The 143,783-nt window shown below is 43.3% G+C and overlaps 6 protein-coding genes and 1 long non-coding RNA gene across 18 annotated transcripts in view; 4 read left to right on the plus strand and 3 right to left on the minus strand.

Moving 5' to 3' along the window:
• Positions 1-6,229: 6,229 nt before the first annotated feature.
• On the minus strand, positions 6,230-32,368 carry LOC127000417 (integrin alpha-PS3-like). Its single transcript, XM_050864126.1, has 23 exons — positions 32,210-32,368; positions 24,163-24,356; positions 23,215-23,342; positions 21,165-21,286; positions 20,853-20,979; positions 19,662-19,793; positions 19,241-19,476; positions 18,818-19,030; positions 17,158-17,269; positions 16,233-16,412; positions 15,931-16,107; positions 15,353-15,498; positions 14,974-15,055; positions 13,852-13,972; positions 12,876-13,095; positions 11,270-11,433; positions 10,690-10,780; positions 10,443-10,547; positions 9,922-10,061; positions 9,426-9,589; positions 8,741-8,837; positions 8,318-8,453; positions 6,230-8,200 (listed from the first exon to the last, which is right to left on the minus strand). The coding sequence occupies exons 2-23, from the start codon at positions 24,354-24,356 to the stop codon at positions 8,096-8,098; spliced, it is 3,192 nt and encodes a 1,063-aa protein (XP_050720083.1). The 5' UTR covers positions 32,210-32,368; the 3' UTR covers positions 6,230-8,095.
• A 5,713-nt stretch (positions 32,369-38,081) lies between these two features.
• LOC127000418 (UBX domain-containing protein 4-like) lies at positions 38,082-51,209 on the minus strand. Of its 2 annotated transcripts, none has more exons than XM_050864127.1 (11): positions 51,120-51,209; positions 46,866-46,963; positions 46,497-46,631; positions 46,067-46,200; positions 45,486-45,729; positions 45,136-45,248; positions 44,828-44,976; positions 44,282-44,413; positions 43,732-43,966; positions 42,682-42,893; positions 38,082-41,270 (listed from the first exon to the last, which is right to left on the minus strand). In XM_050864127.1, the coding sequence occupies exons 2-11, from the start codon at positions 46,945-46,947 to the stop codon at positions 41,147-41,149; spliced, it is 1,560 nt and encodes a 519-aa protein (XP_050720084.1). In that variant the 5' UTR covers positions 46,948-46,963; positions 51,120-51,209; the 3' UTR covers positions 38,082-41,146. The 2 variants fall into 2 exon arrangements, with proteins under 2 accessions (XP_050720084.1, XP_050720085.1); XM_050864128.1 differs by having other exon boundaries at positions 51,040-51,198.
• Positions 51,210-52,855: 1,646 nt separating this feature from the next.
• LOC127000421 (uncharacterized) lies at positions 52,856-56,700 on the plus strand. The gene is made up of 2 exons (XR_007754029.1): positions 52,856-56,538; positions 56,570-56,700. It is a non-coding gene; the product is annotated as an uncharacterized LOC127000421 (long non-coding RNA).
• LOC127000420 (adenosine deaminase-like) lies at positions 54,647-75,126 on the minus strand. 2 transcript variants are annotated; one of them, XM_050864130.1, is made up of 10 exons: positions 74,990-75,126; positions 66,564-66,625; positions 60,703-60,828; positions 60,150-60,310; positions 59,656-59,766; positions 59,139-59,231; positions 58,743-58,858; positions 58,019-58,197; positions 57,423-57,549; positions 54,647-56,970 (listed from the first exon to the last, which is right to left on the minus strand). In XM_050864130.1, exons 1-10 carry the CDS (start codon positions 75,029-75,031, stop codon positions 56,770-56,772), a joined length of 1,218 nt encoding a protein of 405 aa, XP_050720087.1. In that variant the 5' UTR covers positions 75,032-75,126; the 3' UTR covers positions 54,647-56,769. The 2 variants fall into 2 exon arrangements, with proteins under 2 accessions (XP_050720087.1, XP_050720086.1); XM_050864129.1 differs by having other exon boundaries at positions 58,743-58,861; positions 74,990-75,125.
• A 7,241-nt stretch (positions 75,127-82,367) lies between these two features.
• Positions 82,368-103,547, plus strand: LOC127000422 (uncharacterized). 2 transcript variants are annotated; one of them, XM_050864132.1, is made up of 4 exons: positions 82,368-82,501; positions 96,348-97,009; positions 97,642-97,786; positions 98,690-103,547. In XM_050864132.1, exons 2-4 carry the CDS (start codon positions 96,354-96,356, stop codon positions 100,739-100,741), a joined length of 2,853 nt encoding a protein of 950 aa, XP_050720089.1. In that variant the 5' UTR covers positions 82,368-82,501; positions 96,348-96,353; the 3' UTR covers positions 100,742-103,547. The 2 variants fall into 2 exon arrangements, with proteins under 2 accessions (XP_050720089.1, XP_050720088.1); XM_050864131.1 differs by having other exon boundaries at positions 82,384-83,082.
• A 2,388-nt stretch (positions 103,548-105,935) lies between these two features.
• On the plus strand, positions 105,936-112,431 carry LOC127000423 (dolichyl-diphosphooligosaccharide--protein glycosyltransferase subunit 1-like). Its single transcript, XM_050864133.1, has 10 exons — positions 105,936-106,219; positions 106,957-107,067; positions 107,463-107,711; positions 108,037-108,233; positions 108,706-108,908; positions 109,049-109,163; positions 109,386-109,590; positions 110,243-110,425; positions 110,611-110,738; positions 111,357-112,431. The coding sequence occupies exons 1-10, from the start codon at positions 105,983-105,985 to the stop codon at positions 111,511-111,513; spliced, it is 1,785 nt and encodes a 594-aa protein (XP_050720090.1). The 5' UTR covers positions 105,936-105,982; the 3' UTR covers positions 111,514-112,431.
• A 1,305-nt stretch (positions 112,432-113,736) lies between these two features.
• The window catches only part of LOC127000424 (zinc finger protein 12-like), a 33,541-nt gene continuing 3,494 nt past the window's right edge, over positions 113,737-143,783 (plus strand). The window contains exons 1-9 of one of the 9 annotated variants that reach the window (XM_050864139.1): positions 113,737-113,853; positions 115,395-115,941; positions 116,347-116,535; positions 116,842-117,007; positions 117,163-117,224; positions 124,932-125,058; positions 125,185-125,513; positions 126,115-126,241; positions 126,731-128,112. In XM_050864139.1, the coding sequence (XP_050720096.1) occupies positions 115,414-115,941; positions 116,347-116,535; positions 116,842-117,007; positions 117,163-117,224; positions 124,932-125,058; positions 125,185-125,513; positions 126,115-126,241; positions 126,731-128,022 (2,820 nt within the window). In that variant the 5' untranslated portion in view covers positions 113,737-113,853; positions 115,395-115,413 and the 3' untranslated portion in view covers positions 128,023-128,112. The other 8 variants (XM_050864140.1, XM_050864135.1, XM_050864136.1 and 5 more) reach the window with 8 other exon arrangements.

The following is a 143,783-nucleotide window of genomic DNA, read 5'->3' on the forward strand; positions in this document are numbered from 1 at the left end:
TCGTGGTGGATTTATGCTGCCTTTGCCTCCTCCTCCCCCTCCTCCTTCATGACGTGATTGAAACAATGCACAGCTGATTGAAAAGTGAGAAGTGTTTGCCAGATACACAAAACCCTAAGAGAGAGTGAGGACAAGAGGTAAGCTGGTGGCGCGGCAGGTACCACGCCCGCACACCGCACCGTACACACGCCCTCCGGTCCACACACCACCGGACTGACACTGCCAGGTAACAATGTGCTCGAGACAGTCACCGTGCATATTTGTCACGGCCACCAGCAGCCACGGCCCGGGGCTCGAGGGGCGACACATAGCTGACGGACATATTCAAGTAAAACAATGTTCTTCGTTTTCTTTGGCAGCGCGACTCCAAAGTTGTTATGAAGTGATGTTGGGTGGAGTGCGAGCGGCTGACTTACCCGTCTGGCCCTTGCCCAGGGTCTTCTCCAGGCGGTAGGGCCCGACGTACTGGTGATTGTCGGGGGTGTGGCTGTTCTCCTTCTGCATGGTGGAGGAGTCAGGTAGGTAATCCGGGAACACATCAAAATGCTTAACTAACACTAGCGAGAGCCCGCGAGCGCTCCCCCGCACACTCCATCGCCATGTTGGAACTAGGGGTGGGCGGGCAGCCTGGCGCGGCCGCAGTGCGCACAGATAGCACGGGAGTCGTGCGCGATCAATAGACCTCTCCAGGCACGGCTCTCTTCCTTCCACCACTACACTCACTCCGGCCCCAGCCCTCCTGCAGCCACTACCCCGGCCAGCACCGCCCACCGCCCACCGCTCACGCCGCCCACCCACACCCACCACCACCTGCAGCCCCACCCACCTGGCGGCGCCCTCTTCACCTCCGACAAGGGAGGGCATTGGCCACACCCCCGCAATCGCATTGTGACGATAAATGAACACGACCTCTTCTTACTACGTACGGGGAATGACCCCCTCCGACCCCCTCGCTGTGTGAGTTCGCCGATGTAAGAACTTACGGCCCACGAGAGAGAGAGAGAGAGAGAGAGAGAGAGAGAGAGAGAGAGAGAGTCAACACGGGCGCAGACTTATGCAAAATTCATCTCCTTGGGATTCTAGCCAACTCGGGTTTTCAGAGTACATCGCCCCCCTCAAGAAACATTTCATAAAGCCCCATATCGCCCGGCAGGACCCATATTGCTCCAGGGATGTGCCACCACCCCCACCAGACCCCGCTACTGCCGCCGCCGCCGCCACAGCCACGATGACTCAACCCAGCGTCCCCACCACTCCCGTCCCCACTACACACACACACACACACACACACACACACACCACTGCGCCAAATATAAAATTTACAACTTCCAGAGTGTGCTTTACACAGGGAAACCTTGATGCTATCATTGCTGTGGTAACATTTGTTTTTAGTGTTTATTTTCGAATGGTGATCGGTACTTTCCGTGAGTCTCTCTCTCTCTCTCTCTCTCTCTCTCTCTCTCTCTCTCTCTCTCTCTCTCTCTCTCTCTCTCTCTCTCTCTCTCTCTCTCTCACACACACACACACACACACACACACACGCACACACACACATATTCTCTCTCTCTCTCTCTCTCTCTCTCTCTCTCCGGAAGACGGGGGGCCCAGAGAGCACCTTCACTCCTCCTCACCACTCCATCCTCTCTTTGGTGAGGATGAACAGTTGATTTCCTTCACGTTTCTAGTGGGAACAATTTCCCGTGAGTCACGCGCGCTACCAGACGGACCACAACCACAAGAAGCGAATCTAGGCGAGTCTCTGCGGGGATTAACACAGTGGTCTTTGTGGTGTGTATACAGAGTTCTGCCATGAAGAATGTATAGCCTCTTAGTATACCAGTTTTTTAGTTCAATACAGCAAGTTTGTAAGCTCCCCAACCAAACACAAAACACGACGAAAATTCCTTCTATCTCTAGTGTTTGGCGTTGATATAAAAAGGCGGAAATTTTAAGATACCACACAGGAAGTCGCTTTAGTATCTGGTATTGAGTAGATATAGCGGATCATTGTGGAGAGTATAGTTTGGTTTGGGGGCTGTCGAACTGCTGCCCTCCTCTAGTCTTGCCGGAGTGACGAACAGTTAGCGTTATCGATCATATTCCATGCTCTCCCTTGCTAAGCTATGTCAATATTACTAACTCAACAATCATCCTCAGCTGCTTAACTGTTTTTCGCCTTTGTTAAATTCCTGATACTTCTCTTCCCACATTTTTGTTTGGCCTACGAAAAATAAAAACATACCAAACGTAACGATTAAGAAATATACCAAAGAAACTAAATAGATAACTAAGTCAACAATCATCGGCAGCTGCTTAATTGTTTTTCGCCTTTGTTAAATTCCTGATTCTTCTCTTCCCACATTTTTGTTTGGCCTACGAAAAAATAAAAACATACCAAACATAACGATTAAGAAATACACCAACTAAACCAAATAGATAAATCATGGACTCAACAACAAAGCAAACCATTTTTTTTTGTGTGTGCCCTTGAGCTGTCTCCTTTGCTGTAAAAAAAAATAAAAAATAAAAAATGAAACGCTACTGTAAAAAACTAAGAGGAACGCACAAGCAACACTCACCCACGGAGACCCACGAGGACAAGGGAGGGAGGTGAAGCCAAGTCGAGGAGGATGAGAATGAGCCTGTCCTTCCTCATCGTCGGAGTAACAGGAGCGCCGCCCTCAACCTGGCAGCTCCTGGGAGTCTGGAAACGAAACATAATATTAGACGATAAACTTTGTGTCCCAGTAAAACAGAGAATAAGAAGAACTGCCAAATAAAGTAAGAACTGATTGAAGTAGCCACATGTCACACGGTGAGACAGTATATCATATCCCTGAAGGAAGAATTAATTTGAAACAGGTAAATGTCGCACAGTGGAACAAAGAATAAGAAGAAATACCACAAGAAAACAAGAAAATAATAAGGTCGGCATTACAAGAGGGTTCCATCCCTCACATCAACTAATTTCAAAGGCCGAAAAGGAGGTGAGTTGGGTTATAATGAGTGTTTTTAGGTTCATGGTACAGAAGAAGGATCAAACTACCACCAGGGTTATTAAACTACCCCTGGAAAGGCCCAAAACTCCTACGAAAACCTTATCATAAGTGTGTGCTTGGGCGCCGATCTGTTTTAGTATAATATGGCCCTCACAACACCTTATAGCCTACTCAGTTTTTTTCATTATGCTGTCCATGTCAAGAGTACACCCACATTTTCACATTTTTTATCCTTTTCATTGGTAAATTGGAAGTAGCCTAGTCTTTCGTCCACTAGCTTTCCACCTCTATGCAGACTAAAATCTTAAACAAAAGGCAATATTGAGATTTCTGGCTGTATGTTTTTTTTTTCAGCCTCTATGTGTATCTACATGTATGTCTGTAAGGTCTCTCTCTCTCTCTCTCTCTCTCTCTCTCTCTCTCTCTCTCTCTCTCTCTCTCTCTCTCTCTCTCGTTTAATGTCAACAGATTCCTCTAGTTAAGGAGAGAGAGAGAGAGAGAGAGAGAGAGAGAGAGAGAGAGAGAGACGGCAACAATGACACACGGCCAGGCGGGAGGACTTCGAGGAGGCAGTGCGAGAAGAAGAGCTAAGGTGCTGTAGTTTGGCCGCCTCTTCACGCCCGGATTACGTCCTGATCATCTCGCTATTGATCAGCTCGGACCCAATCCCCGTCTAATGAATCTCTATTCAAGGCTTAAGGACACCCTGTATCCCAGACTCACCCGCCGCCGTCCCTACACACACACACACACACACAGCCACATATAACATCTTTTTTCATACGCACGTACTCTTCTACGTACTTGTTTTACTTACTTTATTATGCCTAAAATAAATCTTAAAAAATGCGTGGAAAGTGCGTAAATAATCCTGTTCTTTTCCATACTCTTTGATGCATTTCTGACGTACTTTTCCATAATATGTACCTAATAAAGTATATAATTTTGACGTACTTTTTCAGACAATTTTACGTGCATCTATCCATTCATTTTTAGGTCTAGTTTTGCTAATAAAAAGTACGCAAAAACTATGAGAAAAGGATTCAATGGACCGTATTGGCTATACAGGCAGCGCCACATGTGGCCACTCAACTCTAAGCTGTATTTTCCATAGAGTTCAAGTTATAGACTAGAGTGCGTCTGAGGCTGTCTCAGGGATACACGGCCATGATGCCGCCGTCGCACCAAACCGATGATTGCACACATTTCACTCCTACCCGATTTCAGTTTTTCTCCATGTCAAATAGTAGAGTCAGGAAATCGGGTAAGAGTAAAGTGTGTGCAGTCGTTGGCTTGGAGCGGTGGCGGCACCAAGGCCTTGTATCCTGGAGGCAGCCTCAGACGCACTCTAGTACATTACTTGAGTTCTATGGAAAGTAGTACTGCTTTGACAGTTCACTGAGTGGTCACGTGTCGCGCTGCATGTATAGCCAATACGGTCCATTCAATTCAATTCAAAGGAGCATTAAAATCGCGTTAAAAAAAGTAAATAATTGTTACATACTTTTCACGGCGGTTTTTATTTCCCTACATTAAATCCTCGTGCCACTTAATAATAAATATCAAGAATATCCAGTTCATTGTTGCATTTAACAACAGAGAAGGGAGGAACATGCCATCGCAACCCCCAGGCATTACATAGTGTGATTATATAATACACGAAAATAATCGTTCCTTACCTTCTTCGATATCTCGCAAAGAGATAATCATTTCCCGCAGTGTTGCTGCCACTCTCTCAAAAGTTGTTTTGCGTAGACTCAGCTTCTCATACAGCTTATCTTGTGGGTCCCACAAGTAACTATGCTGCCTCACTTCTTCTAGTAATGCCACCTCGGCCTCTCGGCTCCAAATCTTGTTATCTGCATCTGTCATTATTTTCTTGTTTTATTGGCGCCGACAGGTTGTACCCAGCCGCCAGTCAGCAATACAAGACGGACACGCTCAGCTGCAGAGAACTTGCCGCGAGAAGGGCTCCCAGACCCAGACCCAGACCAAAAATGGATGCGGCAGGACCAAGAATGTAAAGATAAGTATGGCAAATCAGTGGGTAGGCCGTTTAGGGAGTGCAGCGAGGATGAGAGCGAGCAAGTATGATGTCATCCGTGAGGTTTGGAAGAGTGTGCTGTCCCGAGCATTATGTATGGAATGGATGTGATGACATGGAATGACAGTGAGATAGAAAAATTGAAGTGGGGCAAAATAGGGTAGCAAGAATGGCACTGAATGCACCAAGGTTTGCAGCAGTAGAGGCTCTTAGGGGTGACATGGGATGGAGCACGTTTAGGGAAAGACTAGTAAAGGCAACCTTGAGATATAAAGTGAGACTGGAATAAATGGAGGATGCAAGATTAGCAAGGAAAGTATACAAAGTCTTGTGGAGTATAAGAGATGGCAAATGGGCGAATAAATGTGGGCGAATGATAGACAGGAATGTTATGCTAAGTAGGTGGGTGTACCGACCCTTTGAAGATAGACAGAATGTGTTTGAATGGAGAATAACAAACAGAAACAGAGAGGGGTTTGAGTGGGATGTAAGAAAGTGGAAGAATGTGATAGATATGGCAGTTAAAGATGAGGGATTGAGCAAGTGGAAGAATGAGATGGAAAGAAAGGAAACTCTCGACTGGTATAGGGAGAAAGAGGCCCCAAAGTGTGAGGTGTGGTATGAGGGAAGCCTGGGAGGTGATCTTTTCCGTGCTAGAGCGCAGTGTCTGGATGTGAATGCAAGGAACTATAGATGGTCTGAGTCCCGCAGCAAAGTGTGCCAGATGTGTGATAGGGGTGTGGACGAGACTGTGCAGCATGTAGTGCTGGAATGCAAGAAGTATGACAGGGAGAGAACGAAGATGATGCATGTGTTTTTGAGCGAGATGGGACGTGGAGTAAACGGGAGGACTGGAAGGGAGTGGATGGTGCTGCTGCTGGGGCTCAGTGGAGAGACGAGTGGACGAGTGATTGAGGCAGTGAAAGAGTTCTTGGAAGGCATGTGGCGTGCAAGATGTAGGGAATGATATCTTGCCCCGAGAACATTGACTTCCCGCATGTTTTTTGTTTTCTTTTCACAGGAGCTGCCGCTACAAAGGCCTGGCTGGGGAGAAATCCCGAGCCACCTGTGACATCAAGATCAAGATCAGCTGCCGGCAGCACGTCGCGGCTGTATTACCGACCAATTGGCAGGTGTAAAGCCGCCTTTACTCTGAACATTATACATGCAGGGATAATAATACATATTAGTGTTATATACTTTTAATATAAAATCCTCAATAACTCCATGATGAAAATGCCCTAGTTCGTATTACTTAAATATTTAAGTCTTGTTGCAATCACTGTTGTTCTGTTCTAAACTGTATCAATTAACTTTTAGGTCTTTTGTGTCCGTGTAATGACATTTCAAAATAGTAGCTACCGAAGTAGCCATAATTTCTTCTGTAATCATTGTTGAGTTTCCATTACACGCCATAATATTTTTACTTTGATAAAATCATACACATTATGTGTATAATTGTGTATAAGTCACATTAAGAAGATTATCAGAGACTTGCCAACAGTTGACAAATCTAAGAGTGGCATTTCACTACATGGACAGAGATGATAAGGCAGTTGATAGTGGCACTGATCATAAACAGAGACATAAATAACATCAAGAGAATACAAAGGTCAGCAACCACGACCCACAATCATAGGTCATTGACTGTATATCACAATGAGCCAAGTAAATACAATGTTCCCTTCTTGATTGGATATAAGACCATTTCTGAAGTCTAAATAACAGTCTCCTCATTAAATAAACTAATTATCCCTCGTTTCATGCTGGGACTAGATGGAGGCAGCTCTGCTTTGAAGTAACACTGGTGTCACAAGCATTGGACTGATATTATTAGTGTATTGGCCTTGCTACTGCCTAATCTCCAACAGTTGTTCACTAGCCTTGACAATCCTCAATGACAGCTCTGACTATCATGTTCACACCTAACTTCTTTGCGGTCTATTGCTTTTTCACATATCATTCACCTGCTCCAATTACTGTAAACCCTTAAAAATAATGATGATATACTTATGCTATAATGATGACAATGATGATAACAATGACATGTGAACTGTGAACCAAAGCTCAGCACAGAGAAAGTCACTATAACTTATTCTAGTAGGAATTTCACACAAAAAAACTACACAAATGATTATGCAACACAATACTTGTGAATCTTTGGTATTAGTGGTGTGCAAAATTTGTAAGGTATCTAAATCTTATAAAAAAAAGTTTGCAAACATTTTTTCCAGAACTATAAATATTTCAGACACATACACATGGCAGTGAATAATTTGAAAGTCAGGAAGGACAGAATTTTAAGTATTTAAAAAGTGTCACCTACATTTCATATAAATATCACTTCAGAAATAAGCTGTGTACATGTAAAACCTAAAACACATCCACCCACTCCCTAGTGCTTGTGAGCAGACTGTGTATAACTAGAGAAGCAAGACCAAGAGTGATCTTGCTTGATAATCTGGCACAAGTCACCATTCCATGGAACTAACAAATTTGGAAAGACTATTCAATAAAAAACAAAATAATGACTAGACTGCTACACACTAGTTTCAATAAATGTGCTGCTTAGTTTGTAACACAGGATATATGCCATTTCGCCCCTGATTATAAGTCATGTGCATAATTAGCTTATATCTGCACTTAAAAATGGACAAAAATCATGTGAAAGGGAGAGAGATTTCTATGCACTCAAGGCACAAGTATAAAATATCCTAATTATATTCATTTCAAATAGAGTTTCTTATATGTTCCAAGTTAACAAGTAAGGTAATATTATCAATATTCAAGCATGCCACATATAATAAATGAATCTCCGTACATGAGCTAATCATCTTCACTATATGAGATCACAACATTAATGAACCTGAAGTCACTTTATCCACACACCTAAATAACACTTACACCCTTGATTCCCACCAAAGTATGTTTACTGGTCAAACAATAATTCCTCCCACCACTTTGCTGACATCTTAGGGAGCCTCCACACTAACCTACCAATTGGTTGACTGAAGAAATTCTTTGGCACAAACACAGCAGTGACCAGACTCCTCTATTCTCCAACAAGACCTTGATTAGATGATCCATAATCTGCTTTATTAATCTGTGCTTGCTGGGCCTTCATTTCCTCCATTTTCTCGCGCTTGAAAAATCCAGCCTGGCGAAAAAGAGATGTGAATGCATTAACTTAATTGTCAGCTTTTGAGGGTACAAAGTATGTTGTGTACTTATCATCTGAGAGATTTGTTGGAAAATCTTGGTCAGTGGGTCTCACCTTGTACATTCCGTAAGCCAGGAGTCCCAAGAGCAAGAGGCCTCCAAGCACAGCCAGCAGGATAACCCACCAGGGGATCCCCTTGGCCAGAAGAGACTCAGGCTGGATTTGAGTCACCACCTCCTCATATGCCACCCTTGGGTATATGGAACAGACAACTCTTAGTACATTTAACATTAACTGTGGAATAACTTTTATGTCTTTATACAACCCATGTATATACATTAGGAAATGTGGATGATTTCAATAAGGAAATAAAAACTCTTTCAAAGATGTAGAAGCTCTCTTTAACTATCAATTCAGGCACACTTTTATCTGAGTCTAATTGCTCTCATCCACTAGCCCATAATATGTCTTATCCTCTCACCTTTCACTTTGATCAATTTATATGTCACAGAGATGATACGAAACCACTGCACTTACCTTGAACCACTAAATTCCATTAGAGCTGAGAGGGACTGGATCCTGGCACTTCCTGAGGTCATCAGGACTGCTCCTCCCATAACAGATACGTGCTTGGCTGTGGGCGGGGGAAAATTTCAGTCAGTGAAACATAGTGAAAAGTAGTCTGTTTACATACATTTATTAATGCATTTGCATGTTTTAAAGATTTCTATTGATTACTATTACTTTTTTATTAGTGCCAGTTAAAATCAATATTTACTTTCATCATTGCTGAAATGAAGAAATGTAGGGCCACGTAATTTGGATAAGAGGAAGGTTATGATAGAGAACATAAATAAAACATGAAATATTCCAGTAAATGGTAAAGTTCCTCAAGTACAAAAGGAGTTTAAATAACTAGAGGAACAACATGGATGTTGTTGGAATGCCTTTTTGTCAAGTTAGTGATTATTCTACGAGACTGAATTTAGACCTATTATCTGCATAGTCTGTAAGCACCAACTCCAGCCATATGGCAATGTAACAGTACCCAGAAGCCAACCCTGCTCACCGGGTTGTTGTGTACAGCATAGAGACTTGCTCAGAGAGACCCCTGGGGTCAGCATCATGGGGTGGTTGAGGTGATGTGACCCCTGGCCCATGCATGCCCCCATTAATTACTAACTGATTGATTGAACACTGCTCAAAAACATTTTGTTCTTACCCATGACACTAAGATCAACCTCCATCTCCATAATAACTTTAGCTGACTCTACGTCCACTGGCCAGTTGTATATGTGGCAGGAGAGCTGTGCACATCGTATTAGGCTTGAGGAACAGTTGAAGTACTGGATCCCATCACCTACGTCCTTATTGGCACTCACAATTCTGTGGACATGAAGTTTAACCCTTTGGTCTTTAGTGCTCTACTTTACATTTATCTTCTCATTTATCAAAATACATGACTGATTTGTTGTAAGAAAAGTGAATATAAATATAATACCATAAAGCTATTTAATGCAGATTTCATCATAATATAGTTTAAGCAAAGGGGGGATACAGATATCAGAATGCAAGTTAAAAGACTGGATGTGAGAAAAGAATGTTATAAACTCAATAGTGTTTGAGCAGAACATTGCAGACATATCTGAGAAATGTAAATTCTTGTTCACTTCAAATAATAGCAATGTGGTACCAAAGTACAGACAAAATACACTTACATGGGCTTCAAGGAAGGTTTTGTATTACTTCCAGTTTTATCGCTGTCATCAATGGATATGCCACTTGCTTGATTCACTTCACCTTTCTCAAAACTCCCACTGCTCAGCTTGCACTGGATTGGCTGATTCAAGAAATTTGTCTGCAAATAATTGGAAAAGTTGGAAAGTTTTGTTTAGTCGGCACAACATCCATGGTCATATGCCAGAGAGAGACAGGAGGGGAAGGAATTACAGGAAAAGGTAACAGATCCCAGGAGACGGGACACAACCCCTGATTAATACCTGGTACCCATTCACTGCTGGGTGGACAGGGGCGTATGGTATCGGACAAGCCGCCAAAATTTTTCCGCTCCGCCCGGGAATTGAACCTGGGCTCTCTCGGTTGTGAGCCGAGTGTGCTAACCACTGCACCACGAAGACCCCAGCAAATAATTGGAATAATTCATCCAGCAAATACAGGATACTTTTTCAATTGTAAAGAAATATTTTCTTATGAAACCACAAAAAAGTATTATCCTTACCTTTGGAGGGTAAAGCTTGACTAGTTTTTGACCATCTGTGATATTGACAGGAATATCAATGGTCAGATCCACCTGCCCAAGAGGTGTCGGTCCCCTCTTCACTAACTGCAAGGTAGAGAAAAGGGAGACAAATGAACCTCAAAATGCATTATCTCATGGATGGTGATGTTGGTATTCTAGTAGTGCAAAATATGACAATGCAATGTCTATTTATATGTACAATTCAAACGGGGAAGGTTGGACATACTGTGAACGTGTGAATAAATCTTGGGTTGATTGTTGCATTGATGTTGTCTTCACCCACATGCTTGTAAAATACTTGTTCTTCCTTGGAATCTCTGAAAAATGATGATGAATCATAGTATAATAAATTACAGCATGTTTCAAGAAGAATATAAACAACCTATTCTTAAGTTTCTTGATATGTTTTCTGCATTGGAAACTGAAAACTGAATTCTCAAGGAACTGTAATGGATATAAACTAAAAATTATAGCCTGATATGTATACCAGAGGGTATTTGCTGCTCCTTGTTACACACAAGAAACTGATCTGGCTGAGAGAAATCATGAAGGGTTGAAACAACTTTATGACTCTTGCAAGAACATTCACCAAGGAGGATTACAGCCCAACTCTAGAAGTTGGGAGAGAGAGCCAAAGAGTTTCCCTTGGCCCGGAGGATTTGGGGGCCTTGTTCTCATGTTTGTAGTCAATACAAATGCTAGGCTGATGGAAAGGAACACCTTAGTAATATTTTGCTATGAACACTACCACAGGAAATGAAGCTTATGAGGTGTGATGGCAGATGGAGAGTAAAATTATTTCTTACCCATATAGTTCCAGGCTGGCCTGAGCTTTCAGAGGGAGGCTCATGAACAAACGATTATCCTGAGGCTGCAACTCATTTCCTTCTCCACTAACAATGACCTGTATCCACGGGTTACCTGAGCCATCTGTCAACAAGCTGGTATCCACATTCACCTCCACAACGTCCTGAAAAGAAAATGCCAGAATTATGCAACAGGCCGCTTTGGTTTAGTTCCTAATAAATGGAGACAGACCAAAACAAACATGGATTATAAAGTACAAAAGTGGACTAGTGGCAATGTTCAGTGGAAAATTGTAAATGCTACTTTTTAAAGGCAGTGGATAAAATATTTGTAAGGAATTAAAAAAAATGCTCAAAGAGTGGAGTCAAGAGAAAGAAAATATTTTTCAAATGTTAGGAAGAAAGTTATGCAGGAATAGTAATCTTCTAAAAATATACAAGCACAGGACTTTGTTCAATGGAAGAACAGTTATGATTTGTATAATCAGACAAAGGATGCCACAGTACCATGTACTGCGTACTATTTAAATTCCAGCACCGACATGTGGAAGCTTTTATTTTTCAAGAGACCTAAGGTTTATGGAAGACAAAGGAAATGTGATAACTAAGGGAAATAAGAGGGAGGAGATAAGCTGACTGAGAAAGTGTAAAGAATAAAGTATAAATGAGGATATTCTAGAAAACATCATCAAGAACCTTATGACCACAAGGTCAAGCCACGATGGATCATTCAAGATTCTTGAAGTGAATGAAAACAATGAAACAAGAGTTTTTAGAGAAAGCAAACCACCACAAAGGCAAAGCATTCCCTCTCCCCCAAAGACCTTTATTTTCTTGGCCTTGTGTGTGTGTGTGTTCCCTCTCATTTAAGCACAGCATATATCTGTAGCCTGTGGGGTCTCCCCGCAGGCTACAGATATATATCCATATGGGATCAATAAACCTCCTATGGTACCCACTGGAGACACTCCTGGTCTGAGTCCAACTCCTCCGATACCGATGAGAAGCACTCATAGTCTATTCTTGAAGCACGGGAGTGCTTTTCCACAGTACAGGGTCACCATAAGTAACTGCTCATCTCTGCCAGTGGTAAGGTTATGTTTGTCTTTTATTTGTTCCCAGAAAGAAGGAAATATTTTCATAGACATCTGATTTAAAAAAAAAATAGGATACCGTGCCCCCAGTTCCACATAAAACTCACACCTTTGTTGCTTGTGATTCTACAGAAATCTAATCTAGCCCCTGAAATGATGAATGTCTAGCAAAGTCCCTGATGACATGTGAAGTGTGCCAACACTCTCCATCAAGACAGAGGTGCCAGCTTCCCCTTGCCCACAAGCACAACACCAACAGGAGATAAGAAAAGGAAAAGTTACTTATGACCATCACAATTTTCTGCATTATGAGGGATCAGAAAGTAATGGGTAATGACAAATATAGAGGGGCTACATTACAGCAAATATAGATAAGAGTTACATTCATCCATAGCTTTGAATATCATGAACCTTTAAGAGATAGAAAACTTCAAACTACTGGAATAAAATTGATTTAAAAATATGTAACTATTAAAAACAGTAGAGGTTGCAGATACTACTGTCTGCCTTACCGTGATACTATTCTTGATTGGGTTGGAAAGTCTGCACTCAAGCGAGGTCCTCACATCAGCACTGAAGAACTTACAGTCATGGGACTGGGGCAGCATGAGAGTGAGAGGCGGCCCCACAGTCACATTTATGGTGGGGAGGTATGCAGGCTCACCACTGTTAGACACAACTGTGCGCAGAACCAGGTTGTTTTTTTGCCCCACCACCAGCTTCTGGTCTTGTCTTAAAAAAAACACTCTATTAGATCACAAAATGGGTTTTGACCAGAGCTGTACTATGAACGTGTAGCACTATTCTGAGAAAACACAGTTATTACACAAAACAGCTCTATTACATTAAAAATTGTACAGGGATCCCAACCAATTCATCATTAGTGATCTCTCCTAACTGGAAAGTTGGATACAAATGAAAAAACAATCTAAGTGCCAGCACAAAGGGGGTCTGAGGGTCTTTGCCCGGTAGCTGAGGGGATCATGTTTCTTTTGAAGGCCCCTCTAAGCAACTTTATGAGAAAAAATCATCACTCATGCAAACCATTATATTATATGTAACAATGCATTTGTGATCAGTTTATGTATCCTCTATTTTGGGGGTTCATGTCAAGGCAAAACTTTGGTCCGTCACTGGTATGCAGTGAAGCCACAAATTTGGCCCATCGCTGCTACCGGGTCAGGCCTCCCCTAAAAATAATCTCAGCTCCCTCCCTCAGAAATTTTAAACAAAATATTGTTCCTTTCTCTTACCACAACCTCAGCTCTTCTGCATCAAAGAACATTCCCCCAAAGAATCCCCTGAAATATCCTTGAGCCACCTCTGTGTAAGCCAATAGAAGAGTGAGAGTCAATGCTGATGCATCAAAGTTAGAATAAAGGAGAGGAGCCAGTGGGAATTCTGCCATGGCCACCCTGTTGTGAAATGTGCAAAAGCAGTAATCAGAATATGTGATAGCCAAGGAAGGTTCCTATAAATAATACATACCCAAGACCAAGATCTGCATCAAACATCATATCCACTCTGCAGGTCTTCTCCTGACATCCCTTTGAAATGCTCACTTGAGATGTGCTGCTGTGTTTCTCAGTAGGGTTTGTCATGGGTCGCTCTGGGCAGAATGGAAAAAAACAGATGATCATCAAACATTATACAGTATGTATTGTATGTATTTCTACTGAGGCATTCAAATTTTTGAATTAAGAGAAAAAGTACATATCATGTAGGAGTAGAGACAGCTATTTGCTGGAAACTGAAGTGTTTCTTTATTTTATTTTGTTGGTAACATATCTATCAACATGGGTGTGGTGGTAGGGGGGGTAAAGGTGGTCTATCTCTCCAACACTGATGCTCCCACACGTGAGCCTCTCCTAAGCTGGTTGTCATGGTAGAATTATCTCCAACTTGCCCCAGTCCAGCACACTCTTTCAGCACACTCACTCCCTCTCCCACCAACTCTCTCCAATACCTGTCCACTCTTATAATTTGTTTCACAGGTGGAGTCCCCCTAATACCCTCTTCATCAATCCTACCCTCATATACCTTTCATAAAGTCCTCATTCATTCTCTTCAAATGCCCAAATCATCTCCAAGCACCACACTTCACCCATTCAACTACTCCATAATCGATTACCATTGCTGCTTCACCCACACAACACCTCCCATACCCATACATTCATTACTTTCTCCATCCCACCCTGCCACACAGCATGCACTGGCTTATATCCACTGCATGTATTCGTTGCTGTGCTACTTTCTACGTTCATGTCTCCAGTGCATTTGACAGAGTTGACACGATAACGTTGCTTCTTACACCTTCATTGCCCTCCTGCTCACACTTCCTCCTGTCATAACTCTTCAGCGCACCTAACACCTGTCTTCCCTGTGCTGGTCTTTCCCTCACCTCTCCCTCCATGCTCCCATGCTTACATCAATCTGACTTTGTGTAGTGGCAGTATTATAACCAGTGAGGTTGAATAATACCAAGGCGACAATATTTTACGGGGTATTTGGAGGAGTGTTAAGGAGCAAAAAAAGGGGACAGGAGGGAGTAATATTGGTGGAAAAAAATATTATATATTTAAACAGACCTTACACAGATCAAGAACTTACTCATAAACTCGGTTTCAGGAGCGACAATAAGATCATACTCCAGTTTCATTTCCAGAGGTTGGTCAGGGTCAAGTTTATTTTCCTGTGAAAAAATGTCAGAGATTCCAGTAAATGTTTATGTAATTGCATTTTTTCTCAATATCATGCAGCAAAAAAACAAGAAATCAGTGATGCTATATACATGCAGGCTACAACTTTCCATGTGTTCTTTGCACTCAGGCCAACCATCAAAGACCTCCATCCCAGCCTGTACATTATTCTGACTATTCATTTCATTGTGTCTGAGAACCTTGGGCAATCATGCAGGTGCTCACAGTACTTGTGTGTAGATGATCTCTAGTTTGAACTTTCCACATGAAACTGCATAAACTTGACTCACCTTGACAGTCACCTGGTGAGTCTGACAAACTGGGTCTCTACTGTTGGCAACCAGGCTCTCAGTGAAGTTGTGGATGAATGAGTTGTCCCTGAAGGAGGCACGAGGGGAAGGGCTTCCATGGTCCAGGGTGAGGGACACTTGAAGAGCTGAGAAATTAAATCATTCACTCTTGTTACTTATATTTCATCCATTTAATAGTCTTTCATCAATATCATCAATAATTTTTTTTTTCATATTAAATACACTAAACAGATGATTCAGATGTTATCAATAAAAGCTGAAAATATATCTTTTTAAAACCTCACTCAAACAGGAAGGATAATATTAACAATCATTAGAAAAAATACCAAAAAAAAGAAAAAATTGGAGAGAGAGAGAGAGAGAGAGAGAGAGAGAGAGAGAGAGAGAGAGAGAGAGAGAGAGAGAGAGAGAGAGAGAGAGAGAGAGAGAGAGAGAGAGAGAGAGAGAGAGAGAGAGAGAGAGAAAAATCAGACCACACAGACCCCATGGTCCAGACTAGAGAGAGAGAGAGTTTTTACTTTTTACCTGTTTATTTAATAGTACTTATTTAAACTCACAAGAGACCCTTGGAACCCTGTATCCCTTGTAGTGGAGGCAGGTTGTGAGGTTGAGGTTTACCCTTCCTTCCCAGGGCACATTAGATGGGTTGGCAATGACCCAGCCAGACAATAATGCCACTGGTCTAGTCTTGACTACTGCCACATGACCCGACGAAATGCTTCCAATGGCCACATCTGGAGGTTGAAATTGTTAATTATCTACTCTGGATTAGTCAGTTGTGTACCAGCTGAACACATAATTGACATGATTGAAATGATTAAAAAATACTTGAGAAGAAAGTGAGAAACCATTCACATACCTGGGTAGCCATTGTTATCTATGTCAATGCCTCGTGACATTGACATGCCAAACCCTCTGAGGCCAGGAGTAAAGTCTTCTGGAGAGAGGCGTTGTGAGTACTGTTGCCGGAGGCCATTCCTTGACCCCAAAAAGACATACACTGCTCCTTTGTCTTCCCAAGGTGCTCCCACCAAAATATCTGGGGGAATATGTTCTTATTCTTAGTGCTCTTACAGGTTAGTTTGGCTGTTGTTTTATGAAATGTAGAAAAATAATTACTTCCAAAGTTTGGTCTTATAATACAAGTTGCTAGGAACTAAAATTTGGACACTCAACAATCAAATGCAGGAATAACATGTAGTACATGTATAGAACAAACAAAGTACAAAGTCACAAAAAAAGAAATTAGAAACAGAATAAGAATGTGATGGAGTGCTCTTGGTAAACTCAATCATGTCATGAATAGCAAACTGCCACTCCCTGAAGAGAAGTGTAATAGACATGTATCCTGACATAACTTGGCACATCACAAAATATTTAGAGAAAACTAAGAAGTGCACAAAGTGAAATGGAGTGAAAAATGCTGTGGATAACATGTGAGAGACAGGAAGCAAGTATCAAGAAATGGAAAACGGTCAAAGGTTAAAGATTCTTCAGTGACCAAGTATAAGAACTGGACTTTGGAAGATAATATCATGACCAAAACAGATAGCGAGAGTAACAGAGAGGTAACCCAGAAATTGCATGTAGAGGCAGCCAGAGGACCAGGTGGTTATATGAAATCAGAGCATTTGCCAAGAGCAAGATGAAGTACACTGACATCAGAACCAGTGGTAAAAAATATAGGGAAAGGCCTTTGTCCTGCTGAAGAAAATGAAAATACAGTACTACTCTTGATGGAGACACACAGTAACACATTTATTGCTTTTCTTTGCATCACTCACCTTCAAAAGTATCAGCATTAAGGTCTCCAGGAGATGCTAGCGATGTGCCAAACCTTGCAAGGCTCACTTTTTTGCCATAGTGAGGCTCTGGACGATCAAGAAGCCCTTTTCCCTGAAAGAACAAGTGCAGTATAGATACACACACACACACACACACACACACACACACACACACACACACCACTAAATTATACACCAGTTTCTTTGACAAGTGTAATGTGCAAGATATATGAAAGTATAGTAAAAAACAATGGGTTAAACTTTTAGAAGAGAAAAACATGATATATGAAGAACAGTTTGGATTTATAACTCACTGTGTTTCTACTCAAGAGCAATAGATGTGGTGCAAGAGAGAGAAGGGTGGGCTGATTGTGATGATGGGTAGCCATTGTTATCTACTATGTCAATGCCTTGTGACACTGACATGCCAAACCCTCTGATTTGAAAAAAGCTTTTGACAAGGTTCTGCACAAAAGGTTTATCTGGAAACCACAGCAGTGGGGAGGAATGGGCGGAAAGGTTGTCGCGTGGATGAAGGATTACTTAACGGGAAGAGAAATGAGGACAGTGATTAGAGAGGAGAAATCAAATTGGAGGAGAGTAGAGAGTGGAGTTCCCCAAGGCTCAGTTCTGGCACCAATAATGTTCATAATATATATAAATATGCCAAAGGGTATAAAGAATTATATGAGCCTTTTTGCAGATAATACAAAGTTAATAAGAAAAGTGAGGACAGAGGAAGATTGTGAGGTGCTACAAAAAGACCTGGACAGAGTGTATAGATGGAGTAAATTATGGGAGATGGAATTTAATGCAAACAAGTGCAATGTTATGGAAATGGGGAAAAGTAAAAACAGACAGGAAAACATACAGGATGGGAGAAGAAAACTTAAAAGTGGTACATGAAGAAAAAAATTGGGAGTAACGATGCAAGACACACTATCCCCAGAAGAGCACAAACAAGCTGTTTAGAGAAACCTACAGGATGATGCAAAATATAAGGGTATCATTCCATTTTATGGACAAAGAAATGATGAAGAAAATAATAACAACAATGATAAGACCAAAGCTTGAATATGCTGCAGTTGTGTGGTCGCCTCACAAAAAGAAGGATATCAGAAAGTTGGAAAGGATACAGAGCTAGAATTGCAACTAAAATGGTCCCAGAACTCTCGAATATGACATATAAAGACAGATTGAAGGAGATGGATTTGACGACAATGGAACAACGCAGGGAGAGAGATCAGATCACGCTGTACAAGTTGGTAAATAAGTTTGATGAGGTGGATAGAGATGATCTCTTCTTAACTGCGAGAACACAGGGGGCTGAGAGGACATGGAAAGAAACTTTATAAAGGAACTTGTTTGAGTGACTTGAAAAAGTATAGTTTTCCACATCGAAGTGTCAACACATGGAACAGCTTGCGGGAAGAGGTGGTGGAGGCGAGCAGTGTCCAAGAAATGAAGGAAAGGCTGGATGAATGTAGATATGGAGACGGGACTATTAGAGCTTAGTTCGGGCCCGGTAGATATACAAATAGGTAAATAGGTGTACACACGCACACACACACACACACACACACACACACACACACACACTACAATGCTTTAGTAAGAATTCATCTTCAACTGTACATTTGGAAAATATCTTAAGACCCACCTTTTCACTGACAAAGGTATGAATCCTGCCCACATCAGGATGATTGGGGAGAGAATACATGGGTGAGCCAACAACCAGGTCAGTCAGCCCATCGCCATTGATGTCTGCTGCTGTCAGTGCTGCTCCGAAGTACTCACCCAGCTGCTCACCCTCCAACACCCTCACTGTACCCAAGTCTACATACTCGCTCACAGGAAAACTAAAAACAATAACCTGAAATAAAATGCATACTTAATTAATGTTCTTGGTAATTAGGGAAACAAAATATAAAATGTCAAAACTTCCCAGATGCAAGCACAAGCATACGGATGTGGAGACCGAGTACTGACAACCCAAAAATAGTCACATATCTTGATCCCATAAATACAAGCTGTATGGAAACATATGAAGAGATCACAGTGAAAAGAAAAAACGAATACTTGCCTTGCCATAAAAGCCAGCACCTCGAGGAGCACCACCTGCATAAAGTATCTTATTCTTTGACATAAATCTTCCTGAAGTGACGGCGTACCCAAACATTTCAAAGTCATTGAGAGTGGTGACGTACAAGGGGTCAGGCACCAGCTCAGTTTGAAACATTTGGTGCCTTGCCTGCCGTCTTCTCCTTGATACACCCCCGGGATTGTCCCACTGATAGTCCTTAAAAAGTATTACTGATCCTGTGTGGAAATGGTAATAAATTTTTTTAGATAAAATAATACCACGTATCAGACTTCTAAGTGGACTCATTTATACTACACTGATTTTAAATATTAAGAAGATAGAGATATGTCCAAGTGTCACCCATGCAGGGAGACTTTTAGCAGCTACTGTTAAGTGTGACAGCTAATACAACAGCCCTTACCATGCCAGTTGAAGACACCTGGAGCTCCAACTATGAACTGGGTTTGGTCATCTGGGAAGTGGATGGACATGCCAGCTTGTCCATGGGCGTAGTGGTAAAAATTGTAGCCCGAATAAAATTTTGTTTGCTTTGCTGTTAAGAAAAATGAGTTCTGTGAATACAAAGATTCATTCGAGTCATAAAGAGAAATGTTGATTCCAACCATACTAAATATACTATCAGAAATAACCCTTCATTTTGATGCTAACTTAAGTTTGAACACATCGAGATGTATTACAATATGGTATGAAATGTGGTGTGATAGAACATTACAATAAAGTGAAATGTTAAGTTAACTATTGAGCTGGCACTGCTCAACATGTAGGTAGACTGTGTCTGAGCTGTTGCTGAGGTGATAAGACACACTGGAGTGAAGGTTGTGAGCGAAGTATTAAAGCATTAGAGATGTTCATATTCACTGATCATAATGAACACTTATCAGATGCACAGTAATATCAGTATGCTTTGTGGATAAAGTATGTATATTTTAAGTTTTTTAGATGTTTCACATATAAAATATTTTAATTTCTCAAGGTAATTTCTTTCAATTACTTTACCAAAACCATGTAGCTTTCATGAAATCTAAGGTAATCTTCTTTAAGGCTACAAGTTTATCACAAAAACTTTTTTTCAGGTGCCTTACATTAATTTATTTTCTTGGCAACACTGCCATGAGTGATATCCCAGCACCAAATGCTAACACCAGTCATGAAGTCATTCCACCACTGCATAACTTTAGTTATGTACCATGTTGAGTTATAGCTAAAAGCTAAATTTTTTCATGAAAATTATTTAAGTATGAAAATATGTACTTTCATGAAGATTTGCATCCAAATTCATAATATTTTTTTTGTATTTGTATTCGTTTTCCAGTTCTTAGATATTCAACACTTAATGCTTGTATCTACCTCGTCCCTGAAATGCAACAGCTAGACTTAAAGGTTTCAGGTGTCAGGCATGCAGGTGTCATAATTTCATTTTCACTCTTAGGGTGTGATTTCTACAGCCCGCCATACATCTTGTTTACCACACTTGTTTGTTGTCAGGGCTTGCTGCAACTTATACATGAGTTACACTTAAACAACATATTGTTGATGTTGAAGACCTCAAGCAGATAAACACCTCCCCAAGGGCAAGAGGCATCAGACTCACTTTCAGCAACTAAAGGCAACTCCTTGTTGATCATCAAAGGAGAAGCGGAGTTATCCATCCAGTAGCACACGCCGTTCATGTAATGCTGAGTGTGATGCCGCTGGTTGCTCCATCGTGGTGCACACACCTGTCAAGACATGAAATAAAAAAAAAAAGACTAAAGAAATGGCAGGTCATTCATAAAAAGGTGCAAAGTTGATTCATTATTCAAGTATAGGCACTACTTTTCTTGAATTGAAAGAAATAATATCAGCACAAGGTTAAGCAGGTTTGGGATCATTATGTGAACAAGAAAACTCAGGGATGCCTCACCCCAGTAACTTGTCTGTCTTCCTCAAAGTGTGGCTGGATGTCCAAACTTCCTCCAAGCCAGCCATAATTTTTAAGGTCTTGGTAACTGTACTCAAATATATCGTTGATGACCTCTGTATTACCTGAGGAAGAGATTTACATAGTTTTACACAGAAGTTCAGACCACACAGACCTGGTCCAGAGCAGATGATCTGTCCTTAAAACTAAGTGGAATGACATCACACGGCCATCACAGTTTAGGCGCAGGGACGTGCACAGGTAGGTTGCCCAGGTTGTCTGAGCAACTGCCGTTTTGCCCTTCTCGGCTGATGTTGCCCTTCTGAAAAATAGTGTTACGAATGTGTGTATTTTTTCCTAATATTATTTCCTCCAGGGACGTTATTATAGTCCCCGTTTTCTATTTTTACCCTCCCTCCCCTAGTGCTGTTGCAAAAGTAACCAATGATATTTCCGCTTCCAACAAAACATTATTACACTGAAATTACCTATTTAAATATAAGTATTCATCAATCTAAAATTATTTTAACTATTTTCTCACATTTGAAAACTTATAATATTAGCTATCTAGCTAGTTAATTCATTCCCGCCAAAACGTACTTGAAGCGTCCCTCGCGGCGTCACAGTCACTTCCCCCGCGACCGTCGCGACGCCTTCACACACGTCCCCTCGCAGGTAAAACTCCCCCATATTCACCGTATTTTGTATAGTTAATAACCTTCGATAACATGTGCTGCTATAACAACTAGTGAGTTAAGGATCCCTAGAAGGCTGTGATAACTATGAATCCCATATTATACAGTTGACCGGGTGAAGTGAGGCATGTTGGGTATGATAGGCTGGACTGCTTGCATCACCCGCAGCCCAACAGTTTGTGTGTGTGTGGGGGGGGGTTGCCCTTTTTTCAGGTTTGAGCAACTGCCCTCTAAAATTCCTGTGCACGTCCCTGGTTTAGGGTCATTGTTTTTCATTCTCGGTCATATCAACAATAAACAATTTGGGTTCATTCATATTTCTAAAGCCAATAAATATTTTAAAATACTCTCTCCGTTTCCTTTGGAAGCAATGTTTCTCGAGAGAACATATCATGACATAATTGCCTTTCCTCATAAGGTACAATGCAAAACGTGAGCATCATTGTCACCTGACTTGTTCATTCATCCTTGTCATTAGTATGGTGAGGAAATTCTTACTGCACTGCATATTCTAGGTGAGATCGAAGTATTGCCGTTTTACATCTTTATTCTTGAACGAAAAGTTTTGTCAATGAAGCTCAACATTTTTGTTTGAGAGAGAGAGAGAGAGAGAGAGAGAGAGAGAGAGAGAGAGAGAGAGAGAGAGAGAGAGAGAGAGAGAAAGGATGGGGGGGGGGCGTGAGGACTTCCTATAAATCAATAGGAGGCATCATGTAAAAAAGTTTGGGAGCCACTGCTTTAGGGCTTTTCATCACCCATTATAATCGATCTTTCTATTTTTAGTTTTCCCTTGAGTCCAACATCTAATTATAATTACACTGAAGAGCATCTCCCAGTCATTATTTATTAACAATTTTCATGTCATCAGCAATTTTAATATGGAATTATCGAGTTCAGCATCGACGCACATTACAAACTACTGGTTCGAGAACAGAGCCCTGCCGGTGAGCGGCAACCAGTCTGAAATGGCTGCATCAATGACCAGCGTTTACTGTTTGATGCTCATCTAGTTCCCAGTCCATTTGTGCACATTGCCATCGCTTCTTAATCGTTTGATTTTATGAAGCAATTACTTATGGTGTGCAACGTAATCGACCGCCTTTTGAAACATCTGAGAAACCATCTCCTGTGATTCAAAAAGTTATGTGGCATTAATTATCTCCCAGTCAGCAATGACCATGCCATTCCGAAAGAATATCTATATTAGAAGGGATATAAGATGATTGAGTGTCTTGCCGTCTGTTTCATTATAAGAGACATATAGTAATTAAGAAGCATATAACTTATAAGAGCGTTATATGTACGTATATGGATTTTTTTTTACAAAAAGAAGTAATAATAATATACTAACTGCTTACCATTTTTGTCTACGATCACCTCCTCGCAAGTACGTCCCTCGAGATTGCACTTGAACATGGCTCCGGGTTCAGTGATCTGGGTTGGGTTGTAGAAACTTGAGTTGGCGCGGGGAGCACCCACCAGAACCCTGTATGTTCAAAGTTATTGGTTAGCACAAGGCACATTAGCACACTGTGAACATGTTGCCTTTCCCTTAGCTCTGCCCCCCCCCCCCCCTAAAAAATAATGTCTACTAATGCAATAAGGTTTCGTCTTATGCAAGCACTTTCTGATAACATTAAACCGATACCTTTTCGGGACTCCTCAACCATTCTCAAACAACTTGAAGGTTGTGGAGCTCAAATTGACTGGGGAAAGTTAATAGGTTATGGGTGAAAGCAAAAGTTAAATCAAAGTTGGTATAATAATCATACAGCTGCTTTTGTTAAAAAAAATAATATGAACCAATTGAGTACGTGAAGCTTTCCTTAAGATGTACTGGTAAACAACTAGAGATGCGGCACTGTGATGGACTGGTGCTAGGGGCGCTAAGATAAGCGGTAAGGCCATGGGATGCCTTGGATATGCAGAGATTATAGTACTAGTATAAAAGCAAAATATAAGAAAAGAAAGGTGGATATACATTGTGCATGAGGTCCTATCTGTATAGGCTAAATCAGTACTTGGATGAGAACAGATATAGATCCAATAGATCCTGTTTGACATAACCATTTCAAGTTTTGCAATTTAGTTTGAGACAAATTAATGAGACATTTAAAAAGCTGTACTACTTATCGATGCAGTCTTAAAGGAGAGGTTGACAGTTTATCAGCAGGGTGGTCTGTCAGCTAATAATGTAAATATTTCCCATGGTCCACATCATGGCGAGTTGCCGCATCTCTCTCAATCTTTCATAACATATTACTGTAGAAAATCAAGCGTGGGCATCAGGGATCATTACCACCCACCAATTTGTGTTGTTCCTGCTGTTATGCAGAAGACCAACAGAGAAACCGAAGTAAGACTCCCGTCCTTGGGTCCCAAAGTAAGGGTAGTGGTACACTTGTGCTTCGAGAGGCTCCAGATTGAAGCAGGAGCTGAGAGAAGCCATACACAACATCCCCACCAGGAAGCTGGGCACCCCCATGCCCTCTACAGCCATCTGGAAGACAAACTGAGGTAAAGTCTTCATGTAAGTAAAATGGTTGATGGTTAAATGCTCCGTCGACTCTGTCAATCACCACCAAACTGTTGACCACGCGCCTTTACACACCCTTGAATTTGGCAGTAGGCCTACGCGGTACACGACAAACTCAAAAGATATTCAAATGCTTTCAACCTACAGACACATTCTAATATGCACCATGCAGTGTATTACATATTGCGTAACGTATATATTTCTATAATTATAGGATTCATTTCCGCTTTTAGATTTTTCGTTCATCTTACGAAAAATGCAAAAGTCCTGATTAAAATGCATGAAATCAAACAGGGAGAGAAAGAGAGTGAGAGTGAGATGGAGGCGGGGGGAATCGGGCTGGGAACTACTATAAAAAAATAGAGCGGCTCACCCTGATAACAAAACTACAGGCTCGTGACACTTTTACACCGCCTCACTGCTCTGTAGACACTACCTCCGCAGTACTCTGTGTAATATATAGACAGATATCGAGCTTATGTAATACTTCTTGTCTACACTACCACTTTTTTAAGGGTCTGCGTCGGTGTAGCAAAGGAGGATCTGTCTGTATATTTGTTGCAACACTCGTCCACCTCACACCAATGTTATATACCGTATTGTCCATGCAAACGTCATTTTCTGTTTGTAGCCAAAGTGCACTTAGTGAATTACTCTTTTAATTTCCACTAAATGCAAGAGGTAAGAGTTATATTGGTCTATAAAACTAAACTCTCTCTCTCTCTCTCTCTCTCTCTCTCTCTCTCTCTCTCTCTCTCTCTCTCTCTCTCTCTCTCTCTCTCTCTCTCTCTTCTTTAAAACAAATGTGACAGCTGCGTGACTTTTTTATATCCGGTTGTCTATTTCGTTGACCATAAGAAATTCTGGAAACCCCGCAGGATACATGAGTCCCCCTTCCCCCCTTTCCCTTATGAGGTAGGTCACTGGGCGTGGGATATTCGACAACTTAATATGACGTCATCTGAAACAATCCTTCATGCTTGTATTTGAAACCTACTTATTGTATGACCCCCATCTATGTAAGAACAGCATACCCAGAGGAGGGGACGGGGCGTAAATATAACTGGGTACGAGGGTTGGGCGCGAGGTTGAGGGCTTGTAACGAGTGACACATAACAGTTATTAATAAAAGAGATACAGGAAGCGAGTTATTTAAAGGGTGCCGCGGGGAACCAACAGAATCCGTCGTGTGGCGTCGAGGAGACCATATGTGCGACTGACAGGATGTGAACCAATCAGACACCGGGCTTATCAGACACCTGTGTATCTCTTCTGTCTCTTAACGTGTTCCCCAGTTGGCTCGTATACATCTGTTGCAAACGTGCGTTGCTTCTTGATGCTGATATTTGTCCCTCAGCACTTATTTTTATCCCTTGACCTTCTTCCAAGTTTTGTTTTACACACACACACACACACACACACACACACACACACACACACTTGCTTGATATGTTGATGGGAAGCACACTTTTGCCCTTAGCACGTACAGGAGGAGAAGGAGGAGGAAGCAGGCGGCCACTATGTCAATATATTTGGCTGGGAGGCAGGAATGTAGCGCCGGCCCAGAGCAAGAAAAGTAATTTATAACGCCCTCCTATTCTTGGCGGCAACGCGATACCTGTCTTGTCGCCGACCTCCCTGCTACCTACTTATACCCTCCCTTCCCTCCTCTCCCCAACCCTCCGGCAGAAGTGGCAACAAGCAAAGGGTAGCATCTTCACCCTCTCCTCTTCCTCCTCGACCGAGCCTGAGGACGAGGGTGAGGAGGGGGCGGGAGGGAACCTAATGCAAAGTGATACACTGCAGATAGGGACCGGCGTGACAGGGATTGGGTCTCTCTAACCACGCCATGTTTCATTAATCTATGACGAAAAACAAATAAGCATATGGGAGTGTGAGCACGGGAGGATGTGTAGGTACCAGGCAATAAAGCTCCATTAACACCTGTTTGCGCTCGAGAGAGAGAGAGAGAGAGAGAGAGAGAGAGAGAGAGAGAGAGAGAGAGAGAGAAAATACTCAGGGGCTATGTCGTAAACTAGGTTGTCTGCCCATAAACCTAAACCAAAGCAAACAACCACCAGGGCGCTCCACCAGTACCGGACGTTGTGGGCTACCTGGCTGGAGGCGGAGGTCCTGTTTGTTTTCAGTTAATTTGTTTATTTTCACTTCATTTAACGTGTTGCGCTGCGCTGTACAAGTTCACATCACTCCTCCTCCGTCACTGATATGGGAGAATTAAGCACAGCGCAGCTCTACTTCTTTACATCATGGTTGCGGTTCATTATTTACCCTCGGAATGTGCTCTATGATAAACAATTTACTTGAATCGATATATTTAGACCAGACTAGACAGGCAGCACCTAAAAAAAACCCATGTACAGTACCTACTCTACTCAGGTTTTCTTCACAGACTTCGCTTCTCGAGGGTCGGTAGTTGACGTCATTCCACCCTCGCTGATGGCTCTACTCACACAGCTCTTGGAAATGGCGAAGAGTAATGGTCTGTCACCTCATCAGCTCCTCTAGCCGACTGTTTTCAACCTCTCAAAATCCGCCGCAGTGTTGCTTACTTTGCTGTTTTCCATTGGTATTTTCAGGTCAAGTATTCTGAATGTGCTAAATGAATGCCTCCACCCCTCCCGCTACACAAGACTGCCTGCACAAGCTCTTCCCTATGTTGTCTAACTTATTGATACCAGGTTTCTACAGGCTCTCAATTTTTTCATCCCTTTCACTGGTAAACTCCTTTATTTGTATTTCCTCCTTCCTACGACTTAAACTCTTCCTTATGGCATCAAGTCATCTCTGAAACTATATCTGATAATAGTTTGCTTACACTTTTTTTTTTATAGGAGCAGCGTGTTGCGAGCCTCACTATTATTTTTGTTTTGACACTGGCCTGGCTCCTTTACTTGAAAATAAAGGCGCAATGGAAGCGCTTATCATCGTGTGTCTGCGTGGCCGTAAAAAAGTCACTCCGTTTTAACACCTCACCCCCCCCACACCCACTCACCCAAGAACGAGGCAGCTTGGTCTTGTCACACCCAACACTCTTTAGAAGTGACACGTGAAGAAAACGATACAGGAAACCTCAACGAAGTGCAGTGTGTTTGATTCAACTTCATTTGGTGACTTCGGCTTCAAATACGCTATTATATAACATTAAAACATGCTTTTCTGTTTATCTTCAACATTGTTGTTGTAAATATCGAGCTCTCGCATTTGTTAGTCTGCTGAGTCACGCGGACGTACAGACAGACATGCAATAGCAGCGTTGTTGTTCGTGGACGCGAGGGAGACTCAGGGAAAGATAACAAGGCTGCTTTGTTTCGTATTGGGTTTCATGTAAACACGCTGCGTCATCACTCACGAGCCATTGCTTACTTTTATAGTCTGCACTTTTTCTCGGTGTTTTCACACGACCATGAGTTGTATGTCTAAAGTATTTTGCACCATTTTCTTTAACACTTTTAAACTTGTTTCTTGATTATTATTTTGTAATAGAGTTAAATCAGAAAGCAAACATTGGAACATAAGTGATTCAGAGCACGATTGTTATCAGTGTGAGGCTACATGTCATGATTTCGTGAAAGGATGGAGTAGGCGAAGGGTGGAGGAACGTGCGCCCGCAAGAAAATCGTCAACTGTGGGAATGTGGGTTGGTTACACGTCGACGGCTGCGACTGTAGGTGAGTATCGCACAGCAGTTCTCAAACGGTGAAAGACATTTCCAAACACCAAAAGCAACAATGAATAAAGTTACTATTTTTCTCAATATATCCTCACCTTCTTTAATAACTTGTTTGAAATATTTGAATTCAGTATATAGTAGCAATATATATATATATATATATATATATATATATATATATATATATATATATATATATATATATATATATATATATATATATATATATATATATTATAACACACACACACACACACACACGCACACACACACACACACACACACTCAAATAAGTATCGTTGCACATTCAGCACGATACAAACTGACACCAAGGACGAAGCCATTGATAAAAGGCTACTCATGTTGGTAGCCCTGCGTGCGCTGGGTGTAGCTTCACTTGCCTGAATCAAGTGAGCGGAACTCGTATACGAAGCAGTAGAATTTGAGCTGGCACAGTAACGCTTCAGGAAACACACAGGTGAAATCTTGATCGAAGTGACATGATCTGTGTTGTCCGTAGCACTATAATATTGTCGTGTTTGGGTGATGAAATTGTGTTTTAACACTTCAAACACAAAAGAATAGTTAAAATTGCATCCATTAAGGAGACTGATGAACACCTTGCGTTATTGTTAGACATTTGCTATAGGAGCATCGTATATTTTACACATGGTTAGAAAACAGCACATGCATGGTTGCTTTTATTGTATTAGAATGCTTTTAGCAATGCTTTTAGCGTTGCAATTTGAAGTTGTGTTTTTTTTCAGGTGCCCACAGCTTGTTCATAAGAGAAAAGACACATTCAGTGGAAGCATTAGTAATCCAGGATGGCACATTATGAACTGAACTACGTAGATCTGACATGCGTTGATGGTTGATGTTTTTGTCTTTGACATGGGGGAATACTTCAACCCACCGCTATTACGTATATCATATGAGCATTATTGTTTTATAATTTGTGAATGTAAAGCTTAAACAAGTGGCACTCAAATCACTCCGTTAATATCATTGTGATATCTCAGTGTTTTCCTGCCTCTCTATCCTTACGGGGGTGCTGTCCTGTTCCCCCCAGCAGAGCTGAAGTGGTGGGGATGATCGCACTTTTACCAACCCTGCCGAGATTACCGGGTTGCTCAGTGTGAAACTCATCGGACCCACTGTAACGATACTTTTTTTAGCATAAGAACATAGGGAGACTGCAAGAGGCCAAATGGCCTACACAGGGGAGCTCCAGAATCCCTCCCACTACCACCTGTCATCCTCGTCCATGTAGCAATCAAGTCTACTCTTAAAACAAGCTATCGTCCCTGCACTCACTGTGTGATTGCTGAGTCTATTCCATTCCCCCACCACCCTATTACTAAACCAATGCCTGCCTATTTTTCTCCTAAATATATACTTTTCTAGTTTAAATCCATTATATACTGCGTGTCTTATCCTGCTGGGTAATTCTCAGTATAAACTTTACTTATATCGCCTTTGTTGTAACCCTTGACCCATTTGAATACTTTTATCAGATCTCCCCGCACTCTTCGTCTTTCTAGTGAATGTAAGTCGAAATGTTTCAGCCTATCTTGATATGGGAGGTTCCTCAGCCCCTGATTAACAATTTTTTACCATATCAAGTAAAATATTGTCAAGTAACATTTCCTTCTACCCAACCCTTTCACCTCAAGCCCACACTTGTCGTCACTCACACACGCTAAACAACTCAACAGCTTCATCTCTTGCGCTCCCTGCCTGATCCTGGAAGCACCTATTACCTTGGAGCAGAAACACAGCACCCTCCCAGTGCTTGTCCTGCTTCCTATGTTGCCATCACTTAAATCCTAATTAGACTAGCAAACAATCTTCATTTCAGTAAATTCTTGTGTGTGCTGAGCCCAAAAAACAAAAAATTGTAACAACTAGACCCGGTCTCCCCTACACACACACACATATATATATATATATATATATATATATATATATATATATATGTATGTATATATATATATATATATATATATATATATATATATATATATATATATATATATATATATATATATATATATATATATATATATATATATCTACACACACACACACACACACACACACACACACACACACACGCACACACACACACACGCACGCACGCACACAAAAAAAAACAAAAAAAAAACATATATATGCACATACATATGTGAATCGGCATCCCAGCTGACGGCGTCCCTGAAGGTCCACTAAGAAGGGGAGCCGTTGAGGGTTCGTCCACCCTGACTCACGCCCGCACAAGCCCCTCCTTGTTGAGCGGGATAAAGAAAAACTTTGCTTATCCCTATGCGCGCCGGGGAGCGCTACCCGCCACTACCGCACGGCCATCAGAGGGGCGTTTACCGAGTGGCGTCTGGAGACCTCGACCCCACCCTCCGGAACCGGGTCATCCCCTCAAGCTGTGGATATGTCCATCACCGCATTCTCTTTTAAAGTTGAAGCATTATTCCAGTTTATTTGACCCAATTTGTATCACCAAGGCCGTTATGCTTTCTCATATTCTTGAGTGTTAGCGAAAACTGTGTACTCCACATACAATGTTTAGTCTCTCTCTCTCTCTCTCTCTCTCTCTCTCTCTCTCTCTCTCTCTCTCTCTCTCTCTCTCTCTCTCTCTCTCTCTCTCTCTCTCTTCTATAAGATTTATTTTTAACTAGTTTTCAGTAGTAAGTGACAGCTCATCTCATCCCAAAGAGGGACCTTCATAGCCAGAATATACATTTTAGACCAGCGGATGTCATCATTACTATTTACAACGATATTTTGCATTGTGTTAGGTGTTGGGTGCAATATGGCGACTATATTCTGGAGGATGTGTTGATAGGTGGTATCGATAGAAGTGCCTGGGGTGTGAAATGGGGGATGGGGCTGGTGGTGAAGATGGGTGGTGACGTCACTCAATGTGGGGATGGAGTGATGTAGATGGATTGGTGTCAGTGGATATAGTGGTGGTGGTGGTGGTGGTGGTATAGTGTTTGTTGCTCCTCTTGGTGATATGGTGCTTTCATTTACTCTTGTTTTGCTATTGTTATTCGTGGTGGTGGTGGTTATGGTGGTGATAAGCATAATAGTAGCTACAGTATAGGTGTGGTAGTGAAGAAGTGGTGATGCCGGTGGTGGAACGGGTGGTGATGATGGTGTCGGTGGCGGTGGTGGTTGTTCTCGGGGCCGCAACTTTTTTTTTTTTTTTTTTTACAACAAAGGAGACAGCTCAAGGGCACAAAAAAGGAAACAATAATAAAATAAAATAAAAAAGCCCGCTACTCGCTGCTCCTATAAAAAGAATCAAAAGAGGTGGCCGAAAGAGAGGTCAAAAACTGCAGGGTCATATGGCGCCGAACGTTAACTAAATAAACTATAATATAAAACTCTAATAAAGTAACGGTGAATAATTAAAAAACATGATAAAAGGACTCCATAAAAGATAAATAAAACTCCCATATCCACCCCGGACACGCAGGGGACCCAAACAGTCATCACAGTAATAATAGTAGCTACAATATACGTGGTGATGAAGACGTGATGATGCCGGTAGTGAAACGGGTGGTAGGAGCGATGATGATGGTGGTGGTGGTGGTGGTAATGGTGGTGATATAATAATAGTAGCTACAATATACGTGGTGATGAAGACGTGGTGATGCCGGTGGTGAAACGGGTGGTCAGAGCGGTGGTGATGACGGTGGTGGTGGTAATGGTGGTGATAGCAATAATAGTAGCTACAATATACGTGGTGGTGGAGCGGGTGGAAAGAGCGGCGGTGATGATGGTGGTGGCGGCGGCGGTGACGGTGGTGGTGGTGGTAAAGCTGATTGAGTGCCCGCAGAGGCCCTGTTTAGTCAATTAGATCGACTTAAAAAGATGTCGTTTATCGTAGACACTCTTATCGAAGCACCAGAGGACCTCCCAGCCTCCTCACACCACGTCTCGCCTCACAGATTTGCCAAACAACCTCCATTCACTGACGAAATTCGAGTTAATCCATTTCCTCTCTCTCGTATGTTTCTTAGGTGGTTCTTACCCTTCACTGAGGCACGGGAAGAAGCAGCACATAAACATTAGCAAATCCACACAGACACACAAACACACGAACCCTTGAGAATGCCTCGCGGATTTTCACACAGCAAGGCAAGAGAGGATGCCGTCTAGCCAGCGTCTCGCGGGTGAGGCCCACACTACACCACGTCCAGCCGCAACTGTGCCTGATCTGTCGAGGCGCGCCGGAGACTGGGCACAGAGCTAGAGTGGGCACCTTCCCTTCTCCTCCCCCTTCCTCTCCGTCAACCCCTCCCTTCCCCTTCCCCTCCGCTCACCCCTCCCTCTCTGTCAACTCCTCCCTTCCATTTCCCCTCCACCCACCCCTCCTTTCTCCCCATTCGCCAACCTCTCCCTTCCATTCCCCCCCCCCCCCCGCCCACCTCTTCCTTCCCCTCCCTCTCCGTCAATCCCTCCCTTCCCTTCCCTCTCCGCCATTCCCTCCCTTCCCCTCCATCCACCCCTCCCTTTCCCTTCCCCTTCGTCAGCCCCTCCCTTCCCTCTTCCATGCAGTTCCCAGTCCTCATTTTTTGTATTCCCAGAGTACTTTACCCAGAGAGGATCCTGATGGGAACTCCACTAAAGGGTTTCCTGCCTCCTTTGCTTCCTTTGAACTGTTTTAAAACGATTATGACGGATGTTTTAAGGTTGGTTTGACTGTTGCGCCTCTTTTAGTACATTGAGACGAGTGATGTTGCAGAAAGGAAGAGATTTGTGGTAAGTGAAGTATTAGTAGTAGTAGTAGTAGTAGTAGTAGTAGTAGTAGTAGTAGTAGTAGTAGTAGTTGTAGTAATAATAATAATAATAATAATAATAATAATAATAATAATAATAATAATAATAGTAATAATAAGTGAGTACGCAGATATATGATCATCCATTTGGTCTTTTGCAGTATCGCCTTCCGGGGCTCAACGCGACACAAGCAAAGGTCAAAGCGATATACGAAACAGGAGCTCAGTTTCCACGGTCTTCAACAACATCTGTGCATAGTAATAATCATGACGACGACTTAACGAGCTCTACTGGTTACTGAGAAGGGATCGCTACGTGCTGCTTTGTATTTCCATTTCCTCTCCTGCAGCGATCGAGTCAATTTGAAACGAGAATATTCAGCATTACAGGTCAGAGAATTTACATGAGTTATAGTTATACCTCACTGTTTGTATATTTTCTTCCTTTGCGTAAAGTCCTTGGTGTTTATAATCAGATCGAAGAGCAATAAGGAACCCAACTCTGGTTTCCTTTTTTCCTTTGCCACCGTGAGGAACTTACCTGGGGCCATACTCTTAATATTTCGGCGCCCAAGCTCACTCATTTGACAAGGCTTTCGTAGGAGTTGTGAGCATTTCCAGGGGTAGTTATATGATCCTGGTGGTAGTTTGACTCTTCTTCTGTACCATGAACCTAAAGAAACACTCATTAGAACCCGATTGATCTCCTTCTTGACCTTTGGAAATAGTTCTTATGAGTGGGGGAAGCGTCCACTATATTACCCTGGGGATATTGCACTTAGCACGTAGGGTTCTCAGTCACCAGAGGGCCAATATAACGAAGATGAACACCGAGGCCACGGGCAGCTATGGCTAAGCGAGTTTTGAGGCTTGTTTCTGAGGGGCTTTCCACGTCGGTCGGCCGGAGGGGTCATTGCATAATACGTCCCCAACTTTATCTTTTAACGGTGGCGGGAAAGTACGATGTCTGCGGCTGGTTGGGACGTGTGAGCTGTGTGGGATGAAGAACTGAGTCAGGTGTCACTTAATGCCACTTTACCGACGTGGTGGGACAGAGGGGTTCCCGGGTTCCCTCCCTCACCATTTACCTCATAACCTACGCCATTGTGACCATGGGGGCCGACCTCCATTCACCCGTCTGCCCGCCATTCACCCATTACGACCAGACAGATTATCATGCCTCTCTATTTATGGGCCACGATGCTATTTGCGTTCCCGCTTGATATGTTGTCTATGGCTAACACACACACACACACACAGTACATAGATGCGCACATAGCCATACATGCATACAGAGAGAGAGAGAGAGAGAGAGAGAGAGAGAGAGAGAGAGAGAGAGAGAGTGTCCCGTACCGAAAGCAAACAGAGATAAACCTTTACGAAACGTTTAAATATGAACGCGGATAAAACTTCCGCACTGAGTACTGGTGATATCCTTATATGGAGAGAGATAGAGAGAGAGAGAGAGAGAGAGAGAGAGAGAGAGAGAGAGAGAGAGAGAGAGAGAGAGAGACACACACACAAACACACACACACATACGAGTTACTCATGACACCGACGTCACTTCCTTTCTTTGCATACTAGGCGTTGACTGTTGACAGGAACGCGACGTACGATACGCCTACATAGATGCCTCTGAAACTTATACAATGTTAGCCACAACGAAAATATGACGGCATGCACTGCTTGTAACCTCTGGTGGTGAATAGGCTGAACGGAACATAACAATCAAGAGTCATCACTACAACAAGCATTGAACCACGCCACGACACCCCACGTACCCTCATCACTACCTCCAATCAACACCACGATAGGACCATATGAGTCACACAACACACCAAGGACGGTATTCCCAGACGCTCCCTTCTCCTGCAGCAACTAGTACCAAAGGGCGAAGAGAAGATTAGTCGGGTGTTCATGAGTGTTTCTTTAGTGGTCATGTTACAGAAGAAGGGTCAAACTACCACCAGGGTCATTAAACTACCCCTGGAAATGCTCTCCTACGAAAGCCTTGTCAAATATGTGTGTGCTTAGGCGCTGAAAGGTTTAATAATACGGATCTTTAGTAAGCACCTTCACAGAGGGTAATGCAGCAAGAAGAGGGACTGAAATTCTCCAGATTGCCACAACTAGCCTATCATCATGGGACTTCCCCCCCCACACCCCACACCCCCAACGTCCACCCAAGCTCTGTTCCTTGCTTGACCACCCTACCAGGCACGTATTTCCTCACCTACCACTGTTTATTATCCCTCGCCCCTACCCACTTTACCTCCCTACTACTACTACTACTACTACTACTCCCACGCCCGTCCACACCACCTTCAACTCTTCAAAATGCATCCGTTGTCGAATTCATGCCCGGAATGTTGATGAGTGTGCCTGCGGATATCCTGGCTGTAATGATTTCAGCGTCATATCTCGGAAGTGCGTATGTGTATTGGTAGTCCTTGTTATGTCTACCCGTTTCGGTATCAGCAAGCGAGGTAGCTATACACAGTGAACAGTTTACTGGCACGCGGATCTCGGCTCACGGCTCTGCGTCTGGTCCATGATCGTGGCCTCTGAGCTGCAGGAGGAGGAGGAGCAGGAGTATGAAGGGAAGGAGAAGCAGGAGTAGGACAGATGGGGGGGAGGAGGAGGAGGAGGAGAGAATATAATGAGGTGGCTGTTGGGTACATATATAGCTCTTTCATACCCACTAATAATAACTGTGATAATGATGGTAATAATAATAATGATAATAACAAGAAAATCGAAAAAGAAATCGAAGCAGAAGAAGAAGAAAGAAGAACTCCGTTTACTCTCACGAAATGGTAGAAAAACACGATCATAACTCGATCTAGGATGTAAAAATAAACTACTAAATTGAAACGGGAGACTGAGCAAGTAGGTATTAATTAAACTCTCTCTCTCTCTCTCTCTCTCTCTCTCTCTCTCCATATAACAGGATCCACTTCTATGACGCGGTTTGTATCTGAGAGGGCAAGTGCGGACGACAGCCTGACTCCACACCACTCACCACCTACGTAACGCGCTTTTTTATACCATGCCCCCGCCCCCCCCCCCTCCCATCCGCCACAAGGGAGACCTCTGTAAGTACACACACACGTACATAAACACATACGCACTCTATATACCCATCCCTCCCACACTTATTACACCTATACACCTTTCGACGTATTGTACCACTAAAGCATCGACTATCTCCCATATGACACCTCTTAATACACATACGCACTCTATTCATCTATCCCTCCCATACATTACACCAATACACCATTCTACGTATTGTATCACTGAAGCACTGACCGTCTTCTATATGACCCATGCCGTCCTGTTCACTAAATTCCCCACATTGACATTATTAAAGACAGATTTTGATACCTTCTCACACCGCCTTTGCTTCATTTCACCCCACGAACTGTCTATAATCTGGACTAATAACTTATTTTTTTCCATAGTGGCTCCAACACGTATATTCGCCCACTCCTTCCTCCACCAGGCTCTTCTCACATTTACCAGGACCCACAGAACCCTTCCCATGCACGCCTCATTCATATCCACCTCTCAGCTCTCATGCAGGTTTTCATTTGATTATTTACATATAGTGAACTACCGTAAGATAAACGTGAGTAACCCAAGTTCAGTGTCATGGGATATTTCTTCTGCTCCTGGTGTGTAATATGCAGCGAAACGTGCTAACAAACAAACTGTATTCCCTCCCAACAAATCCTTTTCAAAACGTCTATTCATTGAAAGATTGTCGCTGCATTGACCTGCGAACCATGGAGGTGCTGTGAACCATGGGGGGAGTGGAGGATGGAGAGGGAGGGCGGCGAGGACGGGGAAGGTGGGGTAGAGAGGCAGAGGGCGAGACGGGACGGCATTGAGATATGCGACGTGGGATGACGAAGGAGTGCGCTGTTATTGGGTTTGGGGACGGCGAAGTGCTGTCGTATTCCTTTATAAAATATCTGAGAGTGTATTCACCATTTCTTCGGTTCAGTCTGTGCGTTCTCGAGGATGTAAATCTATGAATGTCTTACATCAAAAACGCTGCGTCGAAATAAATAAAAAATCATCTGGCCCTTGTTGGACACTAGAGGTGCTATATTAGGACATCCTTCCCCTCCAACGTTTGCATCACCGAGTGGTCTTACTCACCCTCTTCACAAGTGTGTGGTGGCTGGTTTCCGATTCACTCACGTCAGGGTTAAATTATCACAATGATTTAGATTCAGGGTAATGCCTCGCTTTCGGTTGTGAAACAAGTAGTAAACATTGAGGGAGAGTCGAAACCTTGTGGGCCTGTATTCAAGCCTCTGCCATTTTTAAAACAATCGGAGCGCCTCACACAGCAAGTTTTAAGTCTTGAACCGCTATGAGTCACTGAAAGAAGCAAAGAAGGCTTCATGAATAGCGTTGTGTCTTGAGGCAATATTCTTAGAAGGTACCGACTCAGACACCAAGTATTTCCAAAGGCTAAAAGGGATATTAATCACATTCTAGTTAGTGTTGTTTTAAGTTCATGGAAATGCCAATGGAAATGCCGACAACTACCAAAGTCTTGAAATGTGTGCTTGGGCAGGTAAATGTTATAGATGACCCTTGTTTGCCTTATTGACAACTCAAAGCAGCTGACAAGGCTTAGGAGTCACTAAAATTAAAGGCCTTGTGCTCCACTGTGAATTGGTAAAGGTAGCGAAGAGATTCTGGGCATATTTATTAAAGTGCAACAATAAAAAAGAATCGAAATCTAGTTTGTAGTCGAGACTGGCGCTTGGGTTTATGAATAAGCAATCTGACACATGGGTATCGTCTGGCTCCCTGATTAAGCCAGAACCTAAACGATGCGGTAAGCGTTCCTTGGCGTAAACAGGCGAGGGGCAGTGCTTGTGTATAGCACTAAACAGTTTACTTCTAAAAATGTCTGGGGGGGGCATCTCCCTGCCTATACCGCTCACCTCTCCCTGGCCGGGTGAATGCTAATCCTTGCCCTCTACACCGACATCACGGGAGGAATAATTGTCTAACCTACTCAAGTGTAGTTACTTTGGTGCTCTCCAGTTCTATGAAAAAAAATGCCGACTTTGATATTATTGCAACGCCACCAATAATCAACAACAAAGCCACTATCAACTAATTCAAAATATTTTTGAGTATTTCTATCAGAGGTTTAGAAAAGAAAGGAGTTCCCATTATTATCTTTATACATACATAGTATATCATACAGCAACATCGATTTAATTTATCTCCGTTCTAGGCTCCCAGGCTCGTCTAAGCCGTGGTAACCTTGGTCTAAGTTGTGGCTCCTTTCGGGATGGTTCCCGCATTCTACTTGATGAAGTTTTTTGTGGTGTACAAAAAGTGTTCAAGAAGGGTCTCAAATATTATTGTGAAGCATGAGAGAGTGCATGCAGTAAAAAATATTACAACATATAAATGTACATCATCATCATTTTTATGCACTATGTACTGGTAACTTCACATTACATTAGTGAAAATATCTTTCTCTCTGAGCACAAAATTATCTTTGTCCACTTGTTTTGCTGCACAATTACCTGCACATCCCCATACCGAGGATTATTGAAACTATTTGTAAAATATAACAGCTAAATCAGCATCCCAAGGAACTGAAGGTGCTTAGCTATTATATATATATATATATATATATATATATATATATATATATATATATATATATATATATATATATATATATATATATATATATATATATATATATATATATATATATATATATATATATATATATATATATATATATATATATATATATATATATATATATATATATATATATATATAAACTTTAATGTGTTATATATTTGAAAAGGAAGCCTATATATTCGCATAATATATTTATCTTTTACATCCCACAATCAGAAACTTTGTAAATAGATTCAAGAAAAGCATTCCAAGAATAAACATGTATATGAGAAGAAAAAAAATAGGGAAAATAAGTGCCTTGGCAAATTTGCAAAGACACTATCCCCTTTAAAATAATAATTATAAAAATAAATAAGAAGAAGAAAAGAAGAATAACAATACAATAATAATAATAATAATAATAATAATAATAATAATAATAATAATTAGTACCAGTAATAACAGTAGTAGTAGAAATAATAATAATAATAATAATAATAATAATAATAATAATAATAATAATAATAATAATAATAATAATAATTAGTGCCAGTAATAACAATAATACAGGTAACTCTCGATTTATGCGAGTTTGGTTTACGCGTTTTTAAATAGCGCGGGGTCCAAAATCCAAATAAATGTTTAATTTACACGTTTTTTCCACTTATATGCGATATTTTATGGAGTGGCCACCATATGTCTCACGCAACTGGACTCACACAACGCCGCGGCCACACAGCTGAGCTCAGTTCTTCCCGTGCGCCACTCGAACAACAATACAGAACCCACGCTGCCATGCTACTCAACAATAGGGGTGGGCAGGTACCAGTACCAGTACCTGTACTAATGGTACCAGCTATATGGTACAGTACCGGTACCAGACTGCTCGGTACCGGTACCAATACTAGCCAGTCACTCATTGTGTCCCTCATTTTTTCCTCAGACGAGTGAGGCTGAGACTGAGTGCCTGAGTGGATATCTCGGTGATATGTATTCTCTCTCTCTCTCTCTCTCTCTCTCTCTCTCTCTCTCTCTCCACTGAATGAAGTGAATATTTATTTTTCGACAGAAACCTACCTCATGTTTGATTTACATTTTTTTTGATTTACGCGACCTCTTCAAGGACGCAATACTCGCGTAAATCGAGAGTTACCTGTAATAAGAATAACAATAATAATAATTAGTACTGGTACGAACAATAATAATAATAATAATATATATTTTTTTTTACAACAAAGGAGACAGCTCAAGGGCACAAAAAAAGGAAACAATAATAAAAAAAGCCCACTACTCACTGCTCCTATAAGAAGAATCAAAAGAGGTGGCCGAAAGAGAGGTCAATTTCGGGAGGAGAGGTGTCCTGATACCCTCCTCTTGAAAGAATTCAAGTTGTAGGCAGGAGGAAATACAGATTTACATAGAAAATCAGACCACACAGACCCCATGGTCCAGACTAGGTTAGAAGTGGAAAGGTGCTTTTGAATCTTCCTGTTAAGGATTGATTCAAAAGCTTTAGATAGACAGGAAAGTAAAGCTATAGGGCGGTAGTTTGAGGGATTGGAACGGTCACCCTTCTTAGGAACAGGCTGTACAAAGGCATACTTCCAGCAGGAAGGAAAGGTACCGTAGATGTTGATAGGCAGAGACGAAAGAGTTTGACCAGGCAGGGTGTCAGCACAGAAGCACAGTTTTTAAGGACAATAGGAGGTCCATAAGCCTTCTGAGAGTTGAGGCCAGAGAGGGCATAGAAGACATCATTCTTAAGAATCTTAATAACAGGCATGAAAGAGTCAGAGGGGGGATGAGTAGGAGGAATATGCCCAGAATCGTCCAGGGTGGAGTTCTTACAGAAAGTTTGAGCAAAGAGTTCAGCCTTAGAGATACATGAGACGGCAGTACTCCCGTCAGGGTTAAGGAAAGGAGGGAAAGAGGAAGAAGCAAAATTGGTGGAGATATTTTTGGCTAGGTGCCAGAAGTCACGGGAAGAATTAGAAGAAGCAAGGTGTTGACATTCTCTATTGATGAAAGAGGTTTTGGTAAGTCGGAGAACAGATTTGGCACGATTCCAGGCTGAAATGTAAAGTTCATGGTTAGAAGGAGTGCGAAGGCTCTGGAACCTTTTGTGAGCTGCCTCTCTATCTTTAATAGCACAAGAACAAGCATGATTAAACCAAGGCTTTTTAGCATGAGGAGTAGAGAAAGAACGTGGAATGTATGCCTCCATTCCAGAGACAATCACCTCTGTGATGCGCTGGGCACACAGAGAGGGATCTCTCTCCTGGAAGCAGTAATCATTTCACGGGAAATCGGAAAAGTACAACAACAACAACAACATAATAATAATAATAATAATAATGATAATGATAATAATAATAATAATAATAATAATAATAATAATAATAATAATAATAATAATAATAATAATAATAAAATACCTTACAGAACTAATAAAAATACATGTTATTATAACAACATAGATGAATAGGAAATTGATGAAAATGCTTCCCCTAAAGCAAAATAAACCACCAGTCAGTGACAATACCACTGAGACATTAGGCTTGGCTGGTATTTAGCAAGTCTCTCATTCTCACATTTGTTGAGTTGAGTTACCATTCCAAGTGTTGTTTTCATCATCATCTTCCCCATCATTCTGCAGGCGATGGATGTTCCCTTGTTGTCGGAAGCGTGCCTCACCGCGACTCCCATAAGCCCTGTTAAATAACTCAAGTGTCTGCAAGCACTTTGGAAATGTGTGTGTGTGTGTGTGTGTGTGTGTGTGTGTGTGTGTGTGTGTGTGTGTGTGTGTGTGTGTGTGTGTGTTAAAGGCAAGGAGGATACTTAATATACCTCAGTTGCCTGAAGTTCTTGCATTCTGCTGACTTTTTTTTTTTTTTTTTTTTTTAATTCATCTTGCATCTTCCAATTTTATCAGGGTTCTGCTTTCATTCTTTTGTATTCCTAGAACCAGCCACTTGCAAGACAGTCATACTCTACTGCTTAAAGGGTTCTGCATATTTAGAGGGAGGCTTACCTTAGTATTATTTGGTGAGAGCCTCTACCTCAGGGCATTCAGGGCATACTCTCCATATAAAGCCCCTGTCACATCATCACGACCAAGGACAGTGAACGCCCCAAAGCCTGAGTCGTAACGGTTTTGTCGCCAAATGACCCTGATTCTTGGCCAGTCACGAGTGCCAATACTGTCGGCAACTGCAACCCGACTGCATGCCGACCACGAGCCAATCCATCGCCGACTGACTGGCATATGGTCGCCAACTATGGCCGATTGTGCCACAAATTTAATCCCATCATCTGTCCACCACAGCATGGGGGAGGGGAGTTGACCTGAATCTCTTACTTGTGACCGAACGTATAAATTTTTCCTACCATCCCTTGTCTAATCCCGCCCTCTCATGTTTATCCGTTTTCCCTATGTAAAATGATTCTTGTACGAACATTCCTCACTGAAGATGGTAGCAGTGTCAACTGAAACTGTTTGGTAAATATACATCATTCATCTGCAGGAGTGGGTTTTATTCTCATCACTCACAGAGCACACCCCCTTCCTTTCCAGTGCTCCCCTAGTCTTCCAGTTTTCCACCATGGACCACAGCAGGGAACAACAGCCTGGGAACCTATTTGCCTCTGAGTTCCAGGCAACACATCTCACCCCACGATAGCAAGGAATTTTATTTATTCATTTATTTATTTATTTATTTTATTTATTTTTTTTTTTTCGGCAAACGCACAACACACCCAAACACACACCGGTTCGTTGCAGAGACTGCACGCCAACTGCCCGCCGTCATTGGGGACTGTGTGCAGACTATGGACCGATTTTTGAGTCTGACCACACCACAAATTTTTAGTGCATGCTCTAAAAATTCGGCGGAATGCAGGCGATTTTGGTTGCTGACCATGAAAAATGACCATTATGACTCAGGTTTTGGCACGTTTGCCGACCTTATTTGGGTAGGTGTGACGGGTTTAACTCACAATTGTCTAATATACTATCAATCTGAGAAATAACTAATTTATATCAATTAATATTACCAAAGTTCTTACTTACATTCCACTCATATTCACATAACTCATTCAAACCACCACAACTCTGTGACTCACGTTGTTGGTCGCTGCCGAGTGCTTGGTGGTGAGTCTTCCCGAGGTCTCTTGGGCTCCGGCTCCCCTGTCCTCTCTGGTGATTGCTCTCTCCTTCCAAGCAGATAGTGTTGTACCAGACCATACACGAAGGTGAGGGGTGATAACAATAGCCACAGCATGTCCCATATCCCTCCTCCAGCTGACACAACCCTCCCAGAGCTTGAAGGGGCACTCTGGCGAGAGGAAGGTTGAGGGATGCGATAAATATATTATATACATATGTATGCTTATACATATATATATATATATATATATATATATATATATATATATATATATATATATATATATATCTATATATATATATATATATATTTCACTAAACGACTGATTACTTATACAATCTTGAACTTTCCCTACCAGAAACACTCTCCCACTATCCTACAACTGGTTATTAGATCTGTCTGTGATTAGTGGAGCATTCATGTGGTTATGTCGCACAACTGTGGTTCAATCAAATGTCCATTATGTCTCAAAGTGGTAGTTCATCTTAGTCAATGTCTGCAGTTGAACATGTTAAAAAAAAATTCTGTGTTTCACTTCCTGCAAAGTGTTTGTGTTTGATCTGTCTCTCATTATGCTGTTACAGTAATAATAGCATGTAACCAAAGTAAATGTGAAGTCCAACGGTGTCCAGGGCAAAAGGCAAATGAATTTTAGTAATAATTATAATAATAATTTTATCATTTGATATAACTGTTGCAAGCAAATGTTCTTGAGTTTGTTGGAAAGTTCTTTCATGATTAAATGTTCATTGATTTTGAGTGGCTAGCAACCTAAACTCGTGCTCTGATGCTATCAGTATCCGATCAATCACTTTCCAATTTATTTTGCAGAATGGAACCTGTATAGTGAGGGATGCCTGTATGCAAAATTCAAGTCAATACCACAGTATTTATCATATGGTAAACTCTAATAATATCTTACGAAAGAAAAACTTTTGCAAAAAAACAAAAAAAAACAGGGTACACTGGAAGTGTCTGAGGACCACTTTCTTAATGCACAACTCACCGGCAAAATAACAAGTATGGCTGAGGGCACGAGTCCCAGGTCTCTGAGTGAAGTGCTGTTGTCACTGGCTGTGAAGGGTCTGTGCTGCACGGTGGAGGCCAGGGTGTAGTTGGGGAAAGGGAGAACCACATTCTGGTCTACGTAATGCCGCACCTCACTTAGGGGTGCCTCAGCAGGGAATTGGGATATGCTGGATGATCCATCAGGAAGACGGAACTTCAGTCTTGATATGTTGCTGTTGAGTAGAAGGATTGCCTTACTTTTTTATATCTATCTAAATAAATTAACTTTTTTTTCACTAGATATCCAACATTATGCATTAGGTATAAATTTTCCAAAGTACATTTGACATTTAGCCCTTAAGAATAAGCTACTCCACAAGTTCATGAATATGTATGGCAGATTGACATCACCCTCACATACCAACGTAACACTCATGGGAAGCAAGAATAGGCAAGGCTACAAGGCTATTATTAGAAAAGTATTTCTAAAGAAAAAAAAATATATGAGGCTACTATTTTTTTGACAAAATACATGGAGCTTCCCCCACCTTGATGAAGCAGGGGGTGATGGAGCGGCTGCACTCGCTGCTGGAGCTGGTGCTGGATTAGCTGGAGATGCCTCTCCCCTTAGGAGGGCTGCTCTGGCCTCTTTTTCAGCTCGGTCTGCTGCAATCTGTGCCCTGAGAGGAAGGTAGTTTGAAGTTTGCCAGATCACAAAACAATTTATTACCGCCCCAAATATATATATATATATATATATATATATATATATATATATATATATATATATATATATATATATATATATATATATATATATATATATATATATATATATATGATTATAGAGATTAACAATATGTAATGAATAAATTAAGAAAACAATTGTTTTCATTACTTCATTGGAATGATATACAGGAATAATAGAGTAAAATATGTAAATGCTCGAACAGGATCCAACCTCTGCATAAATTTTAAGAAAAAAAAAGCATTCCATAGAATGTTAAGTATGATGACGATGATATTAGCACTGAAGAAAAGAAACAAATACAGAATGCTGGGATGTGTTTGTTCCTTTTCTGTGAGTCACTTACTTCACCCTCTCTCTGGCTAGTCTGTCTTCTTCCTTGTCTTTCCTCCTTTCCCTGGCTGCTGCCCTTATCTCTTCTTGCTCCTGCTGCATCTTTTTCTTGGCCATTTCCTGGCCCATCTTTCTCCTGTCAATCTCCTTCTGCTTCTCTTCCTGGAATTATGAGATGACAAATTTGGCGACACTTTCAGTTTTCATCATATGCATATTATTTCTTTGGTAGTTACTTGAGAAAGAAGTATTATTCTGTTAAGACCTATATTTATATTCAAGAACACATGACTGAAATTTAAAATGCTGCATAGTTCTTACCTCAGCCTTTTCCCTTGCAGAGCTGTTCTGTTTTTCAGCTAACAGAACTTTTGCCCTCTCCACTTTATCCTCTAAAGAAGGACCAGAGGAATCTTCCTCACTATTATTTGTGCCTTTAAGAAAAAAAGATGAAAATTCTTACTTAAATTTATAACACTGAATGTCATCAATGGTGAAATGATCATTTATCATAAAGCTGAGCAGGAAAGTGCCTCTAAACTCAAGAAACACATACCCTGAGTTGAAATGTACAATTCATCTAACCAACAGAGTAATTCTATGATATTAATTTCCAAGTTCTGTCCTTTACTTCTTTATAAAGTATTACATACAAAAAGATGAATCATTACCACCAGAGGCCTCAGCAGCAGGAGTCTTCTGGTCTTCCAAGGGTTCTTCATGAGCAGCCTTTGCCCCCTCACTCTCTTGCTTGACTTCCTCACCACCAGCCTCTGAAGAGGATGATGAGGTGTGGGGTGATGCACAGGGCTCTGCTGTCTCTCCCTGACTTTTGCTGCTTCCTCCACCCCCTTCAGGAGCCTTAGAAGCTTCAGAGCCACTGGGAGAGGTTGAGCTGGTGTTTGCTGCCTTGCTCTGAGGTGACAAAGTTACTTATGAATGGCAGTCTCCTTCAAAGATCCAATAAAATAATGCAAGAGACTGAAAATCAACCTAAAATTTTTTGAGTCCTTCACTTTTGAGATTATCCACTAAAAATAAGTTTCACATAGCCACAATAAGTAACTCCTGACAAAACTAGGTCAGGGTCATGGCCAGAGCCTCAACCCCAACCTCTACTTTTTACTTTGACTCTGTTAGCCATGGGTAGGGATGCAAAACCCTAGAATATATGGTCCCTTGGACCACCCCACAGTTATTGTATTGATAATGCCAGAAAGTGTGATGCAAAGACCTTCTGATGGTCTCTCACCGGCTTGGCATTTTCCAGGAGCTTGGTGACCTTCTCCTTCAGGTTGTCTGCAGCGAGTGGTCCTCCAAGCACCTCCAGCGGCACCCCTGTCTCCCCACTTATAAAGAACAAAGAGGGCACCAACACCAAAGGATCTGACGGCAGACTGTTAAGGAACAAACCCTCAAATTTCTTATTATCTCTACAATAAACAGGTAGCCTCACCTGGCATGCTTATTTACCTATGTGAGAGAAACTTTGATAAATCCCATGAAGTGCATTCCAGTTTTTTCCCCATGTGCTCAATTATTTACACCTTTATGTATTCTGAAAAGGGAGAGCACTATAGGATGTGTGACTTGTCATTATATACAAATGTGACTTCACTATGTATATTACTATAGTATAACAAAAGTATGAGAATAAGCATAGTTCACATATAAAAGGATACATATTTGTGAAAACTGTTTGGTGTCCTCGGTTCCATTTTCCAGCCTTATTGCAACAAAACGTCCGCTATCCATGGCTTCCACAACATCCCTTTGAGACAATACATCGTCTGTGGTCTTGGAGGCTTCTGAGGAGTCTGCAGTAAGAAAAATTAATATTAACATGCACTTAACATATATATTTTTCTACATTTAACCTCAAAGCAATTAATTTCATACATAAGAAACCAAAAAAAGTCAAACATTTACTAGATCACAGAATAGCAGAAGAGGGCAACTAATACTATATAAGCTAAGTTATTGTAGCATGACCTGAATATTGCTGCTACTCATGACTACACTTCCTCCTGGTCAATGCGTCAACAACTCACCTCTGACGTACACAACAAATATAGCCTTCCTGTTCTTGGCTGCCGCAATGGCCTCAGGGATGGAGCCTTCAAACCAGTTCATTGCTGTACTATGTGTTCTGTGGAGATGATACAGTCCTGGGTGAGATACTTTTGACAGCGTAATCATGAAAAACAATAGGTAGAATTTCAAAAGTACACCCACTGGGCCACCGACCACCTATGACAATAACCAATGGCATAATGCACAGTGCATCACATATTCTATCATAAGTAACTGAAGCTAACCAAACTAAATCCAACCAAATTGAACCTGACTTGACCTAACTGAACTTAATCTAACCTAACAATGGTCCCAGCACATAGGGGCTTGGGAGTGTGAAGAAATGTTACAGTGGCCACATTTGGCGACACCTACCAAGTCAGTATGATCTACTGCCTCAAGGTCAATAATGAACTTTGAAAGAAATACTGACAAAGCATGAATCTGGCAGGAACAAAGGTACATTTACATAGCTTATCAGTGCTACTTGGTACAGATCACAGACTCAAGGTGTCTCATCAGTTTACTTTAACCCATTGACTGCAGATTTCCTACAAGAAAACCAACCCACAGGAATGGAACAAAGAGTGGCTACTACAATGCAATGAAGAAAAATATAAAGTCATGCACCTTGGGAGGGGATATCCAGGATACCATTACCACATGGGAAACACTCCACTATCCACTGGGAGTATATGTTACCAAACTACCAGTAAAACCCAAATCCATGCCAATCGCAGCAGGCGGGTAAATTGAGTGCAGAACACAAATTTTTAGCAAGAGTTATAACCCTTTGGCATTCCCTTCCGGATGAGGTAATGGGAACAAACACACTTGCCAGCTTCACATCCGCCCTACACACTCACTTATCTGATGTGCATTTTGATTTTCACGACTGAACACAAACAAGTACACTGCTTATGGCACACCCTTCCAGCCCATAGAATACCGTAGCTTTCCCATTATGATTTATCAACTCATGGGCTCAAATTTTCCTACTATATATATACATTTTCTTGTCATCCTACAGAGAAGGAATGGGCCAACCAGATGAGTCAGGCACAACACAGTATATATTATGAGAGGTGTGTCAGGCACAACACACAGAATTACGAATAGTGCACAATTTTCCTCCTATCCTAAGGGCCTTCATTTTTGGTGTCCACTTGTTGGCCATGATAAAAGCCTGAATAGAGGACTTCCTATACCCTAGGAGTAGTAAGTAAGCTGTAATAGAGTAATAGTAATAGTAATTGTAGGAGTAATAGAGTAATAATAAGAGTAGTATAGTAAGAGAAATAGTAAGAGTAATAGTAATAGAATAATAGTAATAGGGTAATAGTAATAGAGTAATAGTAACACCTTCTTTCAGCACAAGAATATCCATCGATACACGTGGAGGAGGGGAGAAGATAATGAGCAAAAAGGATTGATTGATTATGTGGCAGTAGATGAAAGGCTTAGAAAAGAAATTTGTGATGCGAAGGTAGTAAGAGGAATGTTCGATGGCTCTGACCATCTTGCAGTGCTGGCAAAGTTAAAGCTGAAAGAAAAGTGGGTGTTTGAAAAGAAAGGTGAAGTAAAAAAGGAAATACTGAAGATAGAAAAGTTACAGGAAAAGGAAATAAAAGATGAGTATAACCATGAAATGGCAGAGGCCTTAAGTGAAAAATGGGAAAGTGTAAAAGATAATACAAATATTGAAAAAGTTTTTGGAACATTTAAAGAAATAATGGTAACTACAACAAAAAAAGTGTTAGGGATGAAAGTGGTGAGAGATGGAAAAAGAAAAGGAAATTCATGGTGGACAGAAGAGATAAGGAGGATAGTAAAAGAGACAAGGGAACTTTTTAAGAAAACTCAAGAAAGAAATGTGACTGAACAAGTAAAAAGGGAAAGGAAAAAGAAATATAGAGAATGCAAAATGAAATTAAAACAAGCAATAAAAGAAAGTAAGAAGAGAGTTGATGAAGACTTTAGAAAAAGACTAAGTGAAAAATATAAAGGGAACAGGAAATCATATTGGAAAGAAGTAAAAAACAAAAGAAATGCAGAAAATATCTCCTCAAGTAAAATAAATGAAGTTATGGATGAGAATGGAAAGATGTTGAAAGACGGGGAAGCTGTGAAAGAGAGATGGAGAGAATATTTAAAAAACTTAATGAATTTTGAGGATGGACGTCCAGCAGCTGTAACAGCAGCAGTTTTGAGTAGAGGTAGAGGAGGAGTATATAAAGAAAGAAGTATAACATACGAAGAAGTAAATCAGGCAATAAAAAGATTAAAAAATGGAAAGGCAGCAGGAATTGATGGAATCACAGCAGAAATGTTGAAGTGTGGAGGAGATGTAGTTGTTGAATGGATGGTCATGATAGTATGTGAAGTAGCATGGGAAGGGGGGGGGGGGGGGTGCCAGCAGACTGGACGAAAGCCATCATTGTCCCAGTTTACAAGGGGAAGGGCAGGAGAGGGGAATGTGGGAGCTATAGAGGTACCTATAAGTCTCCTGAGTATACCTGGAAAGGTATAAGGAAAAGTCATAATAGAGAGGGTGCAAAAACTTACAGAAGAGAAAATCAGTGAAGAACAAGGAGGCTTCAGGAATGGAAGGGGATGTGTGGATCAGATATTTGCCTTCAGGATGGTAGTAGAAAAAATATTAGCAAAAGGAAAGAAACTATACGCTGCCTTCATGGATTTGGAAAAAGCTTATGACAGAGTTGATTGGATTGCATTGTGGGATGTTTTAAAGATTTATGGTGTGGGAGGAAAACTGCTTAGTGCAATAAAGTCTTTCTATGAGGATGCATCTGCAAGTGAACGTTTTGAGATAAAAGTGGGCTTAAGACAAGGGTGCGTCATGTCACCATGGTTATTCAATATTTATATGGATGGTGTTATTAGAGAAATTAAGAGCAAAGTTGGAGAAGTTGGAGTAAGACTGTTCGATGAGGGAAGGAAGTGGGTACTGAATTCGTTACTGTTTGCTGATGACATGGTGCTCATTGCAGAAAATGAAAGTGACCTACAAAATTTGGTCAGTGTTTTTGATAGTGTCTGTAATAGGAGAAAGCTGAAAGTAAACGTCAACAAAAGTAAAGTGACGGTTTGTGAGCGAAGTACAAGTGAGGTTGTAGATTTTGTATGCCCATACAGAGTGGGAATTGAATGTGAAAAAGAATGCAAAATAATTTTGAATGGTGAAGAAATGGAGGAGGTCAATGAGTTTAAGTACCTTGGATCAGTTATGTGTAAGCATGGTGGTATGAAGGGAGATATAAGAGAAAGGGCATTGCAAGGAAGAAGGGTGGTAGGGTCTTTGGGACAAATCATGAATGGCAGAAGTGTGAGCATGGAGGTAAAGAGGAATTTGAGAAATGCAATAATAGTACCAACCCTCACATATGCAAGTGAAACGTGGGCCTGGAATGAAAGTCAGAGGTCTAGAGTGCAGGCAGTGGAAATGAGTTATCTAAGGAGTGCTTGTGGTGTGAGTAGAATGGATGGAATGAGTAATGAAAGTGTGTATGAGCATTTTGGAATGTGTCACAGGGGTGAAGGGAAGAAGTGTGGAGTGGTGGAAGAAGTGAAGTGACAGACTTTAAAGTGGTTTGGCCACATGGAGCGAATGGAGGAGAGTAAGATGACCAGAAGGGTGTATATGAGTGAGATAGAGGGAGGGAATGCTAGAGGAAGACCTCCAGTGAAATGGAGGGATAGGGTGCAAGAGTACGTTAGGGAGAGGGGGGAAAGATCTTTGAGAAACTTTGAGCAGGCAAGGAGTGTCTGGATAGAGAAAGTTGGAAGCTCTTCTGCCATGGCCATCCCCTGGTGGGAGCTCCTAGGAGCAGGCGTCGATGAAATGATGATGAGTAATAGTAATAGGGTAATAGTAACAGGGTAATAGTAATGAGTAATAGTAAGAGTAATAGTAATAGTAACAGGGTAATACTAATAGAGTATATAGTAATATAGTAATAGTAATAGAGTTACAGTAATAGAGTAACAGTAATAGAGTAATAATAACAGGGTAATATTAATAGTCATCAACGTGAAGTCTTGGTCTCCTGTAATGTCAAGCTGCTGATGGTCTGTCTTCCGCGGTGTTTTTGGCCCTGTTACCATGGCGATGAGTGAGACCTCTGCCATTACCCGCTGATTAGAGGAGCCTGCAGACCCAACGTGTCCCTCGGGTGAATGTGTGCCTCAAAACACCTGAAATATTAACACACCTTCCAGAGAGCGAATATTTCACCCGGAATACTCTGGCCAACACACACTGGGCGCTTCCTCTCCGGCTCCTGAGTGAACAATGACACAGCGACATTTAACATTTAACATTTTACAAAGCTTTCTTATAGGAGTTGTAGGCATTTTCTGTGGTAGTTTTACCATTAACTTAGAACACACATATAACAAGGCTTTTCTTAAGAGTTATGGGCATTTACAGGGGTAGTTTTATCATTAACCTAAGAAACACACATATAACAAGGTTTTTCTTAGGAGTTGTGAGCATTTACAGGGGTAGTTTTATCATTAACCTAAGAAACACACATATAAAAAGGTTTTTCTTAAGAGTTGTGAGCATTTACAGGGGTAGTTTTATCATTAACCTAAGAAACACACATTTGGCAAGGCTTTCTTAGGAGTTGTGGGCATTTACAGGGGTAGTTTTATCATTAACCTAAGAAACACACATATAACAAGGCTTTAATTTCTTAAGAGTTGTGGGCATTTACAGGGGTAGTTTTATCATTAACCTAAGAAACACACATATAACAAGGCTTTTCTTAAGAGTTGTGGGCATTTACGAGGGTACGTAGTTTTATCAGGAGTTGTAAGCATTTCCAAGAGTAGTTTTATCATTAACCTAAGAAACACACATATAACAAGGTTTTTCCTAGGAGTTGTAGGCATTTCCAGGAGTTGTTTTATCATTAACCTGAGAAACACACATTTGACAAGTCTTTCTTAGGAGCTGTGAGCATTTCCAGGGGTAGTTTTATCATTAACCTAGGAGACACACATATAACAAGGCTTTTCCTAGGAGTTGTAGGCATTTCCAGGGGTAGTTTTATCATTAATCTAAGAAACGCACATTTGACAATGCTTTCTTAGGAGTTGTAGGCATTTCCAGGCGTAGTTTTATGACCCTCTCTGGTAGTATAGTTTGACCCTTCTTCTATACCATTAATATAGGAAAACACTCAAGAGAGCCCTTGTGATGGTTTTTCTAAGTATAGCATCGTACATTTCCTCGGCAGCCAGGCGCTATCTTCTTCATTAAATGCATGACAGCGCGCAAGCCTCTGAGGGCAGGGAGAAGTCTGACGCGGAGTGAATCAATTCTTTGTATAATCTTGCACAAACATACGTCACTTTACTCTTTTTATTGCAAGTCCGACACGTATAATTCTGCAGTGATGAAAAAAAAGAGTATTTGTAAATTAAACCAACAAGGAGGATGGATTTCAGGCTATAGTGCACAATGGTAGTAGTTTTATTAGTGTGAATGTGTTTCGGTACTAATATTGGAGTCTTTTATTAGGCTATCTGAAATACGTTTGGTGTGGTTCATGTTGGGAAATTCTGACAAATGAATTATGTAATGAACAATATATTAAGACTTCCTAAGATTAAAAAACGAAGCAAATTGAGACTGAGACTGATATTGTATACTAGATTGAGAGATATTAGCATGCAAGAGACGAGATAAAAAGAGATGCTAAGGATAGTGGTGGAAAAAATAGGAGTGGAAGAATAAAGTGAGACGAGAGAAAGTTTTATTGGTAGGTAAAGGCAGTGAGTGTGAGTGAGTGGAGGAGAAACAGTCATATGTGTCTGAGAGTGTGAAGGATTTCCTTGATAAAGTTTGGAGGATGCGAATGATAGAGAATAAGGGGCAGGGTCAGTATGAATGCGATGCTGGATATAGTGAGAAAGGGAAGCTACAGATATATAGTTTCCTCCTTGCAGCAACTCTTCGACATCAGGTTCAGGTTTAAGCTCAGGTTTGACAGCTCCGCGCGGGCTCCTTTGAGGCTTTGACGCTCCTTCGAATGCCCTTGTTTATTATGCCGGTAAGACTTAGTAAGATCTCTTGTCCCGTGGCTTGCCTTTTACTATTCCATTTGGCGAAAGTTAGGCGTGGTTATGTTGATTTGGAGACTTTACTGCAGTCGTTCTGAAATAGTTTACCTCTAAGATCTCTATGTTTTTCCAAGACCCAAAATTCCACCGAATGTTAAAAGAATATCAATGGCATAAATCTTAACAAAGAGAAAACGTTAAGCTCAGCATCGTGTAAATGTTCAGTAAGGTTTATAAAAGCTCTTGGAGACACTTAGATAATCCAGATTTCAATAGACATACATCCTGTTGCCCGCCTTAATATTCATGTTTTGTGTTTGTCATATTTTTTCTTGAATGATGTTGTAGATGTAGCATTAACTATGTTTTCTGGGAGTGAGTTCCATGTATTTACAACTGTGTGTGTGAAAGTGTGTTGTGTTTGTTTTGTTGCATCCGTTTGGATTTTTTTTTTTTACAACAAAGGAGGCAGCTCAAGGGCACAAACAAAATGGAAATAATAATAATAAAAAAAAGCCCGCTACTCGCTGCTCCTAAAAAAGAATCAAAAGATGTGGCCGAAAGTGAGGTCAATTTCGGGAGGAGAGGTGTCCTGATACCCTTCTCTTGAAAGAGTTCAAGTCGTAGGCAGGAGGAAATACAGATGAAAGAAGATTGTTCCAGAGTTTACCAGCGTGAGGGATGAGAGAGTGAAGATGCTGGTTAACTCTTGCATAAGGGGTTTGGACAGTATAGGGATGAGCATGAGTAGAAAGTCGTGTGCAGCGGGGCCGCGGGAGGCATGCAGTTAGCAAGTTCAGAAGAGCAGTCAGCGTGGAAATATCGATAGAGGATAGAAAGAGAGGCAACATCGCGACGGAATTTAAGAGGTAGAAGACTATCAGTAGGAGGAGGAGAGCTGATGAGACGAAGAGCCTTAGCCTCCACTCTGTCCAGAAGAGCTGTGTGGGTGGAGCCCCCCCAACACGTGAGATGCATACTCCATACGAGGGCGGACAAGGCCCCTGTATATGGATAGCAACTGCGCGGGGGAGAAGAACTGGCGGAGACGATACAGAACGCCCAACCTCGAGGAAGCTGATTTAGCGAGAGAGGAGAAATGAAGTTTCCAGTTGAGATTTTGAGTAAAGGATAGACCGGGGATGTTTAGTGTTGAAGATGGTGATAGCTGAGTGTTGTCGAAGAATAGGGGATAGGTGTTTGGAAGATTGTGTCGAGCTGATAGGTGGAGAAATTGAGTTTTTGAGGCATTGAAGGACACAAGGTTCCTTCTGTCCCAATCGGAAATGATAGCAAGGTCTGAGGTTAAGCCTTCTGCAGCCTCCAGTATATTTGTTTGGAGTGGCCACTTCGTGTTGTGTTTGTGGTTTGGAAGAGTGTGTGTTTGTCAATGTTTTCGATGTGATTTAGGAATTCCCCTTCATCTCACCAGGAGTGCCATGAAGCAGAACTTTTCCTGTTGGACCCTCAAAATGACTCCTTGTTTAGAATTAAATGCCAGTCAGTCAAATACACATAAACAGTGACTGTGTGTATGATAGAAAACCAGAGATAAGCATGAGCAGCAACAGCTACTTGAAGAAATCTATATGTCAGGTCAAGTATTCACGTATCTTCGTTTGTAATAATAATTCCAGGAATCAAAACTTTCTGATAACAACAAAGTACATTACAAAACAGCACCTTTATTACAGTACTTCATTATCATTGAAAAACATTACTACAACATTTGTTCTAGGTAAACTTCTACAGGATATAGGATCAACAAATCTATTATACACATGAGAATTAACAATGAATAACAACTTGAGAAAATTGTGTAAGTGGAGAACATAGTAAATGTAATAGTTTCGAGCTATATGCTGTAGATTACTATCACAACACAGTTCTTCAGTATGATCATTCCTAAAATCTGCTTAAAATTCGTCCATGCTTACACATTATCATAACCATAATAATAAACATGTTTCCCACATAGACAGCATGCAGGAAAACATTTTTGAGTCAGAGGAGGAAGTGATGCCCAGCTTAGTGGGCGAAATCTTTCCCACTATTTTTTTATTCCTCCTAAATGCAGATAAGTAGAGGGATGCAGTTTATACAATACCTCATTTGTTTCTCTTAGAGAGCTGTGAGGCAAAATATTGCAATATATCATTAGAACAGCCCTTTTAGAGAGGTAAATGAGCAGTACTGCTTTTCCGACTCCTCCATGTCAAAGGACTGGATACATTGTCACCAAAACTTGGCTTAGAATGTCCTCCAGTGGGAGACTTTCTTAACTCTAAGCCCCCTCACCACTACTGTCAGAAATAATTTCAGAGGATAATTCTTTGACCTGCAAGTTACTGTTCATATGTATTATTTGCTCAGATTTGCACAGCTTTAAAAATGGTATGTGGGATCACTCTTACAACACACATCATGGCACTTAACAGTAATAATTTGTGGATAATCAGACCCTGTATTTAATGTTTTAGTTGTGAAAGTCCATTTAGCCACCAAGTTAAGAATGGTGTTACCTTTGCCTGTCACATTAGAACCCACAACCCTCAGGGTTCATCTGATAAAATATAAAAAAGCCTAAGAGTACAACTTGTTTCACTTGTTTCTTCTCAAAATAAATGTCACTTCCTCAAAATTGAGCCCAGTACACATGGCCTTACTAAGGATAATATAGACTTAACAATGATGGAAACTCTAACTATGAAGAATGTAGCACTGATGCAAACTACATAGACTAATTTTTTTACAAATACCTTTGATATCTCTATATTGTATTGCATTTCTAACTCCTATTATCATTAGCTAAATAAAAGGTACTGAAGGCTCTGCTGGTTCAGTATTATGCTTCAGAGTAGTTTTTTTTGCAAGACTGATCGTTTTTTATTTTTTTATTATAAGCCTCGGTATCATGAATGCTATGATGAATGGTATGTAGATGTTATACTTGATTAATTCATACTGCTTGTAGCATTAAGAGTGAGGCAAATTTGTTTAGATACACACACATTATTATTATTATTATTATTATTATTATTATTATTATTATTATTATTATTATTATTATTACTATTATTTATAATATTAATTATATTATTATTATAATTGTTATGATAGATTAACTTGAATTTTTTATAGTTCCAGGACAACAGTCACACAAGAGTAGAATCAGTAAGTAAGTATCGAACACCCATGCGTCAACTGAGTAGAATTTGCGTGAAAGCTATAGACATGTTGTTGTGTTGGTTAGGTGAGCACCAGTAAATAGACTCCACCCACTGGTACCCACCTAACCAACATTTTGCTCAAATTCTATTCAATCAACCCATGGGTATTCGATACTTTTTTACTGATTGTACATTTACCATCAAGTTAGAATACAGACATGTGCCAATCATAGTTTACAATTTGGTGGGGTCATGTTGATCCCCAGACCTAATTGTCCAAAGCCTCAGCGGTTCAGTCATGTGATTGGAAAAAGAAGCAGTGTGGGGTATGATAAGTATCCCATCTTTGCCCTTAACATTAGGCCACCTTTTACATTTGGGTGACTTTACTGTGTTTCCAAACTTGAGTGTGTAACATTAAGAGTGATTATGATCTTACTGAGGGTTGGTCACCTGAATTTTTGACATCACTCTTTATTCTGGTCCTGCCCTTAACCTCAAACAAGCGCACACCCACACTCACCCATGCATATGTTCACATCCACACCCACACCCACACCCACATTCACACCCATGCATACACACGCACACAAGCACGCACACACAAACCCCTTCATACAGATTATGACCTCTCAGCCCAAGTGCCAAAGGTGACACTAGGTTTGGGTGGAGGGGTGGAGGTGCGGGTGCCTGAGGGAGAGGTTGAGGAGGAGGAGGTGGCAGGGGGAGAGTAGTGTATGAATCCATAAGCCTCTTGCAGTTGGTCTATGAGCTGTTTTTTCTCAGCAGGTGGTAAGAAGGAGTGGAGGGCAGCCTGGAAGTTCTGTACAAGAGATAAGAAAATTAATCATTATCAACCATTTTCCCTTATAATCAAATTCTAAGAAAACATGACTGAATATTTTTTGTTTCTGACTAAATATCCTTCTCATGAGGCAGTGAGTAGAATAAGGTGATAAAATGTTCCAGTGCTGGGTGTGGTTTAAAAACTGATCGTTATTATCAATGTCGCATTACACTTTTACTCCAATTTCTCTATAACAGTAAGCAATAGGCGCACCTGACAATCACATAAGAAAAAGAATACCCATAATTTTAGTTAGTTTTTGGTTATAAGGATTCTTTACGAAATACAATTATAACATTACCTTCTACTGGTTAGGAAACGTACTGAATCCTGGATCGGCTACAGTGATGTTAGGTGTGCCTAGTATTCTCTTGCTTATAAAGAATTTTGGCATTTTGGATTTGTTACATAACTAATAGTCAACTCACAGCACGTGTCAGATGAGCCTCCGTGAGTCCCCAGCTGACGAGTAACTTGTATTCATCGCTGAGTCGTGTGCCCGTCACCGTTGGGTCATCTGAGCTGATGCTGAAGCTTGCCTCATCCTCAGCAAATCTACATGTGGATTAATGTAATTTGTTTCAGAATAATTCAACAATTTATTTTGCAGTAATTTCTCCTTTCTGCATGGTACTACTCTTTGTGCATCCCATGAGTATACAGCTCCACGTACATACTATAGTAACAGTGATAGATGAAAAAGACAAAAAATCAATTGTGATAATGGTTTTGATGATGAATTTTACTACTGGTGGCTTGACAGGTTGATGATTTACAAAGGAAAGAAATTTAAGCTCAAAAGAAGCAGAGAGCCCCAATGATTTCCTTCTTCACAGTATAAAGAAGAAACTGAAGATACCCTAAATGTTGAGACTGGCTTGTGATGGCACTGAACTAGGGGAAAGTCTTTTTACAAAATATTTTGACTGAAGGAGAAGAACAAGCAATCACTTCAAGCTCCTCCTTCACTTTATTATGGCATCTCTCCAACAAAACATATGACAACGAACCCCTCCATTCTCACCTTAGTACAGGGTGCCTCTTGGAAGAACAACTGAGGGACTGGATGGCCCCTGTGAGGTAGGAGGAGTGTGGGCACACCTCAAAGTGAATGTTTTCCTGGAGACACATCTTGTACACTTCCTCGTCCTCCAGCACATGATACCCGTGTCCTACCCTCTCTGCTCCAAACAGCTCCACTGCCTGAAATGATGGAAATGTGTTCTTATAATGAGGTGTGATGATGCCAAGGAATGATGGCAGAAAATGAGACAAAGATAAGATGCAGGGGTGGAGTATAATACCCACGCCATCTATACCCCAGCACAAACATCTCCACAGCACAGAACAAAGAAAGAAGGATTTGTTGGTGATACTGGAAAAATATACCAGTGACCAGGGTTGGTAAGGATCACAAATGATTCATGCCTCTGCTTGGGATTCTTCTGTCTGTGATGGCCCCAAGATGCTTATTATATATGAAAAATGCTGAGCCTAATATTTTGAAAATCTAATATATATATATATATATATATATATATATATATATATATATATATATATATATAGATATATAGATATAGATATATATATATATATATATATATATATATGCACTACAGTGTTGAAAGGTACATTACCAAGTGGTGATTGTTTATCGTAACTGAAAAGATATGGAGAGAGTAAATTATCTACTCATCAATCCTTTGCCCCTCTAGTATATATACATAGCAAGAAGGATGACTCACCATCTTGACACACTTTGCCGGCCCCGCCTCCCCCGAGTGGATGGTTCGGTGGATTCCCTTCTCCTTGGCCGCCTCAAAAACAGCCACGTCCTCGCTGTCCTTTTCTAATACCTTCTCTTCTGAAAACAATATTGTAAATGCTCATAATATTGTGTATCATCTTATGGTTTGTAGTGTGCTGAAATTTAGTTTTTCCAAACCACTACATTTTTATGTCTTTTACACCTTTTTTCTTACTTTTCAAGTAATAACAAATTATAGACCTTAGGACAGAGATCACATTTAATTTTATTATTTTATGATAATCAGTCATCAACAACCATCAAGAAGACTAATGAATATTATTATTTTTTTTCAGCCCTCAGCCGCGGCCAACAGGTGCACAAAATGTCACACCGTTATTTGAACCCTCGTCCCCGGCCATGTCAATGCCCACAACGCCTCGGTCCCTGTACTCCTCACACAGCCGCAGCACCTCCCACGACCAGTCTGGAGGAAAGGACACAGCTTTACCCACCCATGCATCATTATCATCATCATCATTGCTGTCTGAGGTATGTATTACCAACTCATAAGTGTGTTGCATAGATCAGGGGATGCTTATGATATGCAGTTTATCTGCAGACTTATATAATGAAGGTAATGAGGTGCTTATGGACAGTTATTTTAGCGAACTGGAGGCAGATCTAGATGTAATGCTTGCCTCAAAAAGCACATCTGCCAGAAATGGGAATGCATGAAGGACGGACTAATGATTATTATTAAGGCTTATTAAGGATGTCAGAAAACAAGAGGGGGGGAGCAAGAACAAGGATATTAAAAGGTATGCGGCATCATTAAATAATATGCTCGAGGTGTACAGCCCATTAAGCAACTTATTAGAAGCTGGATCTGCACCACCTGGAAGACTTACCTGTGTGACCTCGGATGCAGCAAAGAATCACTCTCACTTTGGTGCCAAACTGCTGCTCGCCACGGGTCAGTCCCCTCAACACTGCCTCAAGGATGTCCTCTAGTTGAACATCTGATGAACAAGAATAAGACTGTATCATTCATTCCATTCATAGTACATTGTCACCTGAATGTACAAGAGTATATTACTAATTCTTATTTACGTAGCTAGATCGTATGTATAGTCAAATATCTGGACTTTGAGATTCACCACAGAGCACAAACATACAACTTATGAATATTTTTTACTAATTTGCTGCTGTCCACTATCGTCAGGCATCCTCAGGTAGTTTTAAAAGAGCCAAGATGCAATGTATTTTCTCTCCACCCCTTAATTGCTTGGATGGTGATAAAAATGATGATAGAAAGACATATAAGTGGTTCCTCACCCATTTGCCACAGGTTAAAGCCAAAATAAATCATCTAATGCAGTCAAAATATAATGCAGTCCCTCACCTTTCTGGCCATTGATGGAACTGTTGGGGTGCGACGCTGCGGGCTGGTGGCTGGGCAGCAGGAGGTGGGGTGAGAACCTTGCCTCGCAGTACGCCACACTCTCTCTCGCTTGATCCTCCACAAACTCGTAGGATATCCTCTCCAGCACTTCCAAGTCTCCTCTGTGTGTAGGAATAGTGTCAGGCTAAATGGTTTGAGTACCGTTATGTGACCGTTTGCATATTTTAAAGAGGCATCAGACATTGCTTCCTTTTTGCTTAAACAAAAACAAAAAAACAAAAAAACTAAACTAAGCTGTATTTTTTTATTATGTCAAACTAAAACCGATAATGAAGCCACTGATATGGTACTTATAAAGATGAAAGTATTTGGTGTGGGGGAAAACTGACTGAAAAGCAACATATTATTTCGGAGTGCGAAAGATCGAAACACCGCGGATCGAAACGTCTCGAGCTGGGCAGAAGACGGGACAACGTGTGTGTGTGTGTGTGTGTGTGTGTGTGTAAAGAAAACTTATAGAAACATCGTGCGGCAAAGGGTTAAGTACACTCACATCATGGCCGGCATGAATATACTGAAGGCATGGAGGAAGTGTGCCAGATCCTTGGGTTCATGCACCTGTAGGGCCTCCTTCAGGTCTGTCAGCGAGCCATTCCCGGGCAGCGAGAGGCCCTTCTGCCTGCAAGAAAAAACAAATTACTGTTGGAATGTAAATAGGTTAGTTATCCATGTTGTAGGGGAGGCAGTTTGTTCATTGATCTTACTTTGTGGAGATCAATTTTGAGTTAGAACTAAAACCCCGAGAAGATGAAGAGCCGCCTACCCCATTGTTTTATCCTCCCTCACCTCGATAAATGGGGTCACCTAACTTTTTTTTCCTACCTTTTGAGAGACATAATTCATCGTGTGTTGGTGTGATGCGGTGTAACTCAATTTTATCCTCTTTTACCTCGATAAATGGGGTCACCCAACTCGTTTTTTCCTACCCTTTGAAAGACATAATATAAGTTATCATAAGCTTATAGTAAACTTCTCTGCATGTTGTTTTCCGTGTGCTTGTGCTCGAGGAAAATTAATACAAAGCAGCTTCATTTTAACCTTAGTACTGAATGGGAGTATCAGGAGTGGTGTTTTTTTACAGTGAAGGAAGCAGCTAAAGGGAAAAAATAATGAGAAAAAGCTCGCTAATCACTACCCCTATAAAAAAAAAGTTTAGAAGAGTGACCAATAGAGAGGTCAATTTACGTATGCGACATGCAATACGCAATATTACTCCTGACAAATTTTTCCTTAGCATTTGTTAGGTGGATAAAACTGATCATATCGAGGGCTGACTACAGCATCCGGGTTACCACACTGCTGCCCCGGGTTTCCCCAGACAACGCGTAATCGTATACCCTTCCCCGGCTCAAGGTGGTGAGGGAGAGCAGGCACGGCGCATCATTTAAAGCAACGAGTGCTGCCTTTGCGATCAAGTGAGGAAAAACGCGAATTAACTCACTTTACATGGTGTCTGCAGATTTCTTTATTTGGGGAGCTATCTAACTACAGGACGCTGATGACTTGCACAGACCCTCACAAACTTCTGGGTGCGCGTTTTTATCCGTTTAAGGTGGCAGGAAATCACCGCCTTCTTGTCCCCACGGTTCGCGGCGCAGGAAAGTCACATCTTCCCAACCATCATCTGAACACCTCTCCCACGGGCCATAAGCTAAACACCTTTACCTTTTTTTTTTTTTTTATCCCTGGGCAGAAAGAAAAAAGAAAAAGAAAATACGTTGGGCTTACTTTAAGTTGGCCAAAAGCATTTTATTTTTCATCAGTAAATGACCGCATTTTACTTTTCTTCATCAGTAAATGGATCGCAGTTCAGACAGGATGCAACGTTCGGTATCATAATTATTTCTTTTCGGTGTGTGTGTGTGTGTGGGGGGGTGGGTGGGGGGGGGTGGGGGGGGGGATGACACGAGAAAGAAAACCTAACCATGTCCATCCAAGCCACTACAGCAAGCAGGAAAAGGTGGCTACGGCAGGATGCGTGGTGGGAGCGGATGGGTCACTTGAGATACTTGTTTGTGGTGGTGTCCGTGTGTGTGTGTGTGTGTGTGTGTGTTCTCTCTCTCTCTCTCTCTCTCTCTCTCTCTCTCTCTCTCTCTCTCTCTCTCTCTCTCTCTCTCTCTCCCTCAGCGATAAAATAAAGGCACAACACTAGAAGACAGCACATGCCTTCCCTCTTGGCAAAGCGAGCGTTGCCTTCCTATATGCAAGTTAAAAGAAACACTTGCCCAGACAAACAAGACACTCATTCTTCGTATTTCTTCTCGTAAATGATAATAATGATGATGACGATGATGATGAAATAATTACAATAACAAATTAGAGCAAACTTCCTCGACAAGAGAGAGAGAGAGAGAGAGAGAGAGAGAGAGAGAGAGAGAGAGAGAGAGAGAGAGAGAGTTTTTTACGTTCAAGTGTAAACTAAGACTAATTCATTTTTTTCTTTTATTTCTCGCACGTGCATGACTGAAACTTATTGGCCTGGGTGATAAATGGTGTGTGTGTGTGTGTGTGTGTGTGTGTGTAGCTAGTGCCAACACCCTTATCGCTTACGTTCAAAGAGGAGTGCTACATGGCATTAGGGAAAGCGGTGCCCAGTGGAGAGTGAATGATTGAGCAGACGAGGAATAGTACAGTTTGCCGTCACGACTCTGTGGGGGTTCTGGGTTCTGTGGGTAGGTATTCTCAGACACTTTCGCTCCTCACATCAACTATTTCCAAAGGCCAAAAAGGAGATCAATCAGGTTCTCATGAGTGTTTCTTTAGGTTCATGGTACCGAAGAAGGGTCAGACTACCACCAGGGCCATTAAACTACCCCTGGAAATGCCCAAACTCCTACGAAAACCGTGTCAAATGTGTGAATCTAGGCGCCAAAATGTTTAAGAATATGACCCTGTCCTCTCTGGTACATTAATATACTGGGTAGCCTAGAGAACTAAAAAAGTGAGGAGATAGGAAAAAAAAGTAAATAGCAGGTAGGAATTAAAGTGGGGAGACATAAAGAAAAGTAGGTAAATAAGAATAAAAGTGGGAAGGTAGGAAGAAAAGTGGAGATACAGGAAGAAAAGTAGGTAAATAAGAATAAAAGTGGGAAGGTAGGAAGAAAAGTGGAGATACAGGAAGAAAAGTAGGTAAATAAGAATAAAAATGGGCAGGTAGGAATAACAGTGGAGATACAGGAAGAAAAGTAGGTAAATAAGAATAAAAATGGGCAGGTAGGAATAAAAGTGGAGATACAGGAAGAAAAGTAGGTAAATAAGAATAAAAGTGGGTAGGTAGAAAGAAAAGTGGAGATACAGGAAGAAAAGTAGGTAAATAAGAATAAAAGTGGGTAGGTAGGAATAAAAGTGGAGATACAGGAAGAAAAGTGAATAAGTGGGAACGAAAGTGAAGACAAGTGGGCAGGCAGGCGGGAAGAAAAGCATATAGGTAGTTTTACAGGAGCTGCCTTGTATTGACCCACCAGCCTCTTGCAGACTCCTTATGTTACGTATGATAAAAATGATCTCTCTCACCCATGAAGGCTTATAAGTGGTCTATTTGGTACGAGCGAGTATAAAGTGCACAAATAATTCAATATAAAGTTTCGTTAATAATTTGCTTCTGTTCACGCGTGCACCTGGCAAACACAAGTGGCGTAATCTCTCACAGCGTAAATATAGGAACACACACACACACACACACACACACACACACGTACGTTTCCTCAAGGCCATTTTTCCCCTCTAGCTATCTGTTGAGGGTTTCAGTTGGTGGTGGTGGTAGTGATAATGGTGGTGGTGGTGATGATGATGATGGTGGTGGTGGTGGTGGTAGTGGTGATGGTGGTGGTGGGAGGTGTCACGTGTGTGTGTGTGTGTGTGTGTGTGTGTGTGTGTGTGTGTGTGTGTGTGTGTGTGTGTGTGTGTGTGTGTGTGTGCGTCATTTTCACTGATATGATTCTAGGATGTCATTATCACTAGTCAGCAGAGAGAGAGAGAGAGAGAGAGAGAGAGAGAGAGAGAGAGAGAGAGAGAGAGAGAGAGAGAGAGAGAGAGAGAGAGGGGAACAGACGAACAGAAATACTAACAAAACATACAAAAAAAAGGACAACCCTCAAAGACCCTATATTCAAAGTGAGTGGCCGGGAGAGAGAGAGAGAGAGAGAGAGAGAGAGAGAGAGGGGGGGGGGGGGGAACTGACGAAACTACCCACCCAGGCAGTCTAGTCACTTATTCACTTTACCAATCAGTCAGTTTGTCAGTCAATTAGTCAGTCAGTCAGCCCAATCAGTCAGTCAGTTAGCCAGTCAGTTTAGTCAGTTAGCCAGTCAGTCAGTCAGTTAGCCAATCAGTCAGTCAGTCAGTCAGCCCAGTAAGTCAGTCAGCCCAGTAAGTCAGTCAGCCCAGCAAGTCAGTCAGCCCAGCAAGTCAGTCAGCCCAGTCAGTCAGTCAGTTAGTCAGTCAGCCAGTCACATAATTTTAGACGTCAACTTTACGTTAATATGTGATCAAGTTGCTTCTCTTGTCTTTAATTCCTCGAGAACACACACACACACACACACACACACACACACACACACACACACAGGCTGGCACTGGCCCTGAGCGACTGACAATTCATTCCCCCCCCCCACCACCACACACACACTCGAGCAAATACCATTCTAGACCGTGCAGTGCAGCAAAGTTTAGAACGCTCCCAGGAATACTTATTACTCACCATACAAATATGAGCATTGACTTTAAAAAATCGGAATTAAAGATCTTAGTGACGTTGGAACATTTTATTTGTATAGGTTCTCTTTCCGAAATAATAACTTGGCCTCGACTTCGACAGACCTCAAAAGAAAAGTTTTAGATATTAAATTAAACTTTCGAGCCATAACTTTTAAGGATCGCTTCCATTTTCCGTTTCGAAGGGAGGAAAGAAATGTGGGTGTCATTTTCCTTAATTAATTACGTACTACGCCTCCTCCATGCCGATCCCAATGTAAGCAATAAAATATATACTTTTCGCTCCCTGCTTGCAAATTTCCTTCGAATATATATTTACCTATTTTTAGTATAGTAGGATATCTATATTATTAGTACGCATGCATTTTATCCTGTTAATAGTGTGATTTTGAGTCTAAACGAAGAGCATGAATTATAAGAACAACAATAATAATAATAATAATAATAATAATAATAATAATAATGGATTAGCTTTCCCTATACTTCTCTCTCTCTCTCTCTCTCTCTCTCTCTCTCTCTCTCTCTCACATCCATTCGAAGCTTTATCTTTTTTCTTTTTTCTTTTTTTCTTTCATTCTTTTGTCTTTTCTTCTGTTTTAAGGCGAATCACCCAGACAAAAGGAGAAAGGAGTCGAGAAAGGGGCGGCCGAGGGGTGGGGGGAGTCCCTATGAGGTATAGTTAGACGCTTCCGCCTCTTACATCAACTGTTTCCAAAGGCCGAAAAGGAGATCAGTCGGGTTCTAATGAGCGTTTCTTTAGGTTCACGATATAAGAGAATGGTCACACTATCACCAGGGTTATAAAGGTACCCATGGAAACGCCCACAACTCCTACACTCCTACGAAAGCCTTGCCAAATGAGTGTTCTTGGGCAACGAGGTAATTACGGTGTACGGCCCCCTATCTTCTCAACCTTCTGTACCATCTGTGTCCCCTCCAGTCATCTCTTTCGCCACGCAGATAACTATTCCTAATGCTCCTCCGTCCTTTCACAGACCAACCAACAGCTTCGAGCACAAGTTAGGAGAGAGAGAGAGAGAGAGAGAGAGAGAGAGAGAGAGAGAGAGAGAGAGAGCAGAACAACAACAATGACTGGTCACTTTTCCCCCTTACAGTCAGTGATCCGCCATATAGCCACACTTCCTATGCGTTAAAAGGCACACAGAGGAGTTATCCATCGACACACACACACACACACACACACACACACACACACACACACACACACACACACACAAAGCTGCTGTAAATGACGTAAATCTATCGTTGCTTTATATTAATGTTGAAAAAATGAGGAAATCTATGAAGTCATGCTGGCAAAGTGTTATTAGGAGCGAAATTATGATGACTCAGGTGTGTGTGTGCGTGTGTGTGTGTGTTATTTTGCTCAAATCACAAGTTTCTTTAAGAGTAACACTAGTCAAATGCTTAATACTCGTGCTCAATATAGATGGTAAACGTATCAGCCATGTTAGGATATAAGGAGGAGGAGGAAGAGGAAGAGGAGGAGGAGGAGGAGGAGGTAAAAGAAATGGACTAGGTAAAGATATCAGGTAACTAACATTCGGCATCGTTCTCATGTCCTTATTCTCACCTCCACAGATGGTTAGGAATTCGTGCAAAGGTGTTGAATCTCCTTACCTCATCACCTCCCAGATGGTCTCATGGCGGATAGCCCCGTCAAGGTGAACATGGAGCTCCACCTGCGGGAAGGAAACATTACTTGCAGGTGAGGAGAAGAACCAGGTAGAGGAGGAGGAGGAGGAGTTGTAGATAGTGTAGAAGTGGGAAGGAAATAATGAGGAGGCAGGAGGAAGATACTGAGGAGAAGAAAGAGATGGTGGAGAGGAAGGGGGGAGAAAATGAGGAGGAGGCAGTAGGAGGAGGAGGAGGAGGAGGGGAAAGATCTTAATGGAGGAGACGAAGATAATGTTGGAGTTGGGATGGAAGAAAATGATTAGAAGGTAGGAGGAGGAGGAGGAGAAAGAAATGGAGGAGGTGAAGATAATGTTTGAGGTGGAGGAGGAAGAAAATCAGGAGGAGACGGAGGTGGAGAGAAAATTATGGAGGAGATGCAGTAACTATTGGAGGGAGGGAGGGAGGAAGAAACGGAGAAGGGAGAGAACATAAGTAGGAAAAGACGGAGGAGGAGGAGGAGAAAGAAATGGAGGAGGGTGCAGATAGTGTTAGAGAGGGAAGGAGGAGGAGGAGGAGCGATACAAAGCGGCACTGATCAAAAAGAAGAGAAATAAAAAGAATGGCAACTATGGAAATTATTATGATGGGCATGAAGATAAGAATTTAGAGTCACATAAAACTCGTCTATACCGTGTGTGTGTGTGTGTGTGTGTGTGTGTGTGTGTGTGTGTGTGTGTGTGTGTGTGTGTGTGTGTGTGTCTCGCAGGAAAACATGTACAAAAAAAAATAATTAACAAGCAAAACATTCGTAAAGGGTCACCGTGGAAATTGGAAGAGGTTGATTTATTCTCTATTTCTATCATTAATTTCTTATACCTATCATTTTGTATACCCAGTCTGCGTTTCCTGTTCAATTTTTCCTTCTTTACAATCTTTTCTTCCTCCGGGCTTTTTTTCTGTTTTCTCACGCTTTTTTTTTTTTGTTTGCTGTTTGTGTTTGTCCTTGAGCTGCTTCCTACACTGTTAAAAAAAAAGGATCATGAGCTAACCCACCCAAACTCTGTCTAATACGAACGGCAATCGGAGTTCATGGTGTTTACATTCGAGCGACTATGATCAATATTCTTATTAAAAACGCTACCAACCCTCTCATCAGTTATTTCTACTGGCCAAAAAAATATGTAAAATGCGTTCTCAAGAGTGATTTTTAGAGTTCATGGTACAGCAGCCTTGTCAAACTCCTGCCAGGGGTAAAAAAAAAACTACCCCTGGAAAGCCTCACGACTCTTACGAAAGCCGTGTCAAATGTGTGTACTTGGGCGACGTGGTTGTGTTGTATTCTGGCGAGCATCGAAGTCTAAGATATTATATAGGTCAGGGGTTCTCATTCAACGGATAAATACCCCTAAAAGATAATGTGGCATCTCCAAATGGGTAATGGAGGTCTTTGTAGATATATGAATGATATTAAAGCAAGCTGTATGACTGCGTTACTTTACCCTAAGATAGATTTGACGCCGCTGAAGAGTAAAGGAATATAAATAGGAATATAAATAGGGTGATGAAGTTAACCAATGAGACAGACAGACAGATAGATAGTTTGATAGATAGACAGACAGACAAATAGATAGAAGGATAGAGAAATAACTGGATAGATAGATACAGATAAACATAGATAGATAGACAGATAAATAGATAGACGGACAGATATATAAACAAATACAAGTAGATAGATACAGATAGACGGATAGATACATATATAAACATAGATACAAATAGATAGATAGACAGATAGACGGATAGACACATAGATAATCATAGATACAGGTAGATAGACAGATAGATACATAGATAAACAAAGATACAGATAGATACATATATAGAAAGAAGCAGTGACTAACAGAAGACATAACTGGTAACATTTCAAGTACATGTCAGGATATCAAACGACAGTGACCTTAAACATTCCTATACGCACGAAAACCAATTGAAAGTGACCATAAACATTCTTACACTCACGGAAACAAAAACGAAAATGATCATGAACGGGAAACGAAAGTGACCATGAACGAAAAACGAAAGTGACCATGAAAACAAAGAAAAAAAGTGATCATGAACGCAAGATTTAAAGAACCTCACCTCGCCTCACCCTGGGACCAATTGACAGGCAAAAAAAAAAAAAAAAAAAGATAGAAAGGAAAGGGAAAAAAAAGTGTTATCTGAATTGTTTCCTTCCGGTGATGTGGCGCTGCCTCTATCTTATCACGACCCACATTTCACACTATTTGTCAGCCGTGTGCACCATCGCTAAACCCCCAGGCATGTGCGCGTTACTGCCTTGGGGGACATAATAGTCGTTACTTACGTTCACTTCATTTATGTTGTGTTTTCTTCTCATTTACTGTTTGTTTATTTTTGCTGCTACTACTTCTGCTAGAATTTATATGCATTAGTAACAACAATAGCTACTACTACTACTACTACCACTACTACTACTATCACTACTACTACTATTACTGCTACTACTACTACTACTACTACTACTACTATTACTATTACTACTACTACTACTACTACATACATTGCTTAATTCACGACTCGCAGCATGGGTTCACGAAAGGTAGGTCATGCCTCACCAATCTCTTGTCCTTCTACAATAAAGTATTTGAGGCGGTAGACAGATGAAAATTATGATGTAATCTATCTTGATTTTAGTAAAGCGTTTGACAAAGTTCCTCACCAACGACTGTTGCTTAAATTACAGGCTCACGGAGTAGAGTGTAAAGTTTTGAACTGGGTTAAGGCGTGGTTCAGCAATAGGAAGCAAAGATTGCAAATCAATGGTAAAAGATCTGACTGGGGATGTGTTACGAGTGGGGTCCCACAAGGTTCGGTATTAGGTCCACTTTTGTTTATTGTTTATATCAATGACTTAGATATAGGAATTAGTAGTGATGTCAGTAAGTTTGCAGGTGATACCAAGATCAGTAGAGTAATTGAGTCGGATCAGGACGCTAGTATTCTCCAGGATGAACTAAACAGATTGTATGACTGGGCGGTTAAATGGCAGATGGAGTTCAATGTAGGGAAGTGCAGTATTCTGAGTGTAGGTAGGAACAACCCCTCACATAACTATTGCTTAAATGACACTCTCATAGGCAGGTCTGGGCGCGAGAGGGATTTAGGGGTCTTAGTGAGCTCTGATCTCCGTCCAAGGGCACAATGCATTCAAGCTAGAAATCGAGTTGATAGGGTACTGGGATTTATTTCAAGGAGCGTAAGCAACAGAAGCGCCGAAGTCTTCCTCAAACTATATTTAGCATTATAGTTAGACCTCATCTGACTATGCGGTTCAGTTCTGGTCACCTTACTATTGAATGGATATCAAAATGTTAGAATCGGTGCAGAGGAGGATGACTAAGATGATTCAGGGGTTGAGAAACTTGCCATACGAGGAAAGACTCAAACAGTTAAACTTGCGTTCTCTAGAAAGGCGAAGGGTGCGTGGAGACGTGATCGAGGTTTATAAATGGATGAAGGGCTTTAATAAGGGGGATATTCATAAGGTTTTGTTGGGAAGAGAACCGGGTAGGACACGAAGTAATGGGTTTAAACTGGATAAATTCAGATTCAACACGGACATAGGCAAAAATTGGTTTACTAACAGAGCGGTGGATGAGTGGAATAGGCTTGGCAGTCATGTGGTGAGTGCCAATACAATTGTCATTTTCAAAAATAGATTATATAAATTCATGGACAACGATATTAGGTGGGGTTAGATACACGGGAGCCTAGGTTCAAAGGAGCTGCCTTGTACAGGCCTACCGGCCTCTTGCAGACTCCTACGTTCTTATGTTCTTATGTACTACTACTACCATCACTACTACTACTACCACTACTACTACTACTACCACCACTACTACTACTGTTACTACTACTACTACTACTACTAAGCCCCTTCAACCACCAGCACGACCATCACCACCAACAACACCCATCACCATCATCTTGCCAACAACTCAAATAATGAAGCTCTACCATCAGCGGGTCACTCTGGGTAAGGTCTGCCCTGGTCTCACAACCTTCTGCCTCGACGCCCACAAGGGTAGAATGACTCACCACTCCATTCTGCCCTTCATCCCTTCCTCCACCTTCCCTCCTTCTCTCCATCCTTCTCCTACTTCATTCTATTTTCTTTTTCTGCTTCCATTCTTTCCTCCATCCTTCTCGCATTCTGAACCTTCTTCCCTTACTCTTTTTCCATTTATTTTTTTCTGGTACCATTCTTTCCTCCTTCCTACTCTTTCTCATTCCATTCTGCCCTTCTCCTCTCTTTCTTCCCTTCTGCTCTGTTTCTCTTTTTCCCTCTTTCTTCCTCTATTCTTCTCCCCCTTCCCTCCATCTTTCTCCTTCATTCCCATTTTCTCCTCCATACTCCTCCCTCCTTCCATTCTGCCCTTTTCCCCTCTTTATTTCTTCCTCATTCTATCCCTCTCTTTACCTTGATTCTTCCTTCCCTTCACCTTTCTCCGTTCATTCCTCCCCTTCATCTAGTATTCCCCTCCATCCTGCTTACCCTCTCTCTCTCTCTCTCTCTCTCTCTCTCTCTCTCTCTCTCATGTAATTCACGATGTTGCCAAATTACAGGACACGTCTTAGTCTGACAGCATAGTGGTAGGGCATGAGAGAGAGAGAGAGAGAGAGAGAGAGAGAGAGAGAGAGAGAGAGAGAGAGAGAGAGAGAGAGACGGTTTACGACTTTTCGTATTGTACTTTTACGTGGAAATGTTTATTCTTATTGTGTGTAGCGATGGTAGTAGTAGTAGAAGTAGTGGTAGAAGTAGTGGTAGTAGTAGTGGTAGTAGTAGTAGTGGTAGTAGTAGTAGTAGTAGTAGTAGTAGTAGTAGTAGTAGTAGTAGTAGTAGTAGTAGTTGGAGGAAAAGAATGATGATGATGATGACGTAACCAGTAATAATAAAGTAGTGATGGTGGTGATGGTGGTGGTGGTGGGTGTGGCGGCAGAGGCTAGCAGGTCACAGCTATGATAATTAAAGCTTCCTGCGGGAATACCTTGAGGACGAGGTCATCTCTAAAATGTCATATCCGAGGAACAGGTTAGGAGGGAGGGAGGAGCAGGGAGCGAGGGAGAAAGAGAGGAAGGTAAGACAGGCTTTTAGAAGGGAAGGGATGAGTGAGGTGGGATGGAAGAATAATGAAGATAGGCAAGATGAGGGAAGGGATGAGAGGGAGGGTAAGGGGCGAGGGAAGGGATAGAAGAGAAGAAGGGAAGATTAGAGGGAGAGTGGGGAGGAAAGTGAGGATGACAGAGGTGGGAGGGAGGGTGTGAGGGAAGGAGAGAGGTAAAGGAAAGGATAAGATGGGGTAAGGGATAGAAGAAAAAAAGGGAAGATTCTAGGAGGGTGGAGAGGAAAGTGGGGAAGACAGAGATGGGAGGAGTTGAGGAAGGGAGGGAGGGAAGGGAGGTAAGAGTGAGCGGAAGGGAAGGAATGGTGTGTGTGTGTGTGTGTGTGTGTGTGTGTGTGTTGCAGGGGCCTTGAAAGTGGCTGGTGTGGTGTGAATCTCTTCCAGTACAAATACGGTAAACTAATCCAGGTATACAAGACAGGTAGAAACACAACGATCGAAGCCGCTCCTTAAATATAAAAGAAAACGACTGAAGAATGAATACAAAAGAGTAAAAAGGAAAACAAGAGACTTAGGATGTTTTGTGTGGTGTTATAAGAAGCAAACACATAATAAAATAATAGAAATTTTAAGGTGTCTTGTTTTTACCGTAGAGGAAGCAGCTCAAGGGTCAAAAACAAACGGAAGCAAAAAAGCCCGCTAATCACTGTTCCTATAAACTTATAAAGAAGTGAAGAGCGGCCAAAGGAGTGGTCAATCCAACGTCTTCTAGGATACATTTCACGGAGATGGTCACACAGGTTATTCAATACAGCGGCCAAAAGAGTGGTCAACCCAACCTCTTCCAAGATACATATGATATTTCCGGAGATGGTCTTAAATACACGGCCATCGTATTCATGAGCGGACGTTTGACATATCAGGTGGAGCATTACGTCATGAGAAAATTTAAAGGCTTTCCCAACATTCCACTCCCTTTCCGACTCCATGAAAATAAACAGCAAAAGATGAATTTAAAATGTGTAACTATAATATGCTAAGTCAAAGATAGCTGAAGCATATGACTTTAGAATAAGACTATTAGGGACAAATATAAATACGAGATAAAGATAGCTCAATCATTATATCCCAAAAATAGAGATAAGATAAATTGTGCCACACGTCAATATATACAACATTGAGAATATACCATTAAGTACAAGTGGACATAAATTGAAGTTTTTGTTTAGTCTTGAAGTGCCAGACAGTTAAACAAATTATGCAGCTGGGCTATGAATAAGTGTAGAAGGGTGAGGAGGAGGAGGAAGAAGAGGAAGAGGAGGAGACGATGGTGAAGATGTTCCTGGGAGGGGAAGAAGGTTTTGCTATTTCGCCAACGACAGATGGAACAATTCTCTCTCTCTCTCTCTCTCTCTCTCTCTCTCTCTCTCTCTCTCTCTCTCTCAGTTACAGCCTTACCGCAAGTGACATTTACCACACACTTTAGACCGAAATGGAAAGTAATAACGTGTCTTTCCAGGTATACCTACTTAAAAGAAATAAAGTTCGTCAGCAGGTATTTCATTTATGCTCCAAGGACTGTCGTTATAATTGTCAGCCTTTTGTTTGTTGCGGTGACTGTTGGTTGAAATGTTCGGTCGTCGGTAAACACGTATCGCCAGTGTGGTTGATTACTTATCGTGTATAGCAATGTGTGGTCTGGTCACTCCACTCGTTACGTAAGCCACTTCGAAACCTCTAGTGTTCACGATGAAATGCGAAAACGGAAAATGATAATGATAAAAACAACAAGCCACTCACGTCACTACTTAATTACTAAGAGAAATTCCGTGGACGTGTGTTGTTGTAAACTTTCTCCCCGACAAAGCAAGAACACACATTCGAAGGAGAAAACAGCATGACAGCGACAAAACAAACGCACGTGATGAGACACTGGAATAAGAAGCTGGCTGTGTCTGTCTGCGAAACTTTAATACTGACAAATAATAAAACAAAAGGAATGAAAGTCTCCCTCGGTATCGAACAGGGATCACTCGTAGCTAAAGGTGACTCGATCGTTGGTAACCTTGCGTTGTCATTGGAAAAGCAAAGTGAAAAGAACGAGACAAGTGAAAAAAAAGAAAAAAGAATGAGTCTCCCTCGGTATCGAACAGAGAACACTCATAGCTAAAGATGACTCGATCGTTGGTAACCTTCCTTGCGTTGTCATTGGGAAAGCAAAGTGAAAAGAACGAGACAAGTGAAAAAAAGAATAACGAATGAAAGTCTCCCTCGGTATTGAACGGAGAACACTCATATCTAAAGATGACTCGATCGTTGGTAACCTTGCGTTGTCAGTGAAAAAGCAAAGTGAAATGAACGAGACCTCAACGAGAAAACAGAAAAAAACAGGAGTGGATTAATTTTAAGAACGTTCAGCCGTGCCTAAGCTTACTCTGTTTCCCCTTCACCGCCTTCACCAACAGACCCGCCCATCTGCCGTTCTCAGTGAATAAGCAAACTGAAATGAACGAGACCTCAACGAGAAAACAGAAGAAACAGGAGTGGATTAATTTTAAGAACGTTCAGCCTTGCCTAAGCTTCTCTTCCTCTGTTTCCACCACCGCCTTCACCAACAGACCCGCCCATCTGCCGTTCTCAGTGAATAAGCAAACTGAAATGAACGAGACCTCAACGAGAAAACAGAAGAAACAGGAGTGGATTAATTTTAAGAACGTTCAGCCTTGCCTAAGCTTCTCTTCCTCTGTTTCCACCACCGCCTTCACCAACAGACCCACCCACTGCCGTTCTCAATGAATAATCAAACTGAAATGAACGATACCTCAACTTGAAAACAGGAGTGGATTAATTTTAAGAACGTTCAGCCGTGCTCAAACTTACTCTGTTTCCCCTTCACCAACAGACCCGCCCATCTGCCGTTCTCAGTGAATAAGCAAACTGAAATGAACGAGACCTCAACGAGAAAACGGAAGAAACAGGAGATTGGAATTTTAAGAACCTTCAGCCGTGCCCAAGCTTCCCTTCCTCTGTTCCCACCACCGCCTTCACCACCATCACCTGACCCGCCCATCTGCCGGCCCCACCGCCCCCACAGCCGCTTCTTGATTACTTCCACTTAACACTCCCACCCAAGGATTCCCAGAGAACTTGTGATAACTCGGCAACAGAAATGGGAAAAACTTAATTCGTCCATAATATCAAACTTCGTCCGTGTCAAACTTTGTGGGGTCGCGGTGAGGTGCCGAGGCGTGTTGGTCGTGAAGTGCCCGGCGTCAGATAACTTACCCTTGACTTGGGCCGGTGTTTGAGTGGCTCGTTGAAGTTCATTACTCCCCCTAGCACTCTCTCAAGCCACACTGTGTCACCCCGCCGCTCCTCGGCTCGTCTGCTGCTGCCCGGGCTGTGGTTTTACGCTCACTGCGGGGATCATATTATGCGCCACGCGGGGCCCCTCCTCTTCATGACCTCCGAGCGGGTCATTTAAAGCTCCCTCCTCGCGCCGCACAGGTAGAATTCCTTGATAATTTGCCGCCTGTTTGCGACTGAAGTGTCAATTGTTTGCTGTTTTGCAATTATAGTGGAATTAACTTCTGAGAGACGCCTGGAGATGAGGAGGGACAGCAGGGATAGAACGTAGAGAAAAGGAAGGGGAGTGAAAATATTAGGAAAGGATGCCAGAAAATATTATTCGAAGCTATTGCGCTGATATATGAGACGACAAATATCCAGAAAAAAATAATATAGCTGGAAGACCGAAGAAGACCTACAGACGGCGTGTGGAGGAAGACACAAGAAGAAGGAACATCAGGGAGGAGAAAGCGCGGTCGTCAAGAGTCGTCCTCCTTATCCTTGCTATTGTTATTGTTTTGTTTTGTTTTCTTGTTTGTTGTTCTTGCTCGTTCTCGTTCGTATTTTTTTCTTTTTCCTCTTCCTCTTTTTCTTGTTTTTGTTCTTGTAGTTGTTGTGTGGGAGAGACTCATAGCCCGTCGAACCCCACAAGGGAAAATAAGGACAAAGAACGAAAAGAAGAAGAGAAAGTCCCCCCAAGACCAGGATACACGAGCAGCAACTCAAACACTACAACACAAGCACGTATTGAAGCACTAAAGCAGCACAGTCTGCAGTACCACCACCAGAACCACGAATTCATTATTATTATGTACAAGTCATGCAACACGCACGCTCCAATAAAAGCATGTGAATGAATACTAGAGCAACGCTATAAATCATACATGCATCATCGTCATGATCATCATCACCACCATCATCACTCTCCTTGGTTCCTACGCTGGATTCATTTCGCGGCTTTTGTCTCTTAAGCGTTGGTGAATACACATCGCAGGGATTTCTTTAACGTGGATAAGAATATGAATATGCGAGGCTTAAGTGGTGTTAGTGATCAAAATAAATCTAGATGGCTTTATAATGTTATCAGTGTTACGTTTATACGCAATACGCTTTACCAAGAAACACTTCATTGCCCACTAACACCTCAGGATGAAGAAATATAGGAGCGATTTGATAAAGCTAGAGAAAGTTTTAAGGAAATATCCCATATCTGGTTACATAAAACATATAAAATTTTCATAATCTTACAAACTATATTCTTGGACTCATTTGGGACATTAATTTTATAACCCCAAGAAAGTTACTAATCAACACTAGCATATTCCTGTTTCCAACCTTGATTTGTCGTAGTTCATACAGTCTTTGGGGTTAAAACACCACTTTTGGCTCCAGAAACGAAGATCGGTGTTGTCAGACGCTTCCACCTCTTACATCAACTATTTCCTTAGGCCGAAAAGGAGATAAATCGGATTCTAATGAGTGTTTTATTATATCTGTAGTTCAGAAGAAGGGCCAGAGTACCACCAGGGCCATAAAACTACCCATGGAAATGCTCATACTCCTCCGAAGGCCTTGTCAAATATGTGTGACTGAGCATCGAAATGTTTAGAAATATGGCCCTGAGACATGTCACCCACACAACCAATACGTCGTTATGAGTCTCAGTACTTCATGTTCCTGGTCCATGTGTCTTAGTTATGTCCCGTGTCTCCATAAGTCTTATCGCTGCACTTGTTTCCTTTCGCCTACACTGGAAAGCGACCAATACCTCATGTTCCCCGAGTCATGCGTCATTTCTCTCGTGCTTCCATGAGGCAGAACACGAAATCGGGGAACAGATAGTGCCGCCTCACATGTCTCATTTATGTTATGCTCTCTCTATGCATTGCCGGCCTTTACTTTCTTTCACCCCCAGAAAGCGGCAAATACTGCATGTTCCCCGAATCATACGTCATTTCTCTCGTGCTTCCATGTGCCAGAACACGAAATCGGGGAACAGATGGTACCAGCTCACATGTCTCATCTATGTCATGCTTTCTATATGTCTTGGGGGTGTACAGTACCTTTACTTTCTTTCGCCTCCACGTGAAACCGACAATCACTTCATGTTCCCCGAGTCATACGTCATTTTTCCCGTGCTTCATATGCCAAAACACGGAATTGGAGAATATATAGGTTTGGTGGTGCCGCGGCTCACACGTCTCATCTATGTTATCCTCTCTCTATGTCTTGTCGGTATACCTTTAATTTCTTTCGCCTCCACATGAAACCGACAAATAATTCATGTTCCCGATCGATGCTCTCATCTGTCACGTGCCTTCATTATGTCCTAATGTAACTCACACAAGGATAGTTAAGCAGTGTTTGATATCCCCACCTACTCACGCGTCACCATATCTATTGAATGATATACATACTGCTCTTTAAATACACATATAAGTTCAAAATGCTTAATATTTACACCCTTCCGTCTCATACTGTAAGTCCTGCGTATCCATACATTTTCTCTCTAATTATTTCCTTTCAACCAGACGTAAAATGGCTAACTACTTTATATTGAAGACTGATACATCTCGACTAAGTATCATGTCTTTTTTTTCCCTATTGTGTATGTCTCTCTCTTCACCCGCACACGTCATGACAAGTACTTTATATTGTCTCAACTCACGTCATGCATCTCCTCATGTCTTCACTACGTCTCTCCCTTCACTCTCACACACACAGTGGCCAAGTACTTTATATTTCACTCACATTTAATCTAAGCCTCACATTCCTGTATTTACTTTGCCCTTCACCTGTCTGTGCTCCTCCGTGGTGTGGTGGTTAGCACGTCTATAATCACAGCGTCTGGATCCGGGTACCATCCTGGCTTGCAAGGGCAGTTGCCGAGCAGCTTACCCTTTTGTTCCTCTTCCCTTTCTGGCTGGTCGATATATGGGTACTTGAGGAAACCTGGGAAAGGTAAACTGTGGTAAAACACTGGCCCTGCGCCCCGGGGTAATGTGTTTTTACCCTCCACAGGGTCGAGGGGGGAGCTGCAGACTATACCCAAACTCTATCTTTACTTTTACATCCTTCTCTCTTCACCCACACACAGAGTGCTGATTATTTTTGGCACACGTGTCCGACCTAAGACACACCTCTATTTCTTGACGCTGCACTTGCTTTCTTTCACCCACACACGTGATGGGGGGCGAATTATATATACAATGGCAGAAAAAAAAACACAACCAGTGGCGAATTTATAGGGCTGTGGCTCGCGAAGAATTTGAGGCCGCTAGTTATCACGGCGGTGAGATGAAGATTATTTTTACCGCTCTGTCGCTGAAGCTGGGTGGTGATCTCTCCGAGGTATTTACTAACAGTCCCTGCGGCTCAGTCTTGTCTCAGGAACGGTTTATCCTCTGAAATACCCTCTAATACTTCAGTAGAGCTTCCAGTAGATCTCTTTTTTTTTTACTTTTCTATATTTCATACCCTTGTGAACGCCCATTTTTTATTGCCTGGTATTTGAAGGCGTTATTACTTTATTTTCGTTCTTAGCATGACTTTTACTTAAGCGAAAATTCCATTCAGCGTCTTATAAATAGAACTTTTCATTCCCTGGGCTGTGGAGTGAAGGTTAGCTCAATATATTCTCACTCCCACAGTATCTTGACTTTACTTTTAGTGAAACACTCTCAGACAAACTTTATTCGTCTGTATTTTTTTCCTTCTTATACGATCTAGATTCTTTCATCGTTCTTTGGCGTCATTCTCTGTCCTCTTTTATGGAAGCTTCGTGCTGTGGTCATTTTCCTTACCTTCCCTGTCTACTTTATATTTAAACCAGAAAAAAAACTACTTAAGGTCAACTTCCTCTCGGTGTTAGCTGTCTCCTCTTCGCGTCCTCCTCAACCCGGCGCTCAGCAGTGAAGGAATAATGGCACGCTTTCGAAACAGAGGGATTTTACAGACGCGAAAAGTGTACAAATGTTTACGGGCGTGGCCGGCACTCGATCGTTGGCGGGGCAGCCTATACACAAGACATCCCGGGCCAGAGAGGACGGAGGATATCGGGGGTTGTCTTTACGGCCGCTACAAAAGGAGGGTAGTAAAGTACGAAGAGTTTTACTGGAAGGAACCGAGGAGGAGGAGGAGGAGAAAGAAGAAAAAGAAGAAGTAGAATTGTCATTGTCTTATTTTAATGCCACTATAAAAGAGGGGTAGTAAGATACGAATAGTTTTACCAGAAGAGAATGAAAAGGCTGAGAAGGAGAAGGAAGAAGGAGAAGAAAAAGAAGAGAAAGACGAAGAAGTAGAATTGTTACTTGTCTTATTTAAAGCCACTTCAAAAGACGGCTAGGAAGATACGAAGAGTTTTACCAGAAGAGAAAGGGAAAGAGAAGAAGAAAGAAAAAAGAAGAAAAAGAAGAAGAGAAAGACGAAGAAGTAGAATTGTTATTTGTATGTAAAGCCACTTCAAAAGACGGCTAGGAAGATACGAAGAGTTTTACCAGAAGAGAAAGGAAAAGAGAAAAAGAAGAAAAAGAAGAAGAGGAATTGTTATTGGTCTTATTTGCAATGCCATTACAAAAGAAGACGAGTAAGATACGGAGAGTTTTACCAGAAGAGGAAAATGAGGAGGAGGGGAAAGAAGAAGAAAACATTGATATTTGTCCTACTTTAATGTCAGTGATCGTCCTTGGATAGATGAATGCACCTTCCCTTTTGAAATACCGTACTACATGCCGGGTTTTTTTTCTTTATATGGGTAAACAAATGATGTAAAAGACTAATAAGGAAGTGCTGGAAATATCGTGCACCTCTCCTATATACAGATACTATGAACTTTTTTTCATTCGTTTATTTTTTACAGCAAGGGAGTAGGTCAGGGGGCAAACAAACAAACAAACAAACAAACAAAAAAGCTCGATAGGCGCTGCTCCACAAACGAATGATGTAAACGAATTATTTAATAGAATAATAGTAAAGTGTTAGAAAGTTCGTAAACTTTTTCTCGAGATACTATATGCCGTTTTTTTCTTCATGTGTGTAAACGAATGATGTAAATAAACTAATCGTAAAATGTCAGAAATCTTGCAGACACGCTTTGATGAGGTGGTTAACTCGCCGTCTCTCCTCAATCTCTTCAGTCAATTGTTTAACGTAAGATTCCGGAAACGACTCGCACACGTTGGTCAGAGACATTTCGTACTTTTCCTCCCCGCCATTTTTTCTCGGCCCACCGCGGGACAGGTATCCGGGCTCCCCAGGTGTTCCGTGTAAACAGGAGCTCGAAATACCACGGGGGATCGAGAGCTGCTTTCTGGCCCATCTCCCACGACGCAGTTTACATCCATTGATTGGCTCGCTAAGTCAACGAGAACAGCTGAGTGTCACTGCTCCCTCTCGTGTGATTGCTGGCAACATTATCGTTTGCTATTTTAATGATTATTTTTCCTTGTTAAACAGTCAGAAAGTGGAATGAACTGGCTTTTGGAGGATATGAGGAACAAGCTGATAATAGTACCATGATTTAAACAACTCCAAGAACAAATCATATTCTAATATACGAAAGAAAGTCGAGGGAAATACTGGTTTAGGACCGCATCACATAATCACCTTTTCTTAAACTGCAAAACAAACTCAGTGAAATATCAAGTGTCAGTATCAATCTTTTTTTTTTCTTAACACAAACTTTATATTTGATAGAAAGCACAGGAAAACGGAAGCTACGGAAGACCTACTAATTGTGCTGGCGAAGGAAGGCCGCCCGCCCCTTCTCTCTTTGTAAACACACAAACACACACACACACACACACACACACACACACACACACACACACACACACACACACACACACACACACACACACACACACACACACACACACACACACACACACACACACACACACACACACCGGGCAAAACTTGATCTTCACGCCTTAGCAAGTACAGACATAAAGTTCAAAGCAGGTAAACTTACAGGTGTCGACTTGAATCTTTTACGACGATCACTCTTTACAACATCCTTCCGCGGGTGACGGAAAACGAGGGGAGGCAGAGAAAAAGGGACTGGTTATGAGGGGAAAAACATCCCCTGAGGGTAATTGAGGGGACCAGGTTATGGGTGAAAACAAAGCCTTAGGTAATGAATCTCTTCGTTTACCTCTCAGAGTTAAGTTGCGCACCTTGATGATCACGGAGCCTGTCTTTTTTTCTTTTTTTACAGCAAGGGAGGCGGCTCAAGGGCAAGAAACGAAAAGCAGGAGCAAAAAGGCCCGCTTGACGCTGTTCCAACAAAAGAAAACAGGACAAGGGGCCAAAGGAGAAGTCAATTTCGGGTGAAGAGGTGTCCGTATAGCCGAGGCATCATTCTCTTGCTCTCTTGGCCCTCCAGGGGTCTCTCTCTTCTTTCACCATTCCTCTCTGTTCCTCTCCCACTCTAATGTTTTCCTTGCCTCACTCTCTTTCCCTCTCATTGACGGAAATATCTTGTGTAAACACGAGGGCAGTTGCGACTCCCGTCAACGGTCCATAAAAGTGCTTTGAGGAAGGTTCCGTGTCTTCCGCGTGACGTGAAACTATTATGAAGGCTTGCTGATGGCTCTTCGCCTCTCTGTGGGACCCCGAGGCATGGTGGAGTTTTTATTTTATCTGCTTCATTCATTTTTCGTCTCTTCTTTTCATCTGTTTTATTTTTGTTAATGCTATTCTTGTATTTTTATTCCTATTATATTTTTTTTCTGTTGCGTTAGTGTTTTTTGTTTGTTTATGTTGTCCTTTCTCTCTCTCTCTCTCTCTCTCTCTCTCTCTCTCTCTCTCTCTCTCTCTCTCTCTCTCTCTCTCTCTCTCTCTCTCTCTCTCTTTGCGTTCCTCCCTTTTGTTTGTTTATTTCAATCTCCCATAAACTCCCTCCCGGCGGATGCCCAGCATGCAGCCTCCTGCTGAACATACACACACACACACACACACACACACACACACACACACACACACTCGGCAAACACGTATCACCAACACTCACGCCGGTGACGCCCTAAGGGTCAACACACGTCCCTCAGATCGAAGGATGAATCGCGCCGCTTACGTCACGCCTACACAAGACCCCTTAAGAACACAAGATAACACCGGGAAACACAATGAAATCAAGATACTCCACAGGCAGAAAGGGACACTCCATCCCTGGCACATACACGGTATTTCACTCACTTCATTATGCATGGGAATGAGTTGACTCATTTTTATCGCCGTGATTCGTTAAAGATAATTCACTTTAGTACGGTTACGCTCGTCGGGGTATCAGTTTGTGGGAGATAAACGCCTGGCAGGGACGATAAGTTTGTCAGTGTGACGGTGCCAGGCGCGGGACGGAGCAATAGGTTGACGGAGTGCGAGGAGAGTCGGCCCGTACTTAGCTTGGCCTCCAGTGCCTCGCCGACGCCTCCCGCCTCACTCGCAGTGGTTAGCGGCTGACCGACGGCGCGGCCATTACTGCTCTGCCGTATTTTACTTTAGATCCTTCTCCGCGTGTCGTGTGGCTGCGAAGAGTGGTGCGTGCGTTCATCAGACAAGGGAAATAGTGATGGGAAGCTTCGTTCTGTGATAGATCGACTGATTTTTTTGCCACAAGAGAATGAGTCGAGTGAACCATTTCTTCCGCCGAAGACATTCATGAAGAGAGACCAAAAATCCTTTTCACGTCTGCGATACTTTTGTGGTTATAAACAGCTGCAGTAGTATTTGTGGTGGTCTTTGTAGTAACAATTATTTAGTGGGATAGCAATAACTGTAGCAACAACAGCTGCGACAGCATGAACAGCAGCAAATATAACAAGAAAACAAAACAAATATTAATGAAGCCAAGAGCTAATACGAAATCAACATCAGTTTAAGAGGAGCAGAACTTCGTTACCTGTGAAGCCTCGCGTGTTTGTCTTTGTCAGAAAATGGCGCAGAGCGCCCTCGAGCACCACCCCGAGTAACCACCACCACCACCACCACCACCCCTCCCAGGGGCTTGTTCCTCCTGTGTTGGCTTGCCTGTGAGTGTTGAGTGCCTGCCTGTGGGGTGCAATGCCTGGATGACATAAACGGAGGACACTTGCGTGAAGAAAAAGTGATTACGAGTGATATTCTTTTGTAATGTGCTGTTACCCCAAAGTTGTCTGTCTGTGTGTAATTAGTGTGTGTGGGTGTATCTTCTGGCGGTTTACTCGTTTACAACAGTCGACGGTGCTGCTAGCGTCTGTGTATTGTTAATTATATATATATATATATATATATATATATATATATATATATATATATATATATATATATATATATATATATGCAATTTTTTAGGGGGGGGGGTTATTGCAGGAGGTCGAAGGGTCGAGTTCGTCCTTTGGTTGACCCACATTCTCAGTGATTCACTCACAGTATCATAATAGAATGGAAGTCTTGTTTGACAGACAGCATACTGATGGTCCTGAACCACTCGACGCGTTTCAAAAATAGTAAGCGGTCGGTGGGTCCTGAAGCGGGACCCTCCGAGCACCACTCCCATGAGGCGTGGCCACTCAGCCCCACGCGTATACACCTGTCACTTGTGTATACAGTGTTTGATATTAGTGTTCATTACTTGTGTGGGGGGGCCAGGGCCTGGCGGGGGGGTCTACCTCTGTGGTAGTGTTTATAAAATTCTTCACACTATACAGTCAGTGTAGCCGTGTATTATATATGTGGTGCAGCCAACACCTGTGGGCTATGTAGTGTGCCACCACCCGTGTTTGATCTCACAGCGTCACCTGGGAGTGGCGTTATTACCCGAGTGGGCGTCGTAGTAGCAGTGTCGGGGCCGCACTCAGTATCCTGTTTCTATTGTTATCTGCCGCTGCCTCTCCTCCACCTCATCTCCCTCTTCGCACGCCCTCATATTGGTGTCTCGTGATCCGCCGCGGCACTCGGCTTATCTCCCTCGACACCCACGGCCCGGGGCACACCACCCACTTACAAGGGGAGCAGAGCGGCTAATATGGGTTCTTTATTACTAATCCTACACCTCCATCACGCGCCGAGCCTCCCCGGCCGTCACCACCACACGCTCCACCTCCCCTCGCTCCACCACCACTCACGAGGGAGGGGAGGGAGTGAAGGGAGTGAGGACTTGTATTATCTGCCAACCCCGAATCCTCACCCTCACCACCTCTGTCATCATCACCACCAGTTACAGTGTAATCACCGCCACCCGCGCGCCCATCGTGCCCGCGCCCCGCCGCCATTCACGAGTCAGACACGAGGGCGAGGATGGGGTTAATGAGGGTTTAGTATTGCCAATTTGGGACCGACACGACCAATATCATCACACCTACACTTCCACCCTCACCTCCACCCCCACCATGCACCGCCCCCTCCCCCTCCATCATCTGTCTCGCCCTTACCACACACGATCCCCGCACTAGTCGCAAGGGAGGAAGTGAAATGTCTAATTGAAATTCTGCATCTCGCTTTTCATCTTTTTAAACTATCACGAGGAAAGGATCAGATCTCCAACGTCTTTTCTAACACAGCAATGCAAGTAACTCAAGGGCATCAAAACCATAAAACAGAAGAGCCCCACCATACGCTTTTCCAGTATAAACAGTTGAGGTATGGAGTGGCCAGAGAAGAGGGTCAGTTTCAGTTTTAAGGATGTCTGGACCCATGATACTCCTTGATAGCGTTCACGTTTGGGAGTTTTACCGATATTTTCCTTTCCTCAGTTTTCAGTATAGAGGCGTGAAAGAGAAGCAGAGGAATGGAGGGATTAAGGGATTGATGAAGAACGAAAAAAAGGGTAGAGGAAAAGTATAGGAAGTAGGAAAGATGGAGGGAGAAGGAAAATCGGAAGAAAGAAATTGACTGACTGATGGAAGAGCGAAAAATGGGGTACTTGAAAAATGTAAAAAGTAGGAAAGGTAGAGAGAGGTGGAAAATCGGACGGAAGGAAATGAGTAAAAAAAATAGTTAGGGAAAGATGGCGAACAAAGGAATTACTCTCTTGAATCTTTCCTCGTAGTTCCCACCATTCCGCTTTGTTTGTATTTGTTTTGACTTACGAGAAAGAGGTCACCTGTGGCTCAATTTTGGCAGGTGGGAAAGGTGTTGTTACCTGCTCGAAAGGGTTAATTAGGCAGCAGAATCTTACGTTGGAACCCTTTTTTAAATGTTTCGTTTTCTTTCACTTAATCTATTCATTTCCTTTTATATAAGTTAGAGTGTGTCGCCTTGATCACCCCGTCTATAGCAGTGAGAGGAAGACGTATAATTAATGCCCCGTTTTTTTTTTTTACATGTTTAATTTTCTTCCATTTCGTCTATTCGTTTCATTTTATGTAAGAGAGTGTGTCCCCTTAATCACCCCGTCTATGGCGTGAGAGGAAGACGTAATTGATCCCCCCGCATAGCGCCTTGCATTGTGCCGCTCCGCCAGACTGTGACACCGGTGCCCCATGACTTGAAGGCCTCCTTGGTACACAGCACAGGCCACGAGGCATTTACGCTCATTAAACACACACACACACACACACACACACACACACACACACACACACACACACACATCAGTAGGCCTTTAAAGCATCCAGTGGAGAAATGATACACTGAGCGATTAGATGTTAGTATTATTACTGTGTTTATATATAAGTTTTGCGATTTTCTCATTCAGATTGGCAGACGTGCCTAAAGACACACTACCATGCTCTATACGGTAACGACACGATCACCAGCATACTGAGCCTTGGCGTCCCTACGTGTCTGCGTGCGAGGGAGCACATGCCAATTGGGGCTCATAGTCATGCTCCTCCTCACATAGCCACGTATATAGACACGTCCCAGACAAACGGAAAATACTCGTCTTCCTTGAAAGGTGATATCCTACGTTGCCTCAGCACTCCTTCGACTCTTCAGTCAGCGATGGAAGTGAATCCCTCGCGCCGCGCCCCTGAGCCGAGTGTGACATCCGGGTTATCACAGTTTGCCTTTCTCAGGGTTTCCCCAAGTACCTCCGTGTAGTACCCATGTATCGATCACCCGCCAAGAAGTACAAACAGCCAGCCGGGCCGAGCGCCGACCCTCCCGCTGTGGAATCCCCAGGTGTGTTTTGGGCGAGGCGTTTTATGCATACCGGACAGACGTGTCAGGCGCTGGACAACTCCCAAGAAGCCTCCTGAGAGTCCCGCGGCGCCTGAACGATTAGATAATACTCAGACTAACACACACACACACACACACACACACACACACACACACACACACACACACACACACACTGACGGTACGCACACAGACTAGGGGCACGAGGGCGACTTACGTTAGGTTCCACGATGCAGCACTCTAGGAAGGAACTTTATGGAAGAAATGCACATCACGTCGCCTTTATTTAATCACCAGAAAAGGAAGGGAGCGGAGACGGGGGGAGAGGGGGGAATATGTACCCACCTGGACGCTAAGGTGGGGCAGTCATTCCTTGTACAGTGTTTACACGGGGGAAGCGATGGAGGGGCTGAATGGAAGGAGGAAAAGATAAATGAAAGGAAGGAATAATACGGGGAAGGTGCATGGAACGGAGGAAGAAATGGAATGAAAATCGAGTGGGGAAAACAATGAAGAGAGAAAGGAAAGGGAGAAGGAAGAACAGAGGGAGGAAAAGATGAATGAAAGTGTAGATAAATGCTGGAATGGAAGGTGAAATGGACGAAGAAATGGAATGAAAATCGAAAGTGGAGAGCAATGTACTGGTTAAAAGGTGGATGAAGGGAGTGGAAAAATTCAGGTGAGGAAATTATGGAACGGAGGGAAGAGGAGGAAAGATTGATGCAGGAGAGGGAAGATGAAACTAAGAAAGAAATGGAGTGAAAATTCAATGTGGGAGACTAATGAAAGGGTTAGGAGGGAGGTGGATGAAGGGAGAGGAAAATTGCAGAGAGGGAAAGGAGGAACGGAGGGAAGAAGAGGAGAGACGGAGATGTAAAAGATGCTGATTGAGGGGGATCAAATTAAGAAGGGAGAGAGAGAGAGAGAGAGAGAGAGAGAGAGAGAGAGAGAGAGAGAGAGAGAGAGAGAGAGAGAGAGAGAGAGAGAGAGAGAGAGAGAGAGAGAGAGAGAGAGAGAGAGAGAGAGAGAGAGAGAGAGAGAGAGAGAGAGAGAGAGAGAGAGAGAGAGAGAGAGAGAGAGAGAGAGAGAGAGAGAGAGATAGAGAGAGAGAGAGAGAGAGAGAGAGAGAGAGAGAGAGAGAGAGGTCAGGAAGAGAAACGGAGGAACAGAAGGATGAAGGGATTACTGGAAAAACCAAAAAGCGTCAATAGAGAAATATGGAGATTAAGGAAGGTGGAGGAGGGAAGAAAAATGGAAGGAAGGAAAAGAGAAAAAATAAGTTAGGGAAAGTTGGAGAAAAAAAGGAATGGAGGAAATCGAGTAAGTCAGAAATTGAGTTAAGCAAGTATAGAGAAATGGAATGAGTGAAGAAGCGAATAAGAAAGACGCGTGAAAGATGGAAGGAGGAAGGAGTGGAAAAAACTAACAAAGGAAGGAAAAAGTTTTAAATGGAATTACAGAAGGATGAAGAAAAGGAGTGACAAGATTTATTTTTAATTTTTTTTACGTTTCGGCCTACAGTGCCGGTAGGCATTCTGAACGGGGCCTGATGGTTGGCCCCAGCCCGCTGTGGCGCAGGCACGTGTTTACAGTGGCGTCATTGCTTAACTCATGCTCTCCCCCGGAGGTCATCTTTGACATTCTCTTTTAGAAAGAGAATCTAGAGTCCGGGTTGATAGGTGGTTTTCAGGGCAGCATGTGGGTAGTCTTAAGCTGGTGTCACCCTGGGCCTTTTACGTCCAACCGCGTTGGCGGTTGGGGCAACCGGCAGCTCCAACTTTTCCGGGTGTGCGTCACACACGGCCAACGTCAGTTACCCGTATCCACAACGTAATCAAAGCACGGACCATTCACTTCTTTTTAAATTCTTCTTGGCGAAATTTTCATGCCTGTGGTCTCACAGCATGGGGTGCTCTCTTATCTTGCCAATTAAATGATAAACAAAGCAGCTCTGCCAATCCACTTTACGAGATTCTTGGTGGGCCATGTTCCGCTGCTCCTCACTCCTCAGCCACTGCCGTCGTCTGTTTGTTTACACACATCCGAGCGGTTGCTCATACCCACAACCGTTTTCCATCCGTACGGACAACCGACAACTCGCTTCCAGTTGGGCGTACGGGCAACCGCGGTTGCGCGTAGTCTCAACGGTTGGAGGAAAACGGCCATTGTGATACTGCCTTTAGGCCACTCAGCGGCGATTGAAAATTCCCAGCCTTTGGCGGCGGGCGGGACGCGAACCTGCGTCTTCCCGAACGCGCCGTCGGCAGCTAACCACTCAGCCACCGCCTCCCCAATGAATAGCAAGAATGATGAAGTAAAAGAAGGAGAAAGGGAGGAGTGGGGAAGGAAGTGGGAAGGATTGGAAAGGGAAGGAAGGAGGAAAGAAGTGGAAGTGGCGGGAGTGTTTGAGCTCTTGAAAATAAGCACCTCCGGCTTGGGTTTAAAGAATGGAGAGAGAGAGAGAGAGAGAGAGAGAGAGAGAGAGAGAGAGAGAGAGAGAGAGAGAGAGAGAGAGAGAGAGAGAGAGAGAGAGAGAGAGAGAGAGAGAGAGAGAGAGAGAGAGAGAGAGAGAGAGAAGGGGGAGGAGGCAAGGAAGAAGAACGAGGAGGAGGGCGGACGGAGAAAATAAATGGAAGAAATGGAGGAAGGGGAGGAGAAAAGTGAAACCATTTAATCTCTTGGATACTACCTGAGAGAGAGAGAGAGAGAGAGAGAGAGAGAGAGAGAGAGAGAGAGAGAGAGAGAGAGAGAGATTCGTGGATATTCTTCTTCGGCAAACCTCACCTAGTCCGGATGATAAAATTCTACAAATCATATTACACATTCTGACAACCTGAAACGCGTAGGGATCAAGTACTTCCGCCGATACCAACACGTCAGGAACTCGTCAAGTGTCGGAACAGGACCAGATTAAAATGAAAAACACTCAAGTCTCTATCAAAGGCGGAGCAGGACTAATCTCTGTTGTGATTGCTATTATCAGCGTGACTCATTACACACACACACACACACACACCGTGAACATAATTCTAACTCGTGATTCTCCTTTGCCCCGAGAAGTGAGGTGTTTACAAAAAGCGACACCAGGTGGCAGGTTGGCGTAATCAAGATCTAGCGGAGGTAAACAGCCGTATCAGTGTTGCTAATGATGTAAAGGCTGTCTGCTGGGCGGGGGGACATTTCTAGGTGGAGGCAAGCGGGGCGCGGCTCTCAACACCAGTAGATATTCTCACTCTACGCCTACACCTTCTCTTTACAGTGGGTGGGAGCCTAAGATCCATATTCTTAAACGTATCGGGCTCCCACTACGACTATTTCCCATTGCCACAGAGAAGATTAACCGGGTGTTCATGGGTGTTTTTCCCGTCCGTGGTGCAGTAGCTGTGTAAAACTCTCACGAGGATCACAAAACAATCCACGAAAACCCCAGCACTTCACTTCTACGAGCGGCTTTTTCAAACAGGCGAACTGAGGCGCCGAGACGTTTAGAAATACGGGCGTAAGAAACTAACTCTTTACCGTAGAAGGAAGACTAAGAAACGATGAAATGTGAAAACGGCAAATCCTCGTAACAGAAATGAGGATATTGAGTTCCTCGTGCGCGAAGTGGGTTTACATTCCGAAGTGTCTGGTCCTCCTCTCGTGAGAAGATTAACTATTGGAACTTGATGCTTTATTAGATGTCGTTGCGAGGAGTGACGGAGCGTGATACGTGTTAGCAATCCGACAGCATCGTGTGTAGCCTGTAGCACTCCCTTAGTCCGACCGTGGTACTTCTGGCACTAGCACGATGGGCAAGGGCGTGCAATTTAGGAAAAGCGTGTGAGTGAGTTCTTTAGGGAGTGTGCCAGAAAGAGAGGAGAGGAAGCGAGAGGTGGTGAGGAAGAAAGGGGCTAAAAAAAAAAAAAGGCGCTGCTTAGCCTTGCCTGAAGCTGCTAAGTTGGCCAGCAGACACAGCCGCTGCAGCCGAGGGTGTCGCCTCCCGGGGGCCTGAGAGTAATCGGTGTTCCTCGCCTCAAGACGCGGTGGTAGCAAATGAAATAAAAGTTTTGGTTGATGTAATAATAGTGATAGTAATCGCAGTAGTAGTAGTAGTAGTAGTAGTAGTAGTAGTAGTAGTAGTAGTAATAGTAGTAGTAGTAGTATTAGGGGAGGCGGTGGCTGAGTGGATAGCCTGACGGCGCCGCGTTCAGGACGACGCGGGTTCGCGCCCCGCCCGGTGACACCAAGCCGGGATTTTTCAGTCACCGCCGAGTGGCCTAAGACTACCCACATGCTGTCCAGAAGACCACTATCAACCCGGACTCTAGATTCTAGGATCAAAGATGAGCACCGGGGGACACCATGACCCAATGCAAGATGGCGCCACTATAAACACTTGCCTGCGCCACAACGGGCTGGGGCCGACCATCAGGCCCTACTAGCCAAGCCTACTGGCGCCACAGATGAAGACGTAAAAAAAAAATAGTAGTAGTAGTAGGAAGAGGAGGAGAAGGAGGAGAATTAGTAGTACCTAGAATAAAAAAATCTACACACTCCCAGTCAAACATCATTCAGGCCAAATCGATTATGAACACGACATTATGCACAATAATACGAGCACAGTATTGCGAACATCTGTGGGACCCAGCGCAGCCTCGACATGCTCCGGGAAATCATTACAGTCCCGCGCCCCTGAATGCGTGCCGCCCTCGCTCCTGCGCTCCGTTCTTCCCGTACAGCAGGACACGGCGCGCCCATAGAACCTTGGTGGCCCAGCCTGTCTTGTTATCATTCACACTGGACTGTTTTAAATGTGTGAACTTGTTTGACCTTGACGTTATCGCCAAACGTGTTAAGTGTTGTGTTAAGTGTTTGATGACTCATGTATTGTTCACGTGCTACGTTTGTGTGCACCATCGTAGCACAGAGGTTGTGCTCCGGTGTTTGAGATGTTGTATGAGCACTGCGTTATTTTCTCTATACATAGTTATCATCTTTCATGGTCTGTGGTGGCCAGTGGGACTTTTGGCTGTGTGTATATGTGTAGAACGCTTCTGTGGTTGGTTGTGTTCAGCGGTCAATGGTAATAAGATGTATGTGTGTTGCGTGGAGTCTTTGTGTATGTGTGTGTGTGTGTGTGTGTGTGTGGTTTGGACATGTGAAGAGAGTAGAGGAGGATACAGTGCTGGGAGTTTTGGAGAGATTAGAGTTAGAAGGAAGGAGACCAGGTGGTAGACCTAGGAAAACATGGAGAGGGTGTATACAGGAAGACTTGGCACTGATAGGATTGGATGAGCATCGGGCAGAAGACAGAGGTAGAATGGAGGAGAGCCATAAAGCGTTCAACCGCTGAGGAAGAGAGAAAACGGACTTTAAACGAAATAATGATGATGATGATGATGTGTGTGTGTGTGTGTGTGTGTGTGTGTGTGTGTGTTGATCTATGATGTGTATTGATATGGATGTTACACCGCTTCATGTTTACAGGTCACGTGTGTGTTTTGAGGCATCGTGTTCGCTTACTCTTCCATCACTAACCTTATGGAAACTTATTAGCTCTTGTCGATTCACTTCTACCTGCACCTGAGAGCACTAATTAGCACTCTCTTTTCTTCTCTAATCAATTTTTTTATTTCCTTTTATTTACTCGCTTTTCTCTTTCTTTTTTTCACCTCAGACCACATACAGGACCTTTTCCAGCACCATAACAGCACTTTCCATCCCCACCAGCACCTCAGACCACATACAGCACCTTTTCCAGCACCATAACAGGGCTTTCCATCCCCACCAGCAGCTCAGACCACATACAGCACCTTTTCCAGCACCATAACAGCACTTTCCATCCCCACCAGCAGCTCAGACCACATACAGCACCTTTTCCAGCACCATAACAGCACTTTCCACCCACACCAGCAGCTCAGACCACATACAGCACCTTTTCCAGCACCATAACAGCACTTTCCATCCCCACCAGCAGCTCAGACCACATACAGCACCTTTACTAACACTACAACAGCACTTTCTCCGTATTCCCATCAGCACACGTGTCATCATAAATGTCCTCGTCTCTGCTTAACAGGTCCATGAAGTCACACTCTTTAGACAACCCGTGACCACCTTAATTCATTTTTCCCCGTGTTGACCTTTTCCTCGTCATGCCACCCTGTCCACTGTCCGCCCCCTTCTCCTTTCTCTCTCCCCTTCCGTCTCCCTTCCCTCAGGCCACTGGAACGGCCGGGCAAGGGAGGGTAAAGGGACATTTATTGGGCCATCCATCACTCTCATGGCCTGCAAACAACGCTCTCCCATTACCGTCGAAGTTTCAGCTCTTTCACATTTATTTTCACCCTTACCTGATGTATGTATATAAATAGGTTAGGTATACATGCTCTCTCTCTCTCTCTCTCTCTGGTAAAGTCAGACAAGAACTCTACGTGTCTCGAGCTCTATGCCCTCTTGTAATATGTAATGCAGAGAGTGATTTTTTTTATATTTTTTTTTATTGTAGCGTTCACTGTATCGTACTTATGAAACCAGTCTGTGTTGCCCTTATCTGAATGTAACTCAATGTCTTTATGTCCCTATACCGATTTTCTTGTTGCATGATCCTCCTCTCAGTTCGTGTGAGTTCATTTTAATTATCTAATGCTTTGTTCCCTTTATTCTTAAGTAACTGTGTCTTGGGTGTGTCGGGGTTACTGACCTGATAACTTGTAGTGTGTACTCCCACGGCTCTACCTATTGCACTGTGTTTGATAGTAATAATGGCACTATTACTACTACTACTACTACTAATAATAATAATAAAAATAATAATAATGATAGGCTAATGACAATGGTGAACAATATTGATCAGTGTTTACGTTTTCTTTTTACTACTTCCTTTTTACATTTTTTTTTATTCTCTCTCTCTCTCTCTCTCTCTCTCTCTCTCCCCTTGGTAATTTCAGATAAGTGAATCGCCATTTTCAGCTCGATTGATATTTTTCCCCTCGATTTCGTTGTTATGGTTTTTACTCTCTCTCTCTCTCTCTCTCTCTCTCTCTCTCTCTCTCTCTCTCTCTCTCTCTCTCTGTGGCGAGGTTAGCTAATTAGGAGAACAGTTTTTTCAGCGCCATATTGTTTGTTTAATCCATCCATATCTCTCTCTCTCTCTCTCTCTCTCTCTCTCTCTCTCTCTCTCTCTCTCTCTCTCTCTCTCTCTCTCTCTCTGTCTATCTATTTCTCTTCCGATGTTTCTTTTTTGTTCCTTTTTGCACCTTTTCGTCTATTTTTGTTCCTTTTCGTCTATTTTTGTTCCTTGGGTTTATAGGTCAGGTAACCACTGAATCGTTAGTCTCCAGGTGTGACGCATGCTTAGTATTGCTTACCTTGCTGTTAGTGGTGACTTTGAATTACTCATACCTGCATGGTCACTTTCTCGCATGATAATTAAAGTGCAATAAAAGTGTTCTGATCATTATCCTTCTCTGTTATCTTTTATATATTCTTTTTTTATATTCATTTGTTAGTCCGTGTTTTTATCTCTATCTCTTTGTATTTGTCGTACATCATCAACAACAATTACTATGACAGCAAAACTGATTAACTGACTTTTGCTTCGTTTTAGTGGCATGGCGATTACGGTGTTCTTTTTTTACTTTGTCTATTTTTGCTCCGTGGTATGATCGTTGCCTTCGTTCTTAACATTCCGCTCGCCTTCCGCTGCCTCTTCTTTATTCATGGGTCGTGTGGCAAGCCGTTCATCTGTGCTCGCCTTGCTTCGAGATTCGCTGTCACAGTGCATAGGAACATGACTCTGAGGAAGGAGGAGGAAAGAATGGGATGGAGATGGAAGAAAAGGAAGGAAGGGAAGATGAAAGGGAAACAGGAAGGAAAGGAGACAAGATTAATGAATGTAAGGAGAAACAATGAAGGGAAGGAAGGGATGGAACGAAGAATCAAGGAGGGAAAGAAGAAAAAAGGAAGGAAAGGAAGGATGGAAGGAAGGCAGGCAAGAAAGAAAGAGAAAAGGAATTAAGAATGGAAGGGGGAACAATAAAGGGAAGGAAGAAAGGAAAAGGAAAGGTGTTACAGTTTCTAGTATACGTTTAGGTGGTGCGTGTTAAGTGTTTGTATCTTGGCTGTTTATGCTCGGACTGTTACCTCACTCGTCAGGGCCGGAGTCACCGTCGCCTGCTTCACAAGTTGATTGAAGCTGGTGAGATAACAAAATAGCCTTTGCTTAAAGTGATGTAGATATGTATGGCCGAGCGGAAGCCTTGGTTCACTTAGTTCACTTTGTTCACTCTCTCACTGGGACTTTAAAAGGTGTGTGATTTTCAAGGGTTTTTAGTATGAATTTGTATTTACAATCTTAGAGTAAATTACAGGTTGTGAGCGGGCGCACGAAAATGGGAGCACACCCAGAACAAAAGCTTGTGTCTCCTGCCCTCGCCCGTTTTGTTCTGCTCTCCTGGGTGCTTGACGCAAGTTTTATTTGCGTCGCTTGTTCGCTGGAAGTGTTGATCTTCTGGTGATGAGTCGCAGGAACTTTCAACGTTCCGGTGCCAACATTGCTGACTTCACCGTCAGCAATACTCTCTTTCTCACGGCATAAACAGCTGCGTGTCCAATAACATCCTGCCGCGTGTTCCTGATCTCGTGTTTCGACACCTACACTCATACATTCATATACACATGATATTTTTACATTAGTGCCTAACAAAGGAAGGGAGGAATCAAGGATGAGCGGGAGAAATGAAGGACGGAAAGAGGGCAAAAAAAAAAGAGAGAGAGAAAGAGGAAGGCAGTATTGAAGAATGAAAGGAAAGGTATAATGTTGATGGAAAATAACTAAAAAAAAAAGAAAGGAGGGCGTGGAATGAGGGGGAGGGAAAATGAAGAAAGACGCTCAATGAAGGAAGGAAAGCAGCAAGAAATGGAAGAAGAAAAAGATAATGGATAAAAGGAAGGAAAGAAGGAGGAAAAGGATAAATAAGTAAAGGAAGGAAGGAGGGAAAGGAATAGATTAAAGAAGAAAGAGATAATGGATGGAAGGAATGAAATAAGGAAGGAAAGAAGGAGGGAAAGGAAGAAATGAAAGAAGAAAGAGATAATGGATGGAAGGAATGAAATAAGGAAGGAAAGGAAGAAATGAAAGAAGAAAGAGATAATGGATGGAAGGAATGAAATAAGGAAGGAAGGAAGGAGGGAAAGGAAGAAATGAAAGAAGAAAGAGATAATGGCTGGAAGGAATGAAATAAGGAAGGAAGGAAGGAAAGGAAGAAATGAAAGAAGAAAGAGATAATGGCTGGAAGGAATGAAATAAGGAAGAAAGGAAGGAAGGAAAGGAAGAAATGAAAGAAGAAGAAGATAATGGCTGAAAGGAATGAAATAAAGAAGGGGGAAAGAAAGAAATGAAAGAAGAAAAAGATAATGGCTGGAAGGAAGGAAATAAGGAAGAAAGGAAGGAAGGAAAGGAAGAAATGAAAGAAAAAGGAGATAATGGGTGGAAGGAATTAAATAAGGAGGGTAAGGAGAAATCAATAAAGGAAGGAAGGAGGGAAAGGAAAAAATGAAAGAAGAAGGAGATAATGGCTGAAAGGAATGAAATAAGGAGGGTAAGGAGAAATCAATAAAGGAAGGAAGGAGGGAAAGAAAGAAATGAAAGAATAAAGAGATAATGGCTGGAAAAGAAGGAAATAAGGAGGGTAAGGAGAAATCAATAAAGAAAGGAGGGAAAGGAGAAATAAATAAAAGGAAGAGAGTAGGGCAGAAGTGTTGATCAATAACATGCGTGCCACCTTTTGTGCCACCTGTATTGTCCCCCAAACGCTTGAGTGGCAGGTGTTTGTGTGCCAGGTGGTTGGGTGTGGACTCACATTTTTCGTCCTGCAGCTTAAGAAAAGTGTATTTCTTTCGTTACTTTTAACCAACTTCTATAACTGCTGCTTTTGCTCTACTACTACTACTACTACTACTATTTCTTTCTTTCTTTCTTTCCATATTTCTCGTTTTTTCTTTCTTTCTTTTTTACTACTGCTACTACTACTACTACAACTTTTTCTTTCTTTCTTTCTTTCCATATTTCTCGTTCTTTCTTTCTTTTTTACTACTATTGCTACTACTACTACTACTACTACTACTACTACTACTACTACTGCTGATAACACTAACAGTCATCTTACAAGTACCATCACGAGCCGATACTTACGTCACTCTCTTCCAGGGCGAGATGAACAGCACCCGCGGGGGCTGCGAGGTCCTCTGGCGGGTGGCTGCCTGGGGCCTCTGCTGCAGCGTCGTGGCGGCCGCCCTTTGCCTCGGCGTCGCCACCGCCTCACGCCCCAACCCTCGACGTCCAGAAGGAGCAGACAACACCCTCTATCTAGAAGCCCGAAAGAAAACACCTCATGTTCCCTCTCGATATGAAGAGGATAATGAGAATGAAACGAAAACAGCTCACGTCTTGCCGGGGCGTGAAGGGGAACGCTCGCAAAACAGAGCGCTTAATGAAAATGAGGAAAGAGACAAGTTTTCATTCCCCCTGGATCGCGGTGTTGCCAGAGAGAAAACAAAAGCCCGCGTCCTCTGGCTGGGAAACAAACACGAGGGCTCGAAAAACGGGGAAGTTAGAGAAAATGGAAACCACTCCGCCGAAACACTAGAAGCTCAGGTTGCGAAGAGGACGAGGAGGTGGTGGAAAAGGAGGAGGAGGAGGAGGAGGAGTAGGAGGGCGGCTTTCAACGCCTCTTTTTCCACTAACGAGGACGACTCGCGAACACGTATTCCCAGGTCCCGGCAACGTCCACTTGATGACACGGACTGCTCCTTGAAGTCGTCTTGCTCAGCGCGGAAGGAACAGGAGTTTAACGAGACGCTGGTGAACATGTGAGTGGCGATATTGCACTTGTTCTGTAGCTGGTGTTATTAGGGGTAGCATTGGCGTGGTGTGTGTGTGTGTGTGTGTGTGTGTGTGTGTATGTTTGAGTTGGGAGGAGGGGGGGGGTATTTTTTTTGTCTGCAACACGTAGCATATCTGAAAAAGAAATAACGAGGCAATTCGAGTGCCCTTTTCCTCTAGTGCAATGCGGGATTATTAGTTTTTGTGAGTCATATTACAAGAGAGAGGATGTCATGCATGTGGGTGTTGGGCCATTGGGCGTATAACCGGGGCTGTGATGCGAGTGGGGACACGTGATGAGCGCATGCTGTTATGCTGCTGATAGGGCCATGAGTAATAGTGTCTTAAAGGTGACGTGACGCTACCGGTATAGATCGATAATTATTTTGATATGCGAGAATGTTATGATCATGAGGGCAGGTGATTAGGCTATTATGATGAGACATAAAATTAGGGTGTACAGAAAATAAGGAGTGTAGAATTATCATATAATGCCCCACCGCAGGCTCAAGGGCTAATGTAACGGAGATGAGCATCGAGGCCACGCGTACCTATAGCGTATGCCCCCAACCTTACCTTACCTCTCCGTCAGGGTATCAAGCGACGCCTCCTCCTACAGGTTCCCGTGTATGTGTGACGACCAGTGCCACGTGTACGGCGACTGCTGCCAAGACCACCCCTCCCCCCCGCTGCCGCCCCACGCCCCGCGCCCCGCCTGCAGGCCCCTCACGCCCACAGCCAAGCGGCCCTACGCCCTCCCCAGGGTAAGCGAGGCCTTGTGTGGACCTTCGTGACGCTCAGGGTTTATTACTCTTCAAATATGTGATTCCTTCAGTGATTTTGTTATCTTCGACGGTTACTTTTATTCTATGAGATGTATGTATGTATGTATGTATTCATTTTAATTTTTTTAGCGGCTTTGTTCTTTTTATTGCTGAAAAGTTCAATTTTTCTTCTGTTAAAGAGTATACGTTTCCAACTGTCTGTCTGTCTTTCTGTCCATGTGTGTCGTTTGTTTTTCTATTAGCAAGGTATTACATGCAGCTGTTCATGGAGCTCTGCTGTGATAGAGTGCTTTACTTGCATGATATTTTAGACATCGAGGACGGGCCTCAGCAAGCCTTCGAGGTCTGAGTGAAACCCGTTCATAACTTGTAGGAAACTTTACAGCGAGACAGTGCTGGGCGAGGATCCAGCAGCTTCATATTATCACAGCTTTTTTTCTATTCTTTTTGCGTTCTAGCCTATAGCGCCATTAGACTTTCTTTAGGGGACTGGTGGCCGGCCCCAGCCCGTCTTGGCGCAGGCAAGTGTTTATAGTGGCGCCATCTATTCTCGGCTCATGCTGCCCCCCGAAGCTTATTCTTGATTCACTTGGACAGTTCCTCTAGAGTCCGGGTTGATAAGTGGTCTTCAGGACAGCATGTGGGTAGTCTTAGACCACTCGGCGGTGGCTGAAAAATCCCAGGTGGTTGCAGCGGATCAAACCCGCATAGTCCAAAACAAGATCTATTTAGACCTTGGTCCAGAGCTCGATGAACGCGGGACCTGCACGCTAGCCACTCAGCCACGGTCTTTATAACTTTTTCGTTAATTTCTTTGAAAGTAAAAACAAACTGAGCTTCTTCATTTGCGACTCTCATCAGGATAATCTTCTTCCTCCACAGACGGTGTTCCTGGTGGAAAGGTGTCCTGTGGGGACAGAGGCGCTGCTGGCGGACAGGTGTGACGGCGACGCTCCCCCCACATACCTGATGGACATTCCGGTCTTCTCCAGAACGTCCGACGTCGGCTACGCCAACATCTTCTGTGCCAGATGTCACAACGACACTGACATCCTCAAGTTTAACATGTCGATATCCTGCATCGACAGCGTGAATTCGACCACCGAGGTGGAGAAAATGACCTACCACGGCGGCGAGCTTCGGTGGTCTTCTCCTGCTGCCTCAGAAGAAACTGGGGAGGAGAAGTATTGCCTCCTGGATGTGGCGTTCCCTTCGTCTGTGGGCCGCTGGTGTGAGCCTGAGCTGGTCGACGCCTGTAGAGAGGACTGGCCGGTGCAGGAGCACGTGAGGAGATGCGCTGCCTACAACTTTTACGTCCAGACGAAGGATTACGTGTACAAGAACAGAGATTGCGCCCTCTGCAATGGCATTCCTGAAGATGAGATTCATTGCCTCGCTCTTTTCACGCCTGGAACCCGTTTTGGGGCCCAGTCACTGCCGTCCCTGACAGAGCTGTTTGAGGTGCAGGGAGACTGTGAGGACGATGAGGTATGGGACGTGCTGTACCGCCGCTGCGAGCACGTCTCCTGCGGATTCCTCTTCACCCTCGTGGACGGGAAGTGTGTTTGGAGCAACAAGACAATGCCTGTCAACGGCCAGCCTTACCTCAACGAGTCTTGCTTTGTTATGGAGTTCAGCCAAAACTTTAGCCTCGTCTTCCCAAACCAGAGTATATATATCAACGAAACGCAGCACCTCTACCGCTTCGGCGAGTACGAGTTCAACGGGTCGTTGGTCAGAGTGTGTGATGGGACGGAGGACTGGACGCCGATCATGCACGTCATCTCATCCGTGCTCATCCTGATCTCGCTCGTGTGTTTAATCCTGCACATGGCGATCTTCATAGCGCTGCCCAAGAGACGCAACATTCCCAGCATGAACCTCTTCTCCATGACCATCTCGCTCTTCATGGCAGAGTTTTTGTTCGTGACGTTTTTCCATCTGAAAATCAACCACATCTCGTGCGTTGTCACGGGTGTTCTCATGTACTACTTCCTTTGTGTCTCGTTCCTCTGGATGAACGCCATGAGCATCGACATCTTCAGGACATTTTACTCCAACACTTACCGCACCAAGTCGAGGGCCGTGTTCACCCAGTACTCGCTGTACGCTTGGCTGCTGCCGCTCGTGGCCGTCACGGCGGCCGTCGTGGTGGACCAGGTTTGGCCTGAATCTCTCATCGCACCTCACTTCGGCACCGTGAAGTGTTGGCTGAACAACAAGTGGGGACTGGTGGCGTTCTTCACCTTTCCTTCCGGAGTTATCATCCTGGCTAACATGATTCTCTACATGGTGTCGGTACACAACATTTATACTCAGATGAAATCAGGTGAGATGGCCTCGTCCACCATACGCAAGAACGGCAGCTTCAAATCCACCGTGCCGGCTTCAAGGAACGAGAACTCCATGAAACTTTCAAGTATGGGCAAGAAAATCTGCTCCGTGCCGCGTGCGAAACAAAACGGCGATTCCGACTCCCATAGATACAAGGAACGATTACGAGACAGGCTGAGCCGCGGCCTGTGCTCCCACAAGAAGCAGCGGGTGAGGCTGATTCTGTACAGCAAACTTGCACTCATGATGGGCATGACGTGGGTATTCGCCTTCGCCTCCATCCACACCAAAAGCATCGTTTTTGAGTACCTCTTCATTGTTTTCAATGGCTTACAAGGAACATTCATTTTCGTTTCCTTTGACCTCAAGAAAAAGGTGTGGGAGGAGCTGTGCCACAAGTGGAATCGCCGTGACGAGCAACACAATGGGAACTCCAGCCGGCACCCCAACACCTTTTCCACCAGCGTCAAGACTCCACCTGACGGCGACTACAAGTATCGCTGGTCCTCGAGTCGCAGATTCGAAGGAAGACAAGCGTATTCTGCATCTTGCAGCATAAGCGAGACTCAGCCCCCGCAGAAAGCCGAGAGTGAGGTGTGAGGCTCATACAGTACTAGACGAGACACACAACGAGGAGCATGACAGCTGTCCCAACGACTGACTAAAGACGTCGCTGCAGAGTGGAAAGGTTCTGAGGGCGCAGTCCACTCTGGAAGTCTGTTCAGTGCATCAACTTTCATCGCTGTTGCAAGAGAGGAAACACCAAAACAAAAGGAATTAACACATTCCCTTCGTGTTTCCGGACCAGCAGCAGCAATGAAGCAAAGTATCTCGAAACACTGAAGCGCCACAGTGCATGTATACTGCAGCGAGGTGCAGGCACATCCCATCCAGCAGTGCTTAAGTTACATCATTGCCATGGCACAATCGATCCCAAGAGAAGGCTTGTCTGTAAACGCCGACCTAGCCGCCATTCCAGTCCATAGTGAACTTGGTTGCCCCAAGAATTAACTCTCAGGCCTTGCAAGCACGAGCTGCGACGGGTAAATGAAGGCCGCAGTGGAAACGATTAAAAGAGGCTGACCCCACGGACTGCTCTGATGATGAGACCGCGGGGATCAAAAATAATTCATTCAAGACATATAACTTACATGGTTATCACGAATGATCTCGAACTGTTTGTTTTCAGAGGGAAAACTCCGGTGGTTGAAATTACAGCATAGTAGGGTGCGCGCTCATCATATGCGGAGGAGGGTAAACACTGTAAATCAAAGGAAGGGATCTCAGGTTAAGGCGGAGGTGCAGGTGTTTGCTGCACGCCGATTCAGTGTTTGGAGTCGATCTGTTGATTGATTTGGGAGTTTGGGAAGAAGCAACACCACCGATGTTTTATAACGTATCAAAACCACATCCACATTATATATAGCCTTGTGAAGCACTAAACTGACCACTGCTATATTTTTTCTGAAATTCTACGCAATGAAATTTTAAGGAGAATCATTTAACAGTTTATGGCGCTTCTGAGTTTCATTTTTCTTGTAGTGAAAGCTTAAGTGACTATACCCTTTATTCACCCTTAATTCCTTTGAATATAAATGAACATGACTGAGATGCTCTACTTAGATCATTGAATAGCATCACTTTGGTTAAGACAACAGAACGTGACTACCGCCGCCATCCCTGCCCCCCCCCCCTCCACCCCCACCCCGCCGCCCTGGATACGGTCACAGTGTTTACCAAGGAACTCCACACCCCTGCCCTGCTTCAACCAGGATGCCGCTGCCTCCCACGGCTCTTGAAACACACGGAAGGAAGATTAATGGTTGCATGGGAGATAAGGATAACGAGATGGAGAAAGAGGAGGAGAAGAAAAAAGATAGAGTGCAGGAGTTTGTGGTGGAGAAGTCCAGGAAGAAGATAAAGAAGACCATTGATAAGTCACTTCGATGTTCGGTACCGATACGACAGTTCTTTTTATTTACCATTATTGTCCAAGAAATTCGATGTATATCCAGTTTCATTTTCACATTGCACTCATTTTCAATCATCTCATTATTATATTCACGTGTAGCTTATGCTCTCTGTGTCCATCCCTCTGTGGGTAATGACTGAAGTATGGATCATGTACAAATATCAAAGTAAACCGTGCACCTCATGTGAAGGAAATGTTGTGAAGTCAATGTTTTGTCATGTAAAATCAATGTACTGTCACGTTAAGCTGAATCTTCGTCTGTATACGTCCTATAAATGTGAACGAATCCATCAAATCTCGATACAGGGTCCTCTAACCCAAGTTTTATGCATGTATGGTGTGCGACTCTTCGTCATATAGTTAAATCTTCCGGCACCCAACCACATACATTTAACAAGGCTTTCGTATAGGATTTGTGGGCATTCTCATGGGTAGTTTTATGACCCCGGTGGTAGTTTGACAACGTTTCTGCACCATGAACGTAAAGAAACACTCATGGGGACGCTCTTAACCTCTTATTTGGCCTCTGGAAATGATTGATGTAAGAATATTTGGCCTGATGTAAGAGTATTTGGCCTGATGTAAGAGTATTTGGCCTGATTGATGTAAGAGTATTTGGCCTGATGTAAGAGTATTTGGCCTGATGTAAGAGTATTTGGCCTGATGTAAGAGTATTTGGCCTGATGTAAGAGTATTTGGCCTGATTGATGTAAGAGTATTTGGCCTCTAGAAATGATTGATGTAAGGGAAGAAAAAGCGTCTCAAAATACCAACTTACATATTGACTGACCAGCATTCACTTCACTATATCAAAATCGAGAACAACTAACTCGCTGTGATTTGACAGATGCATAAGAAGCTACCGACCTACATATTCGCTGACAAGCATTCCCTTTACCACCCAAATCGAGGACAACGACTTCGATTTGATTATTGAAGTAGGTACATACGAAGCTATACGTCACATTTGCGTCACATTATCGGGAAGGAGCACTCTTGAGGGGCCATTATCGCGCTTCGAGTTCTGTGGGAAATCACTTATCTACATATTCTTCCTCATGTCCTTCACGTTTTGTTCGCCTGTGTCATCGTCACATCAACTTGCACTCAGGACCAGATTGATTAGATAGATAATAGCGAGTTATTGCGTAGGGCGGGAATGTTCTTTGTCTGTTTGGGTGTAGGTGAAAGCCTATAGCACACACACACACACACACACACACACACACACACACAGTAGCTGCCTCACTTCCAAAACAGACAGATAAATAGATAGGTTTAGATAGATAGATAGATGGACATTCACATCACACTGTCTAGCCTATATTTCGTGTATCACCAGACATGTATCTCCTTCAATCACCGTATATAATAAATAAATAACTCTCTCTCTCTCTCTCTCTCTCTCTCTCTCTCTCTCTCTCTCTCTCATTAGTCATCTTAATTGTGTCGTTGTTTGTGTCGACTTGGAAATGTGAATTAAATCATATTCATTCAGATTATTTTATTTATCCTATTATTTTATTTCTCGGTATGAACTTTTCGTTGTCGCAGAGAAGAGCAAGGCGGCGAAGAGGTAAAAACAAAGTGGGTTCTTGCTCTGCCAACTTGCCTAATAAGCCTCCCAATGTAGACTTGCAGCACAGAGGGTATGCTTATGACTTAATTAATATCCAGTAGCGTATACAAACATGTTCATTAGAAGGGGAGGAGGCGTCATGAGTCTCAAGATACGCTGCTTAAAAGGAATTTCTGGATGTCCATTTTTTTTGTTTCAGTTCACTTAAAATGAAGTGTCTGGTGAGGATAGAGAGGGTGAGGGGCGTGACCCACCCTCCCCGCTGGCTACTTTAATAGATTAGTTGGTGATTGATTAAACGATTGATTAATTGTCTGACGGGTATATATACCGACTGATTGGTTTATTGGCTAGTTGACTGATTGATTGATTGACTGACAGCCTGACTGATTAATCAACTGATTGACTGATTCAGACTGATTTACTGCCTAACTGATTGATTCATTGACTGACTGACGGACTCACTGACTGACTAATTAATTGATTGACTGACGGAGTGACTACCTGCCTGACTGATTGATTGACTGACCATCTAATCGACTGACTGACTGATTGACTTACTGACTGACTGATTGACGTACTGACTGACTGATTGAGGTACTGACTGACTGATTGATTTACTGACTGACTGATTGACTTACTGACTGACTGATTGATTTACTGACTGACTGATTGACTTACTGACTGACTGATTGAGGTACTGACTGACTGATTGATATACTGACTGACTGATTGACTTACTGACTGACTGATTGACTTACTGACTGACTGATTGACTTACTGACTGACTGATTGACTTACTGACTGACTGATTGACGTACTGACTGACTGATTGACGTACTGACTGACTGATTGGCTTACTGACTGACTGATCGATTGACTGCTCGACGATTGATTTAATGACTGATCGATCGATTGACTGCTTGCCATATTCATAGAGTGGCTTATTGACTGACTCGGCTTCAGTGCCTTTAGGGGGCAGCCAATGAAATTGATCCGCGAGGAAATTGAGAAGGGCCACGCCTCTAGTAATTGATTAAAACTGCCGCGGCTATTATTATTATTATTATTATTAAGTGGCCCGGTGTGGTGTCGTCTGCCATCCCGTATCGTGAGACATCCCATCCTTAACTTCGCATCGCGGAACCCAATCTTTACTATCATAAAGTAACTTAGTGAAGCATCCAAGTGTAAAAAAGTACCAAGGAGGACCTAAAAACAATGCAAAGCGGAACAGGTCACAAGAAGAAAAAAAAGATTGATGGTTGATATCTTATATACACACATGCGTCATCATTTGCTTTTACAATACTTTAAATAAACTTGGGTGGGACAGATCCCGACAAGCAGTCGACAAAAGACACGGTACCGTGTCGAAATTCATGTATGTATTCAGGATGGGATGTCTCACGATACGGGGATGTCTAACGACGCCACACCGGCGAGCTTCCATTCAACTCGGTCCTGTCTACAGTCATATCTGGCCAGTCCCACATGGTCATGCTCTCAGTCAGTGGAGATGCCCTATCCTTCTGAAAAAAAAGGATTAAACTTGACTTATAGAGATGAAGACGCGTGGCTCTGCCCGGTAGTTCCTTGTTTGTAGGTATGATTCTTATTTGCTGAAAAGGAGACTCCTCGGCCCCCCATGGGAGGGTTCGGGGCAATGGCCCGTGCGGCGGCAAATGTTTGTCAGTACCCTACTACTGTTGTAGGCAGGTCTTTTCTTTCTATCTTTTATATTCTCCATATTTTACATATGATCTTTTCTATTGTATTCGGCCTTATTTTTTCATTTAGTAAGGAGGTGGATGCAAAATATTGCCTTTACAACGGCAGTTATGTTTGTTAGCAATATTATCGTAGGGTCTTTCCTTTATCAACTTTTCCTTCTCCCCGTATTTTACATATGATATTTTGTCACATTAGGCCTCGTTTCCCGTCCCTCTGAAGCCTAAAAGACAGACAGGAGTGTTCGCAGCGCGGTGCTCGGCTGTCCCGTGTTGTCAGTTGAACGTTACCAGATTGTTGTACTTGGCGTGTTATTTTTGCCGATTTCTGACAAAAAACTATCGCACCCACAAATATAACGATATGCATTTATAATTATTGTTAAAATTGGTAATTATTGATATTATTTTCTGCAATATTCATGGGCCAGAGAGCGGAAAATACAATGTCATGCGTACGATAATCTGGTAACGTTGGCTGTCACTCGGTGGTTGGCTGCCCGGCGCCGCCCCCCCTCACCCCCCCCTGTGTGCTGCGTGTGTGTGCTCCTGCCGGTACGATGATGCGGGTGTTCCTGTGCCTGGTGGTGGCCGCGGCGGGCGTGGCGGGGCTGCAGGACGCCGTCAACAGGGACATCATCAACAAGAAGATCGAGAGGAAGCTGGACATCTCCTCCCAGCTGGTCAAAGTCACGAATAAGATCACGCTGGAGAATGGCGGGGCGGCGGCGGTCAAGTCCTTCCTTCTGGCCCTCACGCCGGCCGAGAAGGAGAACCTGTCCTTCGCCAACGTGCAGGTGAGCCCCGGGGGAGGCCATGGGGCGGGGGGCAGGCAGGAGTTTTCTCAGTACAGCTTTCCTCCGTTATCTCTGTCCTGGTGTCCTCCGTCTGTTTTCGGTATTTATCTAGAATTACACCCGACTCACCGGGGGTTGGTGCTAATTTTGTTTAAGATTGAGTTTCCTGGGGTGTTGAAGGTTGGTGGAGGAATATGACATCAGAAGAGTATTTGGTTATGGTAGGAAATGATATATTGGCGCAGCGATAGAACCAATCATTATCACTGGATATTATTTAGCAGAGTTGAGCAATCCCCATGTTTACTTAATTTGCAGTATTTTTCTCTTATTGACATAGTCCTTTTATTTCACTGGAAAACTGCCATGACAGCACTTGAGCTGATGTGACGACAGCCTACTACCTTAGTATCAATAGGTCATTAGTGGTAATAGGTTACTAGCCATTAGATTGTCAGTTTTCTGAAGGATCTTAAATAGACATGGGGTTTGAAACAGTATTGTTCCAGAAGTTTACTTGTCGCACTTGCCCCTACCCAAGGATGACATTGTCTTGCCAAGGCCAAAGCTGTGTTTTTATAATAATCCCAGGAATGTACCATCATACTACTTGTGATACAGACATTTTTATTTTATTTTCATATAAATCAAAGACTTCAATCTAGTAGCTTAGTTTTATGAAAATATATCTCCTTTAACATGCAATGGATCACTAATGCCTATCATATTTTCTCCAGTCTGGTGGTTCAGTGCTCAGGCTTACAAGTACTCAAGTCCCGGAGCACCCAGACATTGCCTTCTTCAGGGTGGACCTCAGAGACCCTCTGCAGCCTGGAAAGACCATCAATGTGAGTGTTGGGAGACCTGTGTCAGGGTGAACCAAGGGCAGTGTGTGGGGAGTGAGGGGGTGAGAACTGGGTGTGGGAAGTTCCTGTCTGTTGGTGTTATTGTGTGTGGATGTTCAGCTGAATGAGATGGACCAATGAAGGATTTCTCTGGATCACACAACTTGCCTCTTACCATACATCTTGACAGCGGAATCTAAGTTACACAACTTTTCTGTAGATGTAGTTCCAGATGAAGGATTTATAAAATTTGACCAGTTTTAACCTTTTTACCTAGTATATCCTCTCATTTTAGTGATGTCTTCAGTATCAGCATGATGACCCCTTTATTGCATTTGTCTCAGTGAGAGACATTAACAAGACAATAGGTCAAGTAATGGTGGTGATTGTTTTTACAGGTGGAGACAGAGATGATCATGACACAGATACTGGAGCCATACCCAGCCTTGATCCAGCAGGGGGAGAAGCAGCTGGTGCGCTACACTGGCAACCACTACGTGCTCACCCCGTACACCACCACCACACAGACCACCACCGTCACCCTGCCCTCCCCTAACATTGAGACCTACTCCCGCCTCAAACCCACCACACACACAGACACTTCCATCACCTATGGGTCCTATGATGGAGTGGCTGGGTTCTCTGTGGTAAGTTGGATTTTTTTTCTTTTTTACGTCTATGCCTATAGCGCCAGTAGGCTTACTTGAGGGGCCTGGATGGTGTTCGGCCCTAGCCCGTCATGGCGCAGGCAAGTGTTTACAGTGGCGCCATCTTCTCTTGGACTTGTTGTTGATAGGCATTCTGTACTAACTTTAACTACTAGAAGCCCATAGATGTGCCAGAGATGAGTCTGTGTAAGGGGCCTGCCAAAGTTTCATATTTCTTTTGGGGAATAGTAAATTGCTTCATGATGTAATAAAAAATGAGCCGAGTTGTGAATTAAGGCTGATGATGGTGATGTATATTTTACAGGACACAATGACCATTCACTACGAGAACAACGCACCGTTCCTGATGGTTACCAAGCTGGAGCGAGTGATTGAAGTGTCTCACTGGGGGAATATTGCTGTGGAGGAGACTCTGGATGTTCTTCACACTGGTGCCAAGCTCAAGGGACCTTTCTCACGCTACGACTACCAGCGGGAACACAACAGCTACTCCAGCATCAAGTGAGTGCTGCTGTAATTCCCTTCATTGATGCCTTTTTTTTCCCCCTCCTCTTCCTCCTCCATATCATAACCATAAAATTCAATACCCAGTTACCCACATAGGTATTGTGACTGGGTGAGCCTAGAGAAGTAAGAAGGAAGAATAGAAGTAAAGTAGGCAAGATCTTGTGATATGAAAAAGCATTTGGCTGGTAAAACTTAGGTATTCATGGAGACACTCAGGAGGCAGGGCACAGATGAACTCTACACACAGGTGCTGGAAGATATTTAGAGAGAGAGAGAGCACGGCAACCATTAAACTCCACAAGAATAATTAAAAATTTCCAATTATGAAAGGCGTTAGGCAAGGTGACAATATCCAAAGTTATTCACAGCTTGCTTAGAAAAAGTTCGCCAATTATTTAACGTCTCCACCAGCTCCCTCACACTTTGCACCATATATTCTGACATAATATCTGTTTTGCCCTACCAGGTCCTTCAAGACTATCATTCCCGCCTCAGCCAAGGATGTGTATTACCGTGATGAGATTGGTAACATTTCCACCTCACACATGAGGATCCAGGATGATGCTGTTGAGCTTGATTTGAGGCCAAGGTTCCCTCTCTTTGGGGGCTGGAAGACACATTATAAAATTGGCTACAATGTTCCCTCCTACGAGTACCTGTATAGCTCTGGTACGTTATTTACTCTGAATAGTGCCTCTACTTTGCAACTGTAAAAATTATGTTGCATATGCTTGCAATTATCTATTCTTGAGGCCATAGTATTTTAACTTACTTAAAATGTATAATTATATGTTCCTAATTCTTTCCAGGGGACGAATACATTTTGAAGATGCGCATTTTGGACCATGTCTTTGACGATGTTACCATTGACGAACTGAAGCTTGTCGTCATTCTGCCTGAGGGAGTCCGCAACATCGCCTTTGAGTAAGTCTTGCTTTGATACAGCACCTCAGTGTTCAAAGCTAGTTGATTCTTTTCTTGCATACTTCTTGCATAAGTCTTGAAGCTGAAAAGTCGGTAGGCTACATTAGATCTATAAAGAGGAAGCGTTTTAAGACAAGATTCAAGCCATGTAATACTTCCATCAGCCCAGCCCATTACTCTGTCTCTTTATTGCTTAACACAGTCTTGTTTGCTTTGCTCCAGGACTCCATACCCAATGGAGCGCCTGCCAGACGCCCTCCACTACACCTACCTAGACACTGTGGGGCGGCCAGTCATCTCTGTAACAAAGAGGAACCTGGTAGAGAGTCACATCCAGGACTTCACTCTGCACTACAAGTTCCCATCCATCCTCATGTTGCAAGAACCCCTTCTGGTCGTGGTGGCTTTCTTCATTCTCTTCTTGACGGTGAGATTGTTTGTTGTGTTCTGTTTTGTGCTGTGCCTGATCCTAAGGTCTATTGGTGTTTTACAACTCCAAATAACAATCAGAATTCATTTCAGAAAGAGTTTAAAAAGTACCTCGACACCAGCTAGAGTTGCAGAAGGTGGGAAAATTTCCAGAAACTAGAAACTTATCTAGAAAAATTTCTGGGAAGTTTCAGTGCCCATGAATTTTCAAATTTTTTACACGAGTATTTGTATAAATAAACAAACCAATTTTAGTTAAAATGACTAGGTATTAATTAAAAAGTTTTAAGCAACAAAAATTGTATTTCCAATAAAGGTTAGGTTTAAGGAACTTTCAAACACATCATATCCAGACACCTTAATAAAGAAAGCCTTCACTGTGTTATAAAGAAAGTCTCAGTAAGGAAAAATGTGATTTTCTGAGTTAAGATGTATGGTATGGAAAAGAAGTGGCTAACTGGATCACTTTACTTACACCTTGAAGCAGCAAAGTAGCAGGCAGAGCAATACCAAAACTGCTTCACTATCCTTATCGTATTCACCTATTTTCAGATAGAAAATAGGCAAGCATTGCCTATTGTTCACTTTCTCTTTACTGTTAGCAGTATAATCACCATCATACAAATTTGTTCCATCTTTTCATTTTTCAGGTTATTTTGTATGTCCGCCTTGACCTCACCCTGAGCAAGGACGACGCCACTGAGGCCAAGATGCGCGTGTCGTCCCACTGTGAGCAGGTCCACACTCACCATGAGAAGCGTGCTCGCCTCTACGAGAAACTGGAGGAGGAAATACAGAAACTGAAGAGCTCTAAGGATGTTGCCCATTCACAGGTAGGTCATAGCCCTGCCATAAGACTTGTGCACACTTTTATCACATTTTCTAGTAATTAATTTTCACATGTGTAAGGAAGGGTAGACTACTCATTACTATCTGGCTTTTCTTTTTTTCTTGTGATTTAGCTTTCTTTTTTACTTCTTTGGAAAGTAATGTATGTTTTTCTCTCTCCATTGTTCAGACTGCCACCAAGAAGATACAGTCCAGTATCCGTGATGAGACCCAATCCATCACTGACATTTCCTCAAAGATCCGCCTCGACAATGCTGAGTATGCAGAGAAGGTGGTCGAACTTCAGAAAATCGATAAGTAAGTATTCTGAAAGGTAAAACTTCAGAAGCTTAATGCGTGTGTAGTGTGGCGACTATGCCTGATGAACGAGCCTCCCATAACCCACTTAGCCAGTGGGGTACCTCTTTGGCTGACTCGGTAAGGAGTGGCTCTCCCGCCACGTTGGTCGCTGGTTCAATCCCAGGCAGCCGGCGAATACCCTCACCTTGTCTTGATTAATTTCTGGTGTGTTTCGATACATACAGAGGACGTGTAGGAAATTAGAAAAAGAGAAAATAAGCTGGGGCATGACACTTGTTTATTTTTTTTTTTTTTTTTTTTTTTTTTTTTTTTCCCCCCTGAAGCTTGAGAAATGCTGTGCTAGTTAAACGGTGCTGAATATAGCATGGTAATTGATTTGTATGCTTTATGGTCTTTCCAGTAGGTGTATTATGTATTGCCTTCATAGTAGGTACAGTAAGTCACAGTGTGCAGGAAGATATGAGAAAGAAGGACATCAGGGAGTAGAGAGTATACGATTATCAAGAGAGGGAGAGATCCATAGCCGGTCCAACCTCATAAGGGAAATAAGGACGTTAAACGATATAAAGAAGAGTCATAGTCACCAGTTCTAAAGTGTTTTGTCTCGTGTTTCAGGACCCTTCGTGACAGTGTGGTGCAGCAGCTGACCAATGTGGAGAAGCTGGTGGCTGGCAAGATGAGCAAGCAGCAGTACATGGATGCTGAAGGGCCACTGAACAAGAAAAAGGAAGAGGCGCTCGAGAAGATCAAGAGCATCCTCGGAAACATCTGAGTCGGCGGTCCTGTCTTGACCCTCCCATAGCAACCCCCGTCAACCTTCTCCAGTGTGCTAGATAAAGATAATTGTGGCTGATAAGGTTATTGTTTTGTATTATTTTCTGGGAACCACTCTCTACTGTACCTGCTAAATATTCACCTTTGTTAACGATTTACCTTCTCTTGCTACCATATCTTAATGTGTACCAACTCTTCATGTTAAGGCCCAGTAAGGTTGATAAGGTTACAATTTTATATTCTTTTTTGTACCTCCTCTTCTAGTGTACCTGGTAAATATCCACTTTTGTTTTGTTAATGATTCACTCCTATGACCAAATCCAATTGTGCACTAACTCTATGTGGCTGACAAGGATACTATTTTAGATTTTTCTTTTTCTATACCACCCCTTTTACTCTACCTGCTCTGTATTCACCTTTGTTTTTTTAATGGTTCTTCACACAAAACCCTGGTGTGCTTGATATACATGTACATACTAGGCTGCCAATGATTCCATGTTAGTTGCTGCACGTATGAAGTGTGTATGTTGTGATGGGGAGGGACCAGGAGGGGGAGAATGCAACCATATGCATGTGCAGGGGGGTAAGGGTGTGTGAGTGGGCATGCTTCTGAAGTGTGCTGTGGGTATGTCTCTGCTGCTGTGCCCACTGCTAAAGAAACCTCACTTTTTTTTCTTTTTTTTTTACGTTTTCAATGAGATGCTTTTGTCTGAATATTTGAAGGTTTATTGTTATTATTTCTATCTCTATCTCTGTCTATCTATATCTATCTCAAGAGCTAATTTGGTGTTTATTTAGTTTGCTCATGAGTGGCATTTTCCTCTCAATTTACTTAAAAGCAATTAATTGCAAGTTCTTTGTGGGAGGAAATAATTATACTGTAAGGTGGGTTTGTTAATAAAAAGACCAAGTTTTGTATCTTTCTTTAATTTCACCTACAGAATAAAGGTGTAAATAGCTTTTGCTTTGCTTCTTAGTTCCGTTGGCATTTCTCATGGCCGAAGCCAGGCTTGGGGGCCGTGGGTTTGCGCCCTTGAGTTACCCACCATGGCAGTAGCCAGACCACCACCCCGGGAGGCGGGAGACAACCCCTGCCTGACACCTGGTACCCACTTGCTGCTGGGTGGACAGGGGCACGGGTGTAAGGAGACTGCCCATCTGTCTGCTCTGCCCGGGATTGAACCCAGGACCTCTCGGTTGTGAGCCGAGTGTGCTAACCATTGCACTACAGAGCACCCATGACGGATTTTGCTGAAGGGGCTGACAACTTGTGGGCCATAGTCCAGTGTTAATCTCTCTCTCTCTCTCTCTCTCTCTCTCTCTTTCTCACAGACACACCAATTTTACAGGGTACTGAGAAGCATATAGAGCTGTCAAAATCCAAAGTGTATAATTTGGATAGGTCCTTATTAAATGTATTAGGCTCCCATTGCGACCATTTTCTAAGGCCACAGAGAAGATTGATCGGGTTTTCATGCGTGTTTTCTTCCGTTCAAGATGAATGGCCGTGTAAAACTATCAGTAACATCACAAAATAGTCCATGGAATTCCTAGCAACTTTTACAAGAGGCTTTTCAAAAAAGGGGAACTGGAGCTATAAACCGTAGGAAAAGAGATGATCAAGGGGTATTTATGGTGAACTTTGCCCTTCTATAAGTACTTTTGAAAACAAAAGTGACGATGCTGATAGCTAGAGGGAGAAAGCCTATTTATTTAGAAGGTAGTAAAAATTTGGTCATTTTGAATTTGGCGGGTCAATGCCTTGGACGCCACGCTCACGGTTCGGTTCCAATAATCTTTTCGGTACATGCCGAGAAAATACAATTCTGTATATTTTTCTGACGTATTAATGCTGCTGTAACGTCGTCATAGACTATTTAAACATACATGTGCGCGCTAATCAAGCCCAAGCTATTAGGAAAGGTCTCATGTGAGTGTGGATGGGGCGTTTTAATATGTCCCTTCCACACACACATGAGGCTTCTAAATGCAATAAATATAGATAAACTGATAAATAAAAAGTATAAATAGATAAATATAAGTGAAAATATGTAGATATGTATACAAATACTACTCAAAGATACAAGCGTTAGTAGTTTAAACTGTCAGCTCTTGTATTTATAAGTAGTAATTGTATTCATATCTATTTATTTTCACTTCTATTTATCTATTTATACTTTTATTTAGTTATTTATCCCTATTTGTTGTATTTAGAAGGCTATGGATGTCGAAGTGTTTGTTGTGGGAAGATGGCGGCGGCGGGACCGAGGAGGCGGCTGCCGGGGACGCTGTGCTGAAGCCTCGTCGGGGGCTGCTGCCGAGGGTACAGCGGCGCGTGGTAATTATGAGCCTCGGGAATACTGTGTGTCATCCTTGTTGCTCTCCGGACAGCGGGTGTGGAGGTCCGCCGCCAGCACCTGCGAGGGAGGGTCTGCAAGCTTGTCTATTTTGTCTTCGGCTCAACTTTTTTTTTCTTTTCTTGCCGCACTCCTTCATGTTGATTTGCGGCAGCCTTGGCGGTGAGCGGAACATATGTGCAGCAGCGGAAGAGCAGGTGGTTGGTAGGAGACGAGATATCTGCGCCTTAATAAAACCGACCTCAACCGTTTATCTAGCTTAACACCCGAGGCACTTTTTTTTTTTTTTTTAGGTAAAGATTCGTTTTATTAACGTTTCTAATTTCGAGATGCTGACTGCTTATTTCTGAACAAAATATGCTGCTGTTTATCACGGAGACAGTATTTTCCTCCGGAAATCACTAAATGATTGGCTTTTCAATGCCTTTTGTGGACCCGCCGCAGCCACAAAATAGCTCGCAGTGAGGTTCAACTTGGGGGACCTGTGGGATATCGGGGTTTTTGGGTAGGGGAGCATATTTAAACTACTCCAACCGAACTACATAACCTAACCTCTAACGTGGGGGGCTTTGCCCCCCTCAACCCTCCTCCTAACCAAGGGGGGCACAGCCCCCCCTGGACCCCCCGACATATATGCGACTTTTTCTGCGAGGAGGTATTTCTCGCAACACCGGCTGGACTGCCGCTGCGGCCGCCGCCAGAGGAGGCTACGCTTTTGTGAATGCTATCCCCTATTTTCAACAATGAAAAAAATAGTCCTTGAATTTGACTTAAGAAGTGTTTCCATGATTGTTGAACGTTTGTTGATAAGATATATGAAGAGCAGTTGTGATGTCTCGTAAGGTAGGTAATGAAATACTGGCACGTTAATGAAATGAATCTTAACCTTTTCTCTACAGGAAAGGAAACAGCTCAAGGGCTAAAAAAAAGGGGGTTGACACTTTTTTCTGCTATATCTTCCCATTATTTATCTATAGATGATTAAATGGGGGATTGATGAAAGGGAAGCCCTGCCCTTGTTAGGTGATAATAGGTCTCATTAAATCAGAATAAGGGTATTTAGTTTTTCACCTGACACACCATGGAGTTTGACTCTATTTTTTCTGACAACCTGTTACAGAAATTGCTTTAACGGTGTGATGATGGGGACAAAACCTCCGTGTTAGGTGATGTTTTGTAGTTAGATCAAAATATCGGGGCATTGAGGGTGGGTATTTCTGAAACGGCTTGCTAAAGGCCATTGTCAATAAGGCAGGCAGTGGTGGCAGAGTCTGCCTTAATCATGGCCTAGTGAGGTCTTAAGTACTTTTATTTCCCCATGTCTGCATATTGTGAGGGCTAACTTTATAGTTTGTGTGAGTTTTAGTATTTGCCATGGATTTTTTTTTCATGGAAAGTTTTCAGGAGAGGAGGGAAATTCACAAAAAAAGTCAATAGGAAGTCAATGTATCTATATTACTAATTGTAACATGAAATACACGCCAAATCCCTAATGAACACATTCGTATACACCTCTTCTCAGACCTACAGAACAGAGTGCCATGGCGTCCGAACAGAAGATTGTGCCATTGGGAGAGGCCCGGGAACCCCCCCAGGCCATCACCATCACAATTGTGGATCCGTCAGCCTTGGGGAATGCCTCCCTCGACTCCTCTTTGGTGGCTTCGGTGGAGACTCAGGACAGCTCAGACCCCAGCAGCATTGTGATGGTAACAGGGGAGGAACATGACGCAAAGGACATCATGCAGACGGTCACAGAAACACACATGGGAACAGAAGATTTGCCTATAATATCCAGCATTTCAAACCGTGAAGATGAGGAAGAGGACCCAATCGTGCATGAGACCAAGCTGTCGGAGAGTTACGATGGCGGAGAAGAGGAAACGGAAACGGAGACCAGAGAGGCGTATGAATCCATTGGACCTCACTGTTTGGTCTGCAACTTAGACCTGACGTCGAATGAGTCCGACGAGCAAGTACCAGTGTTCAAGACTCAGACGACCACCACACAGAGGCGGGTGGCGGTGTTCCTCTCCAGCCTCATCGGACAGAAGCTGACGTCTCGGAAGGTTAGTGGGGGTGGTGATTTCCGTCACTTTAAAATGTATACTGAGCCTCTGTGTTTTTTTAATTTTATATACAAATCGACTAGTTATTTAGTAGGGAAGTAAAATTTTCACTATACAGACCATCTAAATTGTATGTGTAAGAAAGAAGCAAAATTTTCACTTCATACAGACTGTCTTAGTTATATGTGTGAGGAAGAAACAAAATTTTCACTAATGGCTATGGCTGTTATCTGACTTGACACATGATATACAATGCCTTGGTAATAAAACTTTAAAGAGTGGTGATATCTGATGGTTAGGTTTCGTGCTGCAGAATAAGTTATGGCCTGCTGTAAATAGTAGTCCCATAAAATCCTGTAGTCTGAAATGGTAAGAGTATTTTACAGCCCCTTCCATCCACTCCAGGCTCACAGCGACATCCTGTGCCGGCGGTGCTTCAGTCTCTTGGACCGTGTAGACTCGCTAGAGGTGGAGATTCGGGAGACCAAGGAGGAGATTGTAAATAAGTACCAGGAGACAGTGTCGGCATATGGAGGCCGGGCGAGAAGAAGAAAACCTGCCACGGCCAAGAAGACGGACTATGTGTTTCCAAAGGTCAGTGTGGGGGAGAAGGAACAATCACTGTGCTGTGCCATCACTTGCGTCAACCACACTGATGAAAAAATCTTGCCATTTACTAGCATTATTTATCACCCAGTTCGCACTTGTATCAGTTGAAGTTGGATGCCATCTAGGTAACATAATAGGTTAAAGATTTCGTGTTTATAGTTCAAGTTAGATCATGTAATTACTCATCCATTACTGACATGAATATATAAATTTCTCTCTCTCTCTCTCTCTCTCTCTCTCTCTCTCTCTCTCAAAACTTCAATACGAATTTTCATTTTACATAAATTAAAGGTTGAGCCTGAAGACGAGGCTGACCAGCTGCTGGACATGGAGCTGGACAGTAACTTTGAGCCCCAGGTGGAGGACTTAATGGAGGAAGACCCGGGCATCCAGGATGAAGAATGGGAGCCGGAATTCAAGAAGCCAAGGATAAAAAGGGAAAATACAGACCCAGCTGGTAAGTCTTGACCCATATTCGTTCTCCTTGAAGTCAGTGTTCTGATGTGTTGTCTCCAAAATAGTAGCAGATGGGTTTGATATAGTACACAGGGGATTTCTTGTGACTCATGATTGTGTATGAGAGAGAGAGGCTTCATATGTTACTCATTGCAGACACTGGTAGTCCTCCTAAGAGAAAGCGAGGCCGGCCCAGAAAGGATTCCACCAGGTCCAAGGTAAGGAAAAGACAGACATTGTTGTGTTGCCACCACACTGCCAGGGGAAGAAAGACAATGAAATGTTCATGTTAGTTTATGAAGCATTCATTCTTTGCTAACATCACAGATGATATGTAGGATTAAACAAAATTCCATTGTCTCATTAAATCTTTCTTCTGCTGGGAGGTGCTGGCAGTGAAGTATCAATTGATTTGATTTGATTTGAAATTTTGTTAGAACTTGATTAGACACCTTGCTGGCAGACTTTGGCATCAGTAATTCTGGGAAAAAAAAAACAAAAAAAAAAAACAGATGTAATAAAGTCCAATTCAAGATGAATTTCACTGTCTATGAATCCAATCAAAGGATATATATTCTTGCAAAATGTAGCAGCACTTACTGCTAAAATGCTAAAAGTTAATTTCATTAATGAACAAATTCTTTGATATAAATCAGCAATGCTTATTAGTTGATGGATGCCACAAAATATCTGTTTGCCATTCATAAAGATAACATTGGATTGATTACCAAAGTTTAATCAGTGATTACCTAAGTTTTGGCAGTATTAGAAATATAATTGATAGATTATATAACTGTAGTAATATGTTTTTATAATGTACTTATTTCATGTGTATTTAATTTTGTGTGGGCATATTGTATGTTGTACCTGTGTGTTGGGAAGGTTGTTACTGCTATTCCATGAGTATTTAATGGTTCATGATTATTATGGAATTGGTCTGATGAGTGAATGTAAGGTGCCTATAAGATTAAAAAAAGCCTCAGAACATTATCTAAAAGGTAGCCGGAACAAGACTGATGTACAGTCCTTCCTAGTTCATATTGTCATATAATTTTTTCTTCAGTGTTTTAGACCTGGGGCTAAGAAATATAATTATCCCCATTCCACTCTGTGGCACGAGTGACTATAAAGACGTAGCCCCTATCTTACAGGGGTCAAGGTCGGGGATGAAATTCACTTAGATAATTTTGGACCTAATATTTGCAAATGTGATCATCTGACTTTTCTCCCTCCTAACCTGCTACTATGAAATGTCATGATAATGACATTTTTCTTTCTCTTTCTTTCTTATTGGACTCTCAAACAGCTGTTCTGTGATACGTATTTTGTCTGTGAGTTGATTGGATGCAGATAAGGAAAAGGGTTTTGGACCAATGAAACCAAGACATACAGGCCTGCTCTCTCTTCCCTGCAGCCATCATTCCCATCCTCAGCCATTTCTTCATGCATTTCAGTCATTCCATCATGCCACTAAACTCATGTCCAGTCTATTACTACGACTTTGATTTGCTTCTCCCAGCCTGAAAAGCTTCCGGACCAAATCTGCTGTACGTGTAACAAAATTATCATCATGAATTTTACATATTGTTTGAGGCATTTCTAACTTCATAAATTTGGGCAGCTTTGCAGAATTACTGTTACAGGGGGATTTTTTTCAATATTTATTGAGTGTTCATGTGAAAGTTACCATATTACATCTGGGAGGCTTGGTAACTTGGTAACATTCAGGTGGCTGCAATCTTTCCTGAATTGTAACAACTTTCAGAGGATCAAAAGTTTTATTAATACATCCTCCGCAAAAGAACAACCTTGAATTATCGTACAATGGTTTCAAATATATAAATGTGTGAGAAGATATAAGGAATAGTAAGCCAACATCATTTGGAGGGATTATGTACACAGGAAAATTAAAATTACCGGCATTGGTTGTATTACGAGAATTTTACCCAAAAGTTTTTGCAAATATGTAATGACGTTATGAAATAATTTATGTAGAACTGTATATCACATTTATACTGATGTACATTAAAAAAAAAATCATGACAACTACTTTAGAACACTAAAGAGTTTTGTTAGCTTGTTACTTTACTGACTGAAACTGAGGTTATATTATTACATGAAGTGATGGTCTCAGGATCCTGTTTTGGAAGCTCTCAAAGGATGCACGTTCCCAGACACACATCGTTCTGTTGTGCTTGGTGACCATCATCAGTTAGATGCAGCATTTTGTGTTGCTGCAACATGAAGGGAGAAACTTGGGACTGGGAATTACATTTCTCAAAATTTGCTCGTATAGTATATTTTCTTACTCAGGATTCAAACTTAAAAAGAAAAAAAAGTCTGGTTGTTGAGGATGTGGATGAGGAATGGGTTGTGGTTGACTATGTGGTTGATTTCCCTCAGTGGTTTGTTTTCCCTCAATGGTTTGTGTCCCTCAGACTGATGGCCCCGTAGCTCAGCAGTTCTTGTTTTCTTTCCTAAATCTGAAAGACTACATTACTAGTCTCGTCAGTTTTAATCTTCCATTAATATACTAGTCTATGATTGTGATGAGCTTGTAAATAATTTTTTCAAAGATAATTTATGCTAGCAGTTTTCTTTTCAATTGGTGCAGAACTTTTACCATAGGTGTTTGGCTGTTTGCAGACCATTAATTGTCCACACCTGTGATATGTTGCCTAGCATAATTTGCATGACATCATTAAGTAAATATTGATGGATGATACAAGGAGGGAAACATTGAGATTGACTAGTGCTTGCTGCAAAGTTGCATTTTCATATTTTTTTCATGCAAGAAGATATCAGTGCACTTGGCCATGTGTAGACGTGCTGTGCACGTGCAGAAAATAGGTGACTAAGTGCGGCTTCTTCTTGTTGCAGGAGAGGCCTTCACACCTAGAGAGTATCGTTGAGGGGAGGAACATGGGAGGGGTAGAGGAGGAGCGCTTTGTGAGAGGCGTGGGAAAGCGACCAATTAAGTTTAAACATGCCTCCCAAGAGTACCGGCTATTTGAGTCCAAGCAGCGTAAACAGCCCACAGATGTCACACATGTTTACCTTGATGAGCTGTTGGCTTGTCCAGACTGTGGTGAGCTGTTTAATAGTGAGCCACTATTTAAAGTCCACTGCTCTGAGGCTCATACCACGCCAAGTGGTAAATGCCCCCATTGTCCTCTCGTGTTTGACAAAAAACATGACCTTGATTCTCATCTGGTCAATCACACGCCCAATGATCTTGCATGTGATAAGTGTGAGGTGGGCTTCCCAACAGCCACTCTTCTCATCAAGCATCTCAAAGAACAGCATCCTGATTCTGCCAACACTTGTCCATCCTGCTCTGCAACATTTATAAATAAAGACCAGTTACAGTTTCATGTAGAAAAAAAGCACAAACGGGGGAAGAGAAAGACTCCAAGCACTGACAAAAGAATTCTTCCAGCCAGTAGCATAGTGTGTGAAGAGTGTGGAAACATATGTAAAAGCATGGTGGCATATCAGAGTCACAGGTACAAGGAACACATTCACCTGTTTCCTCATGAATGTAAAGTTTGTTGTAGAAGGTTTTCTAAGTTAAAATTCTTAGAAAGTCATTTGAAAACTCATATCAATGGGTCATATGAATGTCTGAAGTGTAGTGTGAAGTTTGGAACCGAGTCCCACCTAGTTGACCATATGTATTATGTTCATGGCCAGAAGAAAGTGCTAATGTGTGATGAATGCAAACGATTTTTCAGTAGTCCTACATCACTAAAGACCCATAAGGAAATGGAACACCGTGACAGTATGGATTGTCCAGAAATCTGTAGTGTATGTAATGAAAAGTACCCCTCAAAGTTAGGTCTCAAGAGACACATGTTAACCCATGTCAGGACATACCAGTGTAATTATTGTCATCGGAAACTAAGCTCTAAAGCATCTCTTGATATTCATGTAAATATGGTTCATACAAAGAAACACTCTTTTCCGTGTCCTCAGTGTGAACGAGAATTTTATGCCAAACATCTACTACAAATGCACATTAAAAGAGTTCATAGTGATCGCAGTGATTTTCAGTTCAAATGCAAACTTTGCAGTAAAGTGTACCTGCAAGAGTGGGAGCTGACGCTTCACCACAAGACACACACCAATGAGCGAAACTTTAAGTGTGACGTGTGCGGGGATGCCTTCTACACACTGTCACGCATGCGATACCACAGAGCAACACACAAAACTACCAGAGACTCAGAATGTCCAATCTGTTCTCAGATGTTTCGACGGGATGTTGATACAAAGAATCACTTGAGGAGAGTTCACAAAGTAACACACCCTGGTAACTTCATGGATCTCTGTTCCCGCCATGGATTAGAGAAAGCAAAGGAACTCACTCATATGGAGTCTGTTTCTGAACAATGTACAAAGGTTCTGACTGGAAAGGTTGAAGATATAATGGATGAAGAGGGCTCAGAGCACATTACCTTGTACCGTGTTGAAGAAGAACAGAAACCACCAGTGCAGGTTGTGATCCCTGATGGGATGGGGATGATGGTGCTTGAGGAGACAGTGATGGATGCTGCCTCAACATCAGAAACCCAGCATGAAGTCACATATGTCTGTAAAATGAGGGATAGGACCAGCAAGCATCATGGAGAAGTTATTGACTTCATCAAAGTTAAGGAGTATACATGGTGAAGGCTCCTGAATTAGGATATGCAAATATTGGAATGGTAATGCTGATAGAAAAGAAAAAAAAGAGAGACATTCCTCAACCAGAAGAACTATTATTGAATACATATGTAGTTTTCTTACTTTTTGGATATTTTCCAACGTGCTGAACGTATTTGGCTTGTTATGTTGATCTTGGACCCTAAGCACCCTGGTCCTCTACAGTGCACTGTCTCCATTACAGGAGTTGGATGGTGGTGATTGTAGTGCAGTTGGAAGTCGCCTTGGCTGCTCTGGAAAGATGAGAACTAAGGCTTATGACCACTATGAGGAAGAGGTATCATCTACTATGCAGCTGATTAACCATGGGGAAAATTTTGAAAACAAACAGTATTGTTGTCCATTTTGCCGACATACTGCTGCTCGGCTTTCGTTGTCTCGTCATCTTCAGGAAAGTCACCCAGAAAATGTTCTAACCTGTAACAAGTGTTCACTCAAATTTATTGATATAGAGAGCTTTGAGAGCCATCAGTTGACTCATGTTAATGGAGACCACCTGTGTGAAAGTTGTGATGTCAAGTTTGGCACTACCACTGAGTTAAGCAACCATAGCAATACTGAGCATGCTCCCAAGGAAAGTGAACAAAATAATTGCCCTGTCTGTAACAAAATTTTCAGAGTCAGATCAAAGTTTGTGACTCATGTAATTAAGCTCCACAGAGGTAAAGTTAAGGTTGAAGGACTTATTTGGGGAGACAGGGGCGCTCTTGTGTGTGATGTATGTAAGAAGGTGTTCAAGAAAACTCCTCTGTACTTAGCTCATGAAAAAACTCACAGAAGCAAAACACTCGGCTGTCTGTACTGTGAGAACACTTACTCGTCACAAAACTATCTGCAGGACCATATTCTTACGCACCTGTTTGGAGAGTATGAATGTAATGACTGTAGTGTTAAGTTTGCATCTCCTCACCAACTTGGCATACATGAAGAAAAGATACATAAATCAACCCCAAGTAAAACGTGTGAATATTGTTATAAAGAGTTTCGTGACCCAGTGAGGCTGATCTGCCATAGAAGAAAAGAGCACCCTGAGTCTGAGGATTCTGTCAAAGCAAAACACTCCTGTGCTGAATGTGGAATGAAGTTTGTGGTGAGAGGCAACTTTGTCAGACACTTACGAGTCCATGAAAAGGAAAGAGATGTCAAGCCTCCGGCCTGTGGTGTGTGCGGAAAAGTTTTAGCCAACAAATACTCACTTGCAACACACATGCGGACTCACTCCACGGAAAATTACAACAAGTGTAATATTTGTGATAAGGCATTTGTGTCTAAGTATACTCTGACTGATCATGTGAGAAGGATCCATGAGGAGTATGGGCCAGGAAGGGACAAAGTGTGTGAAATTTGTGGAAGAAGCTTTTTTACCAAGACAGAGTTAAAATACCACATTAAGAGCCACACCGGTGAGAGGCCTTACAGGTGTGATGTCTGTGGAGAAACATACTTGTCTTCCTCAACTCTTAGGTACCATATGCAGAAGCATTCCAATGTTATGTTTGTGTGCCCAAAATGCAAAGCCAAGTTTGAGAACTATGTAGGCTGGAGCACGCACATGAAGCGAGTTCATGGTATACTACGTGTGAGGGACTACACAAGGCAGCACGGGGTCTTGCAGGTCATGATGAATAAAGAAACCCCATCCTTGTTTATTTGTAGTGATGGCCAAAATAGCGAAGTTAGCTCTCTCAGTAACTTAATGAAAAAGAGTTGTGAAGATACACCAACTTTAGCTGTTGGTCTTGAGGAGACTGTTGCAAATGTGCCTGAGAAGATAACAAGTAATGCCATCCAGGTAGTGTCATTCAACGATGTGACTAATCCCCTTGTTCACACGGTTGATGCTGCTGAGAGTGGACTTCACTCTAGAAATGAGGACACAGAAATGAGTCACCCACACCTGCCATCAGAAACTGGACTAGGGAGGAGCCATATCAGCCCAATGATTGAGGAGGAATGGGAAATTATTCTGCCAAGTGGGAATGTGGATGCCCCTGTGATATCTGAGGAGTGGCCAGGTTCTCGAATGGGTGCCCCGCAGGGAGGGGCGCAGCAACTGGTACTGACAGGGGAGTGGGACGGCACCCAACTCATAATATCAGAGGAGGGTGAAGAGACACGGACAGGGATGACAGCGTGGAAAGATGTTGACTATTAGTAATAAGTAAAGTGTTTGGTAGACAGACTTGGTTTCAGATCAGCTGTGGTGGCATTTAGTTTTTGTTTGCCTTGAGCATTGTTTCTATTAGTCACCTGGGTGTTTGCAGCTGTGGTGGGGGGCAGTTTCTGGGAACACAGATACTTATGGAATGAGGTGATCAGTAATATGCTTGGTATGCAACATTTTTCATGGTGGTTAATGCTCGGTGTTGCTCTTATATACCAGTCTGGTGATAAACTTTTATATGTATTTAAAATTTTTGCATAGGGACAGTTTTCTCTAAAGAAAATAAAACTCCCTCATGTTGAGGCATAACGTTTATGGTATGTGTATATCTTGTAAATGCCTTTACTATAGAGACATTGAAAGTATGATAGGGTTTTCTATAATAAACATTCCAAGGTAGTTGTTTTTAGCATTACCCTTTACTATTCACATCTTGTCACATTAATAAGATTACAAAAGGCTTTTGCAGCATCACATTAATGGTATATTTCATTACAGGAAACTGACTTTTCACCATGTTCATGTAGCTTCCATATTTGTTTGACATGTGTAGGAAAGAGGCGTGGGAGGGAAGCAGCTGGAGAAGTGTTTGTTTATAGTGTGTGTGTGTGTGTGTGTGTGTGTGTGTGCAAGCACATGTGTACATGCATGCAAGAATGGGGGGGAAGAGAGAGAGCAAGCAAATCTTCAACTTTAACATTACATTAAGGAAATTTGTCCTTCACCAAGAACATTGCTTAATTTTTTATGGTAAAAGAAAGCTAATGCTTACTTGACATAGGCGCCTATTGAGTTTGTCACTTTATATTTTCTTATTGTTATATCAACCCTTAACTGGAATGCCGTGGTGCATTAAGAGGCAAGGCACTGCTGCTGCCTGTAGGGTTGGCGGCCAGCATGAAATAGACTTTGGTGCTTGCAGAGGCTCAATAAACTGACTATTTTTAATGAAATTTTTATGCTGTGTTTTCACTGCAATAATGAGTTCAGTTTTACGCAAGTAAATTTATAAGAAGGAAAACTTAGGTGAACGCACCTCATTGTCCACCTGCCTGACCAGGTGTCATCAGATGAGGAGGCTGGACCATTGGCATTTGACCTTGTGGATGATGCCACTAGTCGAGGAAACGCTTTACTGGTTGACAGCCGGGGATATTCCTACACAAGAGGCAAAGAATCACCCAAAGGTAATATATGCACATGTATTTATGCACTAAATTGTGTAGCATAATAGATTGTTATATCTGCTGATTTTATAAAGGACTTTCTTAGATCCTCAGTATTAGGGTGTTGAAAACTTGTGGCCATTTCAGGTATTACTTGGAGGTGTACCATCAGGAATGTCAAAACCTATTGCAAGGCCACTGTGCGCCAGAAGGGATACATGTTCATCCCGGGCCCAGTAGATCACTGTCACATAGCAGAAAATGGGGCTCTTCCCATGGCCAAAGCCTTCAGTAGAATCAACAGAGAGATTAAGGCTCGTCCTCTTGAGTCGCCGTCCTCTGTTGCAAAAGAAGTGATATCCACTGAGTTCAGCCAAGATGTTCTGGATCATGTGGCTCGAGCCAAGCTCATAAGGCGAGCACACTACCACAGACGGTCCCTGCAGCCCAAGAGCCTTTCTCCAGTTGATGTAAAGGTGACATTGTTATTGTTTTTGTGTAGATCTTACTTGTGCTCCATACATTTCAGTTATAGGAACACTGGTTAGAGTAGTAACCCTCTCACACTATCCTTAAACACTAGCACACATTTCCTGATTGAACACAAATTGCCTTAGAAAAAGACCTGTAACAAAAGTAACTTCTCAAATTTATTCTGTTCAGTTAATTGAATTATGGTAATGGAAAGGGATGTGAAAAGTAGAGTCAGTTTTGCAAAGTTCATATTTTTCAATTAAAGTATTCCCTAAATACTAGCCACAAGTACAGTATTTGCACGCCAGGTTTATATCTAAAAGAGTGGGAACTCTACATCACCCTTTATCAAATGAGAATCTTACACAATATACACACACACCAGTTCTCATTTATCATTTTTGTACTTTATATTTACAGTTATGTTATAGTCATTTCACAGATAGAGATATGGTTAATAACTCACCAAGATTTCAATACTCAGTAACCAAGGTCTTTCATATCAACCAGCTGAAATATAATTAAACTGCTATTTGCATATATATAATAAACTTATAGTAGAAATTTTTTTGAGTGGCCACTGATGTCTGTCTTGTGTGGTAGGTGTGTGTAGATGAAGAGCCAGCCCCTTGGACATTCGAGGTAGTAGAGGATGCCACTAAGAGAGGGAAACCCAGACTCCTTGACAGCAGAGGCTATTCTTACACCCAGGCCAAGGGGACAGCCAATGGTACTGTTGTGGTTTTCAGTGCAGCATCACCTTAGTATTACATTTGAGCATCTTAAGAGTGTAGGATGTCATATTCACAAAGTATCTATAATTACAGTAAATTTCCTTTTGAAAATTCAATCCATTGGTTGTATTGGTGTAAATATTTTCTTTCTGTAGGTTTTCTTATGTCCAGATTGTCTGTCAGTATTATCAGTTCATATTGTATTGCATTTAGGGGTGGGTTGCTTCCATAATACAATTCTTTTGTCATTTAGTATGAGGAAGTCTTATAAAGGTATTTTCTTTTGATCTTTGATAATTTAAGATTCTTACACCCTCTGTTATGGCTTTAGTTTCAACAAGGCAGTACTCAGACAGCACCTTCAGTTTTAGTATTGCAGATTCATTAATGAGCTTTTTTAATTGGTCAATTAAGTGGTAAAAACATGCATAGCTATCACTTTTAAGGAAGGCAAATCCTTATTGGTGTATATGCCTGTTTTTCAGCTGCTGTGTGGCGGTGCACCATCAGAAATGACAAAGTGTATTGCAGGGCAACTGTGCGTCAGTCTGGCTTTGTTTTCATGTGTGGAAATGTAGAGCACTGTCATCCTCCTGAGGTGGGAGCTCTGTCCAAGGCAAAATTTCTCAGCAGGCTCAACAGAGAAGCAAAAGCTCACCCTCATGAATCTGCTGCTTCAATAGTCAAGAGAGTCATAGCTAGTGACTTTGCTTCTGAGTGTCCTGGTCCTCTCAAACTTGCCAATCTCATCAGAAGCGTCAACTACCAGAGACGGGCAGCCCGACCAAAGGACCCTGCATCACTCGACTTTGAAGCCAATGAGTCTGCTATACCGGAGGGTTTCCTAAAAGCAGACATATATATAGCTGGAAAAAGACATTTAATTTTCAGCACTCCAGCAATGCTCAATATACTCTCACAAGCAAGTATGTGGTACTCTGATGCAAGATTCTCTCTCACATCTGAGCCCTTCCAGCAGCTGTTCTCTCTGCATGTGTTCATGAAGGCAAGATCTACTTCCAAGCAAGTTCCACTGTTATTTGTCCTCATGTCAGACAGAAGAAAGGAAGATTATATTGCTGTGCTGTTGAAGATATTGGAGCTTCTGCCAACAGCACCTGATGTTCACACTATCACCATTGACTTTGAAGCACCCCTGTGGTCTGCTGTAATGGAAGTTCTCCCCACTGTCAGACTATATGGATCTCATTATAGTTGGAACCAGATTGTGTGGCATAAAATCAATGAACTTGACTTGGTAGCAAGTTACCACAATAGTGACTCAACTCAGAAATTCTGTAGACAGTTGATGGCCTTGCCCTTCTTGCCAGTGACAGAAATTCCAGCCATGTTTGATGAGTTTACTGATTCCACAGAAGACTCAAGTCAGTGCTACAAAGATTTGGTCAACTTTGTCAAGTTGACCTGGTTTAGCAGTTCGCTGTGGCCACCCGCTCGCTGGTCTGTGTATAAGAGGCCGATCAGAACAAAGAATGATGTGGACGGTTGGCTCAAGCGGGTCACTCACAAGTCACAAAAGAAAAGCATGGGATTCTATCAGCTCATAACTCTTCTCTTCAAAGAATGTATTTTTACTGAAAACCAGAATGTTCTTGTGACGGATGAAGAGTTAGTGAAGTTTCAAAGAGGGAAGTTCTCAAGAATGCAGGCAAAAATATTTGAAAGCTGGGATAGTTTCAGCAAAAATGAAATTTCTCCTCTGGACCTGTTGAACCTTGTAGCAGGATTCAATGGTCCTGATCTGAGTGGGGAGTAGCTTTGCCTTCATAAGATGTAGAAAAGTAATTTACTGCTTTATACACTGGAATTTGTGCTGCTCATTGACAAATAAATATTATATATAAAATTAATGTTTCATACTCTTAGAATAAAATATTTTGTCGAATTATTCAGTCTAATCAAAGTTAAGTTTGCATTCAGATACAAAAGTGCACTCTTGTTCTTAGATCACACATTATACCATCTGCTTGCTTAAGTGATCACCTCAGTTCTTTTCTACCAAGTTATACACATTCCAAAGACACAACATTTTGTGAACCATGAAATAGGAAAATATACAAAATCTAAAGAGAATGCACATCAGTAAGAATGTTGAAGTGAGTGTTTTGTTAACTTTCACATACTGTAAGTTATCTTGTGTGGCATTTCATTAACCTGGTAGCAGCGATGGGCCAAATTTGTGGCTTTACCGTGTAGCAGCGACGGGCCAAATTTGTGCCATGATTTAAACCCCCCAAAATAGATGATACATAATCTGATCACAAATGCTTTGATATATATTATGAAATGGTTTGTGTGAGGGGTGATTTTTTCTCATTTTTCTCGCTGGGGGGACCATTAAGAAATATGATCCCTGCTGCTACCGGGTTAAAGTGGTCCTCAAGCAACACACTTCAGTTGCTTGAGAATTTTGATGCTGTGCTGTGGTCCACTGCAATTCACATCAAGTACATAGTATATATTATTTTTTTCTCATTTTGACAGTTTTAACTAATAAGCTGCCAGGAAAAGGTAAATTTCTTGAGAGGAATAAGCAACATATTTGTATAGTTAATTTACTTCTGCAAATGTGCTTTGTGTTATTTGTTTGTATGGCAAGTTTTTTTTTTTCTCTCTCTCTCTCTCTCTCTCTCTCTCTCTCTCTCTCTCTCTCTCTCTCTCTCTCTCTCTCTCTCTCTCTCTCTCTCTCTCTCTCTCTCTCTCTCTCTCTCTCTCTCTCTCTCTCTCTCTCTCTCTCTCTCTCTCTCTCTCTCTCTCTCTCTCTCTCTCTTTTTTTTCATAAGCTCCAGATCATATTTTGTTTCTGCTCTTATCAGACCTCATTGGCCAGGTGGTTCATGAGTTCAAGCAGCTGGTGCAAGGCGGCAGCTTCTTGCTAGATGATCTTGTCAACCCACAGCTGCACTGTATTACATTACCTTTAGATTATGTAATCCCTTTTAAGATTATACCTCTTGTTATCACAAATGTTGGTGAAATATGTAGACCATGTGACTCTGGTGTGTTGTATAAACAAGAGCTTGAAAATACTGAAAATGTAAAGAAACATGGAGACATTATATGTGGGATTGGGCTCATTGACAGGGAAGTGAGGCCATGTGTATGTTGCAGGAGAGTGTGGGTGTGACCATCGGCCAAGCAGCAAACATTCCAGCCCATGAATGGTCAAATAAAACACCCAGCACAAGTGGTGCCATCACAGTGTTCGGCATGCCAAAAAGGTCAACCCCCCGGCGCCGCCCTCCTGCCAGCTACCGACCCTGTGACCTCTGCGGATTAGTACCCTTTGAGAGTGTTGAGCGACACTTAGCAAGCTATCACCCTGAGGTGCTTGTGCGCCCCTGTGCATTGTGTAATGCTCGTTTTCGTACCTTTCGGCAGTTGGGTAGCCACGTCCTGAGGGTACATGGCCCTGTGCTTCTGTGTCCCATCTGCTCGTCTCATTTCCTTAATGCAGATGAGTTTCAGAAGCACATGCAGGAGGATCACACAGAAGCTCCAGCAACATATATGTGTGTGGTGTGCAGGAGCTGCATGCTCTCTGTGCAGGACTACTTCAGTCACATGGAATCACATAAAGAGGAGGCAGCAGTGACTGCACAGAGTAAGATACAAAAATTAAATGAGGATGAAGAGATTAAGCCTGATGTTCAGGGCCTTCTGGAGTGTGATCAGTGCCATAAGAAGTTCAAGTCACTCGCTGCACGGAAACGCCACCTCCAGCAGAGTCACGGGGAACAGCTTCATTTTCAGTGTGAAATTTGCTACTTGAAGTTCAGCTCCAGTGGAACTTTGCTTGATCACATTGAGACTCACAGTAGGGGTAAAATAGCATGCCCACTTTGTGACCAGCATTTTGCCAAGTTTCACCATGTAAGAAACCACTGTAATGTGATTCATGCTAACATCGCTTCATTTAGGTGTCAGTACTGCACACACATTGGGAAGTCCATCAATGCTATCTTCACTCATGCTGTTGTTCACCATCCTGGCCAGCTGGGTCTTGCTCGTAACGTGGCCTGCCCAAAGTGTGGAGAAAAATTTCACTCTGGCCGAGAGTTAACCCAGCACAGGGTAGCTCGTCACCCAGAAATGGTGAGTTGTGCACACTGTGGGAAAGAATTCAGTAAAAATCAGATCTCTTCTCATATAAATGAGAAGCACACCAAAGTGCATAAGTCTGAATGTTCCTTTTGTCACCAAATATTCTATAATGGCAATCGCCTGTCAGACCACATCAAGCGCCACCACCTCCGTGAGCAGTATTCCCACTATGTGTGCCACGTGTGTAGCAAAGCGTACATTACGCGCCACGAGCTGGTGCGTCACACAGCCACACACCGGAATGAGCGGCGGCACAAGTGTGAGTTCTGCAGCCGAGCTTACTTTAAGGCAGGTGATCTAACCTACCACAGACGCACGCACACTGGAGAGCGACCGCACTGCTGCACCATCTGTGTGGCCACCTTCTCCCGGCCCTCTGAGCTCTCAACACACATGTCACGAGTCCATGGCATCCACTATCGCTCCAGGCGCTACCATCGCAGTGCTGCTGTCACCTCCCTCAGGGACCTGCAGAAAGGAGGTGCAAGTGGCAAGTCCACTTCTGACAGTGATCAGAGGCAGGTGTCAGTTGAAGATGAACAAGACTCGCAGGACTCCCAGCTTATTACTGAGGTTGGGGAGGATGGCCGTGTTGTTCAGGTGGTGGAGGAGGAGGAGAACCCACTGCAAGTGATACATGCCCTGCCCCAGTATGAAGAGCCTCAGTCCCACCAATCCTCAGATATGCAGGTCATCTATGTGGAGCTTGCAGAGTGAGGGCAAATGTGGGGCATATTGACAGGGATGTGTGGTGCTGTGTGGGCCTTGCTGGGATCAGTTGTGGCATGGTAATATTTCCCGGTGATTCAGTTCAGTTACTTTTGGGGTAATATTTATTTTTGATAATGGCTTGATGATTCAAGAGTATGAATTAATCTCAGTGTTTTCACTCATTCACTCATTATTGTTGAAGGTTGGCCATTAGGAAAGTTGGGGATCAGACATTAACTTATATTTCTGCTTTTGTAATTATTATTATTGTGTACTGTCTAGCAGCAAGAAAGTTCCTCCACACTCTTGGAGTGTGTGTGTTATGCTGTAGTTTTGAATGGGGTTCTCTTATCATATTTGTGTAATTGAAATTATGTCTATTGAGTTGTATTATTGAAGATATTATTTTTGGCAAGAACTTGCTTCTTTTTGCCATCCAAATGATGATGAAATTCAGGGGACAAATTAATAAAGAATCATAGGAGAAAGACATTTCTCCTTGTGTGAATACTCCCGAGATTACTCCTACGAGTCATCTTTACTTGCAAGCAGATCACTCATGGGAAGAGAATTTGCACTTTGCTTTTTACTAACATATACCAAATTATGGACTGTATGCTTAATATTCATGGTTTCCAAGTTTTTTGATAATCATGTTGTTTACAATCGTATAGACTGATATTAGACTCTAGTTTTGCTGATCTTGTCCACGGAGTCAGGCAGGGTGGGCTGTGAGTCACCGTCGCTGCCAACCACTGCCACCCATGTTTTCATACTGTACGTAACCACTCGCCCCTTCTCTTCTCATGCCTTCTCTATCTTGTCTATTCCTTTTCACCAGGTCTGAGTCATTATTCATTCAGCAAATAATACAAAGTACAAAAATTTCCCTGTGGGTATCCTCCGTCTGCTGTCATTTCCACTGTCGTGCTGTTTATGTTGTCAAAACTTTACTCTTATGCTACTAAAAGGCCCTCTGGGATACCTCTCATGCTATGTGCAAGCTAAATCACGAGTAAAGTCCTGATTCTGAGAGTAATCATCAAAGATAGGAGCAAAGTGAGAGGAAGCTTCACATTGAAAGGAAAACATTGCCTAGTGATCTCTGAATGAAAAGCATCAGTTATTACTCAATTGCTCAGGAAAATGAAGCACAGTGGAAAGTAGAGTTAAAAAAAAAAAAAAAAAAAAAAAACTTGGCTTCCTTAACATCCAAACATTCTTGCTCGTAGAATGAACCATATGAGCGTTTTGGTCATAATGGGTGTGTGCGCTGGGCTTTTCGACTCGCAGGTAGTGGTGTCAGTACTAGTACAAAACCAATATTTCCCCAGGGGAGCGAGGATGCCACACAGCCAGTGGGGCAGGAGGAGGAGGAGGAGGGGGACATCTCTCGGGTGCTGGAGGTGACGCCGCGCTTGAAGCCCTTCATCACGAAAAGTCAAGATACGTTCAGTCGCCCTTTCCTCAGTTGCAACTCATGTAGCCTCGCATTCACCACCATGCGCAGCCTCTTTGCACACCGCTGTGATTATGTGTGCAAGGAATGTGGGGCGGAGGAGAGCAGCATAGGGGCTCTCACACGGCACTTTCAGTCGTGTCCCCAGCCACCTCCACACCAGCTTAAGTCAACCTCGTTTTCATGTAAATATTGTAAAGCAGTGTTTCAAAAAGAGCACCAGCTACAGCCCCATATGGAGGAACACACAAATGAGTGCCTGAAGCTGTACTCCCAGCTGCTGAAAGAGCTAGGTCTGGCCGAGGCACCAGTCCTCGAAGTCCAGCCGCCACTCAAGATAGGTAGACCTAGAAAGATGAGTGATTGTCCAAAATGTGATTTGATTTACAGCTCAGCAAGTGACCTCACTAGACATCTAAGACAGAAGCATGCCGACACATTGCCTCATGCCTGCAGGCTGTGTGCTGACCGCTTCCAATTCAAGCGTGAGCTGGAAAGTCACATTGTAGAACACTTTCTGGGCTCCTTTAAATGTGACTTCTGTGGGGTCCACTTTGGCCTCAAATATCCTTTTTTGAGGCACCTGGAGGCTCAGCACCCCGGGGACTTCTTGCTGAAGTGTGAGTTTTGTGAGTTCACCACTGGCAGCTTCCAGGAATACAGGGCCCATCGACGGGAGCCCCACGAGGCGGGAGGCCACGGAGAGGTGCCAGCAGGGTGCCAGCACTGTGATGAGCTTGTGCCACTTGATGAACTAGAGGAGCACACAGAAGAGCACATGTGGCAGCAAGAACCACAGCCTTTGCCAGCAAAGCCAGTGAGGGCGGGGGGTGGGAGTGACACCCTCAGAAGGCGGCGGGGACGGTCTGGGAAAAAGTTGCAGCGGTGCTTTGAGTGCTGTATTACATTCTCCAGTCCTGCAGCCCTCTCGCGCCACAACCATGACCGGCACCCTTACAAGTACTCAAAGCAGTGCAGTGTGTGTGGTCACAGGTTCAAGGGGGAGCGTGCCCTCCAGCTACACCAGGAAGGCCACCAGACGGGCAGCTGCTGGTGTCCCGTGTGCAAGATGCGGTTTGGCCAGCGACAACATGTGGAGCAGCACTTCCTCCGCTCCCATGCTGACGTGCCTGCCATTGACTGTGAATACTGTGATGCACGCCTGACATCCTACAGCAAGTACGTGTACCACTGCCGCACCCTGCACGCTAACCAGCTTGAGGACCGCCTTGAGTTAAAGTGTGACTACTGCGATGAGTGTCTGCCCAACCGCATTGTGCTGAACCAGCACATGGCTCGCCGTCACGGTCAGAACCATCAGAATGCACCCAAGAACATGTGTCCAGTATGCAAAAAGTATTTTGTGCATGTTGATGTGCACATGAACATACATACGCGCGCTGTTCAGTTCCCTTGTGAGGAGTGTGGGGAGGTGTTCTTCATGCATTCCAGTCTGCTGGGCCACCGCAAGGTGCGCCATGACCAGAATGCCAGGACCCACCTGTGCACTGACTGCGGCAAGAAGTTCATCAAAAGCTCCCTCCTCAGGCACCACCATGAGCAAGTACACCAGCACAAGCGCCAGTACTTCTGTGAGTACTGTGGCCGCAACTACAAGACTAAGTCGTCCCTCACCTATCACCTGAAGGCTCATACCGGCGAGCGTCCTTATAAGTGTGAGGACTGTGGCATGGGCTTCCACCGTCCCTCCACCCTCAAAACCCACATTGAAGGCACACATAACCGCCCATACCCATATATATACCGCAAAGCTCACCGTCGCGCAGGTGCCGGAGTTGTGGCGGAGGCAGAAGTGAGGGTGGAGGCAGGGGCGGGGCAGGGCAGCCAGGAGGTCTCTGCCGTAGTGGAAGTTGATGTCACAAAATCTGTCGATGTAGTCGATGAAGTCGGGATAGAGATGACCTTGGTGAATGAGGAAGAAAGGAGAGGCGGCGAAGGGGATGTGGCTGAAATGGTGACTATTGTGGAGGGACTGAGGGACCTGCCCAGTCTGTATGGAGAAAATGGTAGCCAGGATGTTTATGTCATACAGGCGCTTGATGACTCTTAGCCCATCCACTCTGCCCTACATTCCACCCACTGTGCCTCTAGCGTTGTCCCCCCCCCAACTTTCACCCACCTGCACAACCTGGCCATGATGCTACTTGTGAGCCCACAGAGCTGCCTCATCACAAGGAAGAACTAAGGCTTGGCACAATAAATCTGATCATGGTCAGCAGATTTGTATTTTTTTGAGGGAGGGTCACTGGTGTGTGTGTGTGTGTGTGTGTGTGTGTGTGATATTTTGGCAGGGAATGGCCAGGATATGGTCACTTATAATTATTACTCATTATCACCACAGTTGTTGTCATTATCATCATCGTTATGTTTCAAGCAATGGGTTTGTATTACTTTGAAAAGGAAATAAAAATTCATTCCAAGAACATAAAACTTCTTACATTTTCTAGTCTTAATGCACAGGGAAAAAGAGTGAAATTAATGTGATAAAAAATGAACATAAATATTTGATTGAAGTTGTGAACAGAGCCTCTCACCCCACCACTTATTTAGCCCAGTAGCAGTGGGGATCATGTTTCCTAATGGTCCCTCCAAACGAGAAAAATGAGAAAAAATCATCACTCACACAAACCATTTCATAATATATATCAAAGCATTTGTGATCAGTTTATGCATCATTTATTTTGCGGGGTTTATATCATGGCACAAATTTGGCCCGTCGCTGCTACACGGTAAAGCCACAAATTTGGCCCGTCGCTGCTACACGGTAAAGCCACAAATTTGGCCCGTCGCTGCTACATGGTAAAGCCACAAATTTGGCCTGTCACTGCTACACGGTAAAGCCACAAATTTGGCCCGTCGCTGCTACACGGTAAAGCCACAAATTTGGCCCGTCGCTGCTACCGGGTTAAAAAGCTGCTTGTTTTGAGAGTGAAGCATGTTGTGAGGGTAAGGAAGGGACTGAGGTTCTCAAGTGTACTAAAAAGGCGCTGCTACTGCATTTCTATTGTCTTACAGAGGTAGACAGAACTCCTCAATTGATTATATACACATTCAGTTCTTTCTCGACTCTTCAAACAGCTTTTTAAGTGTAGTCATTCTGTAATTTTCCATATACTTAACCCATCCGCTGCAATTGTGACGGATTTGGCTTTCACTGGTAGCCTGGTAACATATACTCACAGGTCTTTCTCTGCCTCTGTGGTGGATACTGGAGTGTTTCCCATGTGGTTTTGGTATGCTGGATATCCCCTACTAAGGTGCATGACTACATTTTTCTTCAGTGGATTGTAGCAGCCACTTTTTGATCCATTCCTGTAGCTTGGTGATGTCTTCTGGTAGGATATCCACAGTAAAGGGGTTAATTTACCTTACATTGCATCACAAAGACAAGTACATTTCATGCAACTCAAGAATCATAACAAGAGGTGACTCATACTTATACAAATGTTAGCATACTAAAACAAGTCCTCTCCAAACTTACCAGCAGCAGGCTCCTCTTAACCATTCATTAGCTTGACAGAGGCACACGGATTTGAGCCCCAGCTACTGGTAACCTGTGTTCTGCATTTCTCTTTTCTTACACGATGAAGCATCCTGTCTCTACTACGGTCAGTTCTTGTTTGAACTTACCTTGGCTCAGAGTTCTATATGGAGACACACTTACGGGCAGTTGTTCACCACCCTGCCCTTATCATCTGGCTAAGGGAGGTCACAGTCAACTTAAAAGTGAAAATAATATAAGGGTACTCTGTGACTCTGAGGCAAGTTAACACAGGCCTAAAGGGCATATCTCCCTCCACATTACCATCATCAGTGTATGTAGTCACTCATTATCCAGGATACAATACAAACCAACTTACTGCACATACTTCAAGAAAGGAACTCTTATTTATCAGCAAGTAGAAGAAAACTTTGACGTCTTTCATCAAGGAGGGAACGTTATTCAAGAGGGAGAGGAAGAAGGCATGAGAGAGAGAGAGAGAGAGAGAGAGATTACTTAAATACCAAAAAATATAAGGTGTGGCCTAATCTAATATAAGGGTTCAGTGTAGTGTTTATACAGAGTGGAGATGTTTACAGGGAAAGCATCCTATATTTCTAAGGGGACCAAGTTAAGCATTATCAGAATTGCTTAGTGAATGCAAAGAAAGTTACTGAAGCGATCAATAACTGTAGAGTGGGAGGTTTCAAGAGGAGAAAGGGAAAGAGAAGGTGAGGGGCTGTTCTTCGTGCCTCTGAAAGGAGAAAGTGGAAGAGGATGGGGAGCTGCATTAATATAACTTCTGAGAAAAGAAACAGAGAAAGAGAAACTGTTGTTCGTCCTCTGCCGTCTCCACTTGTTCTGGCCTGAAAGTTATTCAGAGGATGGTGTTGAGGACGGTGGACCAGCAGCATTTTGAACAAGTTTCCATCCTCCAGATTTTAGAGGGCGACGTGTTCCTAAAAGTCTTGTTTTCATAATACTTTTTGTGTTGTTTGAGTTGGTAGTGTTGTCAATCCACTGGGGATGCTTGTGGTAGCGCTGTGACTGAATGTATTCCTATCTATATGTATTCACATCAGTTTCGTAGAACATTAGCATTGGTGTTATGTTTCCCCTGTGGTTACTGCTGTAGATGTGTCCTTGCTGGTGACAGCGAGGAGCGTGGTAATGTAGAAGTGAGGCGAGCGGAGCCGTACTGACGCCCGCTGTTTGGCTTTTACAGGCCGAAGCGGTGAGCCCGAGTGAGGGCGGAGGTGCTGATGATGCCTCTCCTGCTTCCGGCCGGCCCGCCTGCCCTGTGTGCACCACCACCTTCTCCTTCAGTTCACAAATGCGACGCCATGTGCGATATGAACATCCAGAATTTGATGCCAGTGAACTGGACTCATCTGTGCATCCCCTACTCTCTCAACGCCGCATGGAGGAGGCCCACATGGAGCTGGAGGAGGACTGCAGCACTGAAGAACATGTGATGGACCTCTGCTGCCCCTGGTGTGACCTGGACTTTGAGGAGAAGGAATTGTATGATGAACACCTGGAGGAACATGGGAGACACGCCTTCCAGCTGTACTTGACCAAGCTGGAGCAGACGGTCACCATGCACCAAGACCAAACAGACCCTGCAGTGCTCAGTCCTGGCGAGACTGAGGGACAGAACATGCAGTGTAGTGTGTGCCAGTACACGTGCAGTGGTGAGGTGACAATGGAGAAACATGTGGACAAGTGCCATGAGGAGACCCCGCGGCAGTGCCAGCTGTGTGGCGAGCAGTGCCCCGACAAGGCCTCTCTGCACGCCCACCTCATCCACCACTTCAGCGGGGTGATGGAATGCCCTGTCTGTCCTGTCAGGTTCTCCATCAGGGACCACCTTCTTGCTCACCTGCAGTTTTACCACACATCTGGATATGCCATTGTGTGTGCCACCTGCAACACTGAGTTCAACAACTTTAAAGGCTTTGAGGCCCACCAGGCACATGAGCACGGCATCGGGGCCAAGAAGTCCTGCGGGCTGTGCGAGAAGGAGTTCTTCTCCGTGGACTTAGAGGAGCACCTGGCTGAGCATGAGGCGCAGGTGGACTGGAAGGAGGGCCGCACGCATGCTTGTAACTTTTGTCAGGCAAGCTTCATGTTCATCTCTAACCTGTATCATCACAATCACCATGATCACGCAAGCACCTTCACCTTCAAATGCAATGAGTGTGAGCGGCGCTTCAGGACAGAGCGCATGCTGTCCTCACACATCCGGGGTCACAGGTACGGCACACACCAGTGTCCTGCGTGTCGCCTAAAGTACAGGCAAGTGGACCAGCTCAAGAGACACCTCCTCACGGCACACCCTGAGGTGGATGGCTACAGTTGCAAATTCTGCTCCATCATTCTGAAGAATTACTCCACTTATGTGGCTCACCTCAAGTTCAAACACCCGAGGGAGGCAGGCTATGATAAGCGACCGGTGAAGTGCAGGCTGTGCGGGGAGTCCTTTGCACACAAGGTTCAGTGGAAGTACCACATGAGGAACCACACCCGCTCGCTGCAAACCTGCAACATCTGCGGCATCACCATAAAGAACCTTGACGTCCACATGAACCTCCACACCAGGGAGAAGAAGTATGAGTGTGGGGAGTGTGGCGCTGTGTACCACAACAAGGCGAGCTTCCATTTCCACGTGAAGCGTGTCCACATGGGGGAAGAGATGAGGAAACATATGTGCAGCACCTGCAACAAGGGCTTCCTCACCCCTGCCGACCTGCGCATCCACTTGGCGCGAGTGCACCGTGGCGAGAGGAACTTCTGGTGCAACATATGCAAGAAGGGCTACAAGAGCAAGGTGTCCCTCACCTACCACCAACGTCTGCACACTGGCGAGCGGCCGCACCGTTGTACTCTGTGTGGCCGAACCTTCCGGGTGCCCTCCCACCTCAAACGGCACATAGAACATGACCACCGCGCGCAGTACACTGGCGTTTACTACAAGCAGGGCCGCCCCAAGAGCCAGGAGGAGCGCAGCCTCCCACGCCGTCACCACCAGCAGAACCCTGGGCCACGGCACCCTGCCAGCAAGGAGCCATCCATCGCGGCCGTGGAGGAGGTGAGCACCGCCATCCCGGAGGTGGTGCAGATCACTGTGCCTATGGAGATGGGCAGTGAGGTGGTCTCTGCTGTGGGCACTATGCAAGAGCTTGGCACGGGCCAGCTGGAGATAGAGCCGGGCGTTGTGTATGTGGTCTATGAAAATTAATAGCTGCCTCACATGATGACAAGACTTGTAAAGCAATATTTTTTACATATATGTATATGGAAAGATTTTTATTTCGTTAATTTATTTCGTAAAAAGGTCTACTTTCTTAATAAAAATGAACTAAATTTGTTGTTTGTAAGCCTTGCTGCACTCGACTGGGAGACAATGCCTCAGGACCCTTCAGCCTCGCACTTAATACTGTACTGGTTTGCTTAATAGTGCACCAGATTATGCTATCAGACTTAAATGCACATTTAACTATCTTATAAACAGATGCAGTGACGCTGGGAACTGCTGTGAGGCAAAAACAGGGCAGTAGTCGCAGGGGGAACAGCGAGGCGGCAGTTTGTTCCTCTAAGTGTGAACCGGGACTCTTGCTCTTACAGGGAGCAGCCCCCGGCACATCCTCCCGACGCCAGGACTCCTGTGGAACACCAGACCCTTCAGACCTTCAAGGGGAAGAGGACTCCATGACAGAGGAAGGAAAGGACAGTTGCCCTGTCACGACTGTTGCTCACCACCTGCCTGCTGTGCCAGCTGCCTCAAGCGTCACTCCAGATGAGCGCACTATGCCGACGTCCCTCTCCCAGCAGTGCCCCGTGTGTTTCGTTACGTACTTCACCATCAGTGACCTTAGAAACCACTTCAGGCGAATGCATTCAGATGCCGAGTCTGTTAAGTGCGTCCAGTGCAACGCTCAGATGGCTGCTAATTTTGAGGTCTTTCTGGCACACTGCAAGGGTCACCAATGTGGAGATAAGGCGGCAGCGGGGCGCGGCACCAAGACACGGGAATGCCACGTGTGCCATAAGGAAGTGACAGCCACGGGCTACTCCCACCACCTTGCCTCGCATAAGATGGTGACTTGCCCCAAGTGTAACCTCAAGGTAGGCCAGCGCAACCTGAAGAGGCACATCAACTATTCCCACATCAAAGAAGTTGTCTACCCGTGTGTGGACTGCTCGGCCGTCTACCACGACGCCTCCAACCTGGTTAGTCACCGCAAGAGAAACCACATGGGGCAGGAGGTGCGGCCACACCTCTGTGAAGTGTGTGGAAAGAAGTTCATCACACCATCTGACTTACGGACGCATGTAGCGGGTGTCCACCACAATGTGAAGAAGTTTGTGTGTGAGTTTTGTGGCCTCAGTTTTAAGATTTCATCGGCACTCATGTACCACCGCCGCCTTCACACTGGTGAAAAGCCACATGCGTGCCACGTGTGCTCACGGCCCTTCACGAAGCCCAACGCACTGGCCAAGCACGTGCGGCGTGTGCACGGCCTCGAGTACCACGGCAAATATAGAAAGAGGATCAAAACCATGCCGCTGCCCCCCAAAGGAGTCCAGGGTCAGGACGCCTCCAGCACTAAAGCGCCCTCCAAGTGTGAGGATGAGGCAGGCCCATCACTACCTGAGGAGCGGAGAGAAGCCAGCAGCACGTCCAACGCAAAAGAGGGGCTGCGGGAAGAGGATGACTGTGAGGGCGTATCGACGGTGTACTCCTTGGCGGAGGGTAATGTAGTGCAAGTGGTTGACCTGCACACCTCTCAGCCCCTCCAGAACCTCGCTTATTTTAGGCCCGGTGTTGAGGACCGTGCAGTGGCATGTCCCTTCGAGGCTGCTGCTCCCCTACACACCATCACCTACTACAGGCATGAAACTGAGGGCCAGTACACCATGACTGAGCTGCTGCCATCCCAGAACCCACCAGACCCCACCTCCACCCGCCCCTACCCTGGCGCCACCCCCTCCCCAGAGTCTGCCAGTCCCCACTGACGAAGGCTCCTTCATGGCCGTTGAGGAAGGTGATTATTAAGAAAAAGAAGTACTATCTAAATTTTTCTCCGTGCTCTTCCACATGTATGCCGTCTCTTGCACTTCATCCGTGGTGGGTGCTGCTGCCATTGCTTGTGGGAGAGTGGTGTGAGGGAGGGAAGGGGAGGGGAAGGAATAGGTTGTTGGGCACTCTTGTCCCTCAGGTCATAATCATTTGCAAGAAGGTTTTAGGAACGGACTGCCTGTCAGCAGCATAGTGGTAAGGCCGTGGAGCGATGGTCATGTTGGGCCAAGTAGCTGTCTATGTGTGGCAGGCAGGAGCCATGCCGCATGCTGTGCCTTAAGCTCACTCAATCTCTGCTGTACATTGGTCAAGCTGCACTGTGTTGGTGGACTCGGAGCAGAACAAGTAACAGGATGAACACAGTGTAGTGGAGTTGTTGGTGACCGGTGGTAATGATGAACATTTTGATAACTATACTGCTGCCATTACTACTTGTGATAAAAATATAATAATTACAACAGTAGCAACAGCAGTGTATTGATAACATGATCCTAACAAGAGAAAAATACATGCTGGGATGTCATGATAAAATAATGGCTGCTAGTATGGTGATCTTAACATGATATATGTATAAGGATATCAACTATCTGCTAGAATTAACTCAGTATTTACAAAGCATCAAATGATCCTTCCATTCACAACGGTTTTTATGGTATTTGTATCTGTCTCCTCGGCGGTGGTGGGGGTGCAAGGTTGACCAGGCCTGCCGCTAATCTTTCAAGAAATTGTGGTTATCATCAGAGCCTCAGGTCCTTGGTGGCCAGGGCGCTGCTGTATGATGTGTTGGCTGGTGTCAGGATGGTTTGCATGCTTGTTTCCAAGCCTTCTGTGGCAGGTGTATGGTGAGGTTCACTGAGGGTGACCACCCTGGGGAGACTCGTGAGTTAGGAAGCATGATACTTGTGTATAACTCGCACCGGTGCCCCAAATGACTTTATATCTAAAGAACGCTGAGGAAGGGGTGCTGCCATGCTGGAGCTACAGAAGGACATCACTTTGCTATAGGTGTGTATGAATCACGTATGCCTGTGCTGTTCATCCCTGAAGGCTGTCGAAATCAAAATCTTATGATGTGTGTGTGTGTGTGTGTGTGTGTGTGTCTCTCTCTCACAGCATAGCTGCCCCTTGCGGTGGGTGAGGGGCGGGGTGGAGTGCCTGCTGACCGCCTGCTGTCTTTCAGGTGGCCCCGAGGCAGAGGGGTGCCGTGCAGGGCCTTCAACCCCCTACCTCCACTCGCCGCGTTGTCTCCATCCCGTCCGCCTTCAGGAAATGCCCTCATTGCCCCACCATCTTCCTGGACCACCTGCAGCTGGCGCAACACCTCGCACACGATCACCAAGATCACCAGCAGGAGCGACAGTGCCCTCGCTGCTGTAAACATTTTCTCACTTACGAGGACCACACTGCGTGCGAGCCCTGCCTCCTAACGCTGCGCCAGAATGCCTTGCCTAGCAAGGAGACCCGTGACACCGCCGTCCTCGCTGGTGCAGGCTCCTCGGTCATGCTGGAGTGCGGTCACTGTCACAAGAGCTTCAATTCTCGGGTGTTGGTGGAGCTTCACTGCTTGTCAACGGGACACGACATGAACCGCATCACCAAGAAAGACAAAGAAAAGATGCAGTATCAGGCAGAGAATAAAGATGTGACAGGCCTCTCTGGGAACACTTCAGCCCCAAACCCCGAGCCCTCTACCATTCCAACTTCGACCAGCAGTAACAGCAACAATAGTGGCAGCAGCAGCATTAGTAACAATATCAATAACATCAATAGCAATAATGAAAACAACAACAGCAGCAGCAATAGCAGTTGTCTTAAGAAAACAAGCGCGGGCAGCAGCAGCCGAGGACGGCGGGGTCGCAAACGTCGGCTGATTCGAAAGAACCAAACAGCTTGTGATGAGTGCGGCGACGAGTGCGGCTCAGCGTCCAGCCTGTACACACACTTGCGCGCCAGCCACCCGGAGATGTTCCCTCACCCGTGCGGGGTGTGTGGCAGACGGTTCAGCCTCGAGGCCAGCGCCAAGGAGCACGAGCGGCGCCACACCCTCGGGGAGCTGCAGTGTCCCGTCTGTCCCCTCAGGTTTTCCCGCATGTCCCACCTGCACCACCACGCTCGCCAGCACCACCCTGACTTCACCAACTTTCCTTGCCAGTACTGCGGCGCTGTCAGCTCCACGGTGGAGGCCCTGCACTCCCACATAAAGGTGCATCACGGGGACCGCCTCGGCCTGCCTGCCGCTTTCACCTGTGAGGAGTGTCAGGAGACCTTCCACACCGGCAAAGCTCTGGCGTGCCACCGCTTCAGCCGCCACCCAGGCACGGCCAAGTGTGGCATTTGCGGCGCACAGGTGGGTCGACGCTACCTCAGCAAACACATCAACGCCGTGCACACCAAGGAGAAAGTCCACAAATGTGAGCAGTGCGGCAAAGACTTCTACTCACGCACCAGCCTCACCAGCCACCAAAAAAGGCAACATGGGCCGAGAAAGCACCTCTGTCACCTATGTGGCAAGGGCTACGTGCACAACGTGGAACTGCAGCGGCACCTCAAGGCGCACCGCAACCAACGCGACTTCAAGTGTGACTTCTGCGGTCGATCGTTCTTGAAGGCGGGGGATCTGACGTACCACAGGCGGTCCCACACGGGGGAGAAGCCGCA

The sequence above is a fragment of the Eriocheir sinensis genome, chromosome 18, assembly GCF_024679095.1.
Source record: "Eriocheir sinensis breed Jianghai 21 chromosome 18, ASM2467909v1, whole genome shotgun sequence".
NCBI lineage: Eukaryota > Metazoa > Arthropoda > Malacostraca > Decapoda > Varunidae > Eriocheir > Eriocheir sinensis.

What these genes read in the sequence shown, in the direction of transcription:
- LOC127000417 (XM_050864126.1), bottom strand. Translation starts at nt 24,356, where the DNA reads ATGGCTGTAGAGGGCATGGGGGTGCCCAGCTTCCTGGTGGGGATGTTG. An exon ending in TAATGCTGATACTTTTGAAG is followed by an intron (nt 16,413 to 17,157) that starts GTGAGTGATGCA and finishes ATATTCCCCCAG; the next exon opens with ATATTTTGGTGGGAGCACCT. An exon ending in GGTTGATCTTAGTGTCATGG is followed by an intron (nt 8,838 to 9,425) that starts GTAAGAACAAAA and finishes CCCCGCCCACAG; the next exon opens with CCAAGCACGTATCTGTTATG.
- LOC127000418 (XM_050864127.1), bottom strand. Translation starts at nt 46,947, where the DNA reads ATGAACTGGTTTGAAGGCTCCATCCCTGAGGCCATTGCGGCAGCCAAG. An exon ending in ATTTGTTGTGTACGTCAGAG is followed by an intron (nt 46,632 to 46,865) that starts GTGAGTTGTTGA and finishes TTCTTACTGCAG; the next exon opens with ACTCCTCAGAAGCCTCCAAG. An exon ending in TCCTGGAAAATGCCAAGCCG is followed by an intron (nt 45,730 to 46,066) that starts GTGAGAGACCAT and finishes TTGTCACCTCAG; the next exon opens with AGCAAGGCAGCAAACACCAG.
- LOC127000420 (XM_050864129.1), bottom strand. Translation starts at nt 75,031, where the DNA reads ATGAACTTCAACGAGCCACTCAAACACCGGCCCAAGTCAAGG. An exon ending in ACCATCTGGGAGGTGATGAG is followed by an intron (nt 60,829 to 66,563) that starts GTAAGGAGATTC and finishes TTTTTCTTGCAG; the next exon opens with GCAGAAGGGCCTCTCGCTGC. An exon ending in CTGCATCCGAGGTCACACAG is followed by an intron (nt 59,232 to 59,655) that starts GTAAGTCTTCCA and finishes CCTTTCCTCCAG; the next exon opens with ACTGGTCGTGGGAGGTGCTG.
- LOC127000422 (XM_050864132.1), top strand. Translation starts at nt 96,354, where the DNA reads ATGAACAGCACCCGCGGGGGCTGCGAGGTCCTCTGGCGGGTGGCTGCC. An exon ending in AACGAGACGCTGGTGAACAT is followed by an intron (nt 97,010 to 97,641) that starts GTGAGTGGCGAT and finishes CTCCTCCTACAG; the next exon opens with GTTCCCGTGTATGTGTGACG. An exon ending in GGCCCTACGCCCTCCCCAGG is followed by an intron (nt 97,787 to 98,689) that starts GTAAGCGAGGCC and finishes CTTCCTCCACAG; the next exon opens with ACGGTGTTCCTGGTGGAAAG.
- LOC127000423 (XM_050864133.1), top strand. Translation starts at nt 105,983, where the DNA reads ATGATGCGGGTGTTCCTGTGCCTGGTGGTGGCCGCGGCGGGCGTGGCG. An exon ending in TGTCCTTCGCCAACGTGCAG is followed by an intron (nt 106,220 to 106,956) that starts GTGAGCCCCGGG and finishes TATTTTCTCCAG; the next exon opens with TCTGGTGGTTCAGTGCTCAG. An exon ending in GAGTGGCTGGGTTCTCTGTG is followed by an intron (nt 107,712 to 108,036) that starts GTAAGTTGGATT and finishes TATATTTTACAG; the next exon opens with GACACAATGACCATTCACTA.